Below are 144,179 nucleotides of genomic sequence, written 5' to 3' on the forward strand. Positions count from 1 at the left end.
ATATTTTCCTCAAAGTTTATAATAATCCTTCTAGAAGCTTGAAATCTGTTTGCTTACCAAATATTCATTAGCTAATGTTTGTACAGTGCTTTGAAAATGTAAAGCACTAAATATGTGCTAATTATAATTATAATTACCTATTATTACCAAACTCTTCCTTCTCTTTGTTTTGTGTGACTGCATCTCTGAGGAGGCACAGAGGTTGCTGCCCCGTCAGCATCTTTGCCTCTTAGGGAAGTGAATTAGAAGCATTTATTTGCTGGGGAATAAAAAGAGGCATCACAACAGGCTCACAGATGGACAGGGAGGTAGCAAAAATGTAGAACCTCTCAGCTTCACTGATGTTTTTATTATAACTGCCTTTATAGGCCTGATCCAGTGCTGTTATAACATGCCCTGACTGGAAGACAGACATTAGGATTAATGCCTTATTTTCAAAGGGACAACTGCTGTCCTTTGAAAGGCTGTTAAAAGGCCTGTCTTCACCCCATCCCTTTGGCCAGGAGGCTCTAACACGATGTCTGTTTTCCTGGCTGAACAGCCAGCAGCTGTTCCCATCCCTGCCCTGCTGCCGCCCTGCGCTGGCTGCCTCCTCCCCACCAACACTCATCTGCAGTTACGTTTTTAGCCTCCTCTCCGAGCAAAGAATCCCAGGAGCGTCCTGTCCTGCTCTTCACAAACACCTTTCCTACACAAACAGCAGGTTGCATTGCAGCTGTCTTTTTGATATAGAATATATAGGAAAAAAAATCTGCTAATGCTGGAGTGATTGCAGATCACTTGGCAGTGATAAACACGGCCCTATGTGCCCATGCTCCTTTCCTCACTGCCAGCCCTGTGTGATGCAGCTGTTTCCTCCAGGCCTTATTTTTTCTTCAGCCCCTATTTCCCCAAGTGATTCAGTGTTTTGTTCCCACTCTGTAGATTTAAACTTTCCCCTCGCCGTTGTCTGGCCCCCCTGAGTCAGGCTGCAGCCAGCGCCACAGCGCTCCCCTCGCCGCCCGTCCTCCCTTTGCTTCCTAGTGCCTTAAGTCAATCAGCACTTTTTGCTTTTCCTGGCATGACTTGAAGGAACTAAATACCACGTCTTTAACTTGAATGTGTGTATATGCACTTAAGAAAAGAGTACCCATTGGCAGAAAAGCCCTGGAGGAAGGTTCATGTTCCCTGCGCCCAGCACTCATCATGCTGCCTTTGGGAGCAGGAGGTAGCTTGGATTTTGTCTTTTTTTAAAGGCAAAATTTTTGTGGTTCTTATCAGAACCACACAACAGGGCTACTCCACGAGCACATTTGTACAGTGTTTTTTTCTGTCTAGCATGAAGCATTGCTGAAGTTACACAAGAGCATTACTTTCTATAAATAAGTTCCAAAAGGAGCTACTAATTATTAATGCAGAGAATTCTGAAAGAGAAGGAAAACAGCATTTCAGAGCAAGGACTTTTAATGAGAATGCCATTAAGGCAATCAGGATGCAAACCACAAAGTGAATTGTAGGGCAACCAGCCTTCCCATTCCTTTCCTGTCCACTAAACGCAAACGTTTTCTCAGGTGGCCCTCCCCAGATGATGGTCGCTTTGGACAGCGCAGCTCGGGTTCACCAGACGCAGAGCCCACGGTAGGCAGCGCTGCTCTACGTGCTGCGTATCCCCGACGGGGCAGCAAAGGAAGAAGTGATTTGCTGGCAGTTGGCACGGGATGGAACTTCACTGCACGGAGCATTTCAAGATTCCAGCACGTGGTTCTAAAACATCTTCTTTTAAACTGCAAAACTGACCAGGAAAGTTGTATCGCCAACAAATTATTTAGTAGAAATCTAGTGTGCACACATTTCTACTAAAAGCACTGAGCATAAAAAAAAAAAAAAAAAAAAAGTAAAGATTTGTTGTCCAGTCAGCTCTCTGATTCTGTATTTTACAGTGTTAAATATTTGGATTAACTGTACTTTTTATTATTTTATTGGATTTTTTCAATGAGAAGAGTAATTTGGCAAAAATAGTTTTAAGCATAGTAACAGCTTTTAAGCCAAGCTCTGATTTATGGCGACGCCACCTTTTGGGCTTTCACAGCCATAGGACATGGCAGAGGTAACAATCCATTTATGAGATTCCAGTTTAGCATTGAAGTGAAAATATAAAAGAGATTGTGAGAAAAATAAGGTATATAAATATAGACTGGCACTGTATGAAATTAAATAGTGTAGATGTATGGTATTTTGGTAGTTAGGTTGGAATATTTAACAGCAACTTTTCTACCAAAATGGAATTTCCAGTTGAGGAGCTGCCTAGCTTTATCACTTACACAATTTAAATGTTTAAACACTTCATTTGCACTCGTTACTACTCTTTATATTTTTATGGATAGATGTATACTGAGTGTTTTGCAAGACTGATTTTTGTCACATTTGGAGAGTCCAGCTCTTTATAGTTTCTGATGTTCTCATGAGACTTTGTTGCCTTAAAAAAGCTTTAGCCTCTTACCAAGTGATTTCTATTATTAATATTTCACAACTGAGGTCTGAGGATTATGAACCTTCTCTCACTGTGACATTAAACAAATATTTCCAGAAGCGTGGCTGATTTCCCAAAGAGAATGTAAACTGGTAAATGACTTCATATGACCCTAGTTGGGGCAAGTTATTAAAATGGAAATCATATCTGTTTGGAAGGAAATGCCATAACAAGGAGAAAATGAATAGGGGAGATCTGGAGAATTCAAAGGCAGCAACACTTTACCTTTTGAATAAGTGTAGTGTAATGGAAAAGACCAAAAATGGATATTACCCAGGATGGGATGGGATGCCAGCTTTCTGTTAGAGGCTTCACCATTTACTTTTTGGCTACTGGAATTATAAGTGGCAATAATTATGTAGAAATGGCCTTGGGAGAAAAATGTCTTCATGGGGAAATTTAGAACATGCAAGAGATACATGAGAAAGCAAACTGCAAACAAAAGCATAAGGCTATTTCTTTGCCTTGCAATGTATAATAGAGAAGCAGCAAAGAAATACAGCAGGTTGTTTGAGTATATTGCTAAAGGAATTGAATATAAATCAAAAAAGAAAGCTTTGTTCTTGAGGTAGCCTTACCTAGGGTAAGTTTTGACTTGGTCATCACTGAATCCTTTCAGGAGAAAATAATGTATTTCATAAAACATTTTTTAGCAGAGAAATAGTGTGTCAGAGATTTAGTTTGCAGAGGAAAGATTAAGAAAATTAATTGTATCCTCATTGCCAATAGTAAAGAAAAAAAAGAGATTTCCCTATATCTTAGTTAAGTACTTATGATAAGGAATGTGCACATGATCAGTCCTAACAGAGGCACCAAAAGAGCAGTGAGAAAAATACCTTTTAAACAAGACCTGAAGCAATGCAGGGAGAATATGAAAAATTCAGGGAAACTGAATGGAAAGCATCTATCTTTCCATCAGCCAATTTCACTTCAGGTGTACAAACCTCTCTGCAACAAGTATAGACCTGGCTTATGTTTCCTTACTACTGAAAATTCAATGTCAAAGAGCTTTTTACACGGTCACCACCACCAGGGCTAAATCTATTTTCTACCAAAAACAGAGTTATATGATCAAGAGGAAACTTAGGGCTTCACGTACACTTGAAACAAAAGCAGGTGGAAATGCTACTAACATTTTTCCTCATCTCTGCAGTATTTTGATGTGATGCCCTACCAACACCTGCAGAAGCACAGGGCAAGACCACAGAGGGTGCTGGGCACTCACAGATAAATGAGGCCCTGGCCGGGTACCTGTGTGGGTATTTTAGGGCATCCCACATGGTCAGAAGGACACAGAACAAATGCAAGGTTCCATCCTCGCTGCCTGTGATCACCAGGCAGCGCATGGCTCCAGGTATCCCTGAGCCTGAGGAGCTGCCACCCCTCTGCGGTGGCACTTTCCTTGCGTTGTCATCACGAAGTTCAAAGGAACCGCTGTAACGCCAGGAGACAGCACTGAAATGCACTGTTCAGCCTGCAGAATGAATTAGAGGCATGCATGTGGCTGCAGGAATAGTTTCATCTACACTTTAAATGAAAAGTTAAAGACATTCAGCTACCAGCTCCGGTTACTGATTGCAGCAAAAAGCAATTATTAGAACTGTACAATCTTCTTTTCTTCATTCTTTCTCAGAACTGACCAGCCCAAGCATATTGAGCCCTAGGATAAGAAGGTATAGGCTTCATTTGGAAGAGATGAAACACCTCACATGTATTAAATTCTGTGCTCTTAAAAATGTTAGTTAACAATTAAAAGAATCCCACATCTAGTAATCTTCTCTATTTCTGCAGGGGTACAATGATAGCTGGAGGAATTTCCATTAATTTCTACTCAGTGGTTCCTTGGCCAGAAGAAACACCCCTCTATTAATTGATTAAATCTAATCTAAAATTCATGGGTAAGAAAGTAGATTGTTCACTAGATGATATCCCTTTTTGAAGCCCACAACTCTCCAGCAGAAAAAACTAGCTGCTGCTCAGCAAATCCTTATTTCATTTAGCTCAGGCTGGTTCATTTTGTTGCACTGCTTTCAGTTATACAGACAAGTTCTTATCATTGTACACTAATACTTCGAAAGAATATTTTGCAAAGTAAATTTTATTTTCCCAATTTGTCTGCTGATTGTCAGGAGCTTTCATCTACACCTCTAAATACAATTAGTATTAGGTCTTACCCAAAGAACCAGAAGTAATTGCTTGCCTTGGGTTTTTACAATACCATCTTTGTCACTGTCTCTCTGTTGAATTTTTCCTGAGGCCATATGTAAGATCATAACAAATAAGTGGTCTTTGCAGTTTAGTGGTCATTTGGGCTACTCGTTATTGCTGCCATACATAAATCCACAGTTGCTGCAGCTGAAATTGGTTATCTTCTTTTAAGAAAATAACAACAAAAATACATTGGCATTACCACCAGGCTCTACCCTTCTTAGATAAACCTGAGTTCTGTTTCATCGCACACACCATAGCCCGCACAGTTCTTCCCAGGTCACGCTGACAGCAGGTTGGCTCCAGGCAAATGCCCTAGATACGGCCTGGCTGTCCAGCTAAGTCATTTAATTGCTTCTACGCAGATTAGGATTCGGCACCCAGCAATGGAAGGAAAGGGCACTGGGCGATCGTCCCCCTGCACCTGTGCCGATGACGAAGGACACGTGGCCGTGCTCGGCCAGGCTGCGCGCCGGCGGCAGCCGCCCTGCCTCGCCGGTTTGCAAGGTGCCCGCCTTGCAGGAGAGGTGTCAGAGCTGTTCCTGAGCCACCACTGAGGAGATTTAAACACTGAGGCTGGTTTCTTCATCAGGGGGATAAATAAAATGTATACATGTATACATGGACTTACAGGTAGGAGAAGGGAAAGAGAAGCAGATGTGGAAGCTCTAGGCATTTTTTTCCTAATTATTATTAATCAGTTATTTGGACAGCTGGCACATTTGCCTTTAATGATACTGCTGCTCTCACTTCATGCATTCATATAAATTATACACATTTTACTATTCTGCTTCTCAGCTGGGCATATGTAAGTAGGGAAGGTCTTTGTACAGAGCTCACATGTGTGATGTCTCCAGCCCCTGCAGCGCTTGCCTGAAACGGGCTGTGAGGAGATCATGCGATGGGTTTCTACCTGTGCTTCATGGGAGAGGTCACTCAGAAAAGGACAGGTAGTCCTAGGAGCCTGAGCACATTATGAAAGGGGCTTATACCTCTCTTGGTCTGACAGGCAGACATGAGGGTCTACAAATGCTTAGAGGTCAGAAGCCCTGATTTTGGGTCCCCTTCCCAATCACTTTCCATAGTGGGCAGCAGTGCAGAACCTGAGCCTCTCTGCAGAAAGCTGTCTACGTCGCTGCAGGCTGCGTCACGGGGGCAGCACGTGGGCCAGGGCCAGGGTGCTGCCCAAGGACCTTTCTGCTCACGCCCTGACACAAGTTTCTGAAACTGTGAAAAACAACATAGCATGCAGTAAACCAAGACACAGTAACTTCCAGGAACACAAATTTTGTTGCCCCAAAAGCAATTCGAAGGTGATTTTAAAATGGAAGGAAAAAAAATCTGCACTTCTGTTTATTGTTTTTCCAGATAACAGTGCATATTTGAGCAATGTTGTATTGAGACTGTTTTTCTTCATTTGAGAATAATTCATACCCTTACATCTGAATGAAAAATAAAACTTTACAGTAATTAATGAAAGAAGATAGAGGCTTTTGAATGTCATCTGAATTAAGAGTACTTCGGCCAAAGCCAATGAGCCATATGGACCTATAAAAATGGGATAGGAATCTGGTTCATCCATTTAGAAAAAATAATCTGTTTTTCACTCTTTTCCATTAACAAACGCAAGTCTGAATACGACATACTGCAATGCTCTGAACAGCAACAGTGACAAACCAAGCAGACAGTGCTGTTCTTGTTTTGAAACAGGAGGAAAGTGCTTGGAAGCCTTCACTGCTGCTATGGATTAACTGTGTTGCACCTCTCTCATGTCTTCCTTCTCAGCATTTGGGTCAAATTTTTGCCCATTATTACTCAGGACAAACTGGAAACCAGCCCACTGACTTCAAAGCGTTTGGCTGCACTGCAGGGAGGTTCGTGCATAGCAGGACCATTCTCCCGGTTTCCACAGGTTACAATCTCTTTCATTGCCAACACTCATTCTGCTCTGTGGCGCTTGTAGCTGCCCAGCTCTTCCCTTTCAGGGCAATACCGACTTTGGGACGGACAATAGAAATGATGGGAGAGAGAGCGGAAGGGGGATTGATGAGTTTGTCTTGAGCACAACAAAATTCATTGAGGTCTTTTTCTTTCTGGCAGCTCAATGGGTTCCTTTTATTTTGCTTTTAGAATGATGCTCTGTAAAGACTGCGAAAGTAATTTAAGGTTACTGATACTGTTCCTCATTGTGCTGTTAGAAAGCAAATGTACGGACATCCGCAAACCAAAAGGAATAAAGCTGCACAGCGCTCCCATCGCTTCCCTGCTGAACGATATCCTATTATTCCCATGGGCAAACCTCTGCGTCTGGGTGTTCTCATGTTGCATTCTTAGACTGAAATATAAATGGAAAAAAATTCAATACTGGTAAATACTGTGAATCCCAGGAATAATTAATGATGAGATTTCTTCCTATTACTCACCAAGTCGACTTAACTACAGCTCTTTTATTGTATTAAGGTGAAAGGGAAAGTATATTAGAATCCAAACAGCCCCTTTTCTCTGTCTCCTGGTCAGGTTTCTACTAAAACTGTTCACACAAACCGATCACATCCCGCGTTTCCAGGTGAATAACCACAGAGATAGTTCACTCTTGTGAGGTTAAAGGAGGTGTCATTATTTCCCTAAGCTTGTTGCTATCAGCAGACAAACAGACATTATTTATTCAATATAGGCCCTATATATTAATTTAAACAACAACTTTTCTGTGGCATCTAAATCAGAAACAAATAGTATATGAAATAGCAATGGGTGACTATATCAAAGTACGGAAATTACAGAGCAACCAATTACTTCCCAGGAGCCATACATAAAGGTAACAAGGTAATGTTAATGCTTTTGTTAATGCTCAACCACAAGGATATAAACATTCACCAGGTCTCATTTCATCTATGTTCAAAAGGATTATCATGGTCTTTTTGAAAGGGAATGTAGTTTGAGTTTTTCTTTGAGCAGAAAACAAATTATTGAATTTAATATAGACATAATCCATGCTCTAATGTTTATATTTTGCAGATATTTCACTTTGCCATTACTATAATTTTTGATGTTGTCATAAAATATAAATGCAGAAAATGTGTAAGTAGCTTGTAAAAATGCTAAGTTCCTAAGACAAGGAGTAGTATCCTATATATGCCACACTTAAATATTTGTAACAATGATGCTAACTAAGAGTATATGTTTGTCCAGTTTGCTTTGCTACTCTAACTCTGTGAGAATGTCCTCATCCTGATTTGTCGGCAATGGGATCCTCTAACTGTTAATGCTAAACTGTGAGCCAAATGGTTACCAGCCGCTACAGATATTAAATTACCCCCCACCACACAGAAGGCAAGAAGGGAATATTCTTCCCAAAACTACCAGCATGTCTCTGAGATCAGGCAATTACACGTAGTCTTCAGTATACACGGCTTACATGGATCTCAAAATTATCTGTTGTTTGAAGCTTAACGTAGAAAAATGAATGGTTTAATTTGGATGAAAAACAGCATTGGGCAGGACTGTGCACATAAATTGGCTGGTGGGCACCCACCCCTCTGGTGGCTGCACTGCAGCGATAGCTGCGATTTCTGGACAATAATAAATAATACCTTAGGCTTCCATGGCAGCCTCCGTGGCTGCCCTGAGTGCTCTTTGCAATCACATTATCACTTCCCTTTCACACCTGGGGAAACTCAGGCCAAAAAATCTCAGCTTTGATTTGCAAACTAACAAGTCTGAATGAAATATCAGGTACACAAAATTTTTTGAAAGATTTTAACTAATGTCTTTTGTGTTAGTCATGCATAATGCCTAATCTAGTTTGCAGTGGTATCACTCAAAAATCCTGACTTCAGAATGGGCTTTTACCTTGGGTCTTACGGTCCAAAGACAATATCATACTGAGAAACTCAATTATCTGAATAATACTGCACACAGAAAAGAAAAATCCAACCCTCAACCTCATAGCCCTAAAGCAGTGATATCAAATGTTATTTGCAAGATGCTTTTTCTTTTACACTTCATCCTGGAGGTGAACTGTGTTATCATGGCAATGCCCTGAATGTTTAATTCCAGGATGCAGGTGTTTCCTTTTCAGGAGCTCACTATTGAGGTTACCATTTGGAAGATGAAAGTGAGACATGAAACATTTTCCTTTTTCTGCTGCAAAGTCTCATTTCTCAAGAGATCATCCCATTTGGGAGGTGTCTGGTTCACTATAAATGATAGCCTCTTGCTTGAAAGAGAAGCACTCAGGTAAGGGGAAAAAAAGGATCAAGAATAAAGAAGGCATATAAAGCTTAGTTCCTTTTATTTTAATTAAATCGTATAAAAATTTATGTAGAATTTAAAGACTGAAGCAATATAATGTTCCAGAATTGATAGATACAATCAGATAATTACTGCATTTTAATGAATATTAAAATATCAAATATTCAAGCCTTGAAGTTCACTTGTAACATTCTTTTCTAATGTTTTAGCTTTTGCTGTGAGAAACTCAGTGAAAAGCATTAGAGTGCAGAAAGCCAGCAGCTAGATTTGTAGTATCACCTAGGTCCTATTTGAAATCTCATAGAAAGCTTGGGTGAGAATTTAAGAGCTACATGAATTTGGACTCATATCTGTAGAGGTGTCAGCTCCACTTTTTATGACAGAGTAAATGTTTGCCTCACATCCTTAACCGCCAGGATATTGCGAGCCAAGGCCGCTGTATGCGAGTCAGGGGCAAGCCTGGAGAAACGGTGTAATAAAGCGGTTACTGCTTTGCCTTTCACAGTCCCTATGCCCACAATTTTCCACATGTGCTTTTGCGAGGTTGGTTCTTCCCTGTGCCCGGCCTCGCGGCGGCGCTCGCAGCTCTTCTCCTTGCCAGCCACGGAGCTCGACCAGGGCAGCGATGCTGCTTCACGGGAGCCTTCTGTCCACCCCATGCGCCCGAGGGCCCAGGGGATTTCAGAGCCCCTCTTCAAAACCTCGCCCAGGGCTTTGCTAAGGCTCTTCCTAACCATTTGTCCTGGCTGGTCCAGAAATTCTTTGCACATTTTTTTTCCAATGATTTTTAAATTGCTTTTCAACTCTCATTTCTAAGCACAAAAGTCCTAATAATGATTATGCAGAGCTGAATATTGGTGTTTCTTAGTAGATTCTAGAAATACAAGTTATCTGCAGAGAAAAGATAATGTATTCACTCTGCATAGTTTTACCATCATTTTCTCCTCGATGAATTTATACCAGTAATTAACAGTACTATGTATTTGAGCTATCAACAGCTGATACATATTGTAACTGACTTCTAGATAAGCTTTCTCAAGGTTTTTTTAACTTATAATTATCAAATGGATGTTACTCTTTTTGTTGTTGTTGTTGTTGTTTTGTTTCCAGTTTATCACTGAATAATTCATGAATAATAAAATAGCTAGGAATAATCTCAGATACTCCCTGAGCTTTGCTCTTGAGTTAAGCGCCAACTGCAGAACGCAGTGCTGTGATAGAAACTACCACGTGGGCACTGGGAAAGTTGGAAGGAAAGAGAAGCAGGACTGATTATACCCATCCCAACTCAGAAAAGCTTTAATTAGAAGCTACTCCTCTGATGGCTGACATAAATGGAAGAAAGGACAGAAGAAAAATGTGCTTCATGAAATGACCTCTTGGATGTAAGGTGTGGGATTTGTGACTGCATGACAGAGTGCATGACAAACCAGCACTGGTGTAAAGTACCTCACTGCTTTCATGGTCCAGTTAGAGGCTGAGATAAAGGATGGATCCACCACTCCAGCAAGGCTCTAGACATTCTAGGAGGATTTTCTTCTCCCTGTCCTGTACCTGCTTTTTTTTCCCCTTCTTTGTCCACCCTTCTTGCACTGAAGAACAGGATGGGAGAAGGAGGAAAAAAGTGATACCAGTGGTTGGGTAGAGAGGAAGGGTCAGACTGCAGTGCTGCCCCAGTAGAAGGAGCACAGTAAAAAGGTGCTGGCGGGTGCGTTTCTTGGCCTTTCACTCAGCCGCACTGCACTCATAAAAGTCAGAATTGTAAGTGTTAAAATACCAAAGGAATCACATTCAGAGAATTCCTCCTTGCCTTTAAAGCCTGTCATAGAATCTGCCATTTTAGCCATCACTCATCACTGCTGCGTGTACAGCTCATCTCTGAAGCAATAAATGGCAGCAGCAGCAATGTTGTCCACATCATTGGGATTAAAAGCCTTATTTTTTGTTTGAAAATGTCAAGCATATTTCCCCTATCCTTTTCAGATAATGAGTTCTGAGCAAGGAGGCAGGAGGATTCCAGTAAAGATCAGACATTTATATGAGTAATGAGAACAACTATTCCTTTGCTATTTAGAATAAAAATATAATTATTTAAAGGATGACAGCACTTATACTCTGACTACTTATTGAAAGGGATGAGAAGCAACATCTCTGTGCAGTTTCCAGATCACTGGTCATGATGGTGCTTTTTCCACTTTTTATGTTATCTGTTTGAACCCTGTGGGCAAAATAGCTGCAATCAACACATCTGTTCCTATATTCCCACAGAATTTGTAAGAAGTGTACTAGCGAACTAGATAGATAACTAGTAAATACCTAGAGAAATGGTGATTTCCCAAACACTGGATGTTCGTCGTCTATCAGACCTATCGGATGTTATTCTGCTAGATACTTGCCTCCAGCACTTAATACGGATCAGATCAGTCATAGCATTGGAGAACAGGGCTACAATCCATCTTTCCTTTAGCGTTCAGCATTTCTTGCAGTAATCCCTGATATCATATCAGTCATTTCATGACATAATATTATATATTAATTAAATTTATTATTTATTACATTCTATAATACTTTATACTATCTTTAACAGATATTGTGGAATTGAAAAAAAAAAAAAAAGTAGTGAAAAAGAAGTGAATGCTAGCGTCTGCTGAGCGAGATTCAGCAAGACTAGTTCCAGGCTTGCCAAGGAAATAACCAGGACAGAAAAGAACTTTATCTTTCCCCCTCCATTCCCCCACCTCATTTTTTTGGTCTATAGTATTAAGGTTCCAGAATTATGTAGGTCCTTTCTGATAGTTATTACAGTGACTTTCCCCCATGACAGCAAGACATGGTGGATTCAGATCCAATAACAACTAAGCAAACGAAAAAAATACAGAGAAAAAAAAAAACTTGAAATAACTGACGTTGTTTTCTCTGTGAGCTCTCACATGGAAACCAAAAGACTTGACAATTGTAACATAATTTAGGTCAAAAGCGAGCTCTGGAGGTCATGTGGTCCAACCCCAGCACTCAGAGTCTGTTTGCATTTCTGCTATCTCTAATGTCAGGGTTTCTACACTCTCTCTGGGCAACCTATTCCCGTAGCAGACTAGCCTTACTGTGAATTTTTCTCCTAATTGTAATTTCCCTTCTTTGTGACTTCCGACTGCTGTCCCTTTTGCTGGGCGCCTCCAAGGAAAGCCTGACTTTGTCTCCTCTCATGTCACTCATGGGGTCGCAGCTCCTGGCCAAGCAGAGCTTGTCTTTGCAGCGAGCCAGCAGACACCCGCTCCAGAGCTGGGCCCCGCTCAGCGCCTGCCACCGGGCAGCTAAATGTGACCGATGGCTGATCACTGCACCTCCTCGCCAGAGTAACTGCGGTGCAACCACAACGCTTTCCTCTTAAAAATGATGAAACAGAAATGCATATGAAGGAGAAATCCCCAAATATTAATAGTAAGAAAAGAAGAAAAGTGGGAGAGGGGAGATGACAAACAAAAATTATCAAGAACCCCCCCAGACAGAGCGAAGAAACCTAGGAGAGAAAAGTGCCAGGTGATGGGGGTAAGAAAATAAACTAAATCAATCCTTTTATGCTTTCAGAAACTTTAATTCTCATTGACATTTTTGATTACTATCTCAACTTTTCTTATCTGAACTTTGTACCCTTGAAAAATTTGATAAACCCAGTTTGGCAATTTTATTTCAGCAAGAGTGTGTGTGTGTCATAACACAGTGTTATAAAATGATTAAAACCTGGAATCAGGAATCTGAATTAAATACATGGAATCTGGAAGGGGCCCAAATTTTAGCTGCATCCTTGTAGCTTATCTGTAACAAACACATAGCTGTAATAAAAAGGAACTGGATGGGAATGCATGAGTAAGCTCTTCAGATGTAGCAAACTGACTTGCAAAGAGAGGAAAATACAGTGGTTCTCATGAAACAGTACTTTTTTTCTCATCATAACTTTAATACTTGGTAGAGGAGATGGAAAGCTACTGACACAAATGTATTCCCAGCATTGTAATTTAAATAACACATCTGCACTGCAAGACTGTATCTACATAGACATAACCAGCACCATTGCTTTTGTGATATCACTCATACAGAATGAAAAGGACTGGGCTGAAAGCATCATTTATTTTCTTTAAAAGTGAAGAATAGGGGGCTATTTATGCTGTAAGAACTATGTAAGAGATGTCTTGGGAAAGAAAGTTGCCTGTGAGCAAAATTTTCATTGAAGTTAATAGTGGATTGTTTTGATTTGAAGAACACTGGTAGTTTAGACTCTTTTCAGGCTTCACAGCTCTCTCTTATTCAGTCCATTCGACTAAAAAATGGGTGATTTGCTCTAAGCAAAGCTGGTCTTCCCAGCATGAGCAGTGCATGCATCTGTCTTGCACTTGCAGCTGATGTCATATGCTAATAGGCAAGTAAACTTTTTTCGTAACACTCATCTTCATGTGATTTTGGTGACTTTTCCAAGTATTTGAGACAGATGCTGTTGTTTGCTTATTTACAGTGAAGCTTCCCATTCTAGCCTGATCTGCACTTCTTATATAGCACCCAGCATATTTTTAATTAATTGCTAGGTGTGTCCAGTGCATAATGAAGATTATCCTGTTTTTTTTTTTTTTAATTTCAAATATATTGGTGTCTCATGAAATGCAGAAACAGTGACTGTACTAGATCTTCATTTCTTGGGCATATGATTGTGGAAGGATACATGCAGGAATTCTCTTAAACGACCATTTAAAACGTCATCACACTGATTTGACTATTCTAGAAGGTAGATGATAGAGGATCTGGAAAGAAAATGAAAGGAGCAAGTAGGAACTTGAAGGAACTCTCTCTGAAATGAAGCACCGTGTTCCTGGAGAGGTGAGCTATTTCAGTCTTCTAAAAAGGTCCCTAACAGCCTTCCCTTCATTTTGAATATATTCTTATAGTGTCTCAGGTGATAGGGAAATGCTATTATTCTATTCTAAAGTGCTTAACTCTCATTTTGGAAGTTTAATCCCTGAGCTCTTGCTAAACTGCTGCTTAATTCTGGAGGTTGCTGACTTTCCAGAGTGCCTTCATAGTCTCAGGAAAAGTTTGCCTCTTGGCATCGCTAGGAATGCTCCCATCTTACCCGTGTCAAGTAGCTTCAATTCACACTCATTCCTGAGGTTCTTCAGATTACAGCTAAGGACATACAAAAGATCTTTGAATCCTTAATCCGCAGAGCCTTGGTCTCAGCTTGAATGAAGCCCCACACTACACACACAAGTGCGCGGTGCAGCCACAGCTCCAGGCGCGTGGAATTCCGTCAGGAGTCAAGTCAACGCACTGCTCTGGCTTCCTTCCAGGGCCTGACCTGATTAACGGTTTCAGAGCACATCTAATCACATGTAATAGCAGGAGGAAGGACTGTGTATTTCTTCATACCTGCAAGGCACTTAAACTGTCACAGTTCCCTTAGGGCATTTGTGCCAGCGCAGGAAAGGGACTGCAGCAGGTCTGGGGCTCTCGATTGTGCTTCCCAAGCCCAGGTGTTAAATAGCATCTTGCCAGATAGTCCAGGACATCCGACACATACTTGGAGCTGCAAATTTTGCTTTCAGACTTAACCATATTTGTGGGCTTTAACAGCAGATCACTTCCAAGATGTTTTTATCACTTAATTTGGATGATGACAGCTCCAATTACAGCAGAGGAGTGCTGTTTCAGTTTCCTTAATTGTTTCCATCCAGTTTTCTCACTGCTGCAATGAGCAGGTACAAGCAACAAAGCCACTTGCTGCCCCTATTGAGAACAGCCATAAAATCATCCTTAGGGAGCCAGGACATGGAGGCACAGCACCAGTAATTAAGAGGGGGTAGCATAAACAGTGCATGAATTCCTTGAGAAATTCTTTTAAAACAAATCACTTCCAAGTCCCCCCTTCTTGTGCATGTTGTGTCAAACAGAGAGGAAAAGGAAAGAAGTACGATAAGCTGTAATTTTCTCTGTCACTTCCCATTTTAGCACTGTTTAGCTAATGAACTAATGAACAACATTGTACTAAGTCTTTGTACTGCATGAGGACGAACAGGAGGACAGTCGGAAGGCATCCTATTTTCTGCTTCGATTGCACCAGTGCTGCAGACAGGCTGCTCAGTAAGATTAGTAACCATAGCTAAGCTTACATTTGTCAGAACAGGGAGCCTTTGATTTCAATCTCCTGTGTCTATGAATTAAATAAGTGGGCAGAGTTAATCAAATGTGTGTTCCAGTTTTGTCTATTCCGTGAACACCTTTGTGAGAAAGAAGAGCTATGCTCTCCATAAGGCTTTCCTTCCTTGGAGAAGGAAACCAATAAGTAACCAAATAACCAATGTACCTGAGCAGCACGAATGTACACGAGCAGCAGCCTAAAGAACACAACATTTAGGCTGATTAATAGAAGCCCTTGCTGACTTCCTGTGTCCCCGCCTGAGTAACAGGGAAAGGGCTCTTGCCAAGTGTCTGTACTCAAACAAATCCATTCGCTCCTACATTCCTTCCTAGGCCCTACCCTTACAACATCAGCAACTCCTGAGACCCCCTGCACAGGTTTTCCAAATTCTCTCTCCATACTGCTTTGTAGATACCTCCTAGTTCCTTCCTTTGCCTCTACTTATTACATGAAATACATTTAAAAATACATGTATATATATATTCTTCCAAACCATACTCCATGACACAGCCTAGGAGAGGAGAGAAAGTGAACTTGCAGAAGGGCACGTGAAGTGGTAACAGGGGATCCAGCTGGGGACCCAAGCAAAGACTGGACTCTGATGCCCAGAGCACTGTCCACTAACCTACGTGAGCTACATGACCCATCACCTCTGGGTGAAGCTCTGACAAGAGACAGAAGTGTCAGAAGGCAACTTCATATATCACCCACATGTGTTGCTGTTACGGAGAGTGAAAGATCAAACATATTCAAGAGGTAAAGAAAGGAAACGAAGAATTGGCTTTAGTGTTTCAAGTTGACTCAGCTGGGTACAGAAATTCTGTTCAAATGATATGGGAACATGAAGAGGGGAAATCAAAACTACAATGAAAGGAAGTCATTAACAAGACAGCTACCACCAGCATTTGTTTTTCTATCTCTATTGCAGCTTGCCTTGTTTATTTAGGTCATAAACTCAAGGGGCCATGCCAGCTCTGGAGTTACTATACTGTATTTCTCCCAGGGCAGCCTCAGTTCCTGATTCCAATGCTCCTCTAGGGTGCTACTATAAGCAAATAATATAATAAATAACGGAAATGGACCCAGGAGGAAACTTAGTTGTTAACTGTGTAGAAACAGGATACCTGAGGCTTCAGTGCTGTATAAATTTAATGTTGGGTTTAAAGCTCATGCTGTTTGACGAGTCGGTTTTTAAAAACCTGAGCAGGAATAAGATGCCACTTTGAAATAGAAAAGCACTAAGATTTCCATTCTGTCTGCCGCCACATTAGCACCAGCTCTGTCTCTTCAAATGTTTCCTGCTGGTTCTCCTAGAGCACAGGAAGCAATGTTCTGGTGATTAAGCAGCAATATCATTATAAAAGCCAAATGAATAATCATTGTGTTAATGAACTTTATCTTAGAAAAGATTAGTTTTTTTAATGTTAAGCCTCTTTCCATACGAAAGAGGAAATGCACTCTCGTTCCATTTAATCAACCATGAGATGCTCATGATCTATACAATTTAATTTTCTGTCTGCACATATTCTTCCATATCTGCATATCCAGTTGCTTAAATGATGGAGTCAAATCATTTAAATAGATTACAGACGATGCACTTTCCCGTCCCTAAATACAGCACACGGGTTTGCTCGCTGTGTTATCGGCAGCATCGTGGCTCTTAAGGGATGCCAGAAGGTCACACAGGCCATTCCCAATGACCACTGTCCAGACTGCTTTGTGGTAAGTAATACATTTTCTATCTAGCAAGTCATTGTGGTGAAAACCGTATAGAAATTGGGTGACTAAATAATATATGGTTAAAAACATTTTACCTATAATAAAAGTTAAGAAATCTAAGTGTAGGAGCCATAAAACTATATGGTAAGATGTGTAGAGAATCTACCTTCCAGGTGTGAAAAAACAAAACTGTGACGACTTCTTCACTCTGCCCAGCAGGATTTAAGGAGATGGCTCCCAAGAGAAGTGCAGCACAAAATGTAGTACAAAATGTAGTACAAAACATTGCCTTTGGCTATTGGTGCATGTGTGGCATTTCATGGTAAAATTAAGAAATAAGGTGCCAATGTCAGAGGTATCATGGTGTGCGGTTGCTATAATAGATAGTGGCAGCTGCATTCAAACGCATCAGCTACATGCACCTTGAACATTTCCAGAATGACGTCTAATGACATATATTTGCATAAAATCATTTTCATTCAGTGGATTCCTTGTGCAATTTGAGAACAATGGGCATGAAAATGTCTTTTTTCAGCTTTTGTGTGCACTTGCACACAATTCTTTAAAAAAACTGGAACAGATTTCAGATCATGACCACATCAGTTCTGTTCAAGCAATGTCCTCAACATCTAGAAAAAAACAACATAGCAATTTTGGAGCATCTCAGACAAGCAGAGTACAGTGAGAGACTGAAGGAAAAAAGCCCTCCCGAGGAGCTCGTAACAGCTGGGAGGATCCCAACTGACAACCCAGCTCCCTGGAAAGCCACGAGCACCCGGCCACGAGGCTGGGGACGAAGCTGAGGATGTGTGCTGGAAGAAGAAGGAAGAAATAAAAAAGGAAACCCACCTACAACAGGACAATTCTAACCTGATCAACAGCTCAGTAAATGTCTACAAATGCTGTAATATCAGTACTATAGCATAATGAATAATTCTCATTTAATTTTATTTATTATTTTATTTTTTAAAAAAACGTGAATTTTTAGAAATTCAAACTCAATTTTTGGACAGTGCTACCATATAATATTCTAAATAGCACTCCCAAGGCAGCTCTTTGGGAATTGGTTTATTCTACCTAAGTTACAGTAAATCATTTTATCCTGTAATCATATGATGTTGTTGCTTTCAAAAATTTTTAGCTCGAAGTTAAATGTGTCCAAAATTTTTGTTTTCATTAATATTTCTGTTTTGATCACATGGACATAGCTCATATTCAGCAGAGGAAGGAAAAAAAAGGCTTGTTGAGGGATCAGCACTATCTCATGCTATAATTTTCAAAATGGTTCAGAAAATTTCAATGCCAGACACCCCTTCATTCTATAGAGATACCTCAAATTACGTGAGGAGAATCCTGTTCACAGCGCACAGAAGAAAGGATCTACAGGGCACGTGAAGAAAGAAAGAAAGCACTTTATAGAAATACACTTCCTGGATTCATTTTCCAAAAGTAAAAAGCAGGAGGTGACAGAAGTGACCTTTTCTAGTGGTAGAATAACTGATTGCTCATGATTTATTGCCAGGAAAGGCAGACAGCTTTTACCATAACGAACACCACAAACTCCAAAATGTCTTTAAAACAAGAAAACAGCTACAGCTGGAGACCCCACATTAATTGGAATCAATGGGTATCAGTCGAACTGACGCAAGTAGTCCCTGAACCAGGCCTGCAGAAGGCACATTGTGTCAACAGGTGGGGAAATACCAACTCTTTACTGGTTGCACCAGTACCTTTGCTGGAACATACTGGTATGAAAGACTTTTTAGGCCAGGGGAAATCTTTGTGACTTCATTTTGTGTTTTCAAAACCAGCCGCTTCGTAATAAAGCCTCCTAAGAGTGGTGGAAAGCAGGCAGCACACTCCATGCTTTCATCCACACTCTTCCTCAAACGACAAACTTCCACCACGGCTGCAACAGCTGCCTTTTTCCTCTCCAGGCATAATTCAGCAAGAGACAAAGATGTTAAGCTAAAATGGGCCTGTAGTTGGTAGACATTCCCCTGTAATCAGTACATCACTCCATTATCTCTCACTGCATCGTTGTGTTGCCATGGCATTTCCACCCATGCAATGTGCTGGATGGCATGATAAGCAATGAGCGCGCCGCACATGACGGAGCGCATCCTTGCAGGCTGATTCCGCATAAGTTATCTTTTATTGGTTTGTAATAGGGTTGGGAAATGGATAGCATATGCTACAGAGAGTGAGCCAGACACCAACACATGCTAAGAAGTCCAGAGGGAAACAGATAATTACAAGCTTTTTGTGGATTAATCAGCCTGCAAAAATGTTGGAGTGGTGTTAAGCACCCAAACACCCATTCAACTCCCACTAAAATAAAAGGCAAGTCATCGTACCCTTAAATCAGCTGCAGTGTAATTGCTCCCTGTCTTTTCTCTTCTACCAACAGAAATGTGACCATGGAAGTTTTTCGTTTCCATTTTCAAAAGGTCATATTTTAATTTCTACTTTGTAAGCAATATTTTCTTTGAAATAGGGTTTGTTTTTTAAAGGTAGATGCTGTGATTAAAAGAAAATATAGAAATATTTATGGCAAAGAATGTCTGTTACCAATCAGTCAGATTTTTTTTTTCCCTTTTTACTTTTTCCCTTTTTACTTTACTTTTCCTTTCATCACAAGAACTTTCTTTGGACTTTAAACCGAGCTTTTCCTGTCATCTTTTTAATTCATGCACCAATTTCCAAATTGATTATATACACATAACTTTACTACAGAAAGTGCACCCAGTATCGTGATTATAGGCAGGAATCAAAACTAAAATGCACACTTCATTTCTTTTTCTCCTGTTTTTACTTCTCCTTAACTTCCTATCCATCTTCTGTTCATAAGTCACAGTTAAAAAAACTAACAAACAAACAAAAACAAATAATCCTTTTTCTCCATAATTTTTAAATGAAGAAAATAACGTGGATGGAAGACATAAAAGTTATTCTTACTTTAACAGCTTTTTTTTTCCCCCTGAGTTCTAGGAAAAGTTTGATTCATTTACTTGATTTGTCAGATTTTCTATTTAGGCAGATGAGGTGAGCCAAAGGTTACAAAGTCACTGTACGCATCTGAAGAAAGAGAGAGGAAAAGCAAGACAAAATCTGTCTTTTATTTTTAAACATGAAATGCTGGTAGAGAAGAGTGGAGTGGGAGAAGGTATTAACCCAGAAAAGAACAGATTGGGAGAAAACCAGGCAAGGGTAAATGCCATCTGTATTTGTGGTATTACGTAATTAAATAATAAAATTGGTTGGAAGCTTTCAATGAAGAAAAAAAAAAAAAGCATCAAAGTGTCCTGGGACTAGAGCCCCACATTATTTATTTATTTTTTTTAAGAAAACACTTGGGTTTGGGACAAACTACCTACTACCTACTTTACTAAGGAATTGGAAAGCATCGGGCTTATTTCAAACCCCCAGGCTATTTCTCCCTTGAGCAGCACAGCAGAAGGCAGGTCTTTGCCTGAAGACACTGAACTCTGCGCTCAGGCCCCTCTTTTCCAGCCCGGCGCAATCTGCCTGGTGCCCAGCGACATCGTCCTCCCCTACTGCTCCGCACTGCCCCCAGCCACCATGGGAACCTTCAAGCGTGTTCATACTGAAAATACAAAATTATCTCTACATTTCAAGCAGTTAAAATCTGCAGGTTTTTTTTTTTCTTTTTTTATTATGATCTATTTTATTATTTTTTTTTTATGAAGAACAGAGTTAAGAGAATACATAAGCAAAAATCTAAATCTGGAGGAAAAAAATAGACTATGCTATTTGTTTCTGCGAAGCCCGTATTTGAGTAGTGCTGCATGTCAGTATCTAGTCTGACAGCACCTCAATGTTTGAGTCTTTCTGTCTCTTACAAACTTTTCTTTTCTCAAACCCAAAAACTCCCAAATGGACTAAGAGAGATCCTCATTTGTTACATTGCTATTTTATGTGTTATTTAAATAGCACTTTGGCACATTGCTAAGGTTTACCAAAACTCTCTGCACATAATTGGAATACTAAGAAGAAACTCAAACAGCGATATAGCTGTTAAGACTGAACAAGAACTTTTAGCAGTGCTGTTGCATTTGAGCTATATTAAAAATACAACTTTTTCTCACAACTGAAAAACACCATTGTTTAACAAGTTGTCATTACTCTCCCCAAAGTCTACCAGACATAAAGCACAGAAAGTAATAACCTCAGAAAAAACACATCCCCAAAGCAAAGGGTTTTTAGTGAAAAATAAGGATGTTTCAGATAAAAACTGTCCCTCCAGACCTGCACTCAGTGCCCAGCCCCTTGCAGCTGCTCCGAGGACTCCCTCCCTGTCTCCCCGCGCTGATCAGGTTCCCTTTTTCCCCACAAGAAGGAGAGCAGCAGGGCAGAGCCCAAACTCCCGACCATGGAGCAGCAGACATGGCTTTGAGGCGTGCGAACCAGAGCCACCAGGTGCTAATTATTATTAATAATGATAATTATTAATAATAACACCTAGCTGAAAAAAAACACAATCTCTCCTTGGTGGTAAAAGAATATGGCTCTTTCACTAGACTCTCATTATAGATATGGCTGTTTCATGTTTGTTTGAGCAATAACATAAAGGATATTAAACTATTTCATGCAGCCTCCAAGGTCATTTGCCTAAGGAGTTAAAAACACCAGCAGTAGAATGGCAGATATTGAGGTTTTTCTAGGAGGTTGTCTGATTTGATTCTTGTTAGTGGACTTGGTTTACTATTTTCAGGGCAGTTCCGTGTCAGATAGAGCACACCAAAACCCTTATTATTTAATCCTGCTGAAGGGAGCTTGGCTGTATCTGCAGTAAGGACCTGACACACTGCTGAATCCTGAAGTTTGTTTCAACTTCCTCAAAGGAAGGCAGCATCCTATGCTCCTCTACACCAGCCGTATTCCCACTCACATATAGAGGCAGAGCAGTAGATTAATAATTCAAGACTGATTAGAAAGTAAAATATGCAGTCAGAAATCAGTTGTAATTAGGCAAAAATATATACATGATTACAGAGTGAAAAAGATCTATGAATCTATTTCATGGGAAATACAATAGTTTCATTGGAAAGGTCAAGAATGAATAGTAATCCATAAAATCCCCAGTTTAAATATACATTTTTTTCTTTTTCTTACCATCACTTATCTATTAGAATAAATTTTTACCAAGATTATACCACAAGTATATACAATGTGTTCTAAGACACTCTGATTTTCTTTTCTTGCATCAAAAATACTGAGCAAATTGTGTTTCGCCTCAATATTCCTATATCAAATCTGTATACCTCTAGGCAAGTATATGACCACATAATTGAAGCAGTAAATTGATGACAATTAGCACATTAGCAGTGAATAGCAGCAAGTGATAGTCTTAATTGACAGTGCAATGGTTAGTAATTGATGTTAATGACTCATAAGAAGAGGAGAATAGTGACTAATAGCCACATTTTTTAGCTGCTTTTCCAGCTCATAATCCGTGTACAACATTCAGGCTGTTCAGCATTTACTAGGGTGGACAGATCGCGGGAGGGTGTGTGGAGTCAGGGCCTAACTGGCACTGCAAAAAAAGACAAGAAACTCAGAATTTAAGTGAGGATTTTGTGCATTATAGAGGGAGAAGTAAATAGAGCTTTATGCAGCTTAATAAAGTACAATTCAAACTGGTCTGGTGTTCAGCTACTTAAAGAAAGCTAGTAGTTTTTTCAACTTTTAGCTTGCGCAATTTGTAATTCTCTGACAAATTCTCACCAAATGGGAAAATTATGCCTCAGAATTGTAAGACTGAGGAACAGTGTATGCAGTAATGAAGGAAATGTTCTCTCCTCATCAGAATGTGAAAAAAAATAGGCATAAAACCAATGCCTATTTAAAACCTTAAGAAGTGCTGAGCTGTATTTCTGCACAGATGGCAGGTTTTAGGCAGCCTGCCTTATCTGGGGGACTTCCCACCATTAGGAATGACTTTTGGAAACTCAGAGCTCAGTGTGTTTCACCAGGCTGGCTTGCACTCAGCCCAAGAATAGCTAGATTAGAAGCTTTATTTTACTTTTACACAGGAATTTTCTTTTTGGAAAAAGATATGTTCCCTGCATAAAATACTGTATTGAAGAGGAGGAGGATTAATCACAGTAAAACATATGGATAACTGTGTGGGTGGCAACAATTATCCAAAGATACCTAACATGATAACACTGAGAGATGCGTAATTATAGCCTTAGACTTCACAAGAGTAGGTGATGTACAACCCCATATATGGCATAATCCCTTCCTTAAAGGAAAATGCTAAGATCTAGTGCTATGTATTTTTCAACATGTCAAATGTCTTATAAACAGTAAAATAAAAACGCTTAAGAATGAACAAGCTTTATCTAGCCTTTTATTCTTTATACTGTAGTTCCTAATCTGTATCTTAAAATCAGTTTTGAGATCAATTAAAAGCCAGTTCATGGATCTAATGTATCTGGATTCTGTGTGAGTGTTACAGTCTTCAAGGTAATCATTTCCCCTGGAGTTTGAATGATAAAGGACTCCCATAAATTTTAAAAAGAACTCAATTCCCTTTATATCTCTCTTGAAGTGCACATTACTTTGATTCAAATCATGGGGAATGTATCTCCACAGCCTTGACATACCTGCCCATGGCCAGTGTTTAATGCACAGAGCCAGATTCTCAGGTGCAGTAAATCAAGGCAGGCAGCTGAAGTCAATGTATTTAGGCTGATTTACACCAGCTGAGTATTTAGCCCTGATCTTAGCGCTGTTGATGACTTCTTATACAAATAGCTAACTGCAGGTGTACACAGGGCAGCTTTCCCCAGCACTGCTAATATATGGTGGTTCACCATGAGATGAATCTATAAGGTCCTGGGCCTTTGTTAGTACTGTGCTGCACACGTTTGCTTCCCCTTATCAATTCCAAGCTTGAAGAAGAATCTGGTAGCAATATGTTTTATTGCAATGCTTCTTTCTGTCTGTTTAGACTTGGTGGAAAATAGAGGAGTTCATTAAGGAAAAAAAGGAACAAGTAATATATAAAAACATACAAAATACTTACTTAAATATATAAAGCATGTAATATGTGATATTCATCTCTTCTCAGAAAAACAAAGCGGTCCACCAGTAGTTTTAACAGGAATTTCTCGCAATTATGCACCACCAGGTGAGAACAGCTCAATAAACAGTTAATTAGATATATGCAACAATTTTTGGAATGTGGACTACTATACATGAGATGCTGGATTTCAGCTTGTTGAAGCTGATGTGAATTCTGGGGATGCTCAGGCACAATGTCATTTTGCTTCCCTTCAATTGATGCTCAAGCACAGTAAGAGTTACACAAGAATATCTCCGGCAGAAATCACAGGAATGGGGATTCCAAAAAGACAGATACCTGTCATATGGAGTCAAGACAGAGTTGTGTATCACACAGCTATAAAATTACTGTATGATAAAGGAACCTCTACTTTGCTTGGGTGCAGGTTACAGACAGACAGAAATCCCAAGTTTCTGTAGTCTACCATGTAACTGAAGCATCTTAAAAGAAAGTCATGTCAACTCTTAGAATAAATGATCAGAGAAACAAGAAATTTTCTGGTGCTTCTCTGCTTTTATTTTGAATTCTTATTCTCAGCAGTGGAATCCTATTCTGGAGGTAAAAACATCAAATAGCTACTTTTTTTTTCTGTTACAGGTAAATTTCTTAACCTATCTAGGGCAGAACTGTGAGAGAAAAGAGAAACTGTTTAGCTAGGAAAATGCAGTCTTCAATTTTCCCCTTGGAATGTGTTTTATTTTGAATAGCAGTGTGATTTTGGAGAGGGTTCGGGTTCACCCAGGGGCTGCCACCGATGCTCTCACTCCTTGGCGCTGGCCGGGACGCAGCCGGACGTCACTGCGATGCCAGCCCGGGCACAGGCAGCGCCCCTTCGTTTGGTTAATACCAGTCCTCAAGTGCAGAGCCCTGGCCCATGAATTACAATGTCTGGGCAAAGAGTTTGCACCAGGAGTTTCACTGCTTGCAAATCTTAAGCTGAGGACAGCCAAAGGCGTGAAGATGTCAGATTTTTACTTGGTGTAATTTACTGTTAGCCCGTTAGCTTCAAAAGAGCTATGCTGGTTCAGGCCCTCTGAGTGCATCTCCTGTAAATCTGAGGACTATGTCAGAAAGATCCACTGGAAAAAACGGCCCTTACCTGATATGGTCTGTAGCTATGGATTGCTCTCCTCAATATTGTGACAACTTTTTATTGATGTGATAGGAGACACAGACCCGAAGCAAATTCCGTTTCTGCTACTGATTAAAAGAAAGGGAATGAAGGGGGAGGAGAGAGAAAGCCTAAGAATTTGCTATTTTTTAAAAATATTTACCTTACAGAGATTCTATTAGCCATATACTGAAAATAAATACAATATAATTGAAATATATCCCACTGACATGTATTCCCAGTTTCTTTCTGCTTGTTGCATTTTCCTGGAATTATTCATTCACTTTGATCACAAAAATATTTAAGGTAACTTACAAATAGTTAAATAAATAAAAGAAATCTGAATTTGCATACTACTGGAATTTATGAGTTTTATAAATCTATTTGTGCAAAACCAATTAGTGTGATGATTGCTGAGTAAGAAGTAACACCATATAAGCCTTAATTCAAACAATTTTTGTAATAAACTCTCATTTTAATTTTCTAGGTTCACTGAATAACTAGAATTCTTTGCAGCTGGAGTAAAGTGCCTCATATATAATGTATGGATCACATCCTCTTGCCATTTTTCACAGGTGCCTGGCTATTATACCGTTTAGAATTCATTCATAGTGCCTATTAGAGGTCTTAATATGTAACTGGCTTCCTTTCTTGAATATTTATAGCTTTTATGAGACATTTATGGGTAGACCCAACACGAGTTTCAGAGGAAATACTGGGAAATACTTTCATATAACATCATCAATATAGTGTTCTTTGATGGTAATGGCCACAAATGTCATCTAATTGCTATTCTGATACATTGTCTAAGCTTTGTATTGATAGGAAAACTCAGCTGCAAGCGAGCGCCTCTCCAGTCTGGAAAGTATTCTGGGAAGCAATTTGGCTCTACGGAAAGTAACAAATGTCAGTCTCAATATTAACTATTAAAGTCTGGATATCTGGACCTATGATCACCTGTGGCTTGCATCAAAGGTTGCAAATACATGAAAGGAGATGAAAACCAAAACCTAGGTTGTGTAAAAAGTCTTTGTAAATGAAATCAGCAGAAGAGAGATTAACTGGGCTCATGTGGTGACAAGGACAGTCCTAAGAGAAGGAGCAATACTGAGACGAGTAATGACACATGCTATGAAAAGAGAAACACTATTTTTTAGAATTGCATGTAATACTGAGATTAAAACATTAAACAATATTTGCCAGCAAATTCAGAAAGGCAATGCTCCTTATCAGAGATACCCAGAGGGTAGAAGACAACATCTGCTCATTCTAATAATGCTACATCATCAGTGGAGTCATCAAGAGTATAAGAAAATGATGCATCTTTCTACTCTAAAATCATTATGCATTTATGTTACAAAGGAGGACAGAAGATATATATTATTTCTAGCTTTTTTTTTTCATGCAGGTTTATGGATTTACCTCTTCGGGTGGTTCTGATTTTAATGGTAGTTTCTTTAGAGAAAAAAGTATAGTGTTATTAATATCTGTATGAAAGCATGAAGCAGAGTTGTTTTTTTTTTCCATCCAGAAGTGCTACACTGGGAGTACTGCATACAGAGGAGCTGCTTCAGCAGGATGTAAAGCAGAAAATTATAGCACCCACAATACTTGCATCACACAACTGGCCAGTAACAACTAGATTGTGAGATAAATTTGGATATCTGCTAAGACCTTTAACAAATTTGAACAAACAGTATTTGAAGTGCTGCAAACAAGAAATAGTAGAACCACAGGAAGAATTTCTTTAAGTGGAAAGTAGTTAAGCCCGTATGCTGTAAGACATCGCACAAATACTCACTCTCATTCACTCTGGCCATTTCTATCTTAAAACAACAATAATCTTTTAATACTTTCTAGATATTCATTAATAAAAAAAGACACAAGATTTGTGTAACTGCTGATATGGAAGATGAATAAATTTACTTCTTTTAAGTTCATTACGTAATTTACAAGAATGAAAAAAAAATAGTGTTTGCTTAATTTTGTAAGGGAATAATAAGTGTTTTTTGCATATCCTTCTCTTTGCCCCTCACCCCCTCACTGTACCATCATGCTGCTTCCCACTGCTGGGACTCCTCTCTGGAGTGGCTCCTGGCATCTGCAGCAGCTTTTCTGCAACTTCTATGCTTCACCAGTTCCATCTATTTTTATATCCCATCTCTTCTCCCTTGACTAGCTCTTTTAATTTCTCTCCATCTGCTTTTTGTATTAACTTTATAACTCCGTATAACATTTGTGATGCAGTTTGCATGAAAAGCACCAGCTACCCAAATAATGTTGGAGCTTACAGTTAACCTGTCGGATGGATTTGCAGTGAGCGGAAGGCAGTTCCTCCGCTGGCGCACACACGAGCAGCTCCAGCGACAGCAATCAGGAGAGAAGCTCAACACTTTAGTGTTTCACCGGTAATCCTCAAGATGGAGAGCTGATTGCACTACCTATTGGGCAAACATATAAACCAAGAAAGTAGAGCTTGCAGCTAAAAAAGGTAAAATATTTATGGGCAAGCTTATGGAAATAGTAGAAGAACAGGCATACAGGCAGTCTCTTTGTTTATGTCGTGCAAGCTGTATGTAGAATATAGGTTTTTGGCTACCTAACTACACTGGATCTGTTCTGCACTGCCTGTGCAGGATAGAATTCCTAGTTAATGGAAACTGCCTCAGTCCAATACTACAGTATGCATTTTTTTTAAATACTCTAATTTTATTCAGCATGTTAAATCTGAGCATTACATGAATTAACTGCTTTTTATACAGAAAAAAAAAAAGAACTTTACCTTTCAATTTACTAAAACTTTTGTATGGACACAGTTGACAAGACGCTCCATGGAGATCACTCACTATCTACCAAGCTGTGAGTGTTTTAATGCAATTAACTTAAAGATCAGTGGACTCCAGCCAACTGAACTGTCCAGCTATGTAATGAACATAAAGGAATGAAAAAATAATATAGTCAGTGTAGCCTGATTTTTGCTAGTTTTGGGCATCTATTAATGTTTCTGTTGGAGAAAGAGGCAAATATTCAAAATACCACAGATGAAAGTTTCTTTCCTTGTCTTTTTTTTTTTTTGACAATACCTCAAAATGTCCAGCTTAGGTTGTTACAACATAGTTTATGAACTTCAGCAAGTGGCAGAAGCCAACTCCTGAAGCTGAAATCAGCTAGGCAAGAGAATTAAAGAGTTTTCAATTTTTCAGATCTGACAACAGCGGAAAATTGGGCTCAGAGAGATTCTGAGAGATCATCTCAGCACAGACAGGGCCAGCTGTTCCTGACCAGCCTTAACAGATGATCCTCTGACCTGTTTGCAATGTCTCCAGTGACAGTTCACTCCTTCCCTTAGCAGTTTATTCCAATGATCACCTTTCCTGTTAGAAAAGTTTCTTCTTAATAGCTTAAATATCTCCTACTGCAATTAAGATTCATTACTACTTTGTTGAATACACAGTAAGTGTGGAAAATAGACTATTTGCTTCTTTGAAGTGACCTTTGAGGCATTTGAAACTTGGTCCAAAAGCTAGACCAAGGCGATTTGTTTTTCAGAAGCAATTGTGTTTCCCTAACAAGTATTGGTTATTTTGGGAATAGAGAGCAAATGGAAAAATATTTTCCTTCTATAAAGGAAATAGTTCTGTTGCGTACTTTCTTCTCACACTTTGTCAGCATTCCTCGCATAGATTAAATCTTCATTTAACTTCATCATTTTATTCTTCATTTTCATCTCACTTGCTCACTATGTTTGGTTTTATAAACTGTTGTTCCATAAATCAGACAGATGTCAAAGCCTTGGCTCTATCATCTGATTGTGTGACCACATAAGAGAAAGAAGGGAAAGACAGAATAAACCCCATGAAAAGTACTGCAGGTTAAAACTAAACAAGCATACAATGATGGAGTTAAAAAAATAAAAAAGACAATTTGCAGGTATTGTTTTCAGGAGTTGTTTTTGTTTGTTATTATATGAGTTGAAAGATAAAGGCTTCTGAGCTCTGCCCTATGTAGCCATTAGTCCTGCTCCATAGAGAGGGTAAAACAAGTACTGATTGTGTAGGGAGCGTTCCCATATGAATTGCTTATACAGGTAGGTTTTGCAGTGTTCACTGAGCAAAAAGACAGCAAGTAGTGTAAGATGTTTCTTATAAATGCTAAACCACCAGAATATCAGGTTAATAAAAGGAATAAAACCAGAGGTCACTCACTAAATGTCTAGGATGGTGGCAGAGTAGTCTATTGCTATTATGAAAAGAAATACATTTCAGTTTTCGTCTACAGCTACACAATCTCACTGGATGTAATGAGGTTCAGCTTCATTAAACTGACATGGAAGTCCTATGGTGTTTTAGGCAGAATTTATGTTTTGCCTAAATGATGCACCCTGTCAATATATTTTTAAGCTCAGATGAGGAATAGGGTGAAAATCCAATCTCAAGATAAAATAGCATCAAATGATGCTGGTGCTAAGACTGGAAATGTAGGCAGCTATAAGAACTGGAGCCTGTTGTTCAGGATACAGTGCTCTTTCGATCAGGACGTTTATTGTATCGGTGCCTACACATGCAAAGTAAGGAGTGTTGGGCTTTTAATGGCAGGACCTGGCTTCCCATGTTGAGGGTCACCTTTCACATGTGTATTTGTACAAGTTTTTTTTTTTTTTTTCAAATGATTTATCCCCTTATACATTTCTTATCAAGCTTTGACTGAATATAAAATGAATCTTTTTTCCTTGTTACAGAAGTAATCCATTTGATAACTCATATATCCGTTTAAAAATGTCAGCCAATCAAATAAATACACATAAAATAATGCTTGATCTACATAAATTTATACAGGAAAGTTGCAGTGCTTCAGCATTGTTATGCTGTTTTTGGAAGGGGATATGTATTTTCTGAGAAGAAAGTGTTTGATTCTGCTTTGCAAAGTAAGAATGGAAATTTAGCATAACAACTCTAGACTTTTCAGCGTACTCTCCTAGCTCACTTTAGAAACGTATAAATATTTTAGGATGCCAAGATACATCTGTATTTTTGTTACTGTAGTCAGGCAAACAGGGAAATGAAAAAAGGAAAAGGAAAGGAAGAAAGAACAGAAGAGAGGAAGAAAGAAAGCAAGAATGCAGACAAAAGCAAGAATGAACAAATCAAGCCAGCCTGAGCCTCAGGCTTTAGGGTGAATTTGCTGAGTCTGGATGTAGAAACAACCTTGAACTACAAATTGGACACACCTGTGCAGGAATCACTAGGGACGCCAGACACACAGCTCTGCTGCTGCACTTCCAGGCAGTCGCTTCTCCGATCGCGGCGTTTTCCGTATCCCAGGATCTGCAGATCCCATTGTATCTGAGACTCTACCTGCAGCCCATCAGCACTGATCTGCCCAACTACTTCATGCCATCTGTATTTACTACCCAAACTGCTCTCCATTCAAACTGCCATAACTAGGATGATGACTATTGAGTGTCTATCATTATTTTAACGTTTTAAACAGCAGAATGAATAGTAACTTTTCAGTATTAATTCATATTGCAACAACAACCTTACCTGGAGAAGGGTAAAATTAACTTATGTTGCTTATGCGAAAATTACACTGAATCACAAACAGTGCTTCTGGAAGGCTGACAGGTTGAATGATTTTGAATAAATTATTGGTGATTTTAAAAGCCTTTTGTATTGATTACAGGTTATGCTCTTAGATTAAAAGAGTGCAGTTAAGTCCTGCCAGAGTCTTTAGAAGTCAGAGTTCATCAGTGTAAACAAGTGCCACCATCCCGAGATAATCCAGATAAGTCAAAGAGCAACACAATGGCAAAAGGACCTCGCTTTACAGTTTAAACCTCTTCTGTTTATTATTTTATAAATAATAACAAAAATATTCAGCCTGCTTAGCAACCAGGTTGCAAACAACACCACATTTGCACCACATACTGCTATTGGCAGTATTACCACAGGCTGTTCCCAGTTTCCTTCTGGATAATTAAAGTATCCTATTACTAACTCTGTTTTGTTTCTCATTGTGCCTCTCCATGCAGTGTGCTGTGGTCATGTTCAGTTCACCCTAGAGGTCTTTAGCAAACTTCTGTAATTACTTCTCCAGATCTCTTGTTCGTTCATTCCAACTGAAATTATCTCTGAACATTAGTTCCATTTGCTAAATCTGTTCTTGCTTTATTAACTTTAATCAAACTAATACATACTGCTAAATGAAAGGTAGTCTAGGATGCCCATACCTGGCTCAGCCCTCCTCCCAGGGGTAAACACCCTCTTGAAACAGCGACATGAGTTAATTTTGCAATTATCAGAATATATCATTTCCGCTATTGAATAGTTATCAGTGAAACCACTTAAAAGCTGCATTACAAGTGCAAAGTAAATACAAAAACAATGTATGTATTGTCATTTGAATTTCAGAGTAAGTTTGCTCTGCAGTGGAGACTGTGTCTCCACTACTGGTTGTTTTTCATGAAGTTTTGAAGGAAAGCAAATTCAGCTGGGCAGAACAAGCTCCCTACTCATGGAGAGGTGTGAGTAGAAAGACAGGAAAGAGAAAGGGTATGACTTCCATTTGCGTTTATTTTTAGAAGTTGTATAGTGTACAAATTCTATGGTCCCGAGTGAATATAAATGCATGGTTGAACCTTCATAACTCACATCCCTGCTAAGGAATTTTTTTTTCCAATAGAAAAAGCTCAAAGATTCCTCATTAAAATCCACCTAACTAGACCTCTAAAATCATTTTGACTTCAATAGGTCTGCTCTTCTATCTCATATCTCATTAATGGCCCAAACCTGTTCCCAGGGAAGTCAGCAGAAATCCTGCCCCTTGTATGAGCAGAACCGAAAATGTGAATCCAAGAGTCAAGGCAGAGAAGAGCAAAGAACAGATAAAAGCTGAGTTTTGAGTCCATTGTTTTGTAAAGTTTTCAAGCTAAGAAAATTATAATTAGAAAAGGTGGTTTTCTATATGGAAATATAGAAAATATATACATCAGATACTTTTGTCAAGGATTGTGCTGGTATTCGATGCAAATACTAGAATTGCTGAAGTTGGTCTGAGTGGAATAGAAGAAGAACAGTAGAACTTAATTGAGATTACACTATTCATTGTATATTAAAATTATTAAATAGAAATATTTAATAATATGATGGGAAGAGATGTCTTCCTTTGTACTGTGATAAGTAGAATAAGCTTACAAGTAGTTACTTGTATTTTTGAAAATGATAAAACTATTTCTAAAGCACAGCGATTATACAGATACAAGGTATGGATTAGATTCTGCCCTTGCCAGTCATGATGGGAATCTTCTATGATAAGACTGATGGGAAATAGCTCGCACAGAACTGGTCTCTTGACAACCAAACCTCTTGTTATTCACAGCACTGTCACTAGAATCATATTCTATGAGGTTTCTTAATCAACCAGCCAACTAAAAAACTGCCATGAAAAATTTTAAAAGTTATACCTTTTAATGATTTTGAAATGCCAGTTACAGTGCAAACTTTTCACTAGGAGTGTCTGCATTAATCTGTAATACTATATGACAGATGACTAACTCCATTTCTGGTCCTTGCTTTTGATTAGTTCTTCCCAAATCAGGAGGAACTAGAAAGATTTTTGAAGCAACCATTCTCCTTCTTACATGAAGCTTTGAATTCCTCAGCTCACTTCCAGAGACAACAGATTGAAAGAAATTTAGTAGTGAGCTAAAAGGGATTTTTTCAGGTTCTGGCTCATTTTCTGTTTTTGCAAAATAGGCAGAAACACGAGAATTCAAGCAAATTGTCAAATGTGAGGCAATTTTCACTCCTCAAATACAAACACTGAAATTGGAAGTCTAGCAGAGGAAGAAATCTTGCTATAAAGGGAAAGCTGCTGCAGCTCGGTGAACATCCAATTGATCATACGGGAACGCTGAAGTGGGTCTCCAGATACAGCTCCCTGCTGAAGAGTGGAGCAGCACTTTGAATCCACAAGAAGGTGAGGGGTTAAGTTTGCAGGAGATACTCTTAATTCTTTCCGAAAAATATGACCTTGCAATTGCTGAATAATAACGGCCACAGCAGAACTTTGAGATATAAATAAATCCTGTCTAGGACTACCCTGTGCAGAAAGAGTCAGCCTTTAATCTTCCAGGGTTATGTCAGACTTAAGGGTGTTTCTCAACAATAAATGAAAATATTTAGCTTGTTTCTGTAAACTGTATTCGTTCTGAACCACATTTATTGTGTTTGTATCAAAGTCCCGGATTTAATTCATTATGTGACACCTAAAACTTGATGGGGGCAAACACAATGGGTTATGTTAAAAAAGAAATGTTTTTCACCATTGTGCTGGAAAGCATGGGATGACACACAGTTCATGGATCTTTGGAGTAGACGAAAAACAGCATAAAGTCCAAAACAGTTTCCTAATGTGCGACTTTTGAATCATGCTCTGTGCAGGCAGCTAATGGTCAGCTTTTAAGTTCTGACACTATGCTTGAAATGTGAATGAAGGTAGCTTTAGTTTTTAATTGGAGAACAAAACCTGCCAAGCTTGTGCAATAGCACCTAATAGCCAACCATATCAAATACTTTGAAAAGGACTGAACTTACAGTTCCTACCGAGTGACCTATTTCAATAGCAGAATATACATTGTTAGCTGTACTGAAGCATTATGGGTATTAGCACTAACTCTGAAAATCCCCTGACTTCTGGAATAATGCCAGGGTTATTTATTGGTGCCTTTGGAAGTTATGGCACCTTTTGGGCCTCACTTGAGCTGCCCATCTTACAAATTACTGAAGCAAGAGCTACTCAGCATCAGGCAGTGAAAAATTCGCACCATATGCAGCATGTACCTTTTCCTTGGCACAGCTAACCTCCTTCTCTATGGCAATCGTGACACAAAAGCAGGTACCTGGGGCCACGTAATTGAGGATCCACACCACTTTTGTCTCAAAGGCTACTCTCACTGTGGTTTGGGACAGCGCCAATAGGAGCTGCCTTTCGAAGTCCACTAAACACAAAAACACCAGGCAAAGCCTCAAAACAGACTAATTTAGTTGAATGAGAAGGTTTAGAAGACATGGCAAGAAATCTGAACTCTTTTTCAGAAGAATCTATTAAAGATTAATACAGAAAACCATCAGGGGAAAAACAGTAGCAAGAGCAAAATAATTTTAAAAGTGATGTTTCCAAAACTTGAGTCTTCATCTCTTTTTCAGACACATCTATAATCTATCCCATTGCCTCCCAAAGAGAGCTTTCCTGACCTGCAGAGGTAGATAGCTGACCCCCTTTGTCCTGATTTTATTGTTATAGAAGTCCCCTTGCAGGTTTGTGAATTAATAACAGGACAACTCTTTGTCTTATCTGAGTGAAGAGACTATTATGTAGTGTATTTTCATGCTGTTTATTTTAAAGCATTTGGATTGGTAGTTTCCCTGCTCCCTTTGGAGAAGATTTAAATCTCTCAGATGCATACTGGGAATCCAGTAACCATTCTTAAGGTTTTATTGTAAGACTTAGGCCTTTTGCTGGCCTAATGATATGTTAGGTAAAAACACAGAAGATGTATATCTTTTTTTTTTTTTTTTAATCAGTTGTCTTGCAATATCAGATATCCAAAATAGGCATATGAAAGCTGATTAAGGGAACAAAAAAAGCCCAGGTGGCACATACTCGTACGGGAGGCCCACACATGCCTGTCTCTCTGCAAAGGGCAAAGCAGTGCCAAGAACAAGGAGAATGATTTTGAGTCAAGTGAACTTATTTCCTTTAAATCAATAGACTCATACCAGTATGAAGTTTTTAGCTGATGGATCATTCTTAAAATACTTAAATATGGCTCAAATTTAAATAATCTTGAATCTACATTTTTAAAAGGATTATATTGTATAGCATTTTTTTTTATTCTTCCTATTACCATCTGTATTTAGCTTTATTCCAGGTCCTTCCTTTCTTGACTGATTTTCCCAACAAATCTCTCACAGTTTCAGACTGACTGCACTAACATTATAGAGGACCTTACTCATCATGAAGATGATAATTACTTAAAAAATGGGTGATATGACATTAAAAAATGAAGTTGATACAAAGTGTCTTAAAAATTCCTTTCAAAAACAGCTTAGTGAAGGCAAGGAATTCTGCCAGCCAATATAAGGCAGAAGGTATCAAGATCTGCTAATTAGTGTCTTAAAGTGATCAATCTGCTATTTTAATTATATCAAAATTATTTCAATTCTTCAAATATATGCTCTGTCATGCCAATAGTTCTATCATTTACACTAAGAGTGAAGTATCTTTAGCAGGATTTTTTTTCATAAAAGATATTCCACTTGTCCAGTGATGAACATGCAGGTTTCTGCAATAGACTGTGAGAAGTGTTTCTAATTAAGATAATCATAAAGCTGTATTATTTTTTTTTCTTTCTTTTTTTAGCCTTGGTAAAGAATGCATGGCTTCATGCAAACAAATACTGAACTGGCATATTTCAAATGATGTATTTTTACTATTTAGGAAGTCAACATGGAACTTCAGTTTTTAAGGTATGCCATGGATGGGTGTCTTTGATGGTCTGGGTTTCTTGAATCAGCAAACTCATTTTCTTGGATCCTGCTACAGATTTGATCTTAGCTTTCAGAACAGGGAAAATCAGTGTGAATATCAGCTGAATGTCCTGAAGCAATTGTGTCTTACTGATAGTGAAATCAATTCTGTCCAAGGATAGAGTTCTGATATCTTATCTGCAGGGCTTTTGCTGAAAAGTTTCCCAGATACTCCACAATAGTAAGACATTATCTATTTTCAGGGTTGTAGCTACTGTATAAGGAATCAGAAGAAAGAAAATGTTGAAGCATGATAAAGCTTCTTAAGTGGGCCATGCTGCTCGAAATAGTGAAAGCTGCATCAGAAACACATCTTGTGCCTCCAAATAAATTAGGTCATGTTGAGCAAGAAGAAACAATGATCCTAGCTCTTTATACCTAACTACTTGTCCTGCAAAGAAAAAACAAAAGCATCCCAAACTAGCTGTCCACGGATTCTACAAACACAATGTTGATCTACACACTCCTTAATTGGCATTAGAAAAAAACATAATGCAAAGTGAAAAAAAAAAACAGGTAAAAAGAGTGTTTAAGGAGTGTTTAGTTTGGTAGTAACAGTACTAAGTCTGTATAATTTTGTAATTATTGGATGAGTGAGAGTTTCATACTGAACTTACCTATAAGCATAGAATTTCTACTGTAAATTGTAGAATCCCATTGTCAAAGACCTTTTAGGTAAAATAATGGTATTTTGAGAAGCAAAATATGTAATTTATATCCTCTGAATTAAATCTTGTAATTAAAAAGAACAAAACAAACCAAGCCAAACCAAAAGGTTTGAATGTTGCTACAATATATATTGCTACCCAGCTATCCTTTTCACAGAAAAAAAATCCAAGTAAGTTTAACAGTAAAAAGTCATTCCTTATTTCTGTGTATAAAAGATTAATGTAGGATTCCACTTCTCTGTTGGCTTCTGTGTGTCTGAGCAGAAGACAAATCATTCATGGTCTGCACTTCCTGCATCTGCTGATCTGAGGCTCTTTGTTCAGGTAAAAACAATAGAGTCCATTTAAATCAGTTACAATATGATCTTTACAAAGCTGATTTAGAAGGTAACTGTCCCCCTGAGAAAACTGTCTGAGGAGGAGTGTGGAATAAATCAAAGCTGATAGAACTACTACTATTTAAATACTACAGGGTTATTTGGAAGGCAAACTGCAAAGGCTTGTCTACCATGCAGGGCTTTAGAAAACCTACTTAAGCTGTGATCATGTAAGTGAGTAGGAAAACTCCCTTTTGACTTACACAGGTATTTCTAAAGAAAGTCCCGTGAGCTTATTTCAATGTCTTGCAAAAGACATATTCAAAGGCATAAAGAGAGCAAGGTTCCTGAGTCATCTCTATTATCAAAAATGTCCCAATAAAGATAAGCAATACAGCTTGCTGGGCTGACTAAACACAGTCAAAAAATCTTTAAGCAGTTCAATAAATGATATGCCCCTTATCATGTTACTATGCTTGGAATATAGCTTTGTCAATTCTCACCCGGACTCTCTAACTGGCCACAGAATGGGGGAACTCAGAGTAAATGTCCAGGCGACTCTGCCGGAGCGCCCTGCACCCCGGCACAGCTGCCGCAGGTTCGGGCAGCAGATGGCTGGCGCGGTGGCTTATGAGCATTTGTTCATATCTGGCACTCGCCAGGGATGAATGGCATAAAAAAATGCTTCGTGGTTGCTGGATGAAAAAATACAGTCTGGTTCATCTGAGTGCAATCGTTATTTTCTATGATTATAGTTTTGAACTTGTTACCTTTTCAAAGGTCAGCTGAATCTCTTTAGAACTGTGAAAAGAGATCAAGAAATTCTCCAATATATTTTCCATATCATTAGTATTGGGATTAATAACTGATGGTAGTAATTTTTTTACACCAGTGAGGACTTTCCTGGCTCTTGCTGAAGCAAGCCAGCAGTTAAGAGGGCTGAATTCACGCTTGAGGGAGAAGATTTTGCCTGAGACATGTTCAGTTAGGAAAACACTATCTCTATTAATAACCAGTCATTAGGAGAAACAAGATATAATTGAACAGCAGAATTCATTTTAGCAGATGTCCATAAAATGGTTGTCATATTAGATCATGGAATTTGGATGTTAGGCTATTTCAAAAAGTCTGTATTTCATGTTCATGTGTGATCTGTGTAATTTTATATGGATTCTAAATATTATACAAGAGGAATATGAAGGAAAGAACTCAAGGAAGAGTGAGAAAAAATGTAGAACAGTTTATTAAGTTTTAGAAAAAAAAGGTGGGGGGAGGGAAAAAGGGGAATTTAACTCAATCTGATTTCATGACTGGTGATCACAATTTTTCAGTGCCCTGTGCTTCAATCACACAGGGCTCCCTGTGCTCAGCCCTGCAGGACTGCTGAAAAAGTGGGAACACTGTGGAAACCTACCAGGCAAAATAAATCCTAGTCTCATGCTAACTCCAAACCATTTCCCTGATTAAAAGGTTAGGAGATCTTCGCTATCTCAGGATTCAAAAAGTTTAGTTTTTGAACACGCTGTCACATGGTATGTACATGAAGTGTATAGAGTCTGCCTGGTTAGCTGAAAGAGAAAGCCATCATTATACCTTCTCTTTTTTGGTATGCGCTTGATCAAATGCTAGAAATCTAATGATTTTTTCCTTGACTAATCAGGATGCACCTTTGGGGATACCTCCTCCTAGAGTCTGAAGTGTTGATAATCAGCCATCAGCAGCTGGAACTTCCAATTTCACAAGGCAAAGTTACTTGCCAGCACACGCATTTCTAACAAACTGGTGCTTCATCTTTAGTCAAAAGGAGTGAGAAAAGAATTAGCACTTTAGTGAAAAAATATAGAACTTGCCTAGTTGCTACTCCATTAGTGAAGAGTCTTTGTCTTTACTTTCCTTGGTGTTGTCCACAAATACCAGTAAGCCTTAGACTATATTTTAGTTTAAAACAAGTTTTATAAGCAATACTCTACAAATGACAAAGAAAATGTGCTGCCTTCACTATGAAAGTCTCTCATATTACCTTTTTACAGTTGAACATCTTAAAAGCATTATACTCAACTCTGAATTTCCAGACAATTTCCCAATGAAGTTAGCGAGGAGTTATGTCATCCTTGTACCCACATGCATCTGAGGGGTGGTAGGGCTATTAAACCAACCCACCTTGTCTGCTGTGTGCACCTGCATCCAGCATCTCATTAGCAGGAAGGTTTGTGATGTACCCCAGTGCAGGGCTTTTTAGGTTCTGATTTATTCGGACCACTTGGAGCTTCTGCTGAAGGAAGAAGTTTCACATCTATAAATTTCCGCTTTCTATGTTCTCAGGTTTTTGATACGCCAGATGAAAATCACTCAACTCCCCATGATGTGCTGTCCTTCCTTCTTGAATTTCTTAGGGATTTATATAGATTATGACTTTTTTTTTCCCCAAAGGGAAAAAGAACTTCCAGGAAAACACAACTTGATTAATCCGAGCCTGCCACGAAATCCTTTGACCAAAACCCTCCTTGGAGAAACAACACTGAACAATCTCATCAGCTGGTGGCAGCTTCTGATCCCCACAGGCTGGGGTACTCACAGGGCAGTATCCAGGCTACTGCCGACACTTCTGCATGTGCAGCTTTTCTGGACGGTTCTCAGGCAGGCTTGGGGCCAGGCTGTGTCCCTGGGGAGCCACAGCAGTCACTGTGGTTCATGCCCTCCTCGGCGCAATGGACAGGGGCCATCCTGCTTTGCCAGACTCTTTGATGGCCTTCCCTACCGCTGACTTGCGCTGCCACTTGCTACTTACGAGACAAGATGTCTTTCAAAGAGACCGGGAATGCAAGAGCAATCGCTCTTTCTCTGCTGAGGAATCCTTTGGGGCTTTAGTTTGTCACTATTCTCAATGAATGTTGCTTTGAAACCACCTGGGAAAATAGGAGCAGCAGGATGTATAGTGCTGTCTATACATTGATGCTCTCATCTCAGAGCACCCTGACAGGGTGGCCTCTGTTCTCTCAGTGCCTGTCAGGTAGCGGGACCTGGGTGAAAACCAGCCAGTTGGGGCTCAGCTGAAATGGAAAGAAAGTGAGAAAGCGAAGGAGGCCTTTCCGAGAAACAGCAAGTGCACCAGCTTTCCCGCTTGTCCAGGGTATCTCTTTTCCTATCAAAATAATGATTCAAATTCTTGGGAATTGAGGAGAGTCCTCATTACGCTTAGAAATCTTTAAATGAACAACATCCTCTTCCAACCCCGTCTGGTTTTCTTTCTGATGAGGGACCCACCAAAACCCACTTCCCCTTTGAGCAGGCTGGGGGTACTGGGGCTCCTCTGGCTGGTCGTTCTGCACTCAGGACATGCACAGGGCTGGATTTGATTTGTAGAGTTGCTGAAAGAAGAACTTTCGGCTTTCTATAATAAGAATATATGAAATACTGAAAAATGACAGAATACATAATTCCCTATCTAGCTTTTTAAAAGACCCAAGGCACATCTATAAATCATACATAAGTAATTGAGTTAAATAGGAATAATAAATATAATATAATTGGGGCACAAATAAATACGGATGAGAGAGCAACACGAACATAACGGGCAGAGGTCAGGGTAGCATCTGCTTTTCTGATGGCGCGTGCACAGAGGGGCAGGTTACAGCAGCCTCTTCCACGGGCGCCGCTGAAGCGTGTGGCTCTCCAGTAAATGCAGACCTTCTGCTTGGGCTTATGGTGCTTTCTTCCTGCTGCTGCTTGGGGATTTATCTGGAGTTCACAGACTGGGTAAAATGTCCACTAATCTTACGGCAGCACACCAAAAATATTTTCAGCGCTGCAGTTAGAGCAGGGAAAGTCTTTCATAACCAAGCACAAAGCCTGCAAAGGACCCAGCTGGGTGGATTTGGAAGGATTTCTCTGTATGCACAGGTAAAACCGGAAGGTTTTGTTCCAACTGAAAATTTGGGGGAACAAATTTGGGGTACAGTTTGAACGTGGATACTAGTATGAATCAAACACAAAGAGAAACTTGATTTCTCAATTTCTGTATGCTACTAATACAAAAAACTTATAGAATTAAGTATAAGAAAATGCACCAAACAGGTGGAAAAAATATCTTTCTCTGAAAAATCTGGGGAAAGCTGGTTGGAATGAGAACTATCCCTATTATTTTCATTTAATCTTACTAGGGGTATATGGCTTATTTCATAGGTGGCACTTAAGAAAAACACAGAGAAGCAGATTCCTAGTTAGGCACTGAATGTGCTGTGCTGCTGATCAGTTTTCCTCAATACTTTCTTTCACTTCTCCACTCTCCATATCTATCTATTGTCTTGGATGTTTATGTCTAGATAAAAGCAATTCAGGTGGAAGAGATGGTTTCTTGTTGCAGTTCTGCACTTGCACAGACGCTAGTCTGACCTCGGACCAGCTCTGTAAGGTGATGCTGAAAAAAAAAAGAGAAGTTATAAAGAAGACTCCGTGAATAATCCTCAGGGGAAGGGATTTATTCCTAATAGTGAAGCAAAACAGGGAGTTTTGCCTCAGAGTCCTTTGTTCCTTGGAAGAGTGTGACAGTAGTTTTCTACATGAGACCTGAGTACTCTCAAGCCTGTGGATGCTCCAAAAGTGTCCCCAGATGGTAGTTCAGAAAAGCAATCAGTATGTTTAAAATATCAGCATGGATCCCCAGTGTTTACAACCTGGGAAATAAAAGTAAAAAAAAAAAAAAAAAAAAAAAAAAACCCTTGCCCACAGAGGCTCACAAACATCTGTACAACGGATGCATTTTTCTGCGGGAGCTAGTCTCTAGAGAGCCAAGAAATCCTAAGAGCCTCCCATGGCCACAGCTCACATATGGACCAGCTAGGAAAACCAGGGCTAACTCAGACGAACGGGTAAAAACGAACGTCAGCAAAATAAATGCAATTTCTGACTATAAACATAGGAAATATGTGTGTGCAGTCATGCAGGGTTCCTGTAAATGCATTCATAAAATATGTTGCCAACAACAGCAGAAATCGAAAGTGCTGAAATAATTCCCCCTTCTGGATCACAACTGCCTACAGTTCAGCATTTGTTGTAGGCCAGTCTATATTTAGTAACAGTCAATTAGACATAATGTAATTAACCCAGAATGTTCTTTATTTTTCTGTTGTAATGGCAGTAAACTATCAGGAATAATTATAGACTACTTATGGAATTCCAAACAAGACAATGCACTCGTATTTGATAAGACAGTACAGGCATCCAGATGTTATAGCTGTGGAGGAAAACCACTTTTCCTTTGTTTTCAACATATTTGCTGCTTAGATAAAGTCTATTTGTGCAAATATGAGTGCTCGCAGATAGTTCACATATTTTTCTCATTGATTTAAACTTCTTAATCTTTGTATGATTGTGTGTAGGGAATCCATTCAAGGTGTTTAGAAGGCAGAAGTGCACAGAGACTGCTATTCGATAACAGAAAATGTGGAATTTTATGCCAATGTTAAATGCAGATGCTGATCTGATTGAATTTATCTAGTAAGTCATGCTGTTAGGTTTGAAGCTTGGTGTTATTTCTGTTAACATGGTAAGAAAATTCAGACCTATAAAAATAATCATATGCCAGTTTTAATATATGCACTCTGATTTAAGCCTGAGCCTTTAATTCTAATTTTAATACTTGCCTTGAATCTAAAAATTAGTAAAGAATTGTAAACATATCTGTTAGGAAATAATAAAATATTTAATCCTAAAATCTGTATAAAATAATAGAGAAACAGGCACTTCCTCAGAACCAAAATCATCTGGTATATTTGTATGTTTGTGTTAATAGATAAATAACCTTTATTTTATTCTTAGCCTGTGAATATTAGAATTTAGGATTCGAAGGAGTAATTACTGGGAGTAGCATTCCCTCCCTTTTTATTGCAAGAAATGTAAGCAATAAATCATAATGCCAAAGAATTTGCTTTGGAAGAAGATGTTTTAAGAGAACAGCAGCAGAACCTAAGTGAGCCTGCATCAGCGTGGAATGCATTAAATATTTTGAGACCTGAGAAACGTGTCTTGGCCACTGCAGAGATGCAACAGCGATCAAAGAACTTTTTTTTTTTCCTAATATTGTTTTAGTAATTTTTTATTTACGACAAGAATATTCACACTTCCTAAGTCCAATGTTCTATGAGTGTTTTACTGCGATTTTCTTCTTATTCAATCAAACAGGTCATGAAGAAGTTTTTGTTAATTTATTTGGACAAAAGAAAAAAAAAATTTCAAGATCTCTTTCACATCATGAGCACAGGCTAGGACCCTGGTACAAGAAATGATTTAGTCACAGGCTTACCTTTAAGTACACTCTTAAATCCCATTGAATTCAGTGAGTTTCAAAGTCTGATTAAAGCTAAGTATTAGTTTAATGCTTTGCTGAAAAAGGACCATGTGCTGAATTTGGTGTTTCCTTTGGCAAGTATGCAATGTTACATAAAACTTTAATCAGACAACCAAGTTTTAGGTTGGGATCTAAGAACTGTTTTCTTAAATGTACATTTACCATTCATGTTAAATAACTTATCTACAGAAGGTTCATACATATATGTAGGAAGAATAAAATATACAGTTTTTAAATGAAAATTGTTAGCTAATCACTTATGATTTTAGATAGAACCCTGATTCTTATTTTCATAAAAATATCAAAGGGATGTCATTCTATTAAATTAGTGATTTACCATCTGAAAGGGAATATTTCTATATGGTTTGGAAGTTTATTACAATGTTTACAAATAATTTAATATGAAATGTCTTGTCATTTTTGTGAAAAAAAAAATTGTTATGGCCCAACATTTCTTCCATGGAAATCCTTAGATTTGAACAGGATCCCACTTCCATCAGCATCATTGCAACAAAGCTGCTAATTTCAGCAGTTTTCAGACGTGACAACAGAAGCTGAGCAACTAATTTTAGAGAACCTAGAAGAAAGGGACTTAATTCCAAATCAGTTTTCTGTAAGGTTTGTGATGACTCTTGCAATTAGTCTCACAAATTCCAGGCAACTATATTTGACTAGCAAAGGGTAAGAGTGTGATAATGCCTTAAGATAGTGTGAGCTGCTGTGGAAAATTTATGTTTTGAGGGGCTTACCGAAAATAAATAGCAATGCAAGAGAAGAATGCAAATATCCAGAGGTTTGACTTGCTGATCTTCTGGTCATCTTTTAGCCACAAGCCAAGAGGATATTGGCAAACATTGTTAAGTACAAAATAAAGTAATAATCTTTCTTAAGAATGTCCATACACTTCTAAACCTGTAGGGTCTTAAAACCACAAAGTGATTGTGAACATAGGTCTCCTGGGTTAATAGCTCAAAATCAAATGCATTAGGAAGTCCAGCCGGAAGACGCTGATAAGAAATATTCTTTGTTCCTTTGGAAACAGCAATACTTAAGATAAAAGTAGAATACATTTTTGAGTGGAGATGAATCTAACTTCCAAATAAAACATGAAGTGAATATTGAAAAGAACAGCGGGGAGAGCACTTTTGATTTTCTTCCTGAGTTCAATATCTGAACTTTAAAAATAATTTACTTTTTGTTTGCGTTGATAGCTCTACAGTAAAAAAAACTTAGCTTTTGCAGTGTCTGTATAGTCTGCATGATTCTTTTGTATCTTGCTTGTTTTTTTCTTAATGTTCTCTTTTTCTAAGTTATTGACATAAGCCAAGAATATCTGAAATCAAAACTGCACAATAGTTCAGGAAATTGAAAGGTTTATGCTGATGTCTAATTGCTGCTGAATTAAACAGCTATTATGGCCCAGTGTAGCCTGGCTGATTTAAGCAGCAGCAGCAGCAGCAGCATTCCTGACTCACGCTGGTGCAGTACGAGTCCCCCACACCATAATTCCCAACAGGACGGCGTGTTGCATGATCGAGCGATGCCGGGTATCTCTGCAATGAGACCGAGTGCTGCAGGAGACAGAATCGTATCTGGAGCTGCCTGTGCTCGGGGGAGATGCTCTTCATGGCTCCAGCACCCCTGCCACCATCTTAACCTTCTCGTTCAGGCTGCAGGAAAGCTGAGATGGTGCCCCTAGATACTCTACTCTATAGAGAGCTTTAATTTCAGACTGTGTTCACTGTACCAGAGTACTTAGTAAGCAGCCTACAGAGAAACTGTTTCTGTTACATATGTACATAAGGATAGGGTAAGTACAGATGCCGTAATTTTTTTAGAGTTTGTCTGCCAGGTTCCTTCACTGATGTTTGTGTTGATGGGTAATAGGACCGTATTTCCAGCAACAAAATCTGGCACAATGAGAAATCCTGCTCCTGTGTCGCCATACTGTGGTCTGCAAACCTCCCACATCAATCCAGCAGTGCTGCTCTGGCTTCAGCACCTCCTCCTTATGCTAATAAAAACAGTAGCAATGAAGACAGAAGAATATCCCATTCCATCCTTCTGCTTTGCAAGCAAAACCTGATTTGTGAGAAATGCAACAAAACATATACCTAACACGCCCAAAACACTGGAGAGAAATGTGAAGCAAATTCTAGAGTCCTTCATGCTCATCCAAATCACAGACACTTCTGATTATTGCCTAATTTTCAGTCATTGCCTAATTTCTTTCATTTGTAAGCCTCATTCCCAGTGACTCCTTTTCTCAGCTATACTCAATCACCAAACTACTTTCCTTACATGCACAGCTGCATTGTTTCACTTCACAAGGAGAACTGTAGGCAGTTCGGAATACGCTCGGAATATTAAATGTGGGATCTAACCTATCAATCTTTTATGTGTTCATCACATCAGGATATTAGTAAGATTCCTGAGGTAGTTAAAAGAGATATTGAAACCTCATTTACTCACAAACTACATTAGGTTCTCAGTGCTCACTCAGCTGAGCACTGCATATGCCTTTTTCAAGGAAGGTTAAGTAAATGGGTCTTTTAGATGGAGGGTAAGTGAAGAACACTTGTAGCAACGTATCTCTAATGCAAGCAAAATAGATGTTCCTGGCTTTTGATATAACGTCCTCCACAAGTTAGGCTGTAGGTAGCCCAAGTCTAGGTGTAAATAAGTAACTCTGTCTTGATACAGAAGTCTTCTGCACTCAATATTTTGATGAAATGAGAATAGAACAAGATTAGAGAAGCACTGTAGAAACCCCATAGTTTCCTTTGTCTTGCTTGGACTCTCTCCCTCTCAGGTTTTTAAAATCATTCTCTAGAATTCACAGGGTGATATTAGGTTGCATAAATCAGTAGTAGTGAATGCTTCAGCTGCCCAGGATATTCTTTAGGTCTTTTTCATAAAGAAAACTCTTTCTTTATGGCTTGAATTTATAACTTTATAAACGACATTTCTGATGATATTCATATTGGCAATATCAACAGTTCCTCTCAGTCCTTCTGTGAACATATTGAGTCTTAAGACTTATAGTCTTTTATTCATTCTCCTCCTGTAGGGTGAATATCATCCCTGGACACACTTTAGAAATTTCATGTTGAACATATGGAAAACTGATATATTAACACTGTTGCAACAGAAATCTTAAGTATGAGCTCATGTCTTGTGTAACATTTTGCAGAAATCCTTACTTCTATCTGACTGAGTTCTCCAGCCATAAATACCAGATTTTTTTTTTGTCAAATTCATAATCTGATACTGAAAGAAAATGTTTTCTGCAACCTGGTAGTGCAGTACACCAATTACAGAGAAAAAGGGAGAATAAAACAAACTAGCTCCAGTGCATTGACTAAGTGTACAGTCTGAAGAGTAACTCTAACTATGTATTTATGAGGAGCATATCATGTGAAACAGTAAAACACATGGTTATTTCAGTAACTACCTTTTCAATACTTTTTACCGATGATACCTTTCAAAAAAACCTTCAGAGTGGATCTCAGTACCATACTTCAAAAATTAAAATTGGTCAATCTTTGGTATTATGAATATCATTATCAGATTATAGACATGAAATGTCAGTACTCTAAGGCCTAGGAAAACCAAGAAACTATTTAAAAACAGTGTCTGCATTAGGGGGCTCTTTAAATCATCCAGTCTTTAACAGGAAAAGTGGTCAACGTCTTCAATTAAAATGTAATTTTATAGTAACATTAAATTAATTTAAAATACATGACTAATTTCTTGTTAGTGATTATTACATTGTCTCACTACGGTGACACAGTGATCATGTCTGCTGCAGAAATAGAACTGGACACTGCTGCTTCTTTGAAGTGTAGCTACTTTTTTGCTTGCTTGGTTGATAATTACTTTCTTCTGAAGATGAACAAAATGATCGCTGATGAGTGCTGTAAGACTGAGGATGGGATACAGAAAAAGCGAATGTTGCTTGTTCAGGTCAGGGGATTTTATAGCTCTTTCTTTTATAACTTCATGGAAAGAAGAAAACACACCTCTTTCAAGCTTGACTGGATTTGAAATTATCTATTGTCATGCTTCCTCTAGTTCAGCATCCTCATGGGCCCTTCTTAGTAACATCTTCATTTTAGGATTATATGTCTATTTAATGCATATGCAGCAGACTTCTAATTGTCTTCGTTCCTGCAATCCTGGGTTATCGAATTCCTCTCTCAAAGGCTGGCACACACTGGAAAAGCAGGTTTTTCTGCAGTAGGTTCACATCTGGGGCAGAAGTGACAAGTTAGCAGGTGGTGTGGGGAAGATGGGGAGAAAACTAGACCTTCTCAAGCCAAGGAGGTAGGCTGCAGACCATTTTTATGTGTCATAGTGCACATAAGAATATATTAGAAGAACGAATACAGGCATTATCTGCTGCCATACGCAAATTCCTGATGCATTATCAGGCAGAAGCAGATCAGAGAGTGTTACTGCAATAATCTAAGGCTCACAAATGCTTTTGGAGTAAAGTTGCTTGGTTGAGAATGTTTTCTGGCTAAGATACTGTTCCTACTGCTCATAAAATATTATATCTGACGTGATAAAACTGGGAGTGTATGAAACCTAAGACTGAGGTGTGGCTTCAAAGGATCAGATACATGTAACTGAGGCAATGCCATAATTTCATTTCAAAGCAGAAAATATAAGGGAAATTAAGAAGAATTTCTAGGAAAATAGTAGTCAAGAAAAGTTAGCCAGTTAGACACCTGCAGTCTCTCCAAGTGCTCCAGCGTTTATATCACAAGCTTTTATGTGACCTGTGGGACCTAAAAACCAGTTACTTATCACCTCCCAGAAGCAGAATAACATCAACCATACTCCTGAAGAGGCACAAGGTCACAACCATAATGCTGAGCAGCCATTTCTCAATGAGAGACTGAAATGTGTCTCTCTTGTTACCCTTTCTTCCCAGAGCTGCTGTTTCTAGCTTTGCCAAACCATATAAATCAAGGACTACCACATTACAGGATCAGCATTTTTCAGCTTTCTTACAAGAGAAAGAGGAGCCATCTCTAAGAATAATCTCCAGTTAGGAAGAATTCCTTTTTTCTCATCAATACCAGCTCTTCCAAAGCCTAACTTTTTGCCACCATCATTTAAGAGAGGACTTTAAAAAACATTTTGTCATTGAATTTTAAAAGACCCTCCAGAATCAGATTTTTGATTAGATGATCTTACTACAATAAGGTAGATTTATACAATTGTTATCATATATATTTCCTAATATTGTGCATATTTTTAGCTCATGACCTATATTTAACAAGTATATGCAATGTGACACATGTCATTAGAAATCAGACACGTCGTTATGAAAATATAAAGAACGTGACATGCACCATTAACACGTGTCAAAAATCATTAGAAACCTTCTCCATTAAGCCACCCAAGCACTTCTAGAACAAGGAAGCCCAGTATCTTTAAAGGTAGGTATTTTAGTGGTACACCTTTCATTTTGCCTTACAAAGTCCCCTAGCTCAGGACCGTGTCATTATTCGCTGTTCTTTGTTGGCTCACATTACATCTAATCTCTTCTGTAATATATGGCCAGAAATGTAGCATCACAGAAACTAGTTTCTGTTAGCACTTGGCACATGCATATGGGATTTATGTAGATTAAAATGCAAAGCAAGTTGATAATCTACTGCAAGGTATCATCTAAATCAGGTGCAGATATTGCAGCAATCCCATTTTTCCTCTCAGTAAGCCTTTCAGTAAATCTTGAACTTTGCTCTTCTTCCTCATAAAAGCAGCTGCATCTCTCTCCTTCTCATTCTCAGTAAAAAATAATTAATCAAAAATAAGTTCCTAGAAATGTTAAAGGGGTTTCTTCAACAGCATGTATTAATAACTCCAGTGGCATCAGAGTCATCTCTACATAGACATGCTCTAGGGAAAGGTGGACAAAGATCACTTGCAAACCTAAACAGCTTGTTTGGAAAGGGCTGTGTTATCAATTCAACCTTAAAGAAATCCACCTTTATGATCACTTAAAACTAATACTATATAAATGTATATATTATCAATGGAATAACAATATACACATACATGCATTCTTATTATTTTGAATATGGCCTTTTTTAAAAACAGATGCTTTGTGGTTATAAGTCCATTAGCTACCCTTGTAATGTCGATGGATAAATAACTTCACTTTTCCAAAGTAAGTAAAACAAGTGGCCCATAATCAGTCAGATTCCTAACTAAAGTCCCAAATCACAATTTTCTGTGCACTGTGCAGCTTTGACCATAACACTGCACGTGTGTGAGAAGGGAAGAAACTCTTTCTAAGCAGCAACATAGGAAAAAAGGGTAAGGTATGTACCCACAGTAGGTAGGCAGAGATATTGCTGAATTTGGTATTTCTCTCTATCAAAGAAGAGCAAAAGGGGAAAGTAGGCTGGGAATATAGACCTTTTGGTAGAAAGTAGTAGAATCAGTGATCTTTCTTCCTACCCAGTGAGTGGGTAGGTACATTTCAGATGGTTTGTCGATGGCAATTTGCTTCCCGTCTCCCCAGTACACAGCGCTGGGTGCCTTAGGAATCATCCTGATTCCAAAATCTCATGCTCTATTTGTCCCCGATGATTGCTGCTGTTTGATCTATTTATAGAGACAGGTTGATTTCCTTCTACCCCTTTTCTGTGAGTCCCAAGCTGAGGATTCTTTTTTTTTTTTGTGCATATAGAAACCTTTCGAGGAAGTCCCAAAATGAAAAATGTTTGCATCGTAACATGTTTGCAAAAAAAGTCTTATTCTCGTACGACACATTGATCTTTCTCAGTCTACTTTTGTTCTCTTGTACGCAACTGCCTACATTATATTATGCAGAAGGTAACACATGCAGCATGTGCTTGTCAGTGTGTCAAGCTTGAAAATCTATGATTAAAAATTATGTTCTTCATTAGTCATTGCAAATCAAACTGAGAACAATGCTCTCTGACCAATGTGCAAACAAACACCCTGCTCAACCTGTTCCGTGATTTCTCTCTAAGGAAGACAATAAGAGACCAACTCATAAATAAATAACTCTCTAATTCTATTGGAGACACATACTCAGGGCAGTTCGCTGCATGGATAAATATTCCATAATTTCATTTTCTTCAAAACTGCCTCCTACGAATTTTGGCTTCAGATATCCCTAATGTCAATAATGATTTGTAAATATTTCATGAACGTGAGTGCAGTGTGTGTGTGCGCACATGTGCGTGCATATGGTGTATGCTTGTTCTCATGTGCACAAAGATTTATTATTAAAAGTAACAAATCAGTGTGTTGAGAATAAGGCCCAGAGCACCACACGAGTGAAAACAAAAATCAATGCGAGGACAAATATATGCTCCCCTGCTGTTTTGGAGCATCCCAAACCTGTGTGAAAGAGTGCCATTATTACATAGAAAAAAAATCCTTTTTAGCATAATTCCTGCGTATTTTCTCCTCCACAACCAGTATTTCAGTTATCTCAGACACCTAGAGTTCTCATAAGATCCCTGAAATCCCTCCACAGCTGTAATTGATATTTCTGGTCACTGACAAAGCTGAATTCAGACCCCAGTACAAACCTAATGAAAGCAAGTTTCCTTCAACTTCTAGTTGAGCAGAAAAGACGGGGTGATGCCACTGTACCATGGACCTCCTTGCCCCAGCCCTCAGGAAATTATCTGCTTCTAGGTGGAAAGGGAGCATTGAATGTATTTTGTATACATGAAGGTATAAAAGTCAAATTAAAAATATCATATGCTAGTTATTAAACATGTAAGGGTAAGGCCGAATTTATTACCTAATTATATGAGGTCTGGTTAATTCTTCACGTGTGTGTTTTTTGGCAATAGAGTATCACTAGGCCTTACACGGCCAGTTAAATCCACTATCCACTGAAATGTTGCCAAGGATGAATTTCGATCCATCACATCCTGTGTGACAGAAGAGTAAGAACAGCTAGGGAAGACTCTCCGCTAGGAATCACCTATACTGCCCTGTTTGCAGAGGAGGCAAAAACAAACTCTGGAAAAATGTGCTAAAAAGTTCTCCAGCAGACAGTTATAAGACAATTTGTTCACATAGAAAATCCTTCCTTCTTGTTGTTAATTAGAGGGTTTTAGTGCCCTGAGGCACGAGGGTTTATATCCTTCAAACAATCCTGTTTATTTTAGATGTTACTGTTACAAGTACAATCCATTCTAGATGTTGTTACAGTCTCGACTTAATGTTCTTGATTGATTTACTGACATTTGTATATGTATAAAGGGATTGCAACATAGAAGTTAGTGAAAACTGACACATAGCTCTAGCCTAAGTACTAAGAAAATATTTATTTCATATTTGGCAGAAGTTTTTAGGAGCTGTAAGTGCTGTATGATCTATATCTTGATTATAACACAGTTTATCAGGTAAATGTCTGTTTTGGTTTGCCTGTTAATTCTCCAAATTGGTATTGTGTACCCAGTAGGCCACTACAAATCACTCACATCTGACTTGCTCTGTTATCTTGCTCTCTTTTAGTTCCCAGCCACTGAACTAGCAGAACCCAAGAGATCCTTTAGGGATGCAATGGTCTGTCATGCCAGGACCGCAGCTGTGCCTGGGCACCAGGGCCTCTGTTCTGTTCCCTGCTTGCATTTCCTCCAGCAAAGTGCATGTGCTTGTGCAAATCCTAATAATTCCAGCAATGCATGGCAAGACATACCCTATTCCCTAAGAAATCCAGCTAAGTCCCACTGCCTGCATGCCTGATTCCTTATTAAAATTTATCAGAAAAGGCAAAATTTCTGTGAAACATTGGTACACAGCATACTGCATTGTATTATGGACAAACCCACCTTGTTTTCAGCAGTGTATGAATCCAACATAATAACAGAAAATTATTTATTTCTACAGTATTAGATAACGCACTCTTTTCTTTTGCATTCGTACCTGGAACTCCCAGTTGATCAGAGCAGCTCTGCATGTGCTACTGGTTTTCTAGGCAACATTAGGAGCCAGAGACACATGACAACTTACATCAGCGCTGGATCTGATAAGCAAGAGTGACTTCTCAGTTGGAAAGGACAATGGTCCCATTCTGCCAGACAGGCCACCTGACAGTGTCGCTTCTACTTTATGCCATGTTTCCACCTTCAATGAAAGCCCAGGCACTCGATCAGATTGCACCAAAGCAGATTCATTTCTTTATAATATCTTTTTTTTTTTTTTAAATCTCTATTAATCTCATTTTCCTATTCAGGATAACTCAAGTTATTTTAAAACTTGCTTGTCAAATAACCAAATACTAATCCTACTTTTATCAAATTCAGCATTTTAAATTCCATGCAAATTCTTTTGGCAATTTGTAATATTTTCATAATTTTGACTATTTTCATAGTAAAATGATTAATATAAACTGCAAAAGATATTATGGAAATATATTAAATATATACAGGTCAGTAATAGAGTCACAAGAAAGGAAGGCTGTACTCGTGAGTGTGAGATTAGTTATATCAAAGTATTTCTAAAAGGTCTCTCTTGCTCTTGAGGACCTCCCATGGAGGAGAGCCTGGAGCCTGTACAAACAAGCTATTCCATTGCTCTACTACCCAGTTCTTTAAACAACCTCTTTCCTAAATTGGGGATGGAACATCATTTGGGATGACTTCCCTTTGTATCCTCTGAGGGGACATGAAGACCATATTATATAGCTTCTTTGCAGACTAGTATATACTGGAAGATTGCTACCATATCCTGCTCCAACATTTTTTGCACGCTGACCAACCCGTATTCACTGGGATGTGATTGTCCTTTCTACCTGCCAGGTTATTCCTGTTACTCTTTTTCACACCCTTCTTGGAGACATATCTCTACAACTGCTCCTTCAAACATAGGGCCAGAGCAATATTCAATAATGTAGAAGTAGTTTAGGTTTGGTATATCTTGCCTATACATCCTATTAGGATGTTTTCTGTGCTACTATTGTTCCTATTTTATTTCATTGCTTTTTTCCAAGACATTCTCTAGTGAAGGTCATTTCAAATTCCTGCTTCATCCTCCAAAATACACTGAGTTCCTCCAAGTTCACAAATATAATAAAAAATTCTTCTATTTCATCACCCAGGCCATTAATAAAAGTATTGGATACTACTCCAGCAGAATCACATTTGATGCACCTTTCCCTTTTGACAATAAATCATGAATATTTTAAGTATGTTTTTCTTGACCGGTTTTGCAACCACTTCTTGTTTCATTAGATTGTGTTTTCTGAAAGCATAATGATAAATATCAAATTGCTAAATTATAGAAAAGATTAAGAGATAGAGAAAAATAAGCAAATGGAAGTTTAGAGTATTTTCAATATCTCTCAAAGACCTAGCCCTAAGCTGAATTATGTTCTCACAAGGATTGCTTGTGTACTTCAAATAAAGTCAATAAATAAAATATTTTAGGTATTAATGCTTCATTTTGATGCGCTGATTTGGGAACATTTGAGAAGATATCCTAAACTCTAAGGTAAAATATTCTATTGCAACTGTATAAATAGTAAGAACTCTAAACTAGTGATTTTGGTAATGTTAATATTGATGCTAATTACATCAGTAAATTTTTATGTCAGCCATATTCTTCTACTGGTCTTGAAGTGAGCAAAACACATATTTTGAGGCATATAGATAAAAGTCTATTGCTTCTATAAAGATAGACCAAATATGACCTATGAATGCTGATAAGCTCCTCATTAAAACAAATTTATTGACAGTAATATTGTCTATTAAGGTACCATAACATATAGACAGCTGGGTCATATATAATTTAAACTGTTCTCACTTTACAAAAAATGACAAGTGAACAAATATAATTGATTCATGTATTGTAATATTCATTCCATTAGTTAGAATATATATCTAAAATTGAAGATGTCAATCAAATATAATGAATGCGTGTTTTCATAGAACACTGTGATTCCTTATATTAAATGAAGAAAAAAAATCAATCACACTTTTTGGATTCAGAATCAATGAGAGTGTGACTTTAGCAAGTTATGTAGCAATAAGTACACACGTTTATTTTAGTCACGTTCAAAAATTACTTTGGATACCTTTGATCTATTTAATGTGTAAGAAAATAAGCTATTTATGATAGCAGCGTCTATAAACACTTTAAACAAATAGTTTCCCTGCTGCATAGGTGCAGCAGCTCGCACTGATCCTCGCTTACCCCAATTTTACACTCCATTGGTTTCAGTGAAAGTTACACTTGATTTCCATCAGCGTAAAAGAGATTGGAAGCAGACCTTATATTTTAATGGCTTTTTTTTTTTCAGTTTTGGATCTGCATCTCCCAAATTGCTAGATGAGTAATACTAAAGAAATATTACAGGTTCTTTCTGCATTTTTGTAGTAATTTACTTCTAAACCTTGTGAATGCAAACAGAAATCTGTCATAAACAAGGCATTAATTTCCTTCATTTGGACTTTAGCGTGCAGGACATGGTGGGTCTATTCTGTGCTGTGTGTAAAACATGCTGTAAGGCATTTTCTTTTTCAAAAAGAATACACAAATGCGATTTTAATAAGTTTAAAATTCCAGATGTCTGCTCGAGCTGGAGAGATGGTATGACAAACACACCTATCTCTAAAAGCTATTTGCAGGCCAGAGCCTTCCAACACGCCACACATATCAGGGATCAATTCAAGCTGCAGTGGCATTCAGACTGCATCCCTCCTTGACAAGTGACAAGGGAGGAGCAGAAGGGAAGTGGGAAGGCAGGAGCTTTTCCGAGAAAGCAAGAGGCAAGCGAAGGGGACACCATGTTCTAGGGGATCTGGAGGAGGTTGTTGCTTCATCTCATCTCTAGTCTGCAATCTCCCGTGTCTCATCCCTGGAGTGACATGGCCTGACACTGTGCTCATTCTCCAGGATCTGTCCAGGATCTCCTCCAGGAGGTATCCAAAGGCTATTCACAAAACATCTCCCAAAACAGCAATTTACGGAATTGTTACTGTCCGAACATCTGCACAGAGCACTTGAGTCCTGACCTATCTACGGTATCTGCAGGTGCTTTGTACACAGAGACGCAGGCAGTGAAATACCATGGCCCTTCCTCACACATGGATAGATAAAGGTAAAAAAGTTAATTTAGAGGTGGGATAATTCTAGACTATAATGTTGTGAGAAAATAGAGGCCTATCTTTATAATATGACTATGTGTACCCTGCTTTTACAGAGCTAATGGAATCTAAGTTCAGTGGCCCTCAACTTCTTACTCATTTTTCTAGGGAAATGAAGGCAAGGAGTAAAAAAGCAGCTTTTTTTTCCCCCCACATTCAGCCTCTGGGCAGAACTGCAGCCAGGTTGCTGTTGCAGGACAAATCCAGAGAGATTGCTCTGCTTCGCTTCAAAAGAAGAACCTCAGTGGAGAGGAGTCACCACCATAAAGAAGGGTCCAGGAAAGGTCACGGAGACAGTTGCTCCCTTTCAAAAAGGCATCGTATAAACCCATTCTGCCTAGCATGGTAAAATATCTGTGCAAAATGCTACATAATATATACCTAATCACAATGCAACTTATAAAATATAATGCTGCTTACAATTTATGCTTATTCTTACAGAGATATGTAGTGTTTAATTATTGCAAAGTAAAATCTTATACTATAGTAAGATTTTGGACTCTACATGAAGACTAGCAGTTAAGAAAGATACAGACAAAAACCTCTTTATTAAATCAAATTAACTGAGGCATCAACATGTTTCAATGTGGGAACTATTTATACACCTGCAGTTCAAACCTTTCAGCAATGTGCTGTGCTATGACTAACTACTGGCTGGCTGCACAGTAAAGCTGAAGGAAGAGAGATGCTTTTCAATCCTGCACTCCAAATAGTCCCTGAGAACATTTCTTGCTGGACCATTTTTCAAAACCAAAAGATTGTCCCTTTTATGTTCTTTCAGTTATTAGCCATCTTGAAAAGACAGAGGAGTGAGGAGCAAACATTCTTACAGAACACGGCAGGCAGTATATTCCCCCTGAACTGCAGATAGCTCTGACAAATGCCCATTTATCATACTTTGGTAATTTAGTAAATGCTAGATTAGAGTTTTCTTTACATGTGATCATAGAAATTCCTTATGCAACGTGCGGCGAGAATCAGAGCGACCCAGTTCATGCTTCCTGCCCTCATTTCACAATGATTTGTGGAGCATACAGAAGTGTAAACCCTAGGCATGGGGAACGGGAGACAGTCATAGCATTTATCAGATGTGAGAGGGTGCCATTGCTAAATGAATCTTGTTCTTAAATTCACAAGAGAAGCACTGGACTGGGCTCAGAAAATTGACTCTTTTTCCAGTAGTAGAGAGGGATTCCTTAACTAGAGAAAATCCAGATCGCTTGGGTGGCATGAATCCCTCCCCTGCTGGGCCTCTGTCCCAGTGCTCTCCTGCAGGGCAGAAGCCAGGAAGGTTTCAGCAAGCAGTTTGCCTCTGCCTCTGCCCTGCCATATCTTGTTATGTAAATTAAATTATACAGCACATATATAGTAAAGAAGTTTGAACAACTCAAACAGCTCAACCATCCATCACAGTACTGTACGGTTGGATGTAAAAAGCATGTTCTAAAGATTATAATGAACAGAAATTAGTATCTAACTCTTATAAATAATTAGACCTGTGTATATGTGGAATTATTTATATGCGTATGTATGCCTCCTCCTTTCACTTTTTGTGTTTAAAATATATATATATATGTGTGTGTATACCTACACATACATATACACACATGTACCAATTCCGAAATGAATCAACCAATTGGTTTGAAACATGCTTACATGGAAAAGAGCACAGAGGATTCTGTACTCCCATCCGCTCAGGAAGATACTTCATAGAGCCACAAGCCCTTGGAAAAAAAAATATTTCTTAGTTAGTTCAAATGACTTAGTATTTAAAAGAAAAAGCACTCCATCAATTCACAAGTATCACTGTGTGTCTGAACCTGCATGGGAAAAGCAGGGTTTCGAAGAGAGAAGGAGGTGATTTGGTGACTACCCGTGCCCTGCGCTGGCAGCTGGCGCTGTGGCCACAGGGGATCCTTGGCTTTCTCTGGCTGTTGCCGTTGCTGTGAGAACACACTGCCAGAAATGGGACTAATGCAGCCCTGCAGGCTACCTGCTCCCCAGACGGGCCTTTGCAGTGATCTGAATTGCTTTGCTTTCCTTTAACCTATCACTCTCTTACGAGCTCGGGAACTTCACTGGCCTGTGACTGTGCCCATGATGAATTCCACTCACACTAAGCTTATCCGTACCTGGTCTGTTTTGCTCCCAAATGGTTTCCACATCTACTGCATTCTGCTTTTGAAATCCCTTAAGAACTTTCCTGTAGCATTTTCATTGAATGCTAAGCAGAAAAGGGAACCAAGTCTCTAACAGTGTTTTTTACTTAGTTTGTCAATCTTAAATGACATTTCGAAAATAATTTTCTTGCTGTAAACCTGATATTGTCATGATGCAATTAGGGAAGAATGGGCTTACTAAGGCACTGACAACTTTTCATGGAAGGCAGCGAATTCCCTGCTCTGTCACAAAGTCCCATGTCAGCTGTGAAATACCATGGCCTCACTTCTTCCTCTGTTAAAATAACAGAATGTTTTAAAAACACATAGGTGTTTGTAACCCCCTGCTCTACAGCTAAAAGGTACCAGATGCTCAGATCCTAACAGGAACATGAAACTGTTTCTGACTCAGTCTATCCATTGTTTTGGAATATCTGTTTCAGTGAATCTCGGTGAAGTTCTACAAATATGTATTCATATGTAACTTAATAATACTGATGGACTATAAATACTGATGGACAGACAAAAAGCCAGTCAAAAGTTTGTGTTTTTTCTTACTGACATTTTCTTAGATTCTTTTTTTCCCTATCTGATGGCATGATGTTGTTTTCAAAAAATACACAAAGTTGAGGAGAATGTATTTTTTAACAGCATGGGTGCAAATACCTGGGAGAAAGATGTAGGATGGATATCAGGAAAACAAACCAAACCAAAACACTGTAACAGAAAAGTCCTTTAAGCAATATTAAGCTTCAATTTCTACCTGGAAATTTCTAAGGATGAGTACGATGCAGTTAAGCTAGTCTCTAGATAGGAGAATGAACTATATGGCTTCCCGAGGTCCTGCTACCTGTCGGTTTTCTGCTGTGATCTCAATTTAATATCTCAACCATAAGGCTGTGATTTTTGGAGGAACTCTTTCCCTCTTATTTCAAAACACCATTTCATTCCCAATAGGAATGATAAGATTGTTGACATCTCAAGACATAAAGAATTGTTGTGGGATAGAAAATAGCATTTTTCTTATCCATCTGGATCTAGATTGCTGGGTTTTCTTCTCTAAAAAGTCAGTTTTGACCAAAATGGCTTAAGTGATAAAAACAGCTAATATGTTTTTTTTCCTTATATCTCCATTTTATTATCCTTCTGAAAAAAAACAGGTAAACTCTTAGAGCAATCCTGCATCAGATTAGGGAGAAATCTGACCAGACGCAGCTCCCGCTGCAGCCCTGAATGCTATTTTGCTAATTAGCAGAGAAAGTACCTTGAGTTTTATACAAACAGTAGACATGCATTTTTGAAAACACAGGAACCCATAAGCTCATTGCAGTTCAACATGACTTTTTTTTTCATCTATATAGAGTTAACAGTTTCCTCTTGTAGCATTTTCCATTTTATCTATATCATGTAAACCTGTTTAAAGGAGATGCTGGCAATGGGCTAATACAGTGTAATAGAGTTGTTATACTTCTTCTGCTGAAGTTTTACAAGTGAATAAAAATGATTTATGAAGGATGCTGAAAAGTAGATATGTTTCCTCCTTTTACACAATATGAAAACTGAGGGACAGACGAAAACAAAAAGGTCTGAGCTCACAGCTAATGCATTCTCAGACTAACTCGCCTGTGAAAAATAAAGCCACAGGGAGGCAATGAATTCAGAAGCATAACAGAAATCAAAATAGCTGAAATATTGTTCTGTGAACAAAATAATCAGGAAAATTAATTGAAAATATTTTAAAATCAATATATGTTAAGTCAGGTATCAGGAAATTGCCTTTTTTTTCCTCCTGAAAATTAAGAGTGAGGTTTATCCCACACTTTCAGTGTTGAAAGCAGATGTTTTTTTCAAGATCTGGACTAAACAGATCACTAGCAAATAGCACATTGAAATATCTGCTTCCTAAAACAGTTAAATTCCCTCCACCTAGACTTTTGCTTCAATCTTTATCGCATAGATGCATTTCAACCTATCAAATTCTTGTTGAAACTACAGTGGGAATACATATTGGCATCAGTAATATATAGACTAAGAGTATAGTTTAGAGTTACGCATAGGAATGAAGGTATTTTACACTGAAAAAGTAGAATATTGGCTTTTGCGGAAACTTCTAAAATTCAGCTACCAAGAGGACAGACAAGTAAACTGCTGGTGCATGTGCATCTGTAAATGGCCATTTCCTGTAGGATATAAAGGAGTCATTTTTAAAAGTCTTAGTTTCATAATATAAAAGCAGCCCCAAATATTGGAAGCCCAGAGGATAATTAGCACAATAGTATGATGGGTTTGATGGCATTCTTACGATTGTTTTGGGAAGCATGTGTGATAATTTGGAAAGATGTGTTTAAATGATGGCATGGGAAAGACTAGTATGTTTCCATTTCTGCAACACAACACTTTGAATTTTCTGTAACAGGCAAGGAGACGATTTCTTCACTGGCCTCCACTTCATCCAATCAGGTCCTAGCATGAAGTGCTCTGGTTTGATGTTTCATGTTCTGCTGGTGTTTCATGTTCTGATGTTAATGGCTGGTAGATCAGAGCAGACCCAGGTTTGCTTTCTCTCTGCTAATTTTTGCCCTGTTACTGATGCTGGATGTTAAAACTCTCTTTTTGGCCACAGAAATCCTCAGGTGTGCTCTCTGAGGAAGGCCTGTCATGAAGCTGGGTTCTGCCTTTCGAGAGTATTTTTGTATTCAGAAATGGCTCACCCTGAAAACGCAAAAGTCACAGGAACCATTTTCACGTTAAGCCCTCAACTCAACTGCTCCTGTGCATGGAGTTGCTTCACTAACGTTGTCCAAAGGTCCTTTATCATTCTCATCCTCACAATTTCACGCAGTATCTTCAGCAGTTCACCACCTATGTACCTTGTCATGTTTTGCACATTTTTGCTTTAATTTCCTCTCTGGACATCACTTCTTGTTAGAAACTTGCTCTTTCTAATCTGTCCCTTCTCAACTGAAGTCTTAAATTCTTGACTTGATTCCATTGTAAGGAACTGAGCGACAACAGCTGATGCTCTCGCGTATAAAGAAGAATCTACTGCCTAGCATTTTATAGCCCTCTTTTTTTCCTGTTGTCATCATCCAACTCTTTTTGCCTACAAAAACATTACAGCATATTACACAACTTGTCTGTCAGGCCTAGCCTGAACCACACTCTAAGCACTAAATTGCTCCTGACTTCCAAATTGCCATTTGTTCATGATCAGGCTTTAGGCTGGAGTTCTGTTAATCAATAGGTTTCACATATGTGACACAAAATAAAAATACTGATAAAGGAAATAACGATGAAATGAGTAAAATTTTAAAGAGTCTTTCCTACTGTCTTTCAAAAATTCAAGTCTGATTTTTATGTACAGGAAGAAGCCCTATTGTGGGTTAAAACAAAATTCTCCTTAGTGCCTTAGCAGTACCCTCTGCCCCACCTCCATGGAAGGCAGAATTATGCCTGATATAAATGATGGTTTAGAAGAAAAACAGAAACTTCACATCTTTATCCAACAAGATATTCAAGACAATCCTGAAGTAGCTTGAAACACTGTGTAAGTCCACACAGAAAGCTGCACTAGTGCATAGCAATGACTGGAGCATACTCTAGCAAAAGAAAAATAATCTCCAGGTTAGTTTAAAATATTTCTCTGCTATTAAAGATAAAAGAGAGACCTAAAGGTATCACTCACTTCAGGCTGACTGTAAGTTTTGCACACTTGAATCAATTTACATCATTCCAAATTTAACATACTGCATTGCATCAATTTAGTAAACTGAATATATCCGAGTGATCCGACAGGTAGTAAATGACTCTCTATGTTGTAACTGAGTTACCTGAAAAATGGAATTATTTCATATTTCCAAGTAAAAATAATCTGCACATTTATGGGTCTTAATGACTAGATCAAGTGGAAGAACTGAATACATATCCATCAGAGACTGTATGCATAGTTAATTAAGTCTGAAATAATAAATGCCTGACTTCTACAGGATAGGGTAAACATCCAATTAAAATAAGATGCAGTGTACACTTTTCCTTCTCATTAGTCAAAGCATAAAGCATTTTAACATTTCCTAAATAATTTACTTGTATTAAAATAAAGTGAAATGCTTAAAACATTAATAGGGTACTTTACAATGCTGTAGTCAATAAGTTGCTATAGGAAGGCAGTGTAAATAATTTATGGCTCTATTCAGCAGAAAGAGCCTGCAGTTCTCAGCAGAGCAGGTCCCACCAAGGCGAGGGAAGAGGGTCCCACCAAGCGTGACTACAATCATGATTATATCCCACAGCCACGCAGTGGCAAAGAGCACCGGAGCCATAAAACTTTTCCCCGAACATGCTGAATGTCCACGGGGAGCTCGGACGGCGAGTGCCCTGCGCCCCACGCAGCTCGGTCCTGTCACATGCAGCGCTCCATGCCCCAACCTGCCAGTTATCTGCACCACGACAGCAGGGAAAGGGCTTTGCAGTAGCAGGACAGAAACCTGATTTTGCAAGGTATTTATTTGCCTGAAAATATAGAGTATCTCCTGAGGAACTTTTACAAATTCCTGTAAAAACCTCAGTGTGTCTTTCAATGTCTAAACACTTGTAAAAATCATGTAATATATTTCTGTTTGTGTTAATTAATTCCTTTTTACCCCATCTTGTGGCCGCTTAGGTCATTTTGACCTAACAAGCAGGTGTCTACAAGCAAGTGTCTATAATATATTTGGAGGCTGGCAATTTTAAGGTATCTTTGAAAACAAAGGCAGAAGATCCTTCTTTACTGTATCATGTAGTCCACTTAAGCATGCAAATACTCAGCTCCCAGGGCCATGGGTTTATAATTCGTTCGGTCAACATCTGCAGGCCTGGTGCACTGTTGACACAGCCCACGTGGGGGGGACTGGAATCCTTTCTCAGCCTGCAAGCAAGGGCAGAATTGTGACACTGCAAAAGCCGATGGACATAAGTGGCTCGAGAGTTATGAATTTGAATAAATGGAGTTACTTCTATGCAAAACACAGCAGGCATTTCAGCTTCAATTTTCTGGTAAAAGTCGAGATATGGATATTAAAGCTGAGCTCTCTGATGAGAAAACACATGTACTGAGTATCCAAGCTGACTGCCGCATCCAGCAGATTAGGATTGCAGTACATTACCAATGGGTATGTAATAGATTTGTGTAGCTAAACTCATTTAACGTATTTTTCCCATGGATCACTTTGCAATGTAGAGTAAGTTTGTCCAAAATGTATCATTATATAGATACTGCTATAGCAAATAATCATTAATTTCATAACAAGAAATAAATAATTACTGTCTTTTGTCAAGCAACCTAGTTACAAAGCACTAAAATTCAGATTTACAGTGCAGATAATATATAGAAACATGGCATTTGGCTGGGACAGCTTTTTAGATTTTTCAAATGCTAGAATCACTTTTCATCGAAACTGTGACAGAAACTGAGAAACTGGCAGAGTGCCTTTTCTTATGTCTACATTAAATCATGCATTTTGTGGCAAGGTTTTTACATTTTTCTGTTTATAGAAATCATGCACAATATCTTGTTTGAGTCACACCAGGATCCATCTGTATAAAGAAAGATATATTTTCCACCTAAATAAGAGAGTTTTTTAAATGTACTGTCAAAAAAAAAAAAAATCCTTACTTGCAGCTTGCTCCTACAAGTACTTCTTTCCAGAGCTGGTTGCTTTAAATAATTGATAAATGAAATTATTGAAAGTCAGTGAAACCCTCTACTATGTTCTCATTCAGAGAAAACAAACCCCAATTTTCCATGCTGATTTAATCTATACTTCTGAAGTGATAAAATACAATACATCAAGTGGAAAGAGAAGCCAATATTTCATTTTCTTTTTTTGTAATAAACATTTACAGAAAATGCATCAAACCCCGAAGTGAATCTCTGCTCTGAAGGTGGTTGCAGTAGACAGAGGCAGGGTGAGTGGCCTTTGCCTTTGCAATGTCATTAGGAAGCGACAGCAGCATGCGGCATGTTCGGAGAAGCCTCAGGCAACCTGCATCCCTCCCTCATACAGTGTCAGGCCATCCCACAATGCAAAACATCACCTGGAAGTCACGCTGTCGGCAGTTTATTCCCAAACAACTACCTGGGGTTGTAAATTACTGGATTACAGGAGAGGTTATGCAAACTTCACTTGTGCTAGTCAGCATGAAAATGCCTCTCTGGACCACGTGTGGAACAGCCTCGCGCTGAGCAACAGCCCTTCCTTTGCAGGGCCCCCTGCGCTATTAAACATTCAATACCATCCCCAAACGATATGTACTTTTCTTTTTTTTTTCTTTTTTCCTTTTTGTGCTTCAGCATCTTTTCTTTACTAGATAACTGTTATGAGATGCTGCTGTAATAAATGCATTTTAAGGACCTTTTGTGGTATCTTTCGTAAGCTGAGCATTATAAACCTTGGAAAGAAATTAAAACTGTAGTGCTGAATAGGACTTTGCCTCAGGGAACATATCATTATTTGAAAACAGAATAGATGACTAGCAGAAAACAAAGCAATTCAGGCTGACAAATTCTGTCAATAGTCTCCAGAGCGTCAGTAAGGTGAGGGAAAAGGCAGTGTGAGCCCTTCCTATTGCTCCCATGGCTTGCTCTCCTCATTTGGCCACACTGCAGGCATGATCGTGTTGCCTTTCCAATGTCCCCATCATTTATTCTTGAATATCATGGAAAAAAACTAGAGATGAATATACTCTTTCCTCTCCTGATCCGCTCTTGTCCCTTTGCAGCACACCATGCAGGCACCATCTTCTCAAACTTTTCAAATTCTTCTGTAACTATGTAAAATGGAAGGACCCACTCTAAACTTCTGTGACTGTTCCTTCTAAGTAGTCTCGTATCTACGACAAGGTTGGTGGGAGCCTAAATTAAATTTGGGACGCCGTTTTAAATAGAATCTCAACCTCCTGAGTAAACAATAGATGGAGTCTGCCTATTAAATCATGACGTTTTAATTAAATCCTCTGCAGCTTCTGAGTTCTTTGAACTGAGCTAGGTGATAAATGCATTGTGATTTTAATAGGGTTATATTTTGTGCTAAACTCGCATAGAGCAGTGACACAAAAATTAGACTGTGTTAGCCACAAAATACTGCATGGTATTTTGCTGATAACTGCACACTTCTTCTATGACATGGTAGCTTCATGAAACAAAGACAACATAACATGTTTTATTTTCAATTACAGAATTTGAGAGTAAATGAGCATTTATGACATTTGCAAAAAAAAAACGTATTATTCGACATCTTCATGGGTACTGACACAGTATCCATTGAAACCAAAGGGAAACCCAACTGTGGGTTTAAATGAATCAGACTCTTAATCTACTATTAGAAATAAAAACAAAACAAAAACCAAGTAAGTAAAGCATACTCACAAAAATGAAAAAGCCAAATATAGCTTTTTCCAGTAGGCCATGAAATGTAATTGGACCCGAATGTAAGGGATCCAAAGAAAAATATAAGTAGTATCTTTTTTTTCTTAAACAACACAGTGAGACTTAAGAAATTGATTAAAAAAAGAAAAAGTTGCAACTTTAAAATGACTTCCAGTGCCATCACTGAATACCTCGGCTTCTTTATCACAGCGTTTGTGGAGTTATCTTCCCACAATACTACTGACATCATAAAGTTTGCCAGGAGGAAATATGACACACTCTTAAAACATATGTCAGAGATTTCCAGAATTGCAAACATGGTATTTTAGGTGCTGAGATTCCTTTCCTCATAAAAGCATCTTTAAATTGTCTGGCAAAGAAAATTCATATTAGGAATAAAATCCTATTCCCGGTGAAGTCAATGAGAGTTTTACACCTATGCAAGTGGAATGAAGATTTTAACTCATCTTTCTGCAGATATTCCTGTATGTAAGTACATGCTGATACTGTCAGCATTTGCTTTGTCATTGTTGGAGAATTAATCAAAAGGGCCTCATGCTGCCTGTGAGCAAGAGCCCATTGCACTTACCCTGCAGCAGGTCTCTACTCACGCCTCGGCTCTGACTCAGTAGTGCTCTGAGCGGTGTGGTTTTAGATATCTGAAAATAAATAAATAAAGTATAAACCCTACATCCTGGCATGTATGAGTGATGCTTAGAAACTGTAATATATAATGCCATAGTTGATAGCTTTCTGCTTGTAGAGACCTGATTATTCCACCTGGATAGTGGCTTAAACAAAAGAACAACCAGACAAAAGAAATCTATGTGCAAAGTCCAAGAAGCAGGCTATTATTTTCAATAGAGATATTTTTTTCTCCTGGCATTAGCTGCAGTAAAATGAATCATGCAGAGCAACATTTTTCACAAACCCCAAACATCCTACATTCACATAAAACTGATGTACACTAGGAATGTTCACTGGGCTGTAGAATGGGAAGAAAGAGGGCTGCAGACATACAATTTGTCATCCTGATTTTGTATAATAACAGGATATAAGCATATAAATGGATAGGTTTGACAGGTGAAAAGGAAAATTATAGGGAGAGAGGAATATTGCAGCTAACTCAACAGTAACCATATTGCCAATAGATCCTTTCGCCATTTGACAGCTGTCTTACAGAAGGGTTGAAAAATCATGTTTACTCAGATCAGCGTGTTCTCTCTTTCAGTTATTTAGGACTCTGCATATTCCACCAAACAACAACAACAACAACAAAAACACTTTCAACTTCTAACTCCAACTGAATTATTATGAAATGCACACATAAGTGTATCTGCTTTTTGAATCTTCAGCAGTAGGTCTGAAAGATAATGTCATAAAGTTAGTCCATTATCTTGCATATATGTTTACAATGCCGTGTAAGAAAAGTAAGATCTTTTTCTATGCAGGAATACAGAAATAGTCAAAGTTCATGTTTTTTCAGCCTGATATAGGTATTTCACTCAGATATCAGAAGGTGGTCAGCTCACAGTGGAAGCCAGTGAGCCTGAGAAAATCTCTTTTTTCTATAGGACGAATACGGCAAATCCTGCAGTGTGGGATGAGAAGGAGCCCAGGAAGGCTGCTCACATTACTGGCATGTAACAGAGCATAGGCCTGCACCTCTGTGGATCAGCGCTGGGGACAGAAATGCGAGAGTGAGTTAAGGAAAGGCTCAGTAGATATCTGACAGATTGCTGCTGCTGCTTCTTTTCTCTAGGGCTTGTTTTGTACTGTACAGAGAAACTTGTAATAGTGGACTGAGCTGAAGTGGTGACATTAAACTAGGTCCTTGTGCTTCAGGCTAGGTCTAGTGTTTCATCCAAAATCAGATCAGGAATAGAGCTAACTTCGTTGCTGACAGACCTTTCATTCACTGTGAGCAGGTGCTTGGGGCAGTTTTGTTATGTTGACCTGATCGTTGGCATTTGGGGTAAAAAACTTGAAGAAAGAAGCATTATTTAGTTTCATTCCAATGAGATGGCTCCTCCGTGAGCTACCTCTTCTCAGCAAGATAGGATTTGGGAGAATAAAGGGTATTGTGTATTGCGATAATATCTCATTCTTTTAAATGATTTGAGATTTTCCTGTATTTTCCAAAAGATTGTTGAACAGCCCCTGTGTCAGGGAATTTTTTTAAGGCATTGGGATAACAACTGATTTTGCAGCTTTGAGCATTGGTGGCAGATATATTATGGATTTTAGACATGCAGCCACCTGACAAGCAAATGCAGTCAGTTATATTTGATGCTTATTTGAATTGAACTAGCTTTAAATGAAAACAAAATTAGTGGCTTAAAAACCCTTCTTAGGTCTATGATTCGTTCATTAGACCCACTGACAGCAGAGATAGGAAGCCAGCCAGCTACATACATATATACATATGCACATATGGGTCAGAGAAAGAAAGAATGTGAGGTAGCTATTACAGAGAGGGCAATTCACAGTTACAAAGCACTGAGAATAACAATAATGCATGAATGCAACAAAAAAAAAGTCATTAAGCATCAGCAGAAACCTTGGCAATATTTTAGTTGGCTTATACTAATGAACACACACTGGTTCAGCTCGTAATAAATGGATAATGAGTATATAAATATGCATACATTAATATCTTCATAAATAAATAAAAAAAAGTAGAAAATGTTTCCTAGATGCCTCTGTACTCTGCAATGGTGCGACAGACTAGAGAGACAATAAACCCACACTGAACCTTTATGGATCTGTGTAAAAGTATAGAAGGAGCCCCTTTATGTTTTGGTGGTGGGTAATTTTAGAGACTAAATTAGGTGATATAGTTCCTTGGTCCAGATCCTCTGCAACTCTAGGTGGAGATGATGAAGGCAGTATCTCAATAGAGATTTAAGGATATTTTTCTAAGTTCGTTTGCAACTTTTCCAAGTCTCCTTTTATCCTGCTGGACACATTTTCCATAACTGTGGCCAGCAGCAGGTCAATGAACTTTCATCTCAGTTCACATACAGGAAACCCCCTCCCTGATACAACAGCATGAAAGAGAAAGATCTGCAGGGGAAAATGTGTAAGCAGAGAAATGAGTGTCACAGGCGAAATTCAATGCACAGTCAGTGAGGAGCAAACTAACGGTGCGGTTGTGCAAAATGGGAGTTCCACGAATGGGTACCCTGAAGACCAGACTCCTCCTTTTCTCTCTTTGAGACAACAGCTAAGTGTAAAACTCTCTTAAAGGAGAGATTTCTTTCAAAAAGATGATTTCCAAAGGATATACATTTGAACTTGTGGTGTCAGAAAGAGAAAGAAAAGGCTGAGGTTTTGTGAAAACAGTTGCGATGAGTGGGCAGTTACATGGAGGATTTGGGTGATTGCTGGCGAAGAGATGCTGGGCCAGTCCCTGAGCAGTGGAGAATCCAGTGACAGCAGCTTGGAAAACGAGACCTGAGAAAGCCCAGTTTCACATGGCAAAACGCTAAACCGTGTTCACTTCTAATTTGCTGGAGCTGCCAGTGTTGGTACGAGCAGACAAACAGGAGGTGTTCTCATGAGCCACCAGCTGATTTCTGTAAGGTATGTCCTTCAGTTTGGATTTCTGTACAAAATTACCAAAGAAAACGGTGAGAATCTAAAACAGAATGAGGAATTTTTGTGGGAGTTATTTGAAACAAATATTACGGGAGAGTTCATTTTAATGGATTTAATCCACCTAGAAATGGATAGCAGCAAGATATTTAATCATGGCATATCCAGTTTAATCACATTTAGAATCCTCTGGAAATTAAGCTTATACAACTTCCTTAATTTAGAGGACAGTATAATGCTTAAGTATTTAATCTCCTTAGGATTGATATTGGACTGAAATCTTTTGCAGAGTTTCATGAACAGACATAACACTCTCTTCATGTTAGAAAACTTCAGAAGATGCTCCAATTAATTAATAATATATTTGTGGTCCAACCCAGATCTAATTTTTTTTATGCTCTTTACCTTGAATTAGGTAACGGTTTGATTTTGGTTTTGAGTATTGACAGTTTGAGCATTCAGAGCACTGTACACTTGCTGGGTCTTGTAAGGGAATGGATGCTCCAACATGGGGGATCTCTTCATTAAGTACAACTAATTGAAAAAGCTGCAGAGAAAAGCAGTGGATTTAGACCATTCCAGTGGGCTCTGGAGAAATGCTATATTTTGTATTTTTCACTGTATCTAGAATTGGGCTGCATTTTCAGCTGCAGCTTTACATTAGTGAGCCACAGGATAGATGTGATAGGCCATGAGTTATAGATCATCTGTCGAATTGATTTTTTTGTTCAGCCTGCCCTAGCTTTCCAACCCTCCATTCTTTTTATTACATAGAGCTTACAAAAAAAATTATGTAAAATGCCTTGATTCTGGTCATTTATTTCAGAACAGCCTCAGAACAATATTTAGCCCCTTTCTGTCCCTGTTTCCATGGAAGGCTCTTAAGTCAGTGGGATTTTTTTTGATGGAATTTATACAATGGCAGAATCTGGCAGTCATACACATAGCATGATTTCTGCCCTCTTCCCTTTTGCTGTCCGTGCCCCAGGGCCTCTGGACCGCACAGTGTTCACCGGCCCTTCCTGGCCGGGAGGCCCAGCTCCTGCTGCAGCAGCGGGTTGGGACTTACGGGCAGGAGGAGCTTCCTGGAAACAGCCAGGCTGCACGAGGAGGCTGCTACTCATCAGCATGGGGAATACATGCAAATTTGGAGCCTAATTAAAAATAACCAGTGTGAAGGAAATCAAAAATGGAAATAACGTGAACAGGAGCAAATTAATAGTAGGAAAATTATTCTGTGGTGATTGCTTATTGGGGAGAACATATAACAAGAGATCCCAACTCTTTCAGTAAAGAAATGATCACTTCAAGTGTCTCTTCTAGCACTGAACTATGTCTCATAATGTGAGATGAGGCCCTTTGTCTCAAAATGTACCTTTAAAATATAGTATTTGAGCTTTTACACCTAACAGTAATTTGATTTTTCTGATTTTATTGAGGAAGAAAGGACTGTAAATTTAGTATGAGTTCTTTCACTAAAGAATACAAAATATTTCCCCCCAAACGTGTAGGGAGTAAAACAGAAACGATAAATTCCAAATTCATCCACGCTAAAGTAAATTCACTGGCAGATTTACAATTAAGTTCCATATGGAATGGAAATAATAATTATAAACTCTGGAAATGCTATAGCAGCCTGTATCTCGGATTCAGAAGTGTCTCATATTTACTTTCAATAAAGTCATAATTCTTGAAACCTTCAAATACCTGATAACAGTGGTCTAATTTAGAACACTTTGAGAAACAGGTCTCTGTTTAAAATCAAATGCTCCAGTAGGCCAAGAAAAAGACATTTAAAACATTTCATTTCATAGTAGAGAAATCCCTGGAAGTCTGCAGCCAAGGCATTCCGGGACGTGAGGCTGGGATCGCATGCAACCCTCTGCTTGCTGCCCAACCTCAGCTCCTGCTCAAAACTCAAGTAAGGCTGGCGACAGGTCTGGCGATCAGCAGCTGACAGCCAAGTTCATGAGTCTTGAAATAAAAGCAGGGCACTCAGAAGGTTTCCCCTTGCTGAGGCTGCACTGCAATTATTTCAGTTTGATTCCTCAAAAGATGTTTTGAAGCACAGATATTTTGCAAGAGTTATTACATTTTTCTGCTGTTTCACATGTGAAAACTCTTCACACTGCAGATTTTGCCTGGATGTGCCTTCCCCTGCGGGGAGCTTGCTGCTGGGTGAAGCAGTTTCACCAGCTGACAAGGCTGCACATGCAATGGTTCTGCTGGCCTTGGTGCTCATCATTTGGCTTAACACGTGTTCCCTCTCTACCATAGCACTTGATCAAGATGGTTACAGTAAGTAGGTAATCAAAGCATGCAAATCTATACATACAATCCATACACTTACATTTAGAGGAAGTGCAAGGTGCTGAGATATTTCTGTAGGGCACTGAAATGTGAAATGACCCAATGATTGCACTGGCATTCAGAGATAGTTAGGACTTCTTCTACAGTCCTCCCAAAAGCGTGGCATCTGCTTTAATTCATAGAATTTCACAAGGTTGGACTGCCAGCTTCATCACTATTAATTTGCCTGTAGTAAGAACCCAGTACCTCACCAACCATCCAAAGCTTTCAGTACGCTCACAGAAGAGTAAGTTTTCAAATTCTGGTAGGAAAAAATGACAATTGTTCTTCAGAGATTTTTGCTATGGTGATTAGCTTACAGCTAAGCTATGCATAGCAAGTTTGCTGGATATGAACAAAAAAAGAATATTTTTCTAACAAACACAAGTGCTATTTTTTTCTAACACGAGCCTCTAGAATTTAACCAGAGACTTAAAATTTCTTTGGAAAATAGAGTTCTGCTACAAAAGCTGAGCAGTTTATGCATGTATATTTTTTTCAGGAAGAAAAAAATAGGTTATATAGATATCTGAACATGGTTTCAGCTCAGATTCAGGAAAGTGCGAAAAGGTGCTGGCCACTGTACTTTGGGTGTGGGCTCACCAGGGCTAGGGGGAAAGATCACCTCCCTCCCTCTGCTGACAATACTTTTTCTGTATTTTAATTTTCTTTTATTTTACTTTTATTCCTATATTTTAATCTCTTTCCAATAAAATACTATTTCTCAAAAATTGCAAGAGTGCTTTTGCCCAGACTTAACCAGCTACTGATCTCTTCTACTGGTCAAAGTGGAAAATAGCTCTCCTGAGATGATTATGTAAAAAGAGTATGAATTTGCTCTTTTTCTGTTGCAAGAAACTGATTTTTCTGTTTCAAATTATTTTGGGTTCATGGAGGTACTCTTCTTTTGCAATACCACTGCTGATGAGAGACTATTCGCTCTCATCTCTGTTATAAGGATTATGTGTTTTGCATGCATAATCTACAGTGTATTTTCCTCAATTTACTCAAATGTGGTACTCCCTGAATATTTATTTTCTTTTGAATTATTCATTAGTTGAATGCTACTCTATACTGGACCAGCTGAAGTCAGTAGGAACTATGGGTTTCAAAGGACCTGATTTACCCTTAATGTCTGTAAAGGCGTATGAATGAAGCTACTGCATGGCTCAGTTCTTAGCAGAAGAGAAGACTTGTTTGCTTGGGCAGATCATAATCTAATACCTGTTCTTAAAATGCTGAAGCATGGAACTGAAAAGGATTCCACTTTCAGTATGTGACTCCCCAGTGAATTCAAAGTGTAATTTGCTTTGTAAAATACTATTTAAACAAATTAAGGAATCAAAATCTGGTCTAATCATAGAGAAGAAAACCGGACCTGAATGATCTGTTTTCCTTTTAAGTTTAATGACCATTTATGCAACAAAAACATAGGCAAGCTAACAGAAATATTTTGAATTAATGTCAAGAGAGAAATGTGATGTTTTCTAAGTTGGGTGCAGAGCTATGCTAATATTTATTTTCTACAGACTTGCCATTATAGTACTTAATATGATATTTGTGTGTTCTCTGTTCCAAACGTTTTTTAATTCAGGTGTGATAACGAGTTTTACTTTAAAGGTTTCACAAAGAAATGAGGATTTTGATGCTCAAGAGAGAATTGCAATATGCAACAGTTACAAGTAATGACGGGAAATTTGCTTAAGAACAAGGTTTGACTGCATTTTGAAATCCTACATGCTGAAATGAATTTGAACAGCAAAATCTCGAGCACAAATAATAAAGCACTACGAAGAAAAAAAGATAATAAATGTAATTTACCAACTAAAAAAAAAAAAGTGCAGCAAGTCTAACTCTGATCTCAAGAGTCCATTTCCACAATATTCTAGCAAAGAAAATGAATTGACTCTAGATGAAGCCTTGCTCAGTATTTTATCACCTTGGTTGGAGCAAACCTGCTCTCATTTACATTCGTGTAAATTCACGTGATTTTCTGAAATGCAGTTCCCTATCTACACTGAGAAAGAATAATAGATTGCCTTGGTGTCTGGATCTGTTTGCAGATACAGCTTTGCTAATTCTGTGTTTAGACCTTATTCTTCTCGGATATCATAGTGCCTATGAAACCACCTGTTCTAGACACCCCTAGTTGTTCTCTCTCTCTCTTTTTTTTTTTTTTTTTTTTGTCAATGTGATATCTTATTTCAGCTGGTGGTTTATATGACATATACTTAAATTCAGGTAGGTCTAAATCCTGTACAGAGATTAAAAATCGGTCTTTCTTTGTAAGACCGTTTCTTCTGCAGAGGAGCACAGGTAAAAGGACTATTGTTTCGGGATGCTTTTGGCTAACTACTTTCTTCTTTACAGCAAAAGTTGCTAATTACTGCACAGTGAGGTAATGACAGTGGTTGGTTAAGTAGATGGATAGAACAAAAGGCATGAGATTTGCAACTTTCAATAGTTATTGTATTCATTTGAACCAGGATTGTCTCTAAAGGTCTGCCATGCAGAGCAGCTGCAGTTTTGTCCTAATTAACAGCCTGATGTTCTTTCAGTGGAAGGAGAAACACCTAACAGGAAAAGCTTTTTAAATTTCTGCCTAGAAACTTCCTACATTTTTGGACTGATGGACTAATGATGGAAAGAGGTTAGGCTATAGGGAAATGTTCATCTGTGAAACTCTAGATGTCATTCTGAACTGCTTAAATCTTCCTAGAGTTTCATAGGTCAAGGATTGGCTGTGGAAGAGGGCTGCAGTAACCATTTTACTCTGTTTAGTTGAGAGCTTAACACTTTATTTCTTCTCTGTTCTAATAAGAGCTGTAAAGCACATTCACAAGGGACAATCGGCAAAGTAAAATACAGAAAGACAAAGCTACAAGTAACTTAGTCATCAAGACACTCTATCAAAATTGCTTTGCTTTTTCTGCCAAAACACGATCATTTCTCATTGCAGATTCTGTGTAATCCCTTATCAGTGTCACCACTTCTCCTTCTCTTTTATTTTGCCCAGTCTTCTGGCAAGTTCTGCATTCTAGCATGTTAAATCCCCAGTTCTATTTTCTGGGTCAGCCATGTGTCTGTTATTCTAATAATATTGTACTTGTCCTTGAAAATGTGTAACTCCATTTCAGCACTCTTACTGTGCTCCTAGCACTTGTTTAAAGAAGAGGGAGTGAGAGAGAAACAAAGACACAGAATACACACATGCCAAGGACAGATCTTCTCTCCCAGATATAAGATACTATATATTTTATAGTATTTTTCATTGTTAAAGAAGTGATGCATTATCTTGGGAAGTAGCAAGTTGCCTTGTATATTCAGTGCACTTGCTATCAATACAAAAGAAAAAGAAGATTGTAGTATTAATAATTTTTCCTATCATCAGTAGCATGTCTCTCATCTTCTTATGAAACAGGAAGTTCAAGGAAGAGGCAAATGACTGTAGAAATTCTCTCCAAGTCATTCAAAGTACAGACTTACTAAAAAAAGACAAAATAGGTCACCTCTTTAAGGACAATAGAAGGATCATAAATAACATCTTACTCCACAGATAATCTGTTGACTTCAATAGGTATGAATTCTTACATACTAAGCAAATATTCAACACAAGAAATTGTAATCCTCTACAATCACAACCTTTAAAGGAAAAGCCCTTCAGGACAGATTTCACTTTGCTACAATCCCTAGTAGTTTTGGTTCTGCAATATCAATCTTAATATTACAACCAGACCTTGACTGACACATTGAGCACTAATTGTGGTACTGATAGAGACAAAAAGAGTTATTTTCATGTAATGTTTGAATAATGCTATCAGATGTGTGTGAATGATGGATGAAATCAAAGTAAAGCATTTAAATATTGTATCAGATCTCTTAACTGTACTCAAACCTCAGTAGGATAGAAAAGCTTGACTTAGAAAATTGTATTATTCCCCTTTTCCAATTTCATTTCTGGGCGTAGCCTTTAATAAAAGATTTTTTTTTTTTTTTAGTCTTTTGAGTTCTTGTTTGGCCTAAAAAAAAATGAAATATATTCTTAGAATTTAAAAGAAAAAAATGGGGATAATGAATCCATGGGATTGAAAGCAACTGCAAGAGAAGAACAATCAAGAGACTTTCTCATGGAATCTCGCATGCAATGTTTTTGCTTCTTATGTTATACAGTATTTATTATTTGAGGGGAAAAAAGATCTTGAGGAAAATTGTAGTGGAACAAATCCACAATGAAGGGAAGAGATGCAAGTCTCAAGATTAAGAAAAAACACAACAAAAGTTAGGACATAATTAGTATTCATATCTTAAAAGCAAACAAAGCAGTTTCTGTTCATAGCTTTAGGCATTCCCTGTGGGCCGAATGCCTGAAAAATTAGGACTTACACCCCTTTTACCTCGGGAGTGGTAAGAGAGAATGCTACTGTTTTCAGATAGGCAGAAAATGAAATGAGCTAAATATTAGCATTTAAAGAAAACAAAAACCACAGGAGACCACCGATAGTCTCTTTAGCCTACTGAGTATTTTAATGGAGAGATTTACACAGTGTGAATGAATAACCGTTATTTATTGCCTCAGAGCTCAATAGTACAACATGATAGGGAAAAGCAGAAGACTCAGTATTTCTGTTCTTGCATGTCTCTTCCTCGATAGCTATAAAAATTAATACACAGAGTCTTGGCATTAAAGACACATCAGCAAGTTGGAAGATCTAGAAACAGGAAAGACAAATATCATTTGCATTTATAGGTGAGTCCATTCATGACATTTACAAATGTAAATGTCACTGTCAAAAAGTCAATGGCAGTTGCTTTTAAAGAATCAGCTTTACTTAGAGCTTGTTCTTTCATCAAGCACCACAATGCATCAGCAGATGTGCATAAGCGCCAATCTAGCCAGTACTTAGGAAAATCTGCCCATTTACACTGAGGCACCTAGGTGGGAGAGGTGGAGTAAGAAGTTGACATTTTTATAAATCTTTGTGATTTCAGTGGCAACTCCACCTCCTCCACAATACTAATAACTTATTACATGGGTACTATATGTTTGCGTGTAAAATCTGTTTTGATCTGTGACTATGAATATTTTGTTGGTTCCTTTCCTAACACACGACTCACACTGAGGTGTTGGTGGCTGAGCTCAGACACCACCCGTGTTGCACCGGCTTGTCAGACACCTCACCCTGAAGGGAATTATTTCCCTGCAGAGAGAGGCTCTGCTTCTGAACGAGCACAGCTCATTACAGAGACCCCAGAACTAATGCAATACTTGTCCCTTTAAATATTTTGATTGCCTATAGCTGCACAGTTAACATATCAGTCGAGTACACTTTAATTAGCCCAGAGGAAATCACAGTAGGGATGAAATGAGTTGGGTTGTTATTCTTCTGTTTTTACTAACAGCAAATAAAAGCATGTAATTAGATTTTTAAGGTGTTTTCAGGATCTTAAGGTTATCATAGCTGCAAACAGTAGTATTTTTATTTAATACGAGAGTGGCACTTGAAGTATATTTTTGTTTTGGATAGGAGACATATTCAAATTATTATAGTTGCTCTAGTGGTTTTTGGAGAACTGTTTTGGGGCTGAAATATAGAGCTTTGCAGCAGTTGCAGAAGAGAGTTTAGAGAATGTTCTCCAGCAAATAAAAATGTAATATTTCTTGAATCACTTGGCAATGTCAAAATATTTCATTAGCATAAAATAAAAATGTTTTGTTTTGATATATTTGGATATATTTATCTATTGGTTTATATTAAAATATTAGTTTGAATAATGCATTAGTAGGATATACAATGTTACATAGTTCATATGCTGTGAAAGTCTAAAATTCTATTTTGAGTATTATTTTGATTCATTTTCATTAACCACTTTAAGGATGCAATATCAATATTGCTGAAATAAAACAATTCAATAAATTTTTCAAGAATTTTGTTTGACAGATTTTTTTTATCTCACATTTTTGTTCAGTCTTAGATATGTCTTTTTTACTAGTTGCTTATTTTTATGGCAGTTCCCAACCAGTTTATTCCATCCTTCTCCTTTTATCTGCACTTCAGTGACCTCTTGGTTACGGTCCTGGTTTTCACAGAATCATGGAATGGCAACAGTTGGAAGGCATCTCTGGAGATCATCTAGCCCAATGGCCCTGCTCAAGCAGGGTCACCTAGAGCACGTGGCCCAGGACGATGTCTGGCTGGGTTTTGAGATCTTCAGGGATGGAGACACCACATCTCTGGACCTGCTCCAGCCCTGTCACTCTTGCAGTAAAGTTTCTTTCTCATGTTCAGACAGAGTTTCCCGTGTTTTCAGTTTGTGCCCATTGCCTCTTGTCCCATCACTGGGCTCCACTAAATGCCCTTTTAGTGATATAGATGAAAATTGGGAACAGTTCAATGAAATTACATCAGTATGGCCGTGAGAATTAGATCAAATGTACCTCAGCAAAGCCCTGAAACACCATTTACTAACTACAATAACTTCCTTCTACAAGCAGTATCTGAAGGGAAGTTCTCAAATATTTCATCCATTGAAGAGAGTCTTTTGGGCAGATTTGAATCCAAGATATTGGACAAATGGTTTCTGATGTGAATTAAAGTACAAAAGTCAGCTACAGCAAACTTGCTTTGACTTGTTTTGCCAGGGATGTTGGAGGCATTTTTCTTCAGTTAGAAAAACATTACGCCTGGTGAGTGTCCATTGAACAGCACGAATCTTTCTCCTGATTTCACTAAAGGTTCAATAAAACATAAGTAGTCTCTCCAGAAAAAAATTATCCCAGTTTTGAGCTCACTTCCTCCTTACTGAAAAGTGTTCTCTTGTAATTTCTTAACACATTTATTGTTGAAATTCTTCATAAATATGAATGAATGAATCTTCAAATCATTGTTGGGAAAACTATAGGGAGTGTCAGTTCTCTCGGGGAGATCACTGGATATCACTAAAACAATTTTAAAGGAGCACATTTTAATCACCAGGTAGTCCTGGGACTGAACCTGGAACTGACACTGAGCCTGTCCTGAGCTCAGCTGATTCTGCAGGAAACTTAAAGATTCGGAAGAAACATGGGTCTGCAGGAAGAATAAATAAAACTTCACATGAAATTTAGGCTGCCATTTGCTAGAGACAGAATGGTACAAATTAAGTCTCAAGGAAAATATCACCAGTGGGTTCTTTAAAAAGGAATATTGCTCCTTTAATGAAAAAAAAAAAACCACCTCAGTGCCTAAAGTATCCATAGTACAAACCTAATGGGATATGGAGAATGAAATGCTGATCTCCTGCTGGGATCTCTGTCGGTCTTTGTGTTTCATCTAAATCCTCTGCTGAATTACACCCAGTGCTGGTCTTCTATGTGGGGCACTGCAGGAATCAGCAGCTGCACGTATCTTCATTTTTGAAAGACCCCAATCTTATAACTTTCAGAGTCTGTTACCATTAAACACTTGCAGCAAAATAAACATGCTCCCACACCATTCCCTCCTTGGTAAAATACCTATAAAAGTACTATCAGTCAGCTCTGTGTTTCAAGGCTTACATTGGGAATTACTTCCCTCTTGCATTTGGATATCCAAGCACAGTCTTGCCTCAGAAAGAAAACTCCATTTATTTATTCATGTATTTTGCATGGTAGATAGAGAGAAGTAACTGACACAGACAAATGCATTCACTATCAATATTAGAGATACTGGCCCTTGGGAAATTGAGTTCCTAGCAGCTCCTGATCAGAGGGATGAACTCTGCAAGTATTCTAGACAGGAGTACTACAGTTTGTGTACAGTACAAGCTTCTCTTGTAAGCATTGGCATTATATACACATTCCTCCTTAGTGACTGCAGGGATTTTTACCAGTTTTAACCAACTGAAGTAACACATTCGTAGCTGAATGAAGCATTCTTCCTGAGTTTACTTATAATAAGTGAAAATTGTAGTGAGGTTAGGTTTTACATGACTAATTCCTCTTGAGGAGCCTATTTTCCATTGAAATCAATGGGAGTTAGATATCTAAGGAGTTCCTATTAATAATCGTTCTGCACTGTTTCAGTAGAGATGACAGGTTTGGGGATGTCATTGTGGCATTGCAAAAAATTAGTGGGTGGAGAAAGAATTGCCAACAACTTAATTTCTGCTGCAAAATTTTGGTCACCATTGGGATTTGGAAGAATTTGACCAAGAGGGGAAATGAAAAACTCTCCAATAACTAGAAGCTGGCCCTGCAGCTGAGGGCACTGTGTTTATAAGCTGATGGCATCTGATGGAAATTGCTGGTTCACTGGCCTTTGCTAATGAACCCACAAAGTCATTTTCTCCTGAGACAGGTTTCCCAGTAAAGAGCTCTTCCCTGTCACAGACTTATGATTCAGTCAAAAGCCACTTCCCTTCTTACACACATCTACCGCAATAAATCTCGTGTGCTTATTGATTGTTTAACATCAAATTCTGGATGGAATAACCCGCTGAACTTTTCCACATATCACTGACCTTTTCTGGAAAAATTCAGTTAAGAGTTTATTATTTTTTACCTTCAGATATAAACCACTTAATTGTCTTGTAATGCTTCCATGTCAGATGACAACATAAAAACACACAAAATTTTGAGCTCTCTGAAACCATTTTCTTGAAAAACCTATCACTATGTTCCTGCCCCATCAGCATATATGAATAGCACTGTGACTGACAACAACTGCAACCGCCCAGAGTATCTGCTGCTGTGTAATCCTGCCTGATCTCCTTATAAAATTTCCTTTTTCTTTTTTTTCTTGCTATGATAAAAAGCTGCAAATATTAGGCTCTTGTGGAAGAAAATAGTTTCCTTTTTACAGAGAGAAGTCACAGAATGGAGTATCACTACAGTCCCAAACCTTGAATGCTTCTAGGAATCCCCACCCCCAGGGAGGACTAGAAGGTGCTGCAGCTACTTCCAAGTTTCAGCATAAGGGATGCCAAATGCTACCAAAAGTCAAATTAGATCCTAGTCCACAGAACTGTGGTGTACATCAGAGATTTCTATAATACAAGCTGGTATCTGTAGGAAACGTATAGATTTTGACTTTTAACTCTAATGCAGATTTCCAAGAAAATGTTCTGTTTTGTGGCATTCACTTTTATATGTCTGTTCTGAGTCGATCCAAACAAATAGCTGAATGGACAGATAGGAGTCTTTCTTTGTCAGCAATGTATTGTCAGTCTGAACATTTACTCTAAGTCAGAATAATGAGAATATTCAACCCTCTTTCAGCTCGGGTTTTACTTCAACTAAAGCAACTACACATCAACTTAATGTCTGTCTTTATCCAGGGACACACAGGTCACTGCTGTGAGATTTATTTGATTTCACAGTTTGGCTAATTAATTTGCTCATTGTGAGTGTACACCACCAGCAATGCTTTTGGAGTAGCACTACCAAAGCAACAGATTAATTTACATGGTACAGTGCATCTGGAATAATTATTACCCCACAGAATTGTTATTGCTCAAAATCTGAAGGGAGAGAGAAATTTCCGACTGTGATAAAAGGGTTCTGTTGTGGTTTTATCGTCTGAAAACAACTACATGGACTAAATTACAAGAGAAGCTTTTGCATTCTTGCAAATGTTAAGTAGCACATGTTACAAAAGTCCACAAAGCTGTTGCAATATCGAATTTGTTTCTCAGATTTAATTCTTATCAAATTATATTGCCAGGCTAAAAATATTCAAACCATCCCCATTCCTCCAACAATTTTCACAGCCATTTCGCTAATGACTACAGTTTAGTACAGAAGCTCTTCTGCTGCTGGTGGGAACATAAGTACACTAAATAGAAGAATTAAGGAGACAGTAAAGCCATATTTATAGCCTCTTGCCTCGAAAGAGGGAAGTAGTTTGATTTTTTGGCCAAGTTGACCAAGAAGGCTTCTGAAGCTATCTTCAGCAAGAAATAAGCACAAAGAAAGGGTAGCAATTCTTTCCATTGGTCAGTGGGTTAAAACTAAGATTAATGACATGAGGAGTATATAAAAAGAAATACAAGGAGTAATGTTGTGGGTGATATGATAATGTCGTACTAGGCATTCTATTAGAATTTGGATTAAAGTGGTTTTGCAGTGAAGGTTTGCACTGTGTGATTGCTTAAATGGGTTAGAACTAAGCTGGATCCCAAAAACTGAAGGGAATAATGTCTTTTCTTGCCACTGATGGATGATTTAAATTCTTTGGTTCCAGTTCTCTGGATTTGTAGATTTGTAAGAAACCTGCTGTTTTTGACTAAACTATTAGTTCTTTTCACTAAGCTCTGGAAAGCCGACTTGCTTGACTTTCTCTTTGGAGATCTTATTCTGACACCTTCATCATTTCTGAATTTTAGTGCTTATCCAAGGAAAATCAGAGTGACTCACTGGATAATATGGGGAATTTATTTTCCAGTATATTTCAAAACTTGTAATTTAATCTGCATCACAATGCTATCCCATCAGTTTACCTTTCCCATTAACTGACAATATTGGTTCACAGGATTTTAAGTTAAAGGGTCAGAATAGTATTCCGCTTCTCTCTTCACCCTATTTTTCAGAATTACATTATCTCTATATTCCATCTGAACATAAGGCAAAACTTTACCGTGAAGATGAATGAGGACTACAGCAGGTTTCCCAGAGAGGTTGTGGTGTCTCCATCCTTGGAGATACTCCAAACCTGTCTGGACATGGTCCTGGGCAGTGTGATGATTTCCAGAGGTCCCAGCCCACCTCAGCTATTCTGTGATTCTCTATCTATGGCTCACAGCAAAGAAAAGTTCAGAGATTTCGGAAGCAGATCCCAAAGGAGAAATGAATACAGGTGGGAGATCAGATGTTAGGCAACTCTTGACTAACACAAGAAAAAAAGTGAGCAAGTCAAGATTTAAAGTCTCTGGAACCTCCTGAGGAAGATGAGAGATGTGAGAGGTGAAAATTGGAATGTAGTAAAAAGTAGGATGCCAATGATTACACTTTCTCAGAAAGTTCTCAGAAACAAAGATAAATGTATTTACAGAATAAAATACTAAGTTGACAGACACTTCCAATTCTCCAGGCTTGTAAATACCCTTGCTCAAAAGTAATGTTTAAAATGTGCAGAATGTTCAAGCAGGAGGTGGGAGCAAGGGACAAAAGATTCCTTTTTGGCCCTGTGGGAACCAGTGAATATCCATCTCGGCAAACGGCCGAGGCTATGGCCATTGCTGGCAGCTTGCAGGGAGCAAGAGCAGAAAGTACCTAGACGAGCATTTCTCCTTGTCAATACTCCTTATCTGCAAAGATTTAAATAACACAGTATCTCCTGAATGCCTTTCAGGGGTTACGGTAAGCATTGACTTAAAAATCGGTGCTGTATTGCCCATTTGTAGTACAAAAAGGTGGCATAGGTGACAAGATCCTTTGACAAAGCAGGTCCCAACCTGTTAATTAAAAATAAACCAGCTAAAAACAGTTGCTGCCATTTCTTCTCCCTCTCTTACTCCTATTTGGCAAGGTCATTGAGGTAGAAGTAAGAAATAAAAGCATAATTTCTTGAAATAAATTTATCTTGTTATTAAATATGTTGACCTTTTACTCTAGCAGTAGTAGCAGTTATTTTCTGATACTGTCCACAAATGTAATTTATCCAGTTTTAATGCTGATCTTAGGGTCAAAATCCTGGCCTTAGGTAAAAATGCTAGCCCTAGTGTCAAAATAACACTATACATACACCTGAAAGGATCCTGAACTGTATTCTGCTGCTGTGATTTACTACTTCCATAGGAAAAGTACCTATTCACTACACATTAGAAAAAAAAATGCAGTGTTAACTCACTTTCAAGTGAACTTGTAAACTGAACTGAATGCTGGAAGATCAAGGATACAAAAATTAACATTATTTAGTTGTCCTAACACTGGCTGCATATAATGCAGTACCTGCATATGGATTTTTAAAAAAATTGCTCTATTTGAAATATGGACTGTTCTTTTCAATCAGATCTTCTGTATAGTTTCTGGGAATGTTGATGTTCCTGAGGCCATTTCTTCTTCCCTCTTTTAGTCCTCTAAAATGTTCCATCAGCTTTTCCTGAATGCAGCTGAAAACAAACCAGGTGATGCCAGCTCAGCTACTCCCTCCCCACTTCCATATCAAGTAAAGATCCCAAACATCCTCAAGCTGTGTCTCCAGCAAAGCTGTGGTTTGTAGAGCTTCCATTAGCTGTGATTCATAAAACTTTCACAAAAATCTTGCTTCTCAGGCTTTCCAAGTGCTTCCAAGGTTTGAGTCACAACCTGCTCTTGCTTCTTTTACCTGGATTCCTAAAGAAGAAAATGCTCCTGTCTTGGGAAGATACTAATGATTTTAGTCCACAGCTTCAGTGAGATTTGATGATATGGAGGGGAATCAAAACTATATGTGATTCTAAACCTTGTTGTGCTGTTCACGGCTCGTTGCTATCAACTAGTATTAGCAATAGACATTGAAAAACCCTGAATTTCAGATACAAACATCACATTGCCACTGCATGAATCTGACCAAATACCGTATGGTAATGATGCATGGAGCCCATAATGCATCTCTCGCATCCTCAGTCCTTCATTCAAGATTAGATTGGGCCAAAGGCTGTAACTGCTGAATGTAAACCTGGTAACTGAATAACTGATTCACGGCTGAGAGAACAGGGGCCACAACTAAAAATGTCCTCAGTAAAAATCATGCACCCAATGCTTACGAGAATATGAACTGGAACCTGCGCTGCAGTGTTGCTGAGCTGAATTACTGGGCAACCCCTGCACGATGTGCAGTATAAAGTGCTTTGCAAAAGAAAGTTTTGCACTCACATTTGTAGCTTCTCCCTCTGTTACTGCCTCCAGAGAACTGACACTGGGTATTCAGGCTCGCATCTGTGGTAACACTTTTCAGATAGATTAAACTGCTGTAGCTAAATAAAACCACATTTGTATCCACCTTTGATGAGCAGGACCATGAAAATACTACATAAATTGTTAATGTCTCCACTATTCTCTGGAGAGTGAATGGACACGAACACTCATTTATACGATATTTCTCCCTAAGAATATTACTTTTGGTTCAGAAAGAGCTATGTTTGGCTACAGGAGAAACAACTAAGACTCCTGGGTGTGTGACATGGTGATCCTGCCATGAAAGCACCTTTCAGCATAAATTACGGGGCATCCTGAACAGCTGCTAAATTCACTTTTTAAAAGAATCTGCACATGACACTGACATTTGGATTAAGAATAAATGGAAAGGCTGCACTGTTAATTTGGCATCTAACTTCACTATCTGCATATTGTCCTTATACAACCCACGACTGTCTGCTAGACTTTCTGATCTATAGAGGGCATGTGACACTACAGCCGATGAACCTGTTGCTCACTTCTGTGTCAGTTCTCCAGTCCATACTCCATTCCAGTAGTTTTTTCTACTGCACAACCAAACTTGAATTCTCCATTCCAAGTCATAATCATAAATGTAAATAAACTATGGTTATCAGACTGCTTATGCACTTATAGTAAAAAAAACATGGGAACTAAACTCTGTACTGAGTGGTATACAAAGCACTATGCCATGTTTTTATTTGCTTGGCTGATTCAAAGCATGGAAGGATATGAACTGACTGCCTAATAAAATGAAGTGTAACTTGTAACTGTGTATTTGTATTGCAGTGCATTTGCCATGTTATTCACTGCTTTGAATTCAGCGTCTTACCATCCAACACAGTACACCGCAACTGCCACTTAAAATGAAGTGTAACATGTTCTTTCTTTTATTTGTGTCCAGAGTCTTAACCATCTGCTTTATGGGGCTTGATGAGTTTACACACCATACTACTATACTGCAATGAAGCTTTAATTGAACACGTCCTTTAAATAATAAAAAGGGTCCAAGTTTATTAAGGATGGGCAAAACGGAAGTGATTCACTCCTGATAAACATTCTACATGTAAAGTTACGCTGTTCTGACTTTTTAATGAGTCTGGAATCAGTAAATAAAGCAGTAGCATAAACTGCTCCATTTGAAATTGGTGACTGAGATGACTTCAGCTGTGCTCTATGGGAAGGAAGCACTTGTAGAATCAGGATATGTAAGTGTATACATATCATATCTGCAGTACTTGAGCTGTCTCCTCTTTATCAAGTATTTGGTGTTAGCTAGAAAATTCCCATTTATTATGGCATACATCAAGCTACTAGCACAGAAATGAAGATATCTATTTAAATAGAAAGTGATTCTGCTCCCTGGAAGGACTTGCAAGATGGAATTTCTTTAGGTTTCTTTTGATGGAGACTAGACAAAGTAAAACTAGGATATAGTGCTCGTAGGTTGTTCACCCTGTGGCTTATTTTAGCCATAATATTGCGTAAGCAAACAGCCTGTCCTTAGGGAAAGCTATTTATTTCTTTTTATAAAATTCTAAAATCCTTACTATGACAAAACCTTTTGGAATCAACAACTATTTTACAGGAATAAAACTGGGAAAGACTCAAAGATTTGCATTACTCATTTCAGGATGAATGTAAACTACCACTTTTTTTTGTTGATAGATCTGTGGGAAAAAGATCTTTCACTCCCCATTCAGACCCTACAGTGGTTCCCTCTCTCTGCACATTTGCAAAATCTTTGATCTTGGATCCCAGCTTCACTTAGGGATGTTTCAAACCTCCCAGCTTCAATGGGATGTTTCAGAAAGCAAAATACAGGCACATCCTTCCTAATTGCCAAAGCCCTTTCTATCTTTTTAATGACACTTCTAGTCATGCCTCAATTTATAACACAAAGCAAGATTTGTAGGCAAATGACATCCACCCACTGCAATCATTTATGTAATATCACTGTCTTCATCTCTTGATAGGCACATAGTGCAGGCACAGAGAGCTCTCCTTGTTCAGACTAAAAGGATTTATTTTCTTTTTAATTGCATCTGGTTATGATAATTTATTGAAACTCCACCGTTTAGACCAGAAGCCAACACACTCCTAAAGCAATATTAAAAGTCGGCAAATTTGCATCCTCTTTGAAGAAGTACTGCCTCTGAGAAGAAAATGTACATGCACAGTCACTGTATCGACATAGGACAGATGTTATCCTACCAAGCATTGGGTTTGTAGGGTCTGTAACCTGATAATATTTTTAAAATATATTGATTATTTATATAGATAAAAATTGTTAATCAGAATGTCTCTGGCAAGCTATTCCATATTAAATTTTTACAGTAGCATAAAACAAGAAAGTTTTCCTCAAGTTAAATAACCCATGAAGCAAGTGATGTGCTACTTCACTCACTAAATGCAAAACACAAGTATTTTAGTTCAGCGTCAGAGGGTGCATAAGAATGGGTCAAAATTTTGTTTAAAAATGTTGCATATCTAAACAGGAAGGTGAATTGTTATTCCTGGACAGGGTAGGTCACTGTTGCTGCTGATTACTTTTCCCTAATATAATTGTTTCATCACTATTATGCATAAACTGTAAGTTTAAATAACTCTATTTGGACAGAAAAGATTAGTGGGTTAGGATTATCATTTTATTTTTGAAAACCATTTTCAAAAAGTATGAAATTAGAATTTTAGAAGATGTGCAGACAAATTTTATATAGATCTAAACTGGGCACACACACCTACTTAACCAAGCCCCATTCATGCACAAACTTGCTAAAGAAGTTTGTCACTTCCCTGGATTTCATGTCCTAATTCAGTTTTTCAGATACACAAAGAATTATCTCCTAAAAGTTTTCTCTAAGTCTAAAGAGGCTTTTGAAATTGCGACCCAAATATCCAGCTTCAAGTGTGGTAGTGATCAAAATTATCATACAGTTTCTGCAATCTGTTTTTCAAAGTTCTGCTTGTAACAGATTCCTTTGTGTTTGTTTCCTTTGTACGTTTCTTTTTAGATTATTTATGGATACTGCAGTCTTTGCCCTTGTAAAGTACACAGCTATTGTTACTTAGGATATATCTAGGTATAAATTATTTGTTGAAAACAAAAGGTATTGAAAATCATTGTCTTAAGCTTTATTCTCAGAGAACATAATAAGAAAAGGAAAATATCATCTAGTTAAAATGGAAGCTTAATATAAAATGGAAAAGAATTTGGTTTCTCAGATTTAAGGTGCTGCAACCTTTGACAGATTTTTTTTTAAATAAAAGAAATACTTTTTTTTTTCTAGGAAAAAAAGACAAACAACAGAGATGACTTATCCCTGAAGTAAATATCCAGCCTGTGAAACATAAATAACAAGGCTAATGTAAGAGGAATATAGATAAACCAGATTAATAGCAAAGATGAAAGCATAAAAGGAATGTGTGAAATATGAAAACTCTCCTGGGCTGTCTAGAAAAGCCTGTCAGAGTGTGCAAAGGGTGGGAAAGAAATAAAGCATTAAATATCAAAAAAAAAAAAGGAAAATGGGTAATAATTTCAAGTATTTATGTGTGCTAGTTAGGTATATAAGAAGGATACGTACTAGTAAGGTATATACGAAGGATTAGTGGTAAAGAAAATGTTAGCAATGAGCTATCAATTGGTCAAAAAATAGAAATAAAATGTAATTTTCAGTGAAGCTTTTTGTATCAGGTGCCCCAATAAAACGTTAATACTCTTAGTTTTACCCAAGTTTTAAGTCATATCTTGATCTTCAAATATTTCCATAGTCTTGAGCATGAGATTTTGTGTTTTGGTTGCCAGCACAGGTACCCTTGATGTAATCACCCAGTTTGCAAGAGGCAGAGTTGACCAAGAGAGGTCCTTGGGGTCACATTTCTGGTGGGACAGGCAAGTGCAGCTCATTTGCTTTAGTGGAGGTGCTGGTCCATGTACATGAATGTAGCAGGAAAGGATTGTTTCAATTCTCATTTGCCCGGGGGCTGAGGGATGTGTGTATTTGCGTAACTCCAGACATAGATGCAGATGCATTTCCTGGAAGCTCCATGGTGACTATTGAAATAGCAGCATTTCAGTGTTTGTAACCACTGAGTAAAAAAGCTATCTTCTTTCTTCCATATATTCCCAGAAGAAATCAGTGTGGGGATACCTTGAATTTGCTCTCAATTAATAAGAAAGCTCTCTTCATCGCTTAGGGCACTCAGTGCTTCTTTTACGTAGAGTGCAGAAGGAGAAGTAAGAAGCCAAAGTGAAAGAAAACCCACCAAACTGCGGACTTTCCGGATAATAACAAGATCTTCCACAATTATGGCATCAAGATCACTCTGTGTTGGGCAGGAGGTCATAGACACATTTATGAGTGAAACTTTTTTCTTCGTTTTCAAATTAATTCAGTGTTGGCAGAACAAATTAGTAAAAAAGCAACTACGGTCTCTCTTAGCTAGGTCATAGGCCAAACACGCTCTTTGCTATCAGCACACAGTGGAATCAGTGCAAAAGAATATCTTCCTCTGGCTCTTCTGCAGCATTCCTGCCTGCAATCAGTGTGACCTGAATCTCTGAAACCTCTAAGCAAATCAACAAGTTATGTCCCACGGGCGCTTCTGACAAGCTGAGGAGGAGGAAAGTCTGTCAGCAAATTCAGCTACCTCTTAACCTTTGTGAGGGCTGAGCACATCACAGCATGTACAGGGATGACGGGGTTTCCAGCTTACAACTCGCTCAGTGTGGATGCTTCTCAGCAACTCCAAAGGAGTTGTCCAGGCTTGACTTTAAAGCTAATTTAATTATGGGTCTTAGTATTGAGTTTCTTAGACAAAATGTCCACACTAGGGAGAAGGTGGGAGCTGAATGAACAAAAAGCACTCCTGAAGTTCTGCTGCTTGTCAAAAATCTGATCTCTCAAGATTGTTTTCACTCAAAAGAAAAAGGTCTTGTGAAGATAACATCATGCATACAGCCATCCTATTTAGCATTACTGCCTTGTCACCCTGCTGGTAAACTCTAGATGCAGACCAGTTTGTAGGGCAGGTCTGCATGGATTGGGCAGTGGGACGTGAGCTCACACTGGCAGTGGGAAGAGCAGGCTGGAAGGAAGTGTCCTTTGCTGTGTGACCAAGAGCTGCCCTAGCCAAGGGAAGGCTGAGGGTGGCAGAGGGCACCTGGGTTGCTTGTTCTTCAGGAATTCATCGGAAGTTGTGTCAGTGCTCAGCAGCCAGCTCTGCAGCTGGGGCTGCAGGACCATGGAGGGACGTTTGCAGGGTCAGCTTCCGTCCCTCCCTCCGATACCCTGCAACCTGCTGCAGCTGCCCTTCGGGCAAAGCTCCATTCCTGCTTCCCATGAAGCTGCTCAACTGGAGAGAGGAAAACATCTATACAACCAAGTCTGCTCTCTTACAAGGTAAGAGTAAAGGAAGGGCAGGTGTAGTGGGGCAACTCCACAGCAGATAATTCTTAATACTAAATACCACCTGGATGCATTTGTAAATCTTTTCAACTCTATATAGAGTGAAACAAAGGAGAACCACTTCATATGCAAATATCTTTGCAATTATCTGCATTCAGGACTTCTCAGTTTATGTACACGCGATTCAGCTTTGCTTTCTGTGCTGGTTTATACAGATATGGTTTGAACTTAGGTGGGCTTTGGATTCACAGAAGCACATTCCTATTTTGCTGATAAAAAAAAAAACTTTATAAATGTCATTTCAAAATTAAACTGCACTCTAAATCTTTTGTAATGCTACAGTTAAAATTACTTCATTGCAAGATTAGTATCTGAGATATACTAGACTTTTCTTGAATTATTGGAGTTCAGTAAGTCTGAAAGCTCAGAATGAGCCATTTCTACTTTCTTGTCTAGGCAGCTAAGGCTCTTTGATTCCGCTATATGTTGACTTTTTTCTGTATTTATGCTTTAGTTTCTGTAAAAAGCTCTTTTTATTATAACCCCAGTCATCCATCTAGCCACAACAGAACTTAAGTGCCTGATCCTCTTAAATAAAAGAAGGCATATCCAGTGTCTTTTGATATGGTCCTTACAGGAAAAATAACAAAAGGACCACTGGGTCAAATTGATTTCAGTTTCTGCCTCACCTGGCTAGTCCAACCCTCATTAGAAAAACTTAAATTACAGTAAGAGAGATATCTTAGGGCATGGAAATGCTAAGCTACCAACTTGCAGTGTGACTGACAACACCACGTACTGCAGGGTTTCAACATGTAATGAACAATCTTAAAACTCTTAAAACTGTTTTTTAAAAAGACTGGTAGCTTTGAGACAGGATGAGTAAGCCATTTTTGAAAAAAGAAGTCAGGTTTCAGAAAGCGGAGTATCTATGATCGAAAAACATGTGAAAAACAATATACAGGTTATAGGCAGCTTTCATACATGGCATCTATCAGTTGTACACAACTTTTAAAAGCTAAAGAATAAAACTGAGTAATTACGATTTTCCATAATACTCTGTAGTTTGCAGACAATTCAGTGGTATCATATTTGATTTGAAGCTATTAGGAACACTGTTCCTGTTGAGTTTCTTGCTTTGTTGTGGTTGTTTGCTTAATTAGCTGATCAGCTACCCTTACATCTGCTGCCTATGAGTGACTGAAGAGGGTTGAGTGCTTTTACTATTATTAATCACTTTAAGCTCTTCTTAGAAAATGCGGGGGGTTATAGAAAACAATTTCAGTACTATTTAACTGTGAATAATGCTAATCATGATCGTATGATTTACACAGATTTTCTCATAGAGTGTTTCTATTCTAGTTTCAGCAAGTAAATACAGCACTGAGCTGTAAATGAAAAGTCCTGCATTCTCTTTTCATCTTTACCACTGGGTAATGTTGAGCAACTCAAATTTCCCACTAGTGGTCAACACCTGTAACTTTTTAAAGCTTTGCTAGCATCAATTATCAGAAGGTACTACTAAAAGGTAAAGGTATTGCTATTATTAAAAGGTAGTATCAATAATAATCATATTTTTATCATTCTTTTTGTGATTTTTATGAAAACCAGGTAAAAACATTTTTTTAATACTTCCAATCTCTAACCATAACCATTTATGACCCTAATCTCTAGTGGCTGACCCAAAAACCAGAGCTGTCAGCCTTAAAGCATTTGGTGGGTGTCTGCATGTCTGTTATCATTAACTAGCAACTTCCATAGCTATGAACTAGCACATATTACAAGATGTTACGAATACCATGCATGCCCAAGCACCCCAGAAAATCTCATCACAGTTAGTGTCCCTCCCAAACGAATAGGGTTGGTCCTGCTAGGCCTACTCATCCTGAAGACACCTGATTTTCAGTCCTTAAGAGAGGTATTGCTTAGTATGAGTAAAGATGGCAGAACTGCTGCTTGGCTACTGATCACTTACTGTTGTTCCCCTGACAAGTATGTTAATTTGTTTTTATATAATCTCACTTGTCAAAATAGTTCTAAAAGTTATGTGCTCCAATTATGCCAATTTTGGTACCCTCCTGTAAGCTCATGTAGCACAATCCTTATTCCATCAACCTGTTCATCTCAGTGAGGACTTTCTGCAAGGGTCTTTAACAGATGATATTTCCATAAAAGCCATGATTTTTTTTTGTCTTTTTTGTTAAAAACAAAACAAAACAAAAACAAAAAACCAAACCAAAAAGCAACACTTGACACAGACTTTCAATCTGGAGTCATTCCTACTACTGCAGCAGTTTTAGAGAGAATTTTGTTTTGCTACTGTATTTCGTACACTAAAATGCTGCTGGAAGCTTCCCTTGTAAATAGCAAAGCTTTCAGAGCTGGCATTTCTGTTGTGCCCATCCTCGTTTCCAGCACTGATTTGTCATTCCCTACCAGTGCCAAGTTCAGCTCTAGCCCTCCAGCCCCCCTCACACACAGGATCTTGCTCTGCTCGCTAGGAAGTGCCTAGGGACTCGTTTGCTGGCAGGTGCAGCCCCTTCCCGAAGGGCCCCTGGCTCGTTCTGGGATGCTCTGCGCTGACCAGGAGCCATACGGCCGCACTCCCGGGGAGCCCAACCTGCCTGCACGTGTGCGGCCCTGGGCAGGGCTGCTCCGCAAGGCAGAGCGCGTGGCTCCAGGCTGCCCGCGAGTGCAGACCGAGAGGCTGGCAGCTGCGGGCAGGCTGCCGAACACATCCCCTTCGTGCCCGGCGCCCCTGCGGGCCAGGCAGCTCTGCCCCTAAAACTGTCACCAAATTCCCAGCTGCTCTCTAGGGATACACTGCCAGGAAGGACAGATAAACCTGCATTCTAAAGGGGTTTTAAAGTACTCACTCAGGCTGCAAAGAGAAAAAAGGATAATTTGCAATGAACACTGTATGGTGAAAGAAAATGTGTCAACATTTAAGAATGATTACGCAATATATTCACAATCATCATATTAAAAATGCATTTGATAATTTTTACTTTTCAGTCAGATACACATATACAGCGAGAGATGACCACATCCTTTTCTCTTGTTTATGAGACAGGCAAAAACACTAAGTAAATGAATATGAACAGCCAAGCCTGGTTGCAAGAATGAAAAGAAATCCGGGTTTTATGCATGGGGATGTTTAACACAGTTATCTAAAATTCATGCCTAGTTAATAATAAATATATCTCACAATTAGTATCGAAGGCCAGTTGCAAAACTCAATGTGAGGACAAAATCATACTGTATGATCTAGAATCTTCCCAGTTCAGGCCTCAGATGATGAAGGGAATATCTGGCAGAAATCCAAGTCACTGGGCTGCCTTGTGATCCTTTGGGCAAAAGAGTAGCAAATGAACAGTAGTAAATGCTACATTTTCTTCAAATGATTGGCTAAAATTCTGAATGCCCTTGAAGTCTATGATATAACTCTATACGTCTCCAGTTTGCTCAGATTCACCAGCTAAGAATAAAGAGGATCTGATTATAGTCTCCCTTTGGTCTTCCTTGGGTACATGTGTGCGGTCAGTAGGGCTTTCACTGATTCATATTAATATGAAATTAAACTGTATCCTGCACTAATCAGGCCACCTGGTTAAGACATTTTAATGTTTTTACTTTCTCAATAGTTCAGATGGAAGTGCTGTAAAAACACCCTGAACAATTTAAGAGCACTAAAATCCTCTTCAGTGTCCACAGCCCTCATGCTGGAGTATACCACTCTTGCATGAAAATGTGAAATTGAATTGAAGCTAGAAAATATACAGGAAGAAAAAAGGAAAAAGTGTTTTTACAGGTTCATCTAACATGCAGGAATATTACCCAGTCGTAACAGTCAAGTGTTTTTCTAATACCACATATTTAATAACATATAATTAACGTTTTCTGAGCACTTTGAAAGATCTAAATATTAACAACTCAATACAATCATTAAAGCAGCTTCCCTGAAACTTTAGGGAAGGTCCCCAGTTATAATTATTTGCCCTGTTATCCCTAAATGAGAAAGGGGGTAGAACATACTATAGGATGTAATCCTTTCTCATAAATGCCTCTCATACAAATAGTAAAAGTAGGGAAAAGAATGGAAAAAAAACCCAGTATTACCTACAATTTTTAGGCTAGCACTAAAAAAAGAAAGAAAAAAAAAGTTTAAGGCCTGATTCACCAGGTATTTAAGTGGATGTCTAAAGCAAAACAGGTAATCCCACATAGTTCATTTAACTAGTTTTAGTCATTTACCAAATCCCAGCCAGACAGAGTAAAAAGCAACAATATTGACTTTAAAATAAATTTAGTTTCTTCTCTCAAATATCCTACTTTTTTTTCCTTTCTTTATGAGATTATATGAAAAAAGAAGTTTTTATGGCTTTGATAATGCTACTATTGCCTTAGTAATTGGAAACCTAGACCATTTGGAAATGATAAAGCTAATATAGCATAGGGTTAATGAACCAATCTGTCCTCTGTATGGGGTATTTGGTTCACAGAGCAGGAGGACTATGAATGTTTATAAGGCAAGGCAGAGTGCTTTACTCTCAACTGATTAGCAGTGAAGGGTACCAGTCATTACTTTCTATTGGCCTTCCGTTCCTCTTAAAAGAGAAAATTGCCAAAGATCCAGTACTCAAGCGGACACATTACAGTGCCATGTAAACTATAACATATAGTTTTATTCACTTTTAACTTGGCCTCACAGAAGCGATAAGATAAAAGTAAGTCATGCAGGAGTCAAGTACATATGTCAGAATGCGATTCATTTGATTTCCTGCTTTGAATGTGTTGAGTTTGGAAATCTAGTGTTATTTACTGCATGATCTTTAGTACCAACGTATACAGGAAAAGGAGCTGAGGATGCTTGGATATACTCCGAGTTTTGCTGAGAAAGAATGGCTTTTTGCTGTGTGATTGAAAAATAAACTGTTATGTCTCAGACTGATTTTTTTTTCTATTACCACAATTGCCCTGACCTGATCTTTGAGATGATATATGGCTCTTTGTTCAGGAGCACACCATGCTCAAAGGACAGTCATGACAGGAGGAGGAGAATTTCATAATGACAGCGACAGCAAGACCGTGTTACCAGCCCCACTAACACGCTGGTGACCTGCATCATTAGCTTCAGACATCTGGGGCTGGCTGCACAGTGCTAGGATAGGGCTATGTACATCTCAGAGCTGTTCGGTGATGACTGAAATTTTATTTCCCTGTTTGGCTCCACTGTGGGAAAGTAGCATTTTTTTGTAAACACAGGCCAGTGGTAGGATGTAACAGCTATTACCATCTTATAGCGGAGATTCCTCATCTTGATTCTTTGACTTGCCATTATCACAGTGTTATATACTGGGATATATATCCGTAGTCCTTTCCTTTGAACATGGTGTATATCTTCATTTGCTGCTCCTGATTATGTAATACAGTATATTTATGGGTGATTACTCTGCCCCTAGCTTTGTCTTCAGTGAGTATATATGAGGGAATACTACAAGCTGTTCTTTTAAAAAAAACAAAGAAAGAGAAAAGAGAGCGAGAGAGCGAGAGAGCGAGAGAGAGAAAGAGAGAGAGAAAGAAAGAGAGAAAGAAAGAGAGAAAGAGAGAAAGAAAGAAGGAAAGAAGGAAAGAAGGAAAGAAGGAAAGAAGGAAAGAAGGAAAGAAGGAAAGAAGGAAAGAAAGAAAGAAAGAAAGAAAGAAAGAAAGAAAGAAAGAAAGAAAGAAAGAAAGAAAGAAAGAAAGAAAGAAAGAAAGAAAGAAAGAAAGAAAAAGAGGAAAAGGCACCTTGAAATGCTGTGAAAAGAGACAATTTAAGGACATGAAAATTGTGCAAAATGAATTAGTAATGGTTTGGGTGTGAAAGCTCAGGACAAACTGTTCCATGAGTTTCAGACTTATTTCCTTGCTGTGCAGTGCAAAATAGACATGAGTGGCAACAATTAGAGCACACTTTCTTTTTACACGGTGGAAATCGCCATACCTAATGTTGAATTTCTCTTCCAAAATGCCTTGGGGAAAAAAATCACAAACACAGAATTGCCACAAGGAAATGCTTTTATGTACTATATTGCAGGAATTGTTTTTAATCTTCCTTGGTTTGTTCTTGGGTAGAAAGGAGACATGGATTTCTCTCTAGTTCAGATGCAGAGGAGAAGCTTTCTGAAGTGAATTGCTTGCTTTAACTTTCTGTTTGTTAGAGGAAACCCTCAGTGGTTTGGGTAAGAGACATTAGAAGGAGCAGATGTGATGCAAGTAACCCCAGAGAGCTGCTTCTCTAACGCTCCCGCAGCTCATTCACGTATACAGAAAGGAAGTGCTGCCGTCCTCAGAGAGCTATAGTAGCAGCATCTGAGCATTTCCTTATAGTTTTATTATTTTCTTTACTAAAGTCATATAGAGGTAACTTCTATTTCCTTTCATAGCTCTCAAGGGTGAGCAAGAAGAGGAGTTGCCAGCTGAAGTGCTAGCAGCAGCCAGATGAAAATTTGGGAATGAGGCTACCAGCAAGGCTGGATGACGCCATGGGAAGCCCTCCTGGTTCTGGTGCCGGGCTGGGAGAGCCACGTGGCACGGGGCCTCGCGCAGCCCTCATGGGCAGGGGCTGTTCTGAATGGAAGCGCCCATTTCTTTCATCCGATTAAAGTCTGGAATACCAGAATATGTGCTCATTTTTAGGCCTAATAGGTGAGCTAAATTCCACTCAAAGAAATCTCATTTACAATTCCATAGTTTTTATCTTTAGCACTGTAACAAACTGCACTATCGTCCAGACATGAGGTAAATTTTAATGTCAGAATTAAAGCCAAATCACTCGATATATCTTTAAAATTAACTCATTATCATAACGCTGGAAAATAGAACATTGATCCATTCACACTGCAATCCAAAGGTTCCAATTTTATGGTCTTCTTCAGATAATTTACTGAAAGCTGTCACGATAAATTTAAAAAAACAAAGCACCACAGAATGCTTGTGTGTTCAGAACCAAGGGGATAAAAGGAATTAGAAAAAAAATTACACACAGTATAGGCATACAAAATATTATGAAAGGATTATTTCTTCAAATATAGAGTTCTACATCTTCCTTCATATTGTGTTTGTACATTTATGCATTATATATAAAGAACTGTTTCTGACTGTAAGTATGTACCCATTAAAAATCCATATTTAATCTTTTTGCTAGTTTTCTGGGAAAAGCAGCATGAATTACAACATACATATGCACAGTACATATCTTCAAGTCATTATTTTTTTCTCTACCTCTTATCTCAAGGAAGCTGCACTATTTTCACATACAGTTTACTAAACATATCCATACAGAAACACAATATCAAGTATTCATAAATCATCATATTTCAGATAACTAATTGACAGAAATCAGGCCCCGGAGGAGTCGTCTGCTAAATTCAACAGCTCTTTACAATGAAGGACACTCTAACTAGAAGTTAAAATCCGCTTGAGCTTTGAATCAAGACATGAAGGTCAACAAATGTAGGCTTGATTGGACCAACGCGGGCACAGATTTCACAGTAAAAGCTCCTTGACTGAATCATGTGCTTCAGCTGGACTCTGCACATAAACAGCAAGGGACCTAAATTACTGAAGCCAAGTAAGATGCACCCCATCCTCCCAACGTACCCAAAATCTGGCAGAAGAGCGTCTGTGCTGTTTAAACACGAGTTGCAAGGCAAGTGAGATCACCAGAAGGTACCTGATCACTGCAGTTTCAGCAGGCTGGCACAGTCTGCATTAACAGCTCTTAAGAGGTAAAGCCATGAAGACCCCAATGAAACAGGACAGTCCAGCCTGCTGGAGACTCTCAGAGTTGTAAAAAACAAATGTTTTTGAACTAGATATCCAATGGAAGACATGTGGTTTGTGACCACAGATTGTGAGGGAGGTGTAAAATATGATTATTTTTCACTGTTCGTATCCCAAGGTGTGCGTGGGGGGAATTTTAAATCACATTGTTTTATGATTATATTGAAAAAAAATCATATCTGAATTTGAAATATTGATTATTTAAACATATTTAAATGTGCTTTCTTTTTTGACACAGTCTTTTTAAAAATATTTAGAGTGAAAAAATGCAAGTTGATTATCAAAAGTATCACTGAAATCTGTTTAAATTTTCAGGGATGAAGAACTTAGAAGATTTCTTTGGAAAATTGTTGTAAATATTAACAGCATATTGTAAAACGTTTAACTTCAACTTCCTGCTATTTTACTTGATTATGCATTGGCTACACTGATGGTCTTATTTCAAAATTCCTTCTCCAGACAGATAGTAGCAGACTATGGTATGTTTAGCCCTTCAAAGTATCTTCAAGGCAGCACGTGCTCAACTGGTATCTGCTGGGACCTCCCCTATCTTTCACTGACTACTCCCAAGACAGACTCTGCAGGTTACTTGCACTGAAGTAAACTTCTATATGAATTTATGTCGTAGCTAACGGGCATTTAACCTATTGGGAGAGGGAGAATAAGACAAGGAGGAGGGAGGTCTGTGCAGAGGTGAGGTTGAACGCATAGCAAATCTGCATTCAGTTCCCTGCTTCCCACATACTTGCCTTGTGACCTTGAATAAGTCAGCTTAGCTTCCCGTTTCTTACTTCTCTACCCATGTGACGCAGATGATAATATTCCTCATAGCACTTGGGAAGTTGAGAGGATAAATAGATTAGAAAGATGGGCCAGATCATAGCTTTATTTCCATTTACAATGTATAAATGTATACGAACACACTTTCACTCTTCTGGCCAAGCATAAAATGAAACATTTAGAAGGTAAGATCCAAAGAATTTCATTAAGAATCCACTGCAAATTGCAAATGACACCCCATGTATTGGAATGTGAATTGTGAGTTGGGTGTTGCAGAAGTGTAAAATTATTCCATAAATTATCTATGACAAAGTCAAAAAATGTATCAGTCAAAAATGTATCAGTGAAGCCATGGGTTATTTTTAGATCCTCAAACCATGCACAACAATGAGTATACTACAGAAATAATTATTCTGCTGAAACATGCTGAATAAAAACAAGACAACATTTCAAATTAAAAATAATATGAATTTGATTGTGAAATTTCTGTCTGATAACTTCTTGAAAAGCATATGACTTAATACTGTATTAATAAGCCTCCAATATCATGCAGGGACTGTGTGGTTCTATCTCACAAATTTTCAAATTTTAATATTCATCTGATGATTTTCCTCATATTTTAAGGCATATGGTAGATGCGTGTACAGACAGCACCTCATTTATCCTTCACAGAATTTGGGACAGAGTTGGCTCTGCTGAATTTAATGCGCAGCTAAGTTCATCTTAAGAGCCCAGGAAGTGAGAAAGAAAGTAGAATTTTTCTCTCCCTTTTCCACAGTCCTTTGCTAGCTGGAGGATGAAACTTCTGCAGATGCAATTCGGGACTCCAGTACTGATTTGTGTTTACTCAAAGGCTTGTTCAACCTTTGCATGTGCCTTCGCTGGCCCTCGTACACCACTGCTGTCAGCATGTATCTTGGGTCATCACTTGATGCCAAAATGGATGGAGCAGAGGTCAGTGTGTCAACAGCACTCACGTTGGAGCACTGCCACTGCACAAGGAGTCTTGAAAAACTGAACTGCTTAGCAAGTTTTTCTGTGAACTTATTCTGAGTTTTGGCAGTAAGTTGCATAGGTGCATTGCATCAGCTCACAGTACAACTGTTCTGCTGAATTGATACCATGAAATTTTGGCTTGAATGTTTATGGATATACAAAGCCTTGACAAAAGCATTGAAGTATTGGCAACTGCCTTACACGTTGCTGACAACAGGGCTTGAAGCAGGCAAAGAGAACAGCAGCAGAACAAGGAGCAGAAAGCACAATCCTGGGAGAGACAAGGCGTTTTTCAAAGGGTGGGGAAGTGTCCCATTGTCTCTGCTGGTGGTGTGCTGTGCTGTTGCTGCTGTGCTGTGACCGCTGCTGGGGAGAGGCAGGCTTCTGCAGCGCCTGAGTCCAAGCAGTAAGCATAGCAAATGTATTTTGTAGTCACATTTTTGTTGGCTTTAAATTTTCACAACCCTCCTGTTAAGTAATTGCCCAACCAAGCATGAAATCCCTGTTTTGAAGTGCTTTGAACATGCATTTAAACAGGAGCCATTATTAGACAAATTACATGAGATGGGTTTAAAATACTATGAGATTCGGTGTTTTAATTAATAAGCGCCTAGCTCCATAAACTCCTCTGGGATAAGACTAAGGTGAGTAATCTTCCAAGAACTATTTTAGTCAAATGGGTCACTACTATTTATTTCAAGTATTCCAAAGCGCTGTGATTTCACAGTAGTTTACAAGGGCTTTGATGAAATTAATATCTAATATCACCTAAGTACTTACATACTTTGAAATCTCCATCAATACATGGGCACATTAGCTGAATTAATAGCATAGAATAGAATATGTAAATGTCATCCTACATTTAATATTTGCCTATTTTCATAGTTTTGAATGACTACACCAATGTTTCTTAAAAGTATTTGTGTGTTTATAGCTATTCATCTGCAATTTTCTTCAATCCTAAGAAATAAAAGTGCAGCATTTTCTCCACATTAACTGCCTATATTAGTTAAACACTACAATTTTTGCACTTCACTGTTTATAATATTAATAGCTGTGCTATAGTATGTGTAATATTGAACTGTCAAGAATGATTTGTTACCAGGTGTTAGCATAATTTGCCAACTGTCATATTTTAATCATTTTTATTTGCCTAAAATCTGACACCTAACTTTAGTGGTAAATCAAGACATATAGCAGAACTTATTTGATGCTACAGTAGCTAAGGGGAAAAGAGTGTGTGCACCCCACTACTGATACTAGTTAGAGAGGAGTCCATATCCATTCATAAATCACACAGAATTGCTGCTGGTCTCAATGAGAATTTTCTTCATTTAAGTATTTCAAGCAGGTACTACCGCTCGAGTGTGTACTGTTTACTCATGTGAGTATTTCCAACGAAAATTTTTGGCCCTCTCTCTTAGCAGTAAAAGTACTTGTTACTTGAAAAGGAGAACATAGAGGAGAGTTTTAAACCAAGATCCGGTGCATACTTCACACTGTTCACAAATGCTGTGAGGTCAAAGCTATGCCAATGCTTTACATTCACATTTAAGGGACTAGCATGCTTAAGAGCATGCAAGATTATAGGATAAAGCCATAATTAAACTATAAGCCGTACATAAGCAGTGAAAAATAAACAGCCACTAATATAACGGAGCCTGTTAGATGAGCTTGATTTTTCTTCTTCGGTGTTAGCATTTAGATTTAGTTGCACTTCAGATAAAAGATGAGTTTGCAAAGGAGTGTGATAGACATATTTGACTTTTACCATGAAAATTCTTATTTTGAGCATTCATCCTAGTTGTACTGGGCACAAACATTATGTTTTGTAGAGTGGATTAAAAGGCACATCTTATTCAGAATCCCACTGAGTTTGGATAGTGGTCTCACTTTTTCCTAAAAGTTCGCACAGAGATCAGTACAAGGATTTCTGAATACGTACTAAATCTGTATTAGAGTAGTGCTAGTATTGAAGTAATTCATATTGATTCATAAAGATTGAGTACAGAAGGCTCTGGTATCTGTCCTACAAGCTATTTTACTCTTTTCTCCATAAATTAATCTTGATGGTTTGTATTGCTGGTCAAAGAGCAGTTTAAGAAAGCATGTGAAATAATCAGAAGATGGAGAATGAAAAAAAAGAAAAGGAAAGGCTTTGCTTCTTAAAAATATTTGTCTTATTTGAATATATCTGGCTTCAGCCTCCACTTGCTGGTTATTCTTATGCATTTTTGCCTATAGATCCTTTCAATAGGCTCTTGCTGGAGCTATCTCATGTATGAGGGCTGCTCAGGCACCCTGTGTGCATGCATTGCAAATGGACTGTATCAAAAAATACTTTAAAAAGTAGTATTTTTTGTGTTTATAGTAACAACTTAGTGAAGGATCCAGAATGCTCTACATTTTTTCTGTGTTCTCATAATTATTTTCCATTACATCAATCTTTGTGTCATCTGAAACGTTTACAAGCCAATCATTATTGAAAATGATTAACAACAGTGAGCGATACCAGCAGAATACCAACACTGCACTTATGATTTCTTACCTGATAATTACGCTTTAGATCCACTAGCTTGCCCATTCTTCACAGATTTAATATGGGCTTTATTGCTATGGAATAATTCTCATTTTTGAATTAAAATTTCTGCAGGACTAGTAAACTCACTAGTTATCACACAAAAATATCGTATCAGGAGCTCTAAAATCTACACAGCAACTGACCTTTTAATGTTATCAAGGAAGCAAAATCAGGTATGTTTGACATGACCTGTTCCATAAAATCACGTGGAATGACAGTCATATTCCCATATTCAGTTCTTTATCACTTGAATCTTTTATTAGCTTTCATTCCACATTTGTCTAGGACTGAGGTCAGTGATTTATAGGTACCAAGGTCGTCCTGACTGTGTGTTTGGAATGTGGACACAGCATTAATGGTCACCTAATCTCACAGAATTTCCCTACTATTCTAAGATATATTAAAAATAAATGTTGTAATAAGATAACTTCAACCACTTATGAGGGCCACCTTATGAGCATTGCTGATTTTAGAATATTTGTTTTGGTACAAGTTATCTGTTACCATCATTTGTTACCAAATGACTCCTAAATACGTCATCCTCAATTCTTTTGAAAATAGAAGAGAAACATTTATGGAGCAATTCTTTTTCATCTGAATCATTATTAACCACCTTATCACCATTACTGTGAGCACATAATCTTGTCAGGATTTTTTTTTGTCCTTAAAAGAAAATTATAATTACACCTTACTTTTCTCAGCTGTTAGGAGCAGATTTATTCCAGAGAATTTTAACTTTTTTAAAAAATTCCTTTTAACCACCATACTTTTAAAGTCCTTCCACTTTCCATGGTTTATATCCTGTTTCTGTATATTCAATTTTTCACTTCATTTTTATCTTCTTCCATAAAACGGTCATTTTAGCAAGCCAGATGAACAAATAAGCTGATTGGCTTCTTGAAAATGCTATTTATCACTTTAATCTTTATCTAAACATTTTTTCCCTTTCCCCATTTTCTTTTTCCTACTCCAATATTCCTGAATCTCTTGTACTTAAGATACACCCAAAAACTCACTCACTCAAAAACTGTTAGACTCATCAAACATGTTTGTGTGTCTGTGCAATATCCCCTTTAGTACAACAATGACATTAAGCCTTTATGACAGCGTAAGGAAATAGCAAAGAATATGCCCAAGAACAAAAATTTTGTATATGTAATAACAAATTATTTCCCAAAGAAAACTACTATGGAGGCTACACTCATCAGTTAATATTCTTTAAAATCAGCTGCTGGTCTGGCTGTAGTGTCAGGAACCAGAAATGAAACATAGATTAGAGGCAACTATAATCATACTGTCCTGTTGTCTTCTCAGCAGATAAGCTAATTAGAAAACAAAAGTTATCATCAGCATTGATGAAGACAAGGAAAAGGGGATAGATTAGGTAACCTCTGAGGACAGACCAAAGGTCTCTTTCAGACCAATTTTCTATGATTTCATGTTACACCTTGCAAAAGTTATTTTTCTAGACCAAAAGCTCCAGGAAACCTAACAGAGAAAATTACTTGAAGGCTTGGGGACATTTATTGCCAGCAATGAAAAATGGCACGTCATAAAATGTTAGTAAATATATTAAATATGTCATTATATTTATTATAACAATTAAAATAGCAAAAGCTTAATAACTAATGAACCTGGAGAGAACTTTGCTTTCAAATAAATTTGCTGATGAAGAATTATTTTTGACAACAGCATTTATCATGGGCTACCTAGTACTGTTGTAGCTATTTGTTGTGCTTAATAAACAATGATAAATGTATCTTCTTGAAGAAGAGTAGCTTAAATATGTGTTGTGTGATCTTCTTGAGAAATTGTAGCCAAGACTAATTAAACGATTCTAATTAAAATTGTGTAGATAGGAAGGAAATTAATGGCTTCATTTGTACTATTTGTTTATTTCATTGTCAAGTGTACTGGATATAATTGCAGTGCAAAGAAGAAATCATCAGAATTATTTTTTACTCAGTTGATTCTGTGTTAAATTAATTTATTGCAAAAGCTTAATTTTCCCTCTCTTTAAAGAGAAAGAAAGATGGCAAAATGTAAAACCTCAACAAAGTTATTTTCTTGATGGCAACTGTTAGATTGAGAATATATTTTTTGAACAAAATAACAGCTAACCTTCAATTAAGCATTCTATATATATTTAGTGAGCTACTGAAAAGTCATAATACCTCAGTCCACAAGGTTCACCAAAAGCTATGAACAAAATAAACTATAACAGAAGCAGAAGGAGTACTCAGACATTATGTCTGTAACGTGACTTACAGAGGAATATGACTCCTGCCCTTTATTATGTACGGTTTGTATCAGATAAAGAAAAAAAATATCTTCATTAGTGGCATTTTTTCCTTCTTTACTGTTAGCAGTTTCCCATTACAAAAAGAAAGAACACCTATTTTTTACCCAGGGTGATGCTTACATTTCACTTGCTCAGGCAGGGGTCCGCAGTTCCAGGGAGATAATGAATCAGGCTATAGATAGTCTCCAATTCAAATAAACTGATTTCCATTTTGAGTACTGGGAGAAATTTGCTGGAGATGTATTGGTAAGCTGTGCTTCTCTGAACAGCTTGGAGCAGATTCACTTCTCTTTATTCTTTCTTTCTCCATTGAGCTGGTAGCACAAAGAGTTGCTGCTGCCTGGGAGTCCCCAGCAGGAACCCAGCTGGTTCCTTGCAATCATCCTTTTGCATCCCTCCATGGCAGAAAGCTAGGGTCTCTACAGGCTTCCTCTCAGAACACTCAGTATTGCTCAGGAAATTGCTAATTAATTCCTAATGAGTTTGAAGTGAAGCAGGATTGTTTGAGAAATTTGTTTCAACTAAACATGTGGAAGTGAAAGATTCTGAAATTTCATACTTAGAAATGCATTTGTTTGGCCAAACTGTGCTCACAGCATTTGTTTCTTAGACATGTCTGCATTTTTTTGAGAGAAAGCAGATGTTTTTCTTTGTGGAAATTTCCGATTAACCAAAAATGACGTTTTCTTTTTCAAATAACTTTCTGTCAAACAGTTTTGACAATGCAGCAATAGCTAAATCCTTTATACTGACTGTAAAATCAGCCTTTATGTTGTCTAAATGTGCTTCACAATACCATACATAAATGAACTTTTATTGCCGTGGTAAATAGAAATACATGGGAAATGAGAGTACAGTTAATTTTTTTTTTCTTTTGTTAGAGCCAGCTAAACTACTGGCTTGTTTTCTGCCTAAATCAGAGAGATTAATCTATAGTTTTAAAATCAGAACAAAAAGAGCTCTACTAAAAGGTAAGGTCTTGAGCGAAGCAATTTTCAAGAGTAGGAGACTAATCATCCTTCTCAGTGAATGCTTTTTCTTTCTCTTCACTTTCCAATAACTCATAAATGCCAGTATATTGAACAAAAACATAAACAAAAACAAAAACCCTTAATCTTGAGAGTGTTACAGCATGGTTATCTTTATGTGACTTAATTCTCTTCCCAGGACTCTGGGATAGCAACTGGCACAAAAGCCAGTCAGGGACAAGCAAAATGGAAGAGAAATCCGTCTGGGAAGAGCTGTAATGTTGCCTCAGCTGGTTTGGGCTCACCACCAGGAGGTTACATTAAGCGGAGCAGTGCTGTGCTTTCCCGTCTGCACAAAAGCCCCTTAACATGGAGCCTCTCCCAGTTGAGTGCGGTGGGTTACACCTGTCATAGGGAAATGCTGGGGCCAGCTAGGCCTGGAGCTGGAGGGTAAAATGGATGGAACTGAGGACCTGCTGTCTGCGCTCTGTGTGTTCTGGAGATTTGTTTTCTCTTTGTTCTGGTTTGGTCCCACGGACTAAATGATCTTTTGTGGCATTACCCAGATGCATCTTTCATCATAATACATCTTTTGTCCCTAGGAATCCTTTCCACATGCTCAGAAATGCAAGGCACGAACTGGTGCAATAAGGAGGTTGGCCACTGCAGCACTCTTGACCCACCCAGGAATGGTATTGCAGCCACATATACAGCCCTGCAGAGTTTTCACTCGCCTCTAGCTGCGGTATTGGTGAGGTTCCTATTTAATCATCGGTATCATCTTGCATTGTTGCAATCACTGTCACATTGGGAGCTGTAATGCTCTGAGAATGCAAGTAGAGCAAGTTCAGGAAAGGCAGTATTTGCTATTAGATCAGTTGGCACAGCTGGAAGAAAAGCAGACAAGATCTTTATTCCCTGGAAGAGATTCTCCTTGATTATGAAATGACTAGGAACTAATAAGCTGGAGTTCCTAAAGCTGGGTGGGTAGGTAATAATTGCTAAAAATGTGTATATAAAAGATGAAACAGATGCCTGTGGAGGTGTTGAATAGCTCCTTCATAGCAACAGAATCGCCATTTCTTTCTCTGTGATTCAATGCTCATGTGTTTTTAAGTACCGGATGTGCAGTGCAGGAAACCACCAAGCGCAACAGGAGCGCCTTTATTTTTAGTCATCCGTCAAGGCACCAATAAAAAGAAAAAAACATTCTCTCAAAGTCTCAAAAGCAGTGGTTTCATATTATTTATATTTATCATGACATCAGATGAGTAGAAAGGTGAATCTGAGTTATCAAACCTGGAAATGTTCTCCTAATAAATAAATTACTCTGCTAAAGAGCTTTCTATTCCCAGAACCAAGGGTTACTTTTTACACTCTTGGGGACTCATTGCTCACTGATCAACAATCAGAAGGTCTTCTCTGTGAAGTTAAGCAGTGGTGACCTGCTCCAGTGGTGAGCATAACAAGCATCATATAATGTCTGGATAAACAGAATAGAAACATTACTAACTGCATTTGCGAGGCTGGCTGAAGGAGTTGCCAAAACCCATTCACCTGATAAAATTTTCCCTCTAAATTGTCACAAATATATTATTTTTTTTGGGCTTGTTTTATTCAATTGTTTGCTACTCCAGGTTCTTCAGTGAATACTTAATGCAAGCCAGCTTCAGCTTTTGTATAATTTGAAACTATCTGCTATATATAATGAATGCTATTCCTTTGAGCATGCATTATTTATAATTCAATAATGAGAGTTGGTTGATCTGATGCCCAGGTCAAATGGAGGTCTTAAAGAAGCCACAGCCCATGCTTGATGCCAAACATGATAAATGTCCCCGCTCTGGAGGCTGTGGGCACTAGAGTCCTGTAGATGTTGTTGGGTTTACGCAGCTAAGAACACTCTGTGCTTAATATGAACTTGAAGCAAGGGATTTTAGAGCAAAGGAAGAATCCCATTTTCTATAGATCTGCATGTGAGAATCTTATAAGGTACAAGAGAAAATAAAATCCCCAGTGCTTAGCCCTTCAATTCTGTGTTGTAAGGACTTGTGATCATCTTCCTGTGACCTGACTGTGAGTTTCTGTGCTATTCAGGGGTGTGCTGGCTTATTTTGAGATAGGAATAAAGATGCTTAAAAGAAAGCCAGGTTTCCTTATGAGCCAATGTACTTTTTCTGGCTTTTTAAAAAGCATTAGAGGTAACATTACTGACTACATGGATGTAAAAAGAACAGCAGGGATCAGATAAAAGTAGGAATCTTCCTTTGAATTGTCTCTTTTTCCCCTTATTCTATAGTAATATTACCTAGTAGAGTTTTTCTTTATATGACTTTTTTCTCTGATACTGGATGACAGAAAATAGTATATTATAAAAACAGTAATCTTTCAGTTTTCCTATCGAGCAAGAGAAAATGGAAGGAAAGCGAAATTTTCAGAATTAATTTGCTTGAGACTGAACTGCAGGTTTATGTACCATTTATTGCAACTCTGGCAATGTGTCTTTGTGGAGAGGGGCATCAGAATGACTCAGGGATACTGCTGTGTAGGAAAATAGGAAGCTGCCCAAGTATTAAATAAGAGGAAAATCAATGTAGTCCAAAGGTTGCCTCCAAGGAAACAAAATAACATTTATAAATATATCTGTCTTGCTTGTTTAGGCCAGGAATGCCTGCAAAACCTGTTAGCTTTGCTAAGCCACCTAACCCAAGGCTGCAGGTTTAGCTCATGCTGGCAGGCGAGGTACTGCCTTAGCCAGTCCCCGACCGCTCATCATCACCACTGCCAGGGGTTATTTCCTTTTCAGATGGCCTGGCTGAAATAGCTGCCTGAGCTCTCCCTAACCTACTGCAACCAAGCTGAGCTGACTTGGCTTCAAGCAGATGGCAGGAAATGGGTTACTGAAGTAATCACAGGAGGAGATAACCCCTGGCAGAGGGCAGGGAATAAACTTGGGGACGCAGAAGGGCAAATGTGACACAGAAGAGGCCCCAAGCCCCAGGCATGGTAAATCAGATGAAATCACTCAGTGGTATCCAACACTAGATCTGACAACAGGATAGACTGGCTCCAGCTCATAAGGAATAATAGCACTGCATTGCTTCTCTCGTCCTGAATGCCTGCTACCAGGGTGATCAGTAACACAGTAAAGAGTGATCACAAGACACACGCCCTGGGTTAGAAGGTCCCTGCTGCTCCTTATGGCCCTTCCAGAAGCCACATGGCAGTTGTGGCCAGCCGCAACACCAGCACCAGCAGGTCCAACTCAGGGCCGGCCCAGAAGTGGAGAGGAGCTAAAGCAGCAGAAAGCATCTAGAAACATAAACTTCTTTTTCTTTCTCCCCAACCTGATATTTGTGTGACCCAAAACAACCTGCACCTGCCATTCAGTACAAACCTGCACCCTTTTTAACTTTAGAAATTCTCTCCTATACAGTTTGCAGTCAGAACAGTGGATGTCAAAAATTAACACACAACATTCACAGTTACCCTAGCATTAGAGAAATCTGCAGGACCATGTACACAGATTTACGACCTCTAACCTGGAGGAGTTTCCCTATGGAATTTTCATATAGAAAGGAAGCATGTTGGGAGGAAACAAGCTGGAATCTATTTCCTTTTACCATTTTATTTTATTTCATTTTATTTTATTAAAAGAACTGTGTATACCCACTTGCAGAGACTCTGAAATCCTTCCTCCCTGCTAGACCTCTGAGCAGATTTAAGTTTATTACATATTTTGTTCTTTGGTGTTAACGACCACTTAGAGTGAAAGTGAGGCAATACAAAAATACTGACAAAACAAATAAAGAGATCATTAAACAGCCTAGATTGCACAGTTCAAAAACTGGCATCTATTCACATGCTGTTCACACTTTATACACATTTTCATAAGCATTTTTAATACAGATGACATATCACCTAATTATATAATTACATGATGCTTTGTAATGGCTCAGTGATTTGGGGGGATAAAAATTTATCTGAAAAGCTTCAAGTGATCATAAGCTCTAAACTCTAGAGGGGATTGCTGAGTTCTATATATGTTTTGTCAGTTTTTTAATTTGATGTTTCCCTGAAATCATTAGAGTGTAATAGACTATAAAGAAAGGAACACACTTTTTTTTTTCTTCTGAAAATGCAACCATCTGAAGTAGACTGTCAAAGTTAGTTACATTTCCTGTAAAAGGCCAAATTCATCTCTTTCTGTTAGATAAACTTAACCATTTTAGCTAAAAATGCACTCATGAATTTAGAATGAGTTAAAATTACAAATAAGATTTTGTATAGTTTATGTCAAATTTTGTGTCCATCTTTTTAAATTATTAGCTTGTGTACATAAGTAGCTGCAACAAAGGCAAGGCGTGTTGTGAAAATTCTGAAATGTTAGTCGAAGCAAAATCTTAAATTTGAAGTGTCCCTAGCTCTCTTTTGTAACTTTTAATAACTTGATAAAGTTTCTTTTTATATGCCACACTATCATGACACCTGTTTCTCCAAGCAGCTTCAACTCTGTAGCCCAAAGGTGCCTGAATACAAGCTTCCTATATGCTGTGAGACTCCTATTTAACCAATACTTAAATGGCACAATTCCTTGAAAACAATATATTTGAACAAGTTGGTATTTTTCTTTCATGATCCCACAAACATGAATCAGTTTCTTACCAATATGGTGGAAGATCATGGGAGAGCTTAGAAACACCACAAAGTGATGAGTATCTCAGAAAATTAAGCTCTCCCTATTTTTTTTTCCTCCGGTCAGACATTTCACAATAGCTGCTTTCTGCTACTACTGAATTGGTTGCATTCAGCTTTTCCCATGTGGTGCCTGCTACCTATCTTGCCATCTTATTCAAGAGGTTAGATAAACAGACAGATAGATGTTGAACTGTCTATGTAGAAGATACCTATTGTCTGCTTTAATTAATAAGTTAATTAGCACTGAATTTAGCAGATTAGTTTGGGGTGGAAGAAATGGAGAATTGTGATTAATGCATTAACAGTATTGAGTTATATACTTCATTACATACTTGTCACCATGAAACCTGGAAATGACCCTTTAAATCATGCCTGATCTTAAATGATTTAAGCTCCACCATCCTTTGGGGAAGTCAAATGCAACCTAGCTGTTAGTCTGACAAGCACTGTATAAAATCCTCAGCCCCCTGGTTGTGTTTGTGTTGAGAAATGAAGCCATTTAATGTCTAAGAGCTTATGTTCTTTCAAGAAGCAACTTCCTAGCTGTTATTAGACATTCACCACTTAAATGCAAGTTTGTTTAAGTTTGTACAGGACTTTTAACTGCAAATAGGGAAAAAAATATATTACATGCTACTGGGAACTACACTGTATCAAATATATCACATCATTATTCCGTGATTTCACCCCTCAGGCTTCTTACGTCACCTTGTCCTGGGATGCATGTATCTGGGATACATGTACATCTACTTCTGAGTAGATATTAAAGCACTCTGCCATTTTCTTTAGATTGCTTGTGAGACGCTAGGGAAAGCAGTTCATGAAGCAGACATGAGCCCATTAGTCTGAAGAGAGTTTAATTTTTTGATAGATGTGCTACAGAGTCTTAACTAAACTGTACCCATGTTTGCCCTGGCTCTCCAAGACATGACTTGTCACAAGGAGAAAGATTATAAATACTATACCAGTCCCAAGTGTTTCACCTGTCAGGGTGGAGATCATAACATGCAGGAAGCACCTAGCCTTGCTTTTGCGCCTTGCCAGCACAAGGAATTTCAGAGAAATAGAAGTGAGATAATGTGAAGTGTTGAATAGTATTTTGTAACCCAGATGTACCTATGCAAGTATTTACTAAACATGAGATAGCAGGTAGCTAAAAACTAGGGTTATTTCTCCAGTTGCTGATATGGTGTATTTCTAGGTTGATTAAACAGGCAGATTTATAATGGTGTCTATTAAATGCAGTTGCCTTTTCTTTTTCTACAGCTGTATTGTCACGATGTCTTCTCAAGAAAGCTGAATTTTACTGACAAGTGCATGTCACGCTTGCATTTCTCACATTGATTCTCCATTATCCAGCACTGCATTTCCTTTATCACTTTGAAAGGAAGTTACAGAGAACTGCACAGTGTCCTGATTAACACCTGAGTACAGAAACATTTTTGGAATGCTTGATTATTAATAGAACAAATGTAGCTAATTGTACTGGTCGAGTAGTCCCCGTCCCTGATGGATGACTGAATGCATTCCCTGTATTTTCAAATTCTTTCTTAGACTGAGGAAAAAAAAAAAAAGAGTGCAGAGAATGAGGTGCTACCTGAAAGGACTTTTTGTGTTAAAAGATAGCTAGTGGTAGAGAGAATGTTTAATATTTCAGGATAAACCATCTAAAACTAGACATTTTTGGTTGGTAAAAGCATAGCAATGTGTGAGCGATAGATCTCATTGTGATATGAAGTGCCTTTTGAAAGACTTAATAAAGAGCTTCTCCTATGACAGAAGTTAATCCAGCTGTAGGTAAAACAATTGTGTGCAGTTAGGAAACATATGTAGGAACAGAAGCATTCTATACAATATAGTTATGCTACAGCTTCTTATGCAAACCTCCCTCCTCGATAGTTTCATACATATTAATAGCATCACCTACTTTTTAAAATGTAAATCTAGAGGAAACATTATGGGTAAATTCCACACAGTACCATTATTCAACTGCTTTCACTCACCTTTTCAATAGTTGCTCTCTTTCTGCAATGAACTTCATACAGCCCTGGCAGAGTTTAGTAGTTGTGTTTTTAGAGGTGCAAGGAACTGAAAACAGCAATTGCAAAAATCTAAGTAAAGAGTCTGTGATACAAGGTATCAGGTCAATGGAAACAACACTATCTACCCAACAACATAATGGGAAATTCAATGTATGACAGAGAATGCAAGCCAGAGCTAAAAGAATTGCATGCCAGCACAGACACAATCCAAAAGAAAGGTACCATTCACACAGTGCACAAGAGCCACATAATTCCAGTATCAGTGAAAAGGGCAAAAGAAACTTAGAGGTGTTGATACTAAATATATTTGCAGAAAAAAAAATCTCAATGGGATTCTCATTTAATTTGTCAGAAAAAAATCGCCAGATGGACACTTAACCACTGCCATTCAGTGGTGAGATCTACTTTTTCAGTGACTGTTTACAAATCTGTTGAGGAGCTCCTGTCTGAAGCACTTGAGCATTTATTCCACCTCATGCATATCAACTGATAGTTCAGCAGGACAGTCATCACTGCATCACTAGATCTTGTGGCCACTGTATAATGCTGGGGTAATCACTTTATTGATTGAGGGGCTGAAGCTATTGTATGTGGTATTTATTCATGCACTAAATACCAGAGCTTCCAGAGCTTCTTAGAGGCAAGATGTATTGTGAGAGAATATAGCTAGTTTTCCACTTTCCAAGAACTGTTTATCTAGCATTGCATTTCTATAGAAATTCCTTTGGGGATCAAATGTGTCTCCTGGTACATGACTGAGCAGCAGGCATGTGGAGAAGTTCATGTAGTGAAGGCACATGGAGCAATTTGCACTTCACACTCCGGGACACAGGTTTTTCTCCCTGTTTATACTAGCAGCATCATTCTTTTTGTCTCCCTGACACTGACTACATTGTACAGCGAGTGCAGAGAATAAACCTGACGTTCTGGTCAGCTCCATCATTGCTTTAAGTGAGGAACTCACTCCCAGAAGTTGGTAGAGTCTCTATTCTGAAACGAGCTCTCAGATTCTATGAACTGCCCCAAATATGAGTGCAGAAAACCTAATGCACCCACATCACTAGTCATTTCTCAGACCGAAGTCTTCCCCCCCTTACCCCACCTCCCACCTCCACTCTCACTGCAGGGCCAAACCTCTCTTTAACTTTCCATGGTACCTCATACATTTTCTGTGACTCAGCAGCATGTGGTATTACATGATTCGCATAATGGCAAGAAGCTCAAAATAGGTGTCAAAAGCTCGAAAAAGGGTGATTCAGAGAATGAGTATTGGTGGAAGTGGGTGGAGAAATACTGAGTTTCCACACATTTATCAGGTTTAGTCATAATCTATCTGCTAAGAAGCTAAACGCTAGCAAAAATGCAAAAAGAAATGTAGTCATGTGAAGTGAAAACCTATATTCTTAAAGGAAATTAAAAATTTCACGGCACTTTTAAAGTCAGGTAAAGAAAGCAGAACAGTTTTTCTGAAAGTCTTTCTTAGATTAAGATGGCTAACCTTTTCAGGGATCTTTCACAGGTTAAATGAAGAGAAGAAAGCTTTACTTGCTTGAGATGTGATCTGAGAATCGGGAGAAACAAATGTTTTGACTTGATATGACACCGTGCTATGTTGTGCTCTGGCTTTAGCAGTGGCAAACTGACGAATGCTGGCATCTATCTCAGTGGAAAAAATAGTTTTTACATCAATTGCATTGAAGAAATATTTTGGGATTTTTTTTTTTGCTACCCTTCCCCGAAAAAGAGAACTTTTGTCACAAAACAAAAAATTGAAAGAATTTGTCACAAAACAAATTTCTCAGCATATGGATTGGTCCTCATTAACTTTATTATGCCCTTGAGATTTCAGAGCGACAAATGCCATGTACTTTCATTGGAAAAGAAATCCATCAGATTCTGCATGTTTTGGGGATTTGTTTGCAGAAATAGCTTGCAGTTCAGACTCAAGGACCTACACTCACAGCTCAGGCCTTTTCTGTGTTAATTCCAATAATTTATGCTGTTTCCATGTAACTGATGACAGAATGCATTACACAATATAACATTTTTTTTTGAAAATGCTAAGAGTCATCAATGTGTCACAAAAGGACAGCAAGCTACATTTTGTCTTTTATTGGCCATCTGCCACCCTCTGAGTGGTAGTCAATAACGATCTGTCAAACAATTAACACAGCTAATAAATAGTCACAAAGTAACCTCATTTGCCAACCACTAGTAGCCACTAGTTGGAAATTAATGTACTGTAGCTATTCAGTATCACACCTGACACCCAGATGGAAAGAAAACATGACATAAAAGACAATGATTAATGATGAAAATGACATGTAGCAAGTAATTTAGACATGGAAAAACCCTTTCTGCTGACTACATACATGTGGCCTGTACGGATTATGCGTTGTCTTAATAAGGAACAACCCAGTAAGAACTGCTGAGACCCGCTCCCACAAAACTGAGGTATTCAACATGTATGTCTAATAAAAGGTAAACTCTGGAAATGTTCTAGTTTGAGTTTCTGCTTACACTGAGAATTTCAAATTTAATCATTTTAACAAAGAGGAGAACTGTGCAGAATACTAAAAAAATACCTGATATTATCAGGGTGTCTCAATGCTAGTGCAGAATTCTTAGGAGATTGATTTCAAGGTGTGACAGAACCATTATGACAATCTAATCTGGCTTCCTGAATACTGCAGGGCATAGAACTGTGCCCACTAGGTCTTCCAAGCCATTAATTTGTATTTTGAGCTAGAGCATAATGTAACAATTCAGGAAATCAGTCCACGTATCACCTACAAATTCCACATTGATTTTGTGAATTTCGTGCTACAGTGCCTTGAATCTTTGCATGCTCTGCCTCATGCTGCTTATTGGAGTCCAGCTGGGCAATGGCATACACATGTCTACCTATGAATAAGTCAATTCTTAAAGACACTGTGTGGAAGAGACTTCATTTAAGAAGAAGAAAAGAATAACGTAATTGTCGATACAGACACTTTTCTTTAAGCTCTCTGCAGGGTTCTGAGATCTGACAGAGTGTAATTTCCACACATCCATACAAATGATTCAGAGATTAGTTGTCAGGACTTAAATTCATAGATCCACAAAATTCAGACGAGGTGCTCAGAAATAAAGGGAAATTTGAGCAGAAATGAAAATCAGTGGGTTCTATTTCTGTAAAGGAGAGGTCTTTTTAATAGTGGGATCAGACAAAATAGAACAGTTCTATAAAACATACTGGGGTAACAGTGCTTCTCTCTTATGTCTGTTTATGAATGACTCACACTTCAGTTATCCAAATACATTAGTAAACGTAGAAAAAAATCAGTGGCAGTTTCAACCTCCATGACATGCTTTTCATTCTGCCTCCCTCTTTCTGCTTCTACAGACACCTGTGGATTAGCATTGAAAATATTCAATGTTTTTGAAAATCATGGAAATGGCTGAGAAATTCATGGAAACTGCTCCCTCCTGTGGAGCAGCTATTGAGTAAAGGAGGCAGTTGAACCACTACTCGGGAGTAGAGTTCTGTGGGTTGCAGCTTCCTAAGCAGGACAACTTTACTTTGGAAGCAGGATGTCTCGGCATGACATACAAGGCAGCGCAAAGCCACCAGGAAGCAAGAAGTCCAGCTGCCTTTCTGAGAAGAGCCCATTACATCCACTTCCAGGTGGAGAGCAAGACATAGCAGCAGGCAGCACCTAAAAGCAGGCTAGTCACAGGAAAAAAGGGAGAAAGAAAATGCCAGCTGCCTTGCTGCAGCAAAAAGATCAATTCCACTGCAAGATTTATGCAAAATCACAGGTGTTCACAGATCCCTGACTGAAATGGATGGGGCAGTTCATGCTGCTCGGATCTAGGGCTGGAGCTGTCTGAGCACCGCGTGGGAACTGTTTATGCCTCATCCAGAGCTGAAAGGTTATTTCTGCATTGTGAAAGACTGGAAATGTAGTGCTCTAAAATGAAAGTATCAGATCCTGGAGCACAGTTTTGTGGCATTAGCCTGGTCTTGGAATTCAGAGAGATTGCCAGGAGCTTCAGAGACTGTTGTGGATGTGAGCGCAGGGCTACACAGTCACTCCCCTCAGCAGCAGGGCTGGATCAACCCCCCATGGGGCTCTCTCCAGATGTGTTCACAAACTGATTCAGGGAACTAACTAAAATCATCCTAATTAAAAAAAAAATCCATAGTATTTCCATCATTTAGCTCACATACACTTCCTTGAAGAAGGGATAGCCCTAAATCAGAAGAGAGGAAAGAGAAAGTGGGAATGATCATGGCATGGGAGACAGTGTTGCAGGAAGCCACATGCTCTGCTCATGTCATTTCCATTTTAATCCCGAGTACTTGATGTATATTTACACTCCAAAGTGGTGGTGTGACAACTGCATCAATTCAACATAATCTGGCTTGGGTATTTGCCATGGCAGGAGAAAAAAAACTCATTTATTTTCATAGCATCTGCATTTCTATCATCAACTGTATTGATATATTAGACCTCCTACCAACCAAGTCTCCTACATACATTTCTCTTAATCTTTCACATCAGTGAAGATTCTGAGCTTACAATTGTGCTGTACTTAAAATTTCATTATCTTGCTTCTGTACTTAAGTGAATTAGGCCCATGCCCCTCACTGAGTGATCTAGATGAGGAAACTACAGCAACTCACTCAACTAAAAGGAAGCCACAAAATGCAGTTGTACAGAAGGTCACCTTTGACTTTAACAGTTCTTCTTTTCTTATAACATTACAGAATGTACAAGACATGAAATTAGACTGGTTTATGAGTGTAAATATGTTTCAGGAAGTGTCACTGAACATAAGTTACTTGTCTGTCCACATTAATATAGCATTACTAATATTAAACAGGATTTTACAGGCATTGCTAGGTCTCATCTGAATAGGTTTCCTCCACCCTAAATGTCCTCACTACCTTACAATGCATAGGAGGAACATCCTGCTTTGAGTGGGTCAGACTCTAAGGTAGGCAGGTTTGAGGGAAGAAAAGAGAAAAACAAAGGTACTGAGAGCAGAAGGAAGGTACTGGAGGTTTTTATCCCTCATTTTATTATCCTTTCCTCTTTATCTCCCCATTCTTATTCTTCCTTTAGTAGCAAGTTAATCAGCATCTTAGAGTATTCATTTCCTCTAGTCCAAAATATCTATGGAAAAGTGAAATATATAAGGAGAAAAAAAAAAATAGAGTACATGATGCTGTCATACGCCCAGCAACATAATTTATGAAATATTTTTGCTCTTGTCACTCACAAATATGTAAATTAAGAAAGATGTGAGGAGGCAGAATACACAGAAACTTAGTAAAATTACCTTTTCCAAAGAAATGTAAGAAACAATGAAGACTAAAACTCCAACAATCTAGTAAAATGGACTGGACAGTGTTAGCAGTAAGTGAAGCAAATTAAAATTCAGGTTACCACAGTGTAGGTGTCTTGGTTAAAGATGAAATAGTAACAAACAAATATGGACACTTAGACACACACGTGCAAATGATTATATATTGCAGAACTTTAACAGAGCTCTGGGACAGGATATGAAAGCAAACACAGGATAGAAAAAATATCTTGAATGCTGATTGGGTTGGATTTCAATTATTTTGACACTTACAAAGTGAAAAAGGTGGAATTATTTTAGAAGAAAAGTATTTGTTCTGAAAGAATTCAAGATCTGTCTTCACACTCGAAGTGTTAGATGAATACTGGAAACAGATTTTCTTTCTTTCAGGGTTTAGAAAAAGAGAAGCAAATGTGAAGCTCAAAGCTCAGCTTTTAGAGGTGGGTTGCTTCTTGTATCATCCATGATACAATCAATTTCTCTTAGACTTTTTAATGCAAAACTGCAGGCAATATCCAACCCTCTACTGGATCTGCTATCCCAAATAAGGAATATGGACATTCAGGTGCATTACTTTTTTTAAAAAAGGGTAATTCATAACTCTGAAGGAATATTCAATGCAATAGTAAAAATACATATGTAAGGTGTTTCTCATAAAGAGCTTTCTATTAGAATGTGTGACTTGACTGCCATTGAAACTGAAAAATAATTTCACCAGGAGTTTCTAAAAGGAATAACCCAAAAGTTAAAACTCAGAAATTAAGGAAGAAAAAAAGGGTGGCCATTTATATAAATTCTGCTAAAGAAATGACTCCCTGAGGACTGGGAAGTGGCTAACTGGCCCCATTGGATAAAAAAAAAATCCTAAGTACATCCTAAAAACAAAAAAATCTACGACAGAAAACTTAGCATCATTTCATAGTAAAACACACAGAAAGCTTTTCTGAGGATCAAACATAAGAAAATAAAGTCTAGCAAATTAAAGGCAGTGAGGTCAGCCTTCAGTAACTTTTGCAAATTCTTCAAAAGCATGAATTGCCCTGAGGGTTGCAAGGACCAAATGTTCAGGCTTTCATGAAGACATTACCAAAGACATATCTTGGGAGTGTTTGTCTGAAGTGTGAAATCACAGTCAGAAAAATATTAAGCAGCTGCCATTTTACCAGGCTTTAAACTGGGGGAGAAACTAGTTACAGCCTTCAATAGGTTGACAAATGGCAAGAGATGGAGAAGCAGGAAGCAGAACTCTTCAGAATTGGAACAAACACAGGAAACAAGTGTCTTAGCAATACATGCATGGCATGTTCTTAAGCCTTTAGAAAAATCACTGAATTCTGTATTTAATTGCTTCTGAGAGGTGATGTGATTTGGTGTAAATTTCTAAGGCCTATGGGCTCACATCAAAGGACAACCGTGATCAGTATTTACCACATACAAACTCAAAACTGGATGGGAAGAACTGTTTTTTTTTTTTTTTTTAAATTTGTCCTGGGTTGTGGCAAAAATAAATTCTTATTAAATGATGGTTTGAAAATAAATTGGATCATGCCAAATATGCAAGCTTTTTAAATCTTAGGTTGTCTTTAGTAAGGACCCTTTTAAATTTCAAAATAAACAGTAATTTCAATTTGAATAATGAATCAACTAGAATGCACAGTGTGATGTATCAACAATTTCAAAATCTTTTTTTTCCAGAACAGGTTGATTTTTCTAAGCAGATTTTCTCACATAGACATTTTGTTGAACTGGCACTTTGAGTTAAAAAAAAATGTGTTGAAGAATTCTCAATCTGCTATACACAAAAAAGATGAAAGCCTCATGATTGGGGAGCTATCAACCATCATGATGTTCATTATTAGACACTGGCCTTTAACAGAGCTGTTATTTCTAAATTTTTAGACTCTTGTAAAAATAATAAGTGGGGATGTTTCATCAAGTACAGAATAAACACAAGTCTGAACAGTGCATGCCGTGCTACAGGTTAAGCCCCCTCCGTACACTATTTCTTCAGTGGCAGGTATATGGCCAAGACATGAGTGAAAGAGGAAGGAATCCAAGTAACAGGAAGACAGGAAGAATGGCGATGCTACAAACTCCGGCTTGTGAGTGCCTGTAAGGTATTAAGAAACATGTACAACAAAAGCAACCCTGTCAGATTTATCTCAGGCTGCTGAGCTCATATCACAGTAAAGACTTGTCAGAATTTCATTGCTATTAAATGTATCATGCTGATGCTGCACCTCAGAGGAAGTGGAGGAAGAGAAGTCAGCCACAAGAAAGTTATTTTACCTAGCAGACTTTTGGACTACATCAAAGCTTTTCAAATATGAGCTCAGATACTTGGGCTCATATTTATGTTTAGAAATGGCGCTTCCAGAAGAGCTGCTGAAAGTGAGACCAAAGCATCCATCTTGAATTACTCTTGTGAGAAATTCAGTGCATGACATGGTCCTAACCAACACAGTCCAACTTATATTTTTCCTTTTCTGTGGGCATCAATACCTCCTATCTCTTCCCTTTGGACTTTCCATGCCAGTATGCAAAGGCAGCTACTACTTTTTTATTGCTAGCATACATTTCTCAGGAAAAAGCTAGCAGAGTAGCTGACAGTTATTCAGGTCTGTTGTCAGCTCAGGCTCCATATTTGCAGCATTGCAGACAGACTATAGTGTTCCCGACCTGCGGGACAATGGGCCATTTCTGTAGCCGTGCTCTCAGGATGCTCTGTACATGTAGCCAGAGCCAGGGGTAACATACGTAACATACATTATGCTTCTTTCTTCAAAACGTCATTCCTACAGGCACTGTATCTGTCTCTCAAACTCAGCCAGCAGCCGGCAGTTTCCCTGTGCTGTTCTAGAAATGACTAGAGGCAGATGGAGCGGGGCACAGAGCTGCCCTCGTTTTCCATCTGGCATAGTCTACTTTTAGCTCCGCACTTACTTGGGACAGTTTTAAGTCTACTGGCTAGCACCGTGTGGTTCCGTTGACACTGCCCCCAGTGTCGCAGTGCATCATGTATTCCAGGCAGCGGAACTCAAAACACTTTCCAGACCTTCCATAAATACTTTTATATTAAAATAAAAGCAGATGATGTATTAAAGACTACTGTGCAAACTATATTTATGCAGCATATAAAATGTTATGGGAATTCTTGATAGCATTAATAAAATATATTTAAATACATTTGATTGTGGTGCAATATATGACAATAAAAACCAAAATCTTCTCAGGGGAAAAATTTTACAGAACTCTTTTTGGGCTGTAAAAATGCAGACCTACTGTGTTAGAGCATCCTATAAGCAAAGAGCTCAGCCAAATTAGACATATGGAATTCTGATTAAATATTTTACAAATATTCTCAGCAAGTAAAAAGTATATAATAACATGGAGGAACATAGAGCCAGCATTTAGTGAACTAAGGCATCTTGAAATATTCAGTTTTATTTTAGTATTATAACCCTATAATAGATTTATTTATGCCAATGGGAGTGCATTCATTTGAACACACTCTCAATGAGTACACATGCAGACTTATTATTTATTTACTTCTTATAACTTATTTACTCCCTCGTAACCTCACTTATTTGGAAAAAACGAAAAAAAGAAAAAACTTTAACATGCCTCTACTGATTTGTGTTAGCTGAGAATAGATCCTTATTAAGGGAAAACAGTGAGAAAGCATACAAGTTTACGCATTTTCTCATGGTCTAATGGAAATAAGCACCATGAAATTATAGGAGATAATATAAACATCTGAACATGCATGGAAGTGGCATTCCTTTAGGAACAATCCCTATGGTATTTCATTATAGAGCAATTTAGAATTCAGGACCTGAAAGGAATTTAAATGAAGTGAGAAAAAAGGAGGCTGGAAACCACTAAATATGTAAAAACCTTTTGAAAGGACCTCAGCAAACCATCCTTCCCCTTTCCCCCAAAACTCTCCTGAGATGTTGTAAGCTGGTTGTAAACTCCTGAGATGTTTATGAATATGATTTTATGATAGGACTGAGTGTGCTATCAGGCAACCTGATTTGATAACCTCAGAAGGTCTTCCCAGTCTTGTGACCTATGTTACTATTTTCATGGATTATCTATCACTAGTAATAGGCTTAAAATCCTAAAATTTGTCACAAGATTTGTACATGTGGGACCTGTACTGAATTCCTTTAAAACTACCTAACAGGCAAAATTCTTGAAAGAAATGGATGGAGAGGACTGAAACCTTATTCTCTTTGCATGGGAATTGAGAAGACTGTGTACCCTATTCTGCATTTTTTTCACTCTGCAGTCATTTTTCCAAAGCCAGTGAAAATGCTAAGTGCCATATAAAAAGCAGAACATTTGCAATGTTTGGATCCAAAGATTGATATGAACTTAAGTATCCTCCTAAGATGCAGAGTCATATGAAATTTCGGTTCATGTTCCATCTTCACTGTGACATTGTGTTTTACTGTGTTCACCTATATGTGCTATTTCCACCTCTGCATATAAAAGTACATTTGAGCTAATATCTTCTCATTGATTTAACACACTTCAAATTTTAACTATCACTGTGCTATGAAAACACAGCATAGTGTGAAAGGAGATAGAATTACATGTACAGATTCCAGCACCCGTTTGCAGGATCTCACAGTAGCTGATCATCTACAATTTAATGAAGACTATGACTTATTATTTGTCTCTACCAAACCAGCTATGGCCAGGTGAGTGCTCCCCTCCTTTTCTTCAGAATAATCCTTGCTTGTTTGTCATCTCTATAATATCAGAGGTCTCTCAGCATCCCTACTTGGTTTTGAAAAAGAAGTAAGTATGACTCCACACATTCTTCAACTCAGTGTCATCTATTGTTGGTATTGGATAAACCCTGCTTCTCAATGCTTATGTTTAATTTAGGAACAATGTGTTAGGCTTGTTTCTAAACAACAACAAAAACAGGTTTTGACTTAGAGAACTTCAAAATACTCCAGTGTGAAATTGTGCTCTCAGCTAAAACATGACATGATCTTCAAAATCTTCCAAAACATCCGTGGTATTTTTCAAAACAGATTCACCTGAATATAGAAGATCCTCTTCACTAGACAAAACTGAAAGAATAGCACCTTTTTCTTAGAATAGCATCTTTTGGCCATTAAGATCATTACTCCACTTTTAATTATGTAAGTGGCAAAACTGGGTTATATTTTGTCATAATAATACTGGCAATAACAGCCAGTTGCAGAAAGAATTATGTTAAACTGCAAGAGCAAATCAAAATTTTCATGTAGCAATGCCTACGTTTGATTCTTACTAGTCATTCTTAGTGTAAGTTCAGAAACAGCAAGGAAACTTTAAAAGGCAACAAAATAAGTATGTACACCCAATGATGTGAAAACTCACTAAGAGCACATCTCTTTATGACATCCCTCCAAAATGTTTTTGTAAGGAAAATATTATTTGGAAATAAAACCCTTATATTAAAAAAATCAATTTGAGAAGTCTCAATTCATTAAAATTTGAATTCAGGTCATTCTAGAACAGCTTGATTTCTTATTCTATGTGCAGGTTCTTTTACAAGGATAATACCCGATTCAAATAGTCCATCTAAGTGAATTAGAAGGTTTGCAGGTTTACGGCAAAAAAGGCAGGCAGATGCAGGGAAACTACCCCAAAGCCAGTCACAGATGTCATGCAGCCAGGACAGGAATGGTCTACTGTGCTGCAGCAAAGCACACGGCACAGCTGGACATGACTGCACACTAAACGCTCATGGATAAAGATAAATAATCCTTGAGTGTATCTGAAGGCTGAGGCAAATGGTGTCAGATCACGATTGCTACATGCACAAGAAAGTGAAAAGAAATTGAACTTTGTTAGATGATCATTTCTAATGTACATAAGCAACATAGCTGGTTGGATATTATGGCAGTGAAGAAAAACGATTTCAGGCATTTTTCCTGAGTGGAAGTGAAGAGATCCAAGCCAAACAATGTCAGACAACTACTGCTGAGTGGGGGTTAGGTGAATGAAGATGAACAATGTCAGAGGAAAACTGCTGAGGAAATGCAAGTCAAACAAAGATAAATAACATCAAAGGATTATTACAGAGACTATATAGGTGAATGAAGATGAATAAAGTCAGTCAACTGCCAAACAGATATTAGACAAAGCTGAGTATAACAAGAAAGATACACACCAGAAATGATGCAACTATAAAAGACTCCTCTAAAATAGTTAAGGGAGGAACAACTAATCTTCTCTTCCTACAAACATGTTTTTTATTTTCTTTCTCCTCCATTTTCTGTATAGAATTTCTACTTTGCTCCTAAATCTGCTAGTTTTTATATTTTTTTCAGCACTTGTTCCATTGCCATCAGATATTTATGTATTGTTATATTTGGCCTGAAAAAGATGAGTAATTGCTGCTAGACTCCTAGTACAGTAATGTCACTCTTAAAATCCTTATGTAAGGATAGAATTTGGTACAAATCTCTTAGCATCAGAAGATTCCTGAAGAATGAGAAATGACAAATAGTAACATCTTCTGAAAAGGGGGGAAAAAAAGATAAATAGTATAATTAGAGAAAACTCTAAAATAAGTTAGAGGAATCACACGACCAATTCCTAAGACTAGAATTAATCCCTTCCATTCCTTCTGATAATCAGGACAATTCTGGATCCACTTGCAGGTTTTCGGGGGGTAAAAGAAAATCTGACATCCTCAGGAAAGCAGAATTAAACAGCAGTTTATGTGAAATATGCAATAAATAGCCAAGCAGATAATGGCAAACAGATTGCATTTCTGTTATAACATGGAATAAATGATAACTAGCCTAGCTAGTAATTTTCTCAATAAAGAACCATCCTTCCTGTATTGGATAAACTGTATTATCACTGTCTTGTCCCTCTTTATGCAATACACAATTGCCAGAGTAGTTTCAATGACAAATTTGGGATTATTTACAAGTTAATTTTCTGCTTAGCATGTATGCTAGCATCTGTGTATCAGAATATCGATCAAAATGTGTATTTCTGTGTTGTAATTAGTGAACATTAATGCAGTATCATTAGATCATTAGTGTTCTATAAATGTGAAATGACAGATAATAAAAAGTGTACTGAAAAATGTACTGCTTTCAGGACTGCTCTGTTGAAGTTAGGCAATTTATTGTGATATTTACAGAAAAAAAAGGGGGTTTGCTATATACTTGTTAACATAACCAAGGTAAAATGTCTACTTTAGTATGTGTGTAGTAATGGGAGTTGTTATCTGGGCAAAAGCTTATGGGACAGAATAGCTTCCCAATCAACCTTCCACTATTTAATATTATGTCAAAAATCTCCATCTCCTGGTAATTTAATGATGATGTTCATTAAATTCTACCAGCAACTAGAAACATCAAGATTCACCTAGCCTACTGCATACCATTTTCCACTACTTTATAGTCAGTAAGTAATATTATGTTTTAGATTTTAGAATTTAGACTGAATGAATCTAAGCTAACCAGTTTAGGTAAATAAGATAGGGCATGCAGTTCCATTGTGCAGACTGAAACCAGAAATAGATTTATTAATCATGTATGGGCAAAGGAAATATCTGTAATGCTAGCATTAGGATTTGTCAACAATACAAGGTCAGCACAGGAAATAGTTCAATTATATATAATCAGATGCCATATATCGCACTCTTCTTAAGTGCAACAACCTAAAAAAAAAAAAAAAAAGGTTTCTAAAGGACATATAAGATAAGTTAGGGTTCTCATTGCCTGCCCCAAGCAACTTTTGGCTTTCCATGTTAATTTATTTCATCCATTATTTAAGGAAGAGCTCTCAATTATAAGGTCTCAGCACACCATTCTGTTCTGACAGTAAGCACATGGCTTAATTTAGAGATCTGGGGACAGAAGAGCTTATTATCATCATCTAATCTGACCTTTCATTGAACAAGGGCAAACACTTCCACCTGAGAAAAAGAACATGGATTTCACTGTTTTAGATCATCACTGCTCTGTTTTAGTCTGGTTTTGAGTGATCTGTATGTGCTACAGGAGAAGAGTTCTAAGAATAGAAGTTGGGAAGTGACAAAGAGAGGCCGTATGGCTTGTGTTGCTGGGGTAATGCAATTAAAGAAGGATAATGGAATATGAGGTCAAAACTGGTTGGGGCCTAGTTTTATCGTAACAATAGAAACTTGCTGAGATAATCATAAGGAGCCCAGAACAATCCCTGATATTAAAGCTGTAGGTTTTCCAGAAAAAAACAAGGGCTGCCCATTGTAATAGACGCTCTGATTCCAAGACAACTCCAAACAGAAGGTCATATTAATATGAAATAGATTTTGGAACCGAGGTAATCTGGATGCAAAGATTTATTTTACTTTCATTCACAACTACTTTTTAGTTTTTTAAAAATCTCTAGCTTCAATGCAGAATGTGTATTTACATTATAAACTCCATGACTATTTTGACAGAAATAAATATCACAAATTCTCTTCCCTTCCCAAGTAGAAACTTCAGACACATCTGCCCCTCTCCCCATTCCCTGTTTTTAATGAACGTCACTTAAAAGGATACATATCCACGCATGCCTAATTGAAAGGAGTCATCCTCGTCAGAGCTGTCTCTCAGTTTCTCATTATTACTGTATCTATCTCTTAAGGCCTTTCCCTTCTCACTGCAGACAAAGCCTCTGAAAGATGTACTTTTGAACTTGTTTCGTAAAAAAATAAAGACATGTAAGATATTCTGAGCTTCACAAGAGGGAGGACAAGAAATCTGTCGCAGTGTGCAACATGATCTCCCCAGAGGGAGTCTTAGCAATGTTTCTGTCCTGAAAAAAAACAGAACAGGAATCAGGACTCAGTGTGGTTGAAGAAAGATGGACAAAAACCTACTAAACCTAAAAACTCTTCGGGAGTTTCACTGAAAATTTCTATCAATGAAAGAGTTTGCAACTAAGCCCACAAGAGCTCTTTTGTCCATGCCCTTGTGTTCCTACAGTACAGATTCCTAAAAAGCAAAGCAAAAAAACAAAAACAAATCACCCACACTGAACCACCATAAAATTTGACCTCCAGTTAGCTCAGAGATAGTCAGAATTAAAAAAATATATTCACAGGTAAAAAACATTGCATGACATGTGCGAACACCACAAATAACTACAACAAGCAAACCTCCAATCCAATGCTTTTAGGAAAACAACTGCTCATAGCAAATTCTGTAGCTGCAGTAAGGAAGCTATTAATTACATTTAGCATATCCAGGCTTCATCACCTATCTTACAAGCTTATTTTGAGACAAAAATCCAAATAATTGTGTTTGTTACTATGCAACACACTTGGAACACAAAGATGGAAGAGAATGGATGCATCAGACAGAATTGAACAACTGCTACAAAAAGATAAGTCATTAACTTTGGGTCTTAAAGAAAATTCTGCGTAAGTGGTAAACTGTAACAGTCACCACATCTAGCAACCATGGGAATACTTTATATACTCAGACAAATATATTATGTTCACATTATATTTTTCTCTGCTGTTGATTCTGAAAAGGCATCTCAACTAAATGGCTACAAAGACCCTGTGGTTACTAAACAATAAGTAGAGACGTATCTAATATAGGACACAAAAAAAGATGAAAGTAAACAGCTGCTCTGCAGAATTTAGGTCCAAAGATTCCTGTTGAAATAGTGGGGCTGCATACTCTGGAAGGGTGATTTTTATGGGAGATCACATAAACATTGTTCTCTATAGAATAAAGTATCTGAAATGTGCACTCCAGAAGAATTTGGAAACAATGTTTTGACTTCCCATCTTTCAAAAAATCTTCTCCCTGCACAGAAAGAAAGTGCAAAAGCACTTATCTCAGTGGTGATTCCTTAGAGATATAATTCTCTATTTTTTAAAAAAATCCTTCCACAACTTCCTATCAATGTAGTGCTGTGTTCACACAATTATGCAAGTAATTGTGAAACTCAGAATGGGCTTCAATGCAAACCCAACACAGGAATAATTTGCTAATATTAATTAAAGATGGTTAAGAGTAGAAAAAGAATCCATGCTGTTTCCCACACTGTCTGAAAGGCAGCATCGTGAAAGACCACAGATAGATGCTTTTTTTTTTTCACCAGTTTGAGAAGATGCCCAATAACTCATCAATAGATCTTTTAAATGACCTTTTAAGACTGCATTTTAGACAGAAGGCTTCTTTGTATCATGTATGCTTCAAAGATCAATATTAAAAGATTAGGGAATTTCTGCACAAAGTTCTTTGATATTGCTTACATTCCTGACAAATCTTTCCTTCCTCCAAAGTTTACCTATAGCTAGGAGTCAGATTAGTCTTAGTGAATCATTCCACAGAACAGCTATTCAGATCCATAAAATATCTGTCTCAGCGGGATTTTATATTAGTTCTTTGCTACAGAGGCTAAAAACCTAATGATCTATTTTTTTTCAACTTGGCTTTCTGTAGCTATGATCCTAGAACTTAGGCAACTGTATGTCTGTAGTAGACTTCATGGGACTGTCTCTGCATCACTAAAAGACAGATCTACAAGAGCATACTAAACAAGTGCACCTCTTTTTGGGTTTCATATATATAATAGGGTTCCATAAAATAAATAAATAAATAGAAACAATATTTACACACAACCAGAATATTCCTTCAAGGCATTGCTGGTGAAGATTCCTCAATAATATGTATTGAGAAAGTATCAAGTAACTTGATTGCTCTTTTGGGTGATTTTTGATTTTCTGAAGTTTAGACAAAGGCTGCAGATATATTCTGCCAAATATGAGAGGCATATTGGGTAGACAGAAATCTACTGAGATCTATAGAATGATTCATTTTCATATAATAAACTCCAATCAATGTATCAGCAATTGAGAAGGTCTGCCTTGTCTTCTATAGACACTTCTACAGTCTGTTGAGCCACTAACATATTGGCTTTGCAGAGAATTGCTGAAGAAACATGTATGCGCCATGAAACACATACATTTATGAGCACAATCAATACATATAGTCTCACCAATGTAAAGTGAAACTGTACGCGATCTGCTACAACAGCCTTTTCTGCTGTTGAGGAAGAGGGAGCAGGATTTATTTCCCTATATCCTATCCATCCAAAAAGGATTACACTGATATGTCCTGAGGGAAATGGAGGATAAAGCATATTTGCAGCCATTCTTCCTCACCATTTGTTAAGTGTTGAATATGATTAATAGATTACATGACAGCCCCACATGAGTATTTTCTTTTTTTAAACAGTTGAGTTTGGAATAAGTTTGTTTTTATTGTATATAAGGTTTTATTTTCAACAAAGATGTCACAGAAGGACATTTGATAAAATTACATATTGTCTTGTCAGTGTTTTAATTCCTTTGTTTGTAGCCTACACCATAACGGTAGTTTCATCCTTGCACCACCTTTATTTACCTTGTGCTCCATTGTTTACTCCTTTTCATATTATTTGCTAGGCACTTTGGAGAAAATTTTCACGCACTAAGGATAAGACCTTGAGATTTTGCTTTTGTCTGTTTAGATATATATTTTAATTATTGTTTAACTTTCCTATAGCTACTTTTATATTGCAGGTATAGCAAACATAGCTGTCCTTGTCTTCCTTTCTTTATATGAGATTTAACAGCTAGTAAATCGACTGACATTACAATGACTCTGGAATGTGCAGAGGTTTAAATGAACCAATGAAGGCATAATGCACCTTATAAACTGAAAACAAGTAATGAAATTTGGAATGATTTTATTTGGAAAGACATCTAGAGGTCAAGGATATTTCAGTTGCTAAAGGGCTAAGTGGTACGTTCTTTCATGTTGAAATGCGATTAAAAAAAAAAGAGGTCTTTGTCATTTTAACTGTTAAGATTCAATACATTGACTCTTAGTGTAATAAGGAAATGCAAGGAGCAGAGGTGTCTGTTTACGTTACATTATACCGTCCCAGTAGTATGAACAGGCTCAGTTCAGCACAATACAAATCTCTTTAAAGACTGTGCAATCCTTGTGGCAGAACCACACTTTCCTTCTGAGAAGGAAATAAAAAGCTGGTGACCAAGAAGCCTTGGGTTTCTTATGCTTTTCCTTATGGTCTCATGGCAATATTGTTAAGGAAGCATCACTGTCATGTCTTTGTAAGATGAGTGTAACAGGTGAGAGGATGTGAAGAGTGGTTTGTTGGTTTATTTTTTGTGCAGTGTTTATGATGCAAGCATGCCATACTGCATCATCTGCTCTGTCTAGTAAGGGGATTCATAGTTCTCATCAGCTATGCTGAATGCTCTAAAAAATGGTATTTGTTTGTAAGAACTGAATATTTCTTAGTACTTGTCAACTTGTCTAGAACAAAAGACCACTGAACCTTTTTGAAAATAATTTATGGCTTGTTTAAAACTGGAGTTGTTATGTGCAAGAGCAAGAGAGGAACCAGAAGCCGGTAGCAATGTTTGTGCAGCACGTGTGCTTTTGGGAAGTACTTTATGAACCACGGTTTGTGAAATACTACCTCAGATCCCTTGGTACAGCTCCGTATGGTATTTAGGGAGTGGACCTTGACCGAACAGCTTTTATACAGCCAGTTTGCATCCTGGAACCATCTTTCCAGTGTGTTCCATGTGGGAACCCAGAAGCAAAACTATGTTTGCAATGCAGGTAATTGGAAAACCAAACCCAACCAAACAACCATCAAAACTCAACAGTTCATTTCAGAATGTTTTCTTTAACTTTGTAAACTTGATAGCTCTGTAGGAACCAGATGCTTCAAGCAACTTTTTTTGCTGTCTTCTTTGAAATAAGCATCGTCAATAGTTTACGTCCAAATACCAGCATACATCAGCATCCTCTAACTACCAGCAGAAACTTCATTTTGCCTTACATTTTTTCAATTTTTTTTCTACAAATATTCATTAATTCATTCTTTTATTTATTATTTGTCACTTCCCTTCATCTTATTTAAACTATCTGTATGTGGACTCAAACGAGAGAATTTTGCAGCTTGGAGCTAGAAGGATTTTGGATACGAATTTGGGAGCCTTTACTCACAGCTGAGTATCATTAACTAAAAAATCTACCATTTAATACATTCCTATTGCAACTAAAGTCTAAAACTTCCCCTCCCACATGCTCTCATCTTTTCCATTTTTTTCCATGAAGTCCTGAAACATTTTATACACATTAATATTCCTTTCATGTTTGTTTTATTTACTTTGTTGAACTATTTTGAGCCTAAACTGATTAGAATCAATTCAACTTTTGTCCTACAGTTTTACAGACATTTATTAAATGGTAAAAATTAGATGATCAAAGAAGAAATGGTAGTAGAAGTCAAAGTAAACCACTATAACCTTTGCAGCCCTTTACAGGGGATTGCACAAATCATTTGAAATGATTTTTATTGAGAAACCTTTATAAAATCTTTCATGAACAAACAATTCAGATAACATTTGTTGGCAGAAGAATTTGAGAGAAGCAGAAAACTAAATGAGCTATCTGAATCTCGATCCAGTTTTCATAAATGGTCAGCCAGCCTAAAAAGCCACCAGAAAAATCAACTCTATCCTCCAAGACAATTTTCAGATAGCAAATCAAACTGGATTTAGGTAGGGCTCAACAAAGCTTGTCAGAACTTTTCTTATTTCTTTCATTCAACAGCAAGTGCTATTAATGTCTAAAGAACAAAACCCAAGCTTTCCTTTTTCCCTTTAACACAAACATACACACAGGCACACGCACCATCTAGATTTTGACTTCTAGAAGCGATCAGAATGGAAAACAAGAGCTCTTATGCAGATCAGTTTAGAAGCTCAAAAGTGGAAAGGTTGATTTCACCCCAAACAAAAGATGCCAACAAAAATTGAAATAAAAATAAAAAAGGATCAATAGGACCAAAGACATGTATTAAGCTGTTTTGTTAACTGCAAAACAAATTTTTGAAAAGGACTATAAAGAGGTTGGTCACTCTTGAATCCATTAGATAAACAGCATCTCTATGAAGGCAAAGAACTAGAAAAAGTTGTAATGAAACCTAACAGAATAGTATTTCAAAATCTCTGTGTTGATATTATGCATTATAGCGTCTCCCTATCTCCAGGAGACCATGACTTCAGAATACTTGACAGAACTGTTAAGCAGCTGTGTAGCACTCAAACTGAAACAGAAAGACTCATGCTGAAACAGCAGAATTAACTGAAGAGAATACAAATTAGCTAACAGATTTATTTCTCACACTGACATAATAAACAAATATTGATGGTTTCCTGTGGTGTAATACATCCTTATTCACTGCTTCACAACTCGCTCTGAGCTTCATCATTTTCTCTTCACTGCTTCTAAATGGGTGATTTATCCTATACTTCTCGAAATATTAGTCTGTTTACAGTCTTCAGATACCTAACAGATTGTGCATCATTAAAGTAACAACGTGGAGACTTGCAACGGTGGATTGTTATGCTATTCACCTTTATTTGCTTTTTATGCATCATAGTTTTAAGGAAGAAAATAAAACAAACTGCATGAGCTTTGTAGCTAACAGAAACATTTTGACTATAGATCTTTATAATGTCTTTTGAGTAACTTCATCATCTTCAACTGCTTCCTGCCTTTTGAATATTATGTATTATTTGGTGTATAAACCAGAATGAAAGCACAGATCTGTAAGGCCTGTAAACAGTGATGGCCCTTAGCTCCAGTCTCGCATATAAAACCACATAACACTGCACAGTGTGAAACCAAGTCAGAAATTTCAGAAGAATGAAGTCCAATTCAAATGCAACAACGCCAAACATCCTTCAAGTTTGATGTATTCACAATGCAGATTAAACTACTGAGGCTTTCTCCTATCTTGCTCTACCTCCATGCTTCTCAAAGGCAAATATGAAGCCTAATCATTGCAATAACTCTGACTGAAAAAGGTATGTACAATAAACACTGTTTCTACTCCTTTTCTTTACTCTGAGAATGAGAAATAACTCTCATGCATTAAATATGTAATGCTTATTTTTCATAATGGGAAAAAACCTAAATATTGAAAGATGTAGTGAGTGAATTTAGAATTTATAGACGAAATTGTTGTACATCTAAGTTGATAGAACTTCAAAATGATTTTCATAATTTTCATGGATAAAAATCCTGCCTTTAAGTGCCAGAGTTCAACACTGGACTTCCTGCAGAAAATAAACATTCCAAGTTAAGATTTACAATCACTGCCAAAAAACTTGAGGAATTTTATACAAATTCTGAGATTAAGAAAATAAATCTCTTATTGTATATAGTATTATTAAAGTTTAAACCAATAAAAACATAATGCTAGCAGTTTTATGTGCAAAGAAAATATTCATTTTGTACAAATCTCATGGATTTTGAACAGAATTCATTCCATTTCTTTCTACCTTATTGTGTAGAATTGCTTCCAGTTTTAGGACTAAATTTCTTGACATTAACATACCATATCAATTACAGCTGACTTCTTAAAGACCTCTGATTTTACTTTGAGGTTTACTGAGTTCAATACTTCCAAAATTCTTTTTCTACCCTCTCGGTACTTAAGACATGAGACACTTATTGTCTCGTACTGCATTCTACTAGGTCTGTTCAGCTACTCTATGCAGCAATAACCAAAGGGCTGCCAGAAAGAGTCATCTGCTTTTTGGGCACTTCTGGAAACAGTAAGAAAGTGTAATTCACAGTTTGTGTTAAATGAAGAAAAAGCAGCAAAATAGTAGTGAGTAAAAATATATTGCACAAGATTTTTTTTTATCAGAAAAAGGAATATTTCAATTTCCCATTTTGTAATTAAAATCCGTAACCATGCATGAATGATCACTGGCATTAATTTAAATATGTCAGTAATGCCACACAGATCACACTACATGTAAGTGTTAGGCACACGTTTGCCTTTTTCACTTTTACTGAAGAAATAGTTGAATTGTTGTTGGCCCCCCAAGAGGGGGAGGAACAGCTGAGCTGCAGAAACCAGTTCTGTAACACCTGCCACAGGGTTCATGTGTGACTTTCTATATTGTCCCAAGGGTTGAATGACTTGTTTCACTGAAAAAGCTGGAATTAGGGGTAGAATCTTCCTATCTTCTTACTATCTATCAGCTCCAGTATCTCTATCCTAGCAAGGATCCCAAAGCAGAATTGTGTTTTCTTCCTATTACTGTAGGTTGTGATATATCTGGGATTTTCAAATGGATTTTCTGACAGACCTGAGACATACATCTTCTGTCCTGAACCAAGAAATGTGTCCTGGATGGAGAGATGGGAAGGAAACGAACCTGAGGTGCTCATTATTTTCTGAGTTTGACACGGAGACTTATGGCCAAAAACATAATTCAGTCAAATGAAAGTTGTCAAGCTATTTTTGTTAATGGTATTAACAGTCTTAACAGGAAAAATAAAGAAAAAGGGAAAAAGGGATAAAACCCTCTACATGCTCTCCTGATACAGTGCGATGTCACCTATTGGGTTGCATTTCCCCCTTGCACAGAGGCTGCTGGATGAGACTTGAGAACATATTTCTGCCGCAGCAGCTCTGACTCTCTGGCAGACATCTCTGACAACTGCATTGGCAGCTTTCACACCGCCTCTGGGCCTGCTGATGGGTTTTGTAGCTGGGCAGCATTGCTCTCCTGGATGTCTTTTTTATTTTTTATCTAGAGGAATATTCTAGTTTCAATCCACTTGTGACTCGGGCTAAAGACTTACTGATATCTCTAATCTCTGTGCAGGTTGTGTTGTAGTAATCCCACATCTCTGTGTTCAGCTCAGGCAGAAATCTGCTCTGAAGACTTTGAGTCACACATAACACTGAATGCTTTTCATATAATCTACTCAGTGGCTCTATGGTCACTCATTGACCTGAGGAACATTCACAGGGCAGTTTGCCAACTTTACTGAGCCATCTTTTCGAATGTTCAGACTCTCATCTGTATGAAATCAAACATATTATAAAGCACTGATACGATCTGTTTATTGGAGAATAGGGCCTGTGTGTTTGAGGAAGACAATTTTATCTTATAAACATTGTAAGCAGGTTAATCTGATTATGGTAAATAAATTTGGTAAATTATGGTAAATAACTCACCTGAGTTATATGGATTGTTTCTGTTGTCTGATTAGATGACAAACACTGCTTCACACGGAAGCAGTTATACAGTAGGAAATACACTGATTTTATGGAAATAGAGATGTATGAAATAACACCCTACCCCTCAAAAATTTACAAAATAATATTCATGTGAATGTTTATTCATATTGAATTGAATGATTACACAATCTGAATATATTCAAAACCAAATTCATCTTTGGAATTCAAAGGAATATACTCAAAACATGTTTGCAGCAATCAAAGACTATGTTAAGAAACTATTTGAAACTTTCTCTGTGTATCATCCCTTGTAAAATTAGTTGCTGCAAATGTGTGCTCATGCATATCCGAAGGAAAGACTGAATCCTAATCCTAAGTGTATATGTCTAATTCTCTGATTTACTGATCTCTGTCTTTTGCTAAAGAAATGCCACTTTATGAACAAGAAGCGTAGTAGTACGAACAGTAACTCCAACCAGCAACTCTCGGTTCCTCACTCACTAGCAAGCTCATTTCTGAGCTGTTCTTCACTCATCTCTTAAGATAATGTAAATGAACGTCACTGTTATACAACATGACATCTGACCTCTAGGTTTTAAGTTTCCATCATATGCCTGAATTTATATTAAATTGAACAGAGAAATGGCTCATCTATTTTATCTGATACTACAGCACTGAGCCAGAACTGAATAGCTTGGAAAGGAGCAACTCTGACTTTGGTTCCACTGCTAATTTTTTCTGATTGTTCTGAGATTTCAATACAATTACACTGTATTAACACTTGAAAAGCAGATTTGGCCTGTATTTTATTTTCTTATTTGGGGGGTGATAGGGAAGCATGTGTGAGGGATTATTACAGTAATATTTGAAAGTTGTTTGAGATTAAAATTAAATAGCATCACTAGAAATTGAGGGCTTGATTTTCCATAAATTTACTGGAAATGGTCATTGACAAGAGCAGTCAGAGCTCCCTGTGATATCTGTCTCATATTGGGATAAAATAGTAGCTACTGAAGTTGTCATACACAGCTAATCTAAAAGTAGCAAACAGCATCCAGGGCCTTTGGGAACAATTCCTTCCCATGAGCACAAGACAAGGAAAGAAGCTACATTTCAAAGCAAGTTTTCCATGGTTTAGGTGAACACCATGACCAAATATATCTAATCACTAAGTCTGCCTCCATGCAGACTTTGCTGGCAGTGCATCACAGGTGACAGCCCCTGAAAGGCTCTGTCACTAGGAATGTGCAATACACTTCAATAAATTTGAGCCCATGCATCATCAGCATATTTCTATCAGAATCTTATCTAGACCCTCTATTACTATACAGTTCTCTCTTTACTACATTTTATATAACACATGTTTTGAGGAGAATGGAAGGGAAAAAGAGGGAAGGTAAACTGGTAAAACTATAGAAATTCTTGTAGAAAACTGTATGCCTACTACAGCACTGAGTGGATCTAGCATCTTTCTGCTAAGTGCTTAATTGGTTTAAGACTTGTTTGATAAGAAAGCAATGCCCGATGAAAAACTAGTATTTATCATCTGAGCTACTACAGTTGTAAAACTCCTGATTACTCTTCAGACTCTTCAAAGCAAGATGTCCATTGTTTGTTTTAAAATACAGGCCTAAATATTTCTGGAACACATACTTGTGTCTGTCATAAACACTAAATATGACATCTATTCTTGGATGTATTTGAATATGCTAAAATTGATATATTTAAAATCAATAATTTAATTCAAATCTGAGTTTGAAGAACACCAAACATTTGTTGTCTTCTTTTTTTTTCAGACCCACACAACTTTCATTTATTTTGGCTTCCACACAGAATGCAAATGCATGTCCCAGAGTCAAAATCTCACCAGCAGTCTTTCAAAGGAATGTGCTCTTGTAAAGGATAACAGAATTAGTAGATAGCAGTTTGAAAATTCTAAGAGGTTATATGCAAAAAGTTAAAGGAAACAAATGTTTTTTTCCCTTACTCTGAATTACATGCTGTAGAAGTAGAAGTGATCCATTTATTATTTTGTGGAAGAAATAGAGCTGCCAACATTATCAAGGCAATACTTAGATAACCCCCATGAGAGATAAGCAATAAAAAGTGCACTGCAAGCAATATTACCTACTAAAGCACCATGGCCAGATGGATATACAGCTGAATTTCACAGAACATCATTGATAAATTACTTCCAATTTCATATGTGATTTATAAATATTCTTTGGAGACTAAAGAAATATCTTCTTACTTTAATTAACCAATATTTTTGTCTCCTTAAAATAAGTTGAAATTCTCAAGGGCATCAGATTCAAAACCTTTCACAAAAAAATTAGCTTTTGGCTCAGAGAAAGTCACAGTTACGCCTCCTTACCTTTCTCAAACTGGGTTTGTTCTGGGCAAATTTTTAACAGATGGTTCCCAGTATCTAATGAATTCAGCAGACCATTACAAATGGGACACAAGATTCTTAGATAAAGAAAAAGGAGTTTCAAAGTGTTTAAAAACACTTTAGAAGTTTAGAAAATGTATCTAAATTAGATTCAGATGCTTGGTAGTAAGGTAATGACTTGAGTTATAATAAGATATAAAATTGTTTCAACTCGAAATGAAACCTACTTAGCATATCTAGTATGCCTTCTATTTGTTTGTTAGCTTTTCTCAAATCACTGAAGTAACTGAATTACCCCTTCTTCAAGAATTACTTCAAGAAAAAACAAAAAAGTAGATTTCTCTTTTCATCGGATTATAGAGAAAGAAAAAAAAAGGAGAAAAAGAGTGAATCAGAACATGCTCTATTTTAGGAAACAAGGAAATAAAATTCATGGAGAAGGTAGCAGAATTTCAGGGTATTTAGCAGCTTCAGGAAGAAGGAAGAGCTTTCTAAGTAATCTAAAAAATGTCTATTTAATACAATAGCTACTGACTGCCAAACTCAAAGGAACAGAATAAAAAAACAACATTCTTGGAAACAGCCTCTTTATAAGAAGTCTAGGTGCTCAGAGAAGTTTAATAGTACCAGCAACTCTGCTAATGAAGCTACAAGAGATGGATGAATGGCTCCTGTTTGGTTAATCTTGTATTATCACTATATAGGTATGGCTTTGTTCCAACTAATATATGAACTCTATCAGTCTTTGATTAAATACTAGCTATGAATAAAGCACAAGAATGAGAAAGGCAATTGTGGTTTAAATTTGTATCTGAAAGCTTCTACTTGGCTGTTTTTGGAATATACAGGATTTCCTATTGAACTACAGGAAAAAATACCTGTTGCTTTCAGCCTGTGTTGAAGAGAATGGCAGAGACCTGATGCTCTCTGATGCTCTTTAGTATTTGGTTTTGATATGTAAATGCTGGCGGAAATGATTTTTGAAACTTTACTAACTAAATCCCATTTCCATTCCCATTAATTTTATCAGGGAGGATCTATTTCTAAGATAATAACACATGAACTTCCAAGAGACTTTAGGAAGGCATCATAAAATCACTTCGAAGACTTCCAAATAGTACTCAGTGAGATACTGTGGAAACAGAAGTACTGATTTCAGTTTGACCCAAATCTGAATAGGTAAGACCCCTGCTACTAGAGATTAAGCAATACATTGGAAATGAACTTTCCCCTTTTTAATCTTGCCAACAATTACAAATGTTCGTTCAAACACGATGCCAGATAATGTGTTAGAGAGCTCCATCACTTCAGTGAGAGAAGCTGTGAGCAGAGTGTGCAATGGAGGACATCTGCTGTAGCTGCTGAGTTGCAGGGCATGTTACGTCCTCCGTGCTGCGTCTCACCTGCCTGCTTGTCATAATGACAGCTATCCAGTAGGATGCTGCATTGACACCATTCTGTTCCCCTGCATTTTATTGACTTTTGATAAATCACCTTTTTTGTGTGTGTCTCTTTCCCTTCCTTTGCCATATTTATTTGTCATACAGTTGAATTCAGAAGGCCTAAGTTACTGAACATGGTGTTTACCTGTTGGATTAGCGCTTCTGAACATTTGCAAGCAGCCAACAGAATATCCTAAATAGAGAATTCAAAGTAGAATCTAAACCATCTGCATATGCCACTAAGTGTTTATGCAATCTGCAAGTGATACTATAAAACTGATATTACCTGTTAAGAGAAATTAATACTATGACAGGAGTTATTGTAGAGAGACACATTACAGCTTTGTAACAACAGCTGTAATTTTATAAAGAGATTGCTGCAAAACCTGAGAAAGAAAAGAAGCCAATACTGCCCTATTTGTCACTACACTGTCTAAGATGTCTGTACACGAAAAAATAAAATCCCCATGTGGTGGGTAGGATCAGAATCTCATATGAAAGTGTATTGACAACAAAACTGTTTAATCACTTAAATTATCATTTTGTACAAAAAAGACAGATTTGCTTAATAACCTCACTACTCCAGGGAAGGAAGAAGAAATTGTCAATAAAAGCAATTACATGTTAAATGAGAGCGCCAAACAGTACAGGATGCATCTTGCTTTTTTAAAAATTGTAATAGGAAATAACTGTCTTCATACAAAGCAAGTCACCCTACATGTCACAGAATGTCATTCAACAGTTCAACACTGGTGGATTGCCTTTAGATTTTTCTTTTGTCTAGCTACATTTAAGTGATGTTTCCTGAATTAGATTTTTCCTGTATGTTAATTGGGAAGCTCTATTTGGCAAACTGACTGAATTTAGTTAAAAAAAAGATCACAAACTGAAATCTGCAAAGTACACTTGCCTTTCTCCTCAATGTACATATTCAAAAAATAAAAGAAGAATAAAAGAATAAAAAACTGCACAATTTCAGGTATGTTAGGTTATTAGAAGAAAACCTGAAGTAGCCCATTTTCATATGGTTCATAACTACATTTGACTCATCATATACAATTTTATTTCCTTAAACAGACTCCAATCTGCTGAAGGTGTTTGTGGTGGCGCGTGTGGCAGGAAAAGCAAGGATGCTTGCTTTAGAAAGGGGCTTGGGCTGATTTACCTTCAGCCTCTTACCGACAGGAGTATATAACAGCCATTTGGAGTTGCTTATGAAAAAGGAGCTAGGCCATCTCTGTCTTTCTGGCATCTATAATCTACACTGTGAGAGAGTACAGGATTCTAAGAAATAGCTTTATAACTGTTAAATTATCTGGGATAGAACTCAGTGATAAAGTATTTTTTCAAAAATCTGATATACTGTATTTTTCAGGTCTGTATGGCAGTTGAAACTGGTAGGTAGGAGTGAAAATTAGGCTTTAGGACGCCAAGTATCTTTACCTTTTCTAGAAGTCTTCTAAGTCGGATCCAATTTCAGTGATGAAATAGCGTGGACTCCAAATAAGCAATATTTCTCACTGATGTAATTTTTTTTGGTGCTTTGATTTTTAAATCCAGAAAAAAATGCCCTGAAGAAACAGAACCAGAAAATAGAGAATGAGAAATCTAACTTGCCAAAACATTCAAAACCACAGTAATGGCTGATTTCCTCATGAGAAGATTAAGTTGTTACACTGGGTTTGGTGTACAAGGCAACTTCTGTTTCCAAAAAAACCCCTCAAATTTACAAGTGAACAGATGACAGAAATGTTTCTCAAGTGCTGATGAGTTTATATGCATAACACACTGAAGTGAAAATAATTAAGAGTTGCATTGATCACAGAATCTAAATGCAGTTTCAAAATTCAGGGTGAAGTTGCACAAACACTTTCTCTAATAGCAAAGCTGCTTTAGGCATTTCCTGTTCACTCCTATCCTGCCTACCCTTCTGTTTCAGCTTGCAGTCTCCATGGTGTTGATTGCACTTGCTAGGGGGGCTGTGCTGTAAACAGGACCGATGTTAATTATCTGGATTAAGAAACTAAAAACATAACACGCCTACAAATTATATAACTAATATAAATTATTACAAAATATAACTTGGATTATGCACTGATCCAATTCACAGCACAGTACTACCAACAGTTGCATTGTTATGATGAGAATGAGTAAATAAGTGAGAGAGAACCACTGAATTCCACTGACATTTCTCTTCTACTTCTTTCTACTTCTTTCTCTTCTTTGGTGCACATGCACGGCCACACTAAGTGAAAGGCCTCATTGACCAAATATGCTTTTTCTTTACTATGAAACAACAAGTAGTAGTAGTTAGGTAAAGAGAATTTTCACAATCTTGGCTCTTAACTAGAGTGATACTCTTCCCAGCTCCCATGGGTCTTAAGAACTCCCCTCGCAGCTTTGCTACTGGCATGTTGTGAGTTTTGATACTCTGGCTGCACTGTGTGTTAGTTAAGTCTGCCCTCTCTTCCTGCTTCCTTCCAAATGTTCAACAGTGTCTCTTCAGAAGTGGCTGCCCCTCCAGGTATCCCATATAGCAGATTCCCAGTTCTGTCAAAATGATCCACTTAATTGAGCACTTTTAATAGTAGAGACTCTGGTTTCCTTTTTCAACCTGCATGATTTTGAAGGAATGTGGAACGGAGTGGGCTGAGGGAATGGATTACATTTGGGCAGATGGTCCTTCAATTCATGGTGCCATTACTACTTCTACTACAGTTCTGCAACAGGGTAATAAGTTCTGTGGATCACAGCTGTACTGCAGTAGGTGCTATACAAATACAGAGTTTGAAATAAATCCTGTTTTGGAAAACTTACTGACTTATGAAATAAGATATCAAAGAGGTTGGGAGTGGAGCTGAATCAACAGATAAGTGAAGGGGAGCATCTCCTCTGCCCAGAAGCAAGAATCGAATCTATGTCTCTGAGACCAGAAGCATGGTTGCCAACAGCCTGCTGAACATAGAGTCCTCTGCAGATTGTTAGAGGAGTAATCTGAGTGAGACTGCACTCAGATGCAGTCTCTCATGTTTTTTACCCACATCTTACCTTCTACTCAGGCCACTCTGCTAGTGAGGGGAGTTGAAGGATGCAGGATAAGGATAGGTTCAAGGATAAGTCTATGCTGAGAAATTCTTCCTAATTTCTGTGGTGGGGCTAGATTTGAACTAGATTTAAACTGTATCCTTGGATGACAGCCTGAATATTGTAGAAAAACCCTAACAAAAGGCTCACAGACAGATTGAAGGGTTTTAGGACCATGGCAGTTGCTGCTGAATGATAATTATACATTAGGACTCCAGCCACTCTCCCATCTGAGGAACAATATTGTAGAATCACCTTTAAGCAGTAAACTGAGCACAAGCCTTTACACTGTTTCTGATCCCTTTTCATAGTTAGCCAAGGTCATATCAATTGCTGTAGAATCCTACAGCAGGCTGGACTCTCCCATCTACACCCTGGCTCAGTCTGACAGCAGAAAATTCATGCTGTGGTTACAGCTGAGCCACAAGCCACAGCAGCATAAACAGGGTTTTGTTAGCAAATTGACAGGCATTTGTAGGGATGCTGGGTTGTTATCAGGCAGATAAAGGAAGTGGTTGCAAAGGATTCTTTGCCTTCAGTGGAGGTAGGGCCCTCCCCTATGCTCTTCTCTGAATAAGGAAAGGGCTTGCCTTTATCTATAGCAATGTCTGTGGACTCCAGTGGAGTCCCAGCCCTCGTTTTCGACGTATCGTACAGACACATGCTAAGACAAATTGCATGTCATGCAATCATGGATTGCATCAAGTGCAATCTTACAGACAACAGAGACAAAAATTTAGAAAGAAGGATTATTTTCCTGGTTTTACAAAAGGGGACTTAGGCACAGAGAAACATGTTAGGTTCTCTGAGGTGAGTACAAGAGACTGCCAGTTTTAGTTGCCTAATAATCAGACCAACGATAAGTCTGCAGGAAGATATTTTTCAAAGAAGTTTAAATTCACAAATTCAGTTTTTTGCAATGCAATATGTACTATACTTCCCTGAAAGTTCTTGAGATCCAGTTTTCTTATTATTCGAGAGCATGACAAGGTGTTCTCCTGGGGAACAGCAATCATTGAGAGAGAATTCTCTCACACATCTCTCTACGCTGTAGACCTAAAATCTGCTCCACCAAGCTCTGTGCTCTCCCCATGAGGTTATGTTAGGAGAGTAGAAGTGTTGGCCATTGAAAGTATGCTGTAGTGCCCTGATTTTTTATTACCTTATGGATAGAAGAGTATGTTTACTTGTAAATAATCATTTGTAATAATATTTATAGAAAGATAGACAAACACAGGATTCAGATGTTACAGAAGAGCAAAACTTAGCTGTAGCCCTTCTGCTCTCACCTGGCTCTCTGTCTTAAGAATCTAGGGAGCAAGAGCATCCTCTTCTCTGGAGATCTTCAAAACCCGCTTGGATGCGGTCCTGTGCCACGTGCTCTAGGTGTCCCTGCGTGTGCAGGGGGGTTGGACTAGATGATCTCTAGAGGTCCCTTCCAACCCTAAGCATTCTATGATTCTATGATTCTATGAAGGCTCCTTTTGATTATTTCCTTTGCTTTCCCTTAATGACACTGGAGTCAGATCCTGTAGTGAGGATCCAGTCCCGAGAGATTTGTTCAGGGTTACGAAGTAAATTTTTAAGAGCAAAGGATTCAACTCATTTCTACATCTACTATCTTAATCACAAAGCTGGCCAAATTAATTTGATTTTATTAAAGGGAAGCAAAAGTACTAATATAATGGATGACATTTTAATAACCTCCTTTGTGCCACAGAGCTGCTTATTTTTTTCCTGAGCTGTAATACCAATACAGAATTATCAAAATTATAATTTTGCCATAATTGCTGACTGTTCTTCTTTTTCGCAATGGTATGTCACTAGAAAATGTACCTGTGTTACCACCAAACAGGTTAAAACTTTGTTAGATAAGGTCAGGAATTTCTCTGACAGGTATTTGCACCTGGAATACCAATCCAGGCACCACAATGACCGAAAGGGAAATGGGAAGAATCACAACAAATATCACATCCCAACAGCTTATTCTGTGTGGTTTCAGCTGTTTTTCTCTTTGCATTTATGTTTAATTAAACTAACGCTATATGATGCTGTTAGTGAGGCTTCTTATTCTTCCTTTGAAAGTCTCAAAGGTTGTGGTGGTTGAACAATTATGCAATTAATGGCTTAGTGCGGTTGGCAAGTGTGTTACTAGGGAGATAGTCAAAATTATTTTTTTTTTTACTACTGTAATTCAACATGGGTCCCAAAGACTAATGTAGATTTTGCCTTGTTCACTGTCATTTGTGCTCTAGATGTCAAAAAGAGAGAACCTTGTTCATGCTGTTTTAAGAGCATAAGGGGAGTGGAGCAGAGTGTATTGATTTTTCACTTGTTTTTTTCATCTTCTTAAAACATATTCTGGCCTTTTAAATTTTCTCTTTCAATCATGTTCTTTTCTCTATTAGAATAGTAATAAGATGTTCTATATAAATGGCTTTCCCTTGTTATATAATATTATTAGTCAGGTCGTAGTCTGTAATTATTTTCTGCTCCTACTTTTGTCTGTAAACACCATCATGAGGATTTTTCTTTTAACTCCCTCACAGGAACACAACTGCTATTTTATTTCCTAGGTGTGTCAGCTAAGCATTTTTAAAGACTCCTGCACAGAACAAAGCACCATGTTTCCATATGTTCATGACTATTAGAAAGCTCATCCTTAGGAGTTTCTGATTACTGCTATGCCCACACTAGAAGTGCTTGAGAGGCTTGCTGTGTGCTTCACCCACACACCCAGTGCCTGGTAAAACTAGCACTACTCAGAACAGCTTTGTAGTCCATTACGTTGGGGCTGCCAGGACAGCAAGGTGATCACGCCTTGTTTCATGTTAATACCATACACAGATGTGTTGCTGCAACTCTGCAGAGCAGCTGTGGCCAAAGTCCTTCCTGCTTCAGGCAAAGGGAAGTCATGTGTGATCTCCTTTCACAACATAAGATTTGAATTAAACAAGTTCAGGGTGTGAATTAAATAAATTATGTAAAAAGGCATGTAGATATGTATACAAGATCTTACTTAAATCCATCTTAATACTCTTATGAAGTTGCTTGGACATTTCCCCTTAGTAGTGATGCATGTTGAGGAATCTTTCGAATGATTCATCTAAAAGCTTCATCTTACGATTTGCGTATTTTTTATCTTCTGCTTGCTGGCATAATAAAAATGTGAATCCATATATCTAACAAAATCATATCATATCATATATCTAACAAAATATCTTACAAGCAATGAGTAATACACCCCTATACCAATTAGCACACCATGTTTCACAGCACACATCCTCATAAAAATAAACCCTCCACAATGTTATTCACATGTTATTTTCATCTGCAGCTAAAAGATGAAAACTGAGACCTGCAGTCCCACAAAAGGATGGCTATCTCCTTGGATTTCCAGAACAGCTTTGAAAACTTCGGAAGAACCTTCCAAGCAAACTCCCTTTGTATTAAACCCTACTACATTTGCAATTTCACTCCTGCAATTAGCAGTGAGCCTACTGGGTGAATAGCATTTACCTTACAGGCTTTGAGAGGGCTTGTTTGCTAGACTTTTGGCTTCTGTGCAAAGCATGCTGTGATTCTGTGTGTAAATGACATGTCAGAGAATGATAGCCTGGAGCAACAGAAATCCATGAACATGGAAATTCTCTGAATGTAGGGTTTTCACAGGATATAAGGTATGCACAAAGAT

The sequence above is a fragment of the Tinamus guttatus genome, unplaced genomic scaffold (genome assembly GCF_059628265.1).
Source record: "Tinamus guttatus ecotype Peru unplaced genomic scaffold, ASM5962826v1 Tinamus_guttatus_pri_ptg000451l, whole genome shotgun sequence".
NCBI lineage: Eukaryota > Metazoa > Chordata > Aves > Tinamiformes > Tinamidae > Tinamus > Tinamus guttatus.